The sequence below is a fragment of the Aotus nancymaae genome, unplaced genomic scaffold (assembly GCF_030222135.1).
Source record: "Aotus nancymaae isolate 86718 unplaced genomic scaffold, 86718_ANA_hifiasm-v0.15.2.pri h1tg000064l_0, whole genome shotgun sequence".
Lineage (NCBI taxonomy): Eukaryota > Metazoa > Chordata > Mammalia > Primates > Aotidae > Aotus > Aotus nancymaae.
Window position 1 is genome coordinate 12,136,433 of NW_026988478.1, and position 144,179 is coordinate 12,280,611.

At 35.7% G+C, this 144,179-nt stretch overlaps 2 protein-coding genes across 4 annotated transcripts; one reads left to right on the forward strand and one right to left on the reverse strand.

Moving 5' to 3' along the window:
- The first annotated feature begins 28,098 nt into the window (after positions 1-28,098).
- Positions 28,099-90,754, forward strand: SRFBP1 (serum response factor binding protein 1). Of its 2 annotated transcripts, XM_012448444.3 has the most exons (8): positions 28,099-28,268; positions 39,513-39,601; positions 40,639-40,711; positions 61,631-61,702; positions 78,945-79,026; positions 80,117-80,828; positions 82,458-82,495; positions 89,937-90,754. In XM_012448444.3, the coding sequence occupies exons 1-8, from the start codon at positions 28,233-28,235 to the stop codon at positions 90,119-90,121; spliced, it is 1,287 nt and encodes a 428-aa protein (XP_012303867.2). In that variant the 5' UTR covers positions 28,099-28,232; the 3' UTR covers positions 90,122-90,754. The 2 variants fall into 2 exon arrangements, with proteins under 2 accessions (XP_012303867.2, XP_064222289.1); XM_064366219.1 differs by lacking the exons at positions 61,631-61,702; positions 89,937-90,754 and having other exon boundaries at positions 28,101-28,268; positions 82,458-89,446.
- A 27,384-nt stretch (positions 90,755-118,138) lies between these two features.
- LOX (lysyl oxidase) lies at positions 118,139-133,700 on the reverse strand. Of its 2 annotated transcripts, none has more exons than XM_012448414.3 (7): positions 132,714-133,700; positions 132,253-132,361; positions 130,765-130,902; positions 129,062-129,218; positions 125,518-125,613; positions 125,062-125,177; positions 118,139-121,763 (listed from the first exon to the last, which is right to left on the reverse strand). In XM_012448414.3, the coding sequence occupies exons 1-7, from the start codon at positions 133,342-133,344 to the stop codon at positions 121,757-121,759; spliced, it is 1,254 nt and encodes a 417-aa protein (XP_012303837.2). In that variant the 5' UTR covers positions 133,345-133,700; the 3' UTR covers positions 118,139-121,756. The 2 variants fall into 2 exon arrangements, with proteins under 2 accessions (XP_012303837.2, XP_012303848.1); XM_012448425.3 differs by lacking the exon at positions 118,139-121,763 and having other exon boundaries at positions 125,058-125,177; positions 132,714-133,112; positions 133,227-133,344.
- Positions 133,701-144,179: the final 10,479 nt, after the last annotated feature.

Genomic DNA, 144,179 nt, shown 5'->3' on the forward strand with positions numbered 1-144,179 from the left:
ATTTTAAATCTAATTGAATTGTGCTATTTTCTTTTTTTTTTAAATATAGATTTTATTGCATTTTAGGTTTTGGGGTACATGTGAAGAACATGCAAAATTGTTGCATAGGTACATACATGGCAATGTGGTTTGCTGCCTTCCTCCCCATCACCTATATCTGGCATTTCTCCCCATGTTATCCTACCCCAACTCCCCACCCCCACCTCTGTCCCTCCCCTGGTTCAAAAATGTCTTCTTAACCTCAGTTTTTCTTATTGACCAAAAAAAAAAGCTATTGATCATATGACATATTATTGACTCATTAATTAGCCTTAATTGATCACAACTGATTAGTTTGACAAGCATGTGACTTAATAGAAACAATTCTATAGGCAATGATAAGTAGAAATAAATGTATGAAATTATGAATGTAATTAAAAATACTTTCAGCATGATCAAATAAAAGAGAATACAGTAGGTGTTTAGTTTTATGGTCTCTATATAACAAGTGGAGTTAAAATATTTTATTTCTTCTTATGTTTTGTTTTGTTTCTGATGCCAGGGCTGGAGTGCAGTGGCATATTCACGGCTTACTTACCCTCGAATTCTTGGGCTCAAGCCTTCTTCTGCCTCTGCCTCCTGAGTAGCTGGGACTACAGACGTGCACAACCATGCCCAGCTAAGTTTTAAATTTTTTGTAGAGACTGGGTCTCGCTATATTGCCCAGGCTGGTCTCAATTTCCTGGACCCAAGCAATTCTCTCTCTCTGCCTCCCAAAGTGTGTGAGCCAGGTGTGAGCCACCAAGCCCAACAAAATATGTTTTCTTATTGTTATACAACAGGTAGGTGGACCATTAAATTCTGTGATTTAATTTTATGAGAAGCAAAGTAAAACTACAGCAAGTAGGTGACTGCTGAAGTAGTAAATAGAAAACTCATACTCACTTACAAGAGAATTCTGAAAAACAACTGATAACTTTAACTCTGGTTTCCTTCCCTAGATAACTTATTCGATACAGGGAAAAAGGAAACAACTCAGGTGGAAACAGATCAAAACATTTGAAAAAAGTAGTGCCAGGGAATTTATGAGAAAGCAGCACTGACTAGTGAGGGGGAAAAGAAGAAGAAAAAAATCAAGGATTATGTGCCCAAATAGTTCACCTTGAATACTAATCACGTTATACAATGAAAAACTGTGAAAAAAGCTTAACATTATTTATCTGGCTTGATATGTCTTACAATAAAACAGATTTTGAAAGCCAACTTCTACTTGAGAATATAAATACACATTCCTCCTGTTTGTCCCAGTCAAAGAAGCATCAAGCACTTAGACACTGAAAATTGTCACTTACCATATCTCGTCACACAATGCAAGCACCAACCCTTTAACAAACTGAATTGTCATTTGTTTTTAATTTTTTATAAATTACAGGTAGAAGCATGGATCCAAAGTAATACCAATGTCCATGATGGTGTGGCCAAAATCAGATGTCAGTTGTTCTAATAAGTATGGTATAATCAATATCCCATTATTATCATCATCTTCTATTCTCTAGGTACCACAGAAAAACAGAATTAAGCAATCTTTTACATTCCATATGTATTTGTGTTGGAATTATTTTGATATAGTAGAATTTGGTGTTTAAGAGTATGGCTGGACCCAGATTATCCCTGTTCAAATAGTGGCTTCCACATTTACTCACTGTGTGACATGCAGTGTTGAATTAATTAGCTCACCATGCTTCAGTTTCTGAAACTATAGGGAAACTTTTTTTCTTAATAATGGTACCACACTTAAAAACTTGGAACCAAACCAAATGTCCATCAATGATAGAATGGATAAAGAAAATGTGGCACATATATGCTGTGGAATACTATGCAGCCATAAAAAAATGAGTTCATGTCCTTCATAGGGACATGGATGAATCTGGAAACCATCATTCTTAGCAAACTGACACAAGAACAGAAAACCAAACACTGCATGTTCTCACTTGCAGATGGATGTTGAACAATGAGACCACATGCACACAGGGAGAGGAGCATCACAAACTGTGGTCAGCTGGGGGGGTTAGGGGAGGGACAGCAGAGAGTGGGGAGGGTGGGGAGGGATAACGGATAACGTGGGAGAAATATCAGATACAGGTGATGGGGGATGAAGGTGGTAAACCACCTTGCCATGTATGTACCTATGCAACAATCCTGCATGACCTGCACATGTACCCCAGAAACTAAAGGACAATGAAAAAAAACAGGTCATTTTGGAGGTAAAAATAAATTAAAGCATATCAAGTGCATAGAGACATAGGAACCTAGAAAACAAATATTGCTGTTTCATTACCATTGTGAACACTAGAATTCATTGTTATTTTTCATTACTGTTATCATTATTTTTCTTTTTATATATACTTTAAATTCTGGGGTACACATGCAGATCGTGCAGGTTTGTTACATACATATACAGATGCCATGGTGGTGGTTTGCTGCATCCATTGCCCTGTCATCTACATTAGGTATTTCTCCTAATGTTATCCCTCCCCAATCCTCCTACCACCTGCTATTCCCCCCCAGCCCCCAACCCCCCAGGCCCCAGTGTGTGATGTTCCTCTCCCTGTGTCTGTGTGTTCTCATTGTTCAACACACACTTATGAGTGAGAACATGCAGTGTTGGGTTTTCCATTCTTGTGTCAGTTTGCTGAAAATGATGGTTTCCAGTTGCATCCATGTCCCTGCAAAGGACATAAACTCATGCTTTTTTATGACTGCATAGTATTCCATGGTATATAAGTGCCACATTTTCTTTATCCAGTCTATCACTGACAGGAATTTTGTTGGTTTCAAGTCTTTGCTATTGTGAACAGTGCCACAACAAACATATGTGTGTATGTGTCTTTATAATAGAATGATTTATAATCCTTTGGATATATGCCTAGTAATGGGATTGCTGGGTCAAATGGAATCGCCATTTCTAGGTCCTTGAGGAATCACCACACTATCTTCCACACTGGTTGAACTAATGTACACACCCACCAACAGTGTAAAAGTGTTCCTGTTTCTCCACATCTTCTCCAGCATCTGTTGTCTCCTGATTTTTTAATGATTGCTAATCTAACTGATGTGAGGTGATATCACAATGTGGTTTTGATTTGCATTTCTCTAATGACCAGTGATGATGAGCTTTTTTTCATATGTTTGTTGGCTGCATAAATGGCTTCTTTTGAAAAGTGTCTGTTCATATCCTTTGTCCAGTTTTTAATGGGATTGTTTTTTTCTTATAGATTTGTTTAAGTTCTCTGTAGATTCTGGATAGTAGCCCTTTGTCAGATGGGTAGATTGCAAAAAATTTTTCCCATACTGTTGGTTGCCAGTTCACTCTATTGATAGTTTCTTTTCCTGTGCAGAAGCTCTTAAGTTGAATTAGATCACATTTGTCTATTTTGGCTTTTGTTGCCATTGCTTTTGGTGTTTGCTTCATGAAGTCCTTGCCCATGCCTATTCCTAAATGGTATCACCTAGGTTTTCTCCTAGAGTTTTCATGATGTTAGGCCTCATGTTTAAATCGTTAATCCATCTAGAGTTAATTTTTGTATAACATGTAAGGAAGGGATCCAGTTTCAGCTTTCTGCATATGGCTAGCCAGTTTTCCCAGCACCATTTATTAAATAAGGAATCCTTTCCTTTGCTTGTTTTTGTCAGGTTTGTCAAAGATCTGATGGTTGTAGTTGTGTGGCATTTTTTCTGAAGTCTCTGTTCTGTTCCATTGGTCTATATCTCTGTTTTGGTATGAGTACCATACTGTTCTGATTACTGTAGCCTTGCAATTAGTTTGAAGTCAGGTAGCCTGATGCCTTCAGCTTTTTTTTTTTTTTTTTTTTTGCTTAGGATTGTCTTGGCTATGCAGACTCTTTTTTGGTTTTATATGAAATTTAAGGTCAAATTGTCCCTGTTGGCAGGCGACATGATTGTATATTTAGAAAACCCCATCATTTCAGCACAAAATCTCCTGAAACTGATAAGCAACTTCAGTAAAGTCTCAAATCAATGTGCAAAAATTGCAAGCATTCCTATACACCAATAACAGACTAAAAGAGAGAGATCCAAATCATGAGTGAACTCCCATTTGCAATTGCTACGAAGAGTAGAAAATACCTAGGAATAAAACTAACAAGGGATGTGAAGAACCTCTTCAAGTAGAACCACAAACCACTGCTCTAGGAAATAAGAGAGGACACAAACAGATTGAAAAACATTCCATGATCATGGTTAGGAAGAATCAATATCGTGAAAATGGCCAAACTGCCCAAAGTAATTTATACACTCAATGCTATCCCCATCAAGCTACCAATGACCTTCTTCACAGAATTGGAAAAAAAAAAAAAACCATCATTAATCTTAATCCTTAACTTTTCTCTCTTTTTGTCCTTCCTGGGAGGTAGAAATATTAGCAATTTGAGGTTGTTATGGCTGTGGATTATTACACAACTTGCTGATTCCGAAATAATTCATTCTTTCTCACTCTCTACCCCTGGAGCCTACATCAAGTTAAAGTCTCTTGTTTTTGAAAGTAAAAAAAGATATACATAATGAATAAAGTGTATAATCTTTCACAACTAACCTTTAGCAGAAAAAGATTGTCAAATTACCTTCCATGTAATTCATCACTGTCCTTTATTTCCTGAAAAAGTGGCGAGATGTCCTTGATCCAGACAGCTTCACAGGACATATTGATTAGTTCCTAAGGATACATATGAAATGTCAAAGAAATATTACTACGAGGCGTTTTAATACCTTAATGAGATCCTTTTATTCTCCTTTCCTCAGTTCTATTACCTTTTCCTTATGGACCCCAATTGCTTATTACTTTGTTACTGATGTGACTACAGAGTCTCTAGACTAAAATATAAGTTCTTTAACTGATGATAAAATTGTCAGAAATTTGTCGTACAAAAGATGTTTATTCTTTTCTCCCACTTCCTTGCACTAAGGACTTTTTCAAAGGCTTACTGTATCACCTCCAAGTCCCAATCAGAAACTTGAATTCAGAATTATGAGAAAAGAATATGCACTTGGGAACCATATGGGCTGAGCTAGATTAATGCTGTGGTGAGTAAATAAAACATATTAGAATAGTTCCCAGCATAGTGTTCAGTTAAAAAAAAGTACTCAATTAACCTTAATTTCTTTTTCTGCTTCTTTTCTTTTGAAGTGTCACTTTTTTGCCTTTATTTATGCGCTGTATTTTGGATGTCCTCTAACTGTCAAAAATCCTATCTATCCTTCTTACCCAACACACTTTTCACCTTCTTAACTAAGCCTCCTAATATCACCATTAAAGAATTTTAATTCTTTAGTTATTTGAACGTAGTAACAATATCTCCTGTCAAAATTTCTAAAAGAGTAAGTGGCTTGAACATAATGAAAATGTAAATCTTTTTGAATGAACTATTTGAAACTGGAATGTGAGTTTGGGTATGAGGTCAAGAATACTGCCATGCATAAGGATCCAACTTGTGCTACGTATAAATCAAATAGACTGTATCAAAATAAACCAAGATGCAGCTGGAAGCCATTAGCCTAAGCAAATTAACACAGTAATAGAAAACCAAATACTGCATGTTCTCACTGGTAAGTGGGAGCTAAGCATTGAGTATACATATGTGGACATAAAGATGGGGATGATAGAAACTGGAACTACAGGGAACAGAGAGAAAGAAGGGAAGAGGGCCTGGAAAACTTATTAGCTAATTGGGTACTATGCTCACCACCTGGGTAGTGGGATCATCCATATTCCAAACTTCAGCCTCACAAAATATTCCCATGTAACAAATCTGCACATGTACACCTTACTCTAAAATAAAAGTTGAATTGTTTTATTTTACTTTAGTTCTGGGATATATGTGTAGAACATGCAAGTTTGTTACCTAAGTATACGTGTGCCATGGTGGTTTGCTGCACCTATTGACCTGTTCTTTAAGTTCCCTCCCCTCACCCCCAGCCCCCAACAGGCCCTGGTGTGTGTTGTTCTCCTCCCTGTATCCATGTGTTCTCATTGTTCAACATCCACTTATGAGTGAGAACATGTCGTGTTTGCTTTTCTGTTCCTGTGTTAGTTTGCTGAGGATGATGGCTTCCAGCTTCATCCATGTCCCTGCAGAGGACATGATCTCACTCCTTTTCAGGCTGTGTAGTATTCTATGGTGTATATGTACCACATTTTCTTTATCCAGTCTATCATTAATGGGCATTTGGGTTTTTTAAAAGTAAACTAAGTTTCTAATATCAGAAGGTCAAGCACATAATAAAAGCACAAACTTTTGACTATTAACTGTGAGTCCCAACATGAACCTTTAACCTTAGAGACCAAAACCAAGGCAGGGAAATTTACTTAAACATGAATAGCACACTGTCCATATACTATGACTCTACTTTTTCTCCTAAGCCTTTCTATTGTTCTGCAGCTAGAAGGTACTCATTTAGACTTTATGTAAATAATATTATTTCTACCTACTGAACTCCTGCTAGAATACCCTGCTAGCTTTTGTAGTTCTATATTTGCATAATTATGGAAGTCATACATTCTAGTTTGAGTTACAAATAAATTCTACAGTTTTCTCAGCAGAGACTTCTATAATAAGAGGGGAAATGCATGGGGATGTGACTGAAATAACTACATCACGGAAATAACTAAAAATAAGACCACCAAAACTATTAGCATTGATTTTATACAGGAAATAAATTATTCTAGAACAAAAACAAATTTTCAGAAATATGTACAATGAATATCAGGGTAATAATAGATAAGAGAAAAATTATAGTGCAATTATGTAAAATGTTATTTTGTCACTGAAAGAGTAACAGCTATATTATGAAAAGAATTGGATTTGCAAATAGTGAAGTGTAGGGAAGATTTCAAAAGTAGTAGGAAATTCTTCAAGAGAGAAGACATCATGCAAATGAAAATAGTTCAAACTCTCAGAGGAGAAGGTTTATAGTGAAAAACGTAGTCCACATAATAATTAAGATCATATTCTATTATGCATAAATTCTTTGTAGATTTTCTCCATCTAGTCCAAAGATGAACTTTTCCTCACTTTAGAAAAAAATTGTGCTGAACCAGAAAATAATAATTTCCAACTCAAATATTAGTCTTATTAAAGATATAACAAATTATCTGATGTCTGTGAAAGTAAAAATTAACGAGTCTTCTGAGTATAAATTTTTGTGTGCCTTTTTTAATATGTTTAACTTCAGAATCCACTGACTATGTACATTAATTTGCCAATTTAAACGTTCCAGTTTTTTTACAAACAAAATATCATGTAATATATCATGATTGAAGTAAGGACTCTAGTAATGTTGCATTTTCTTTAAATTTAATATAAAGGAGAGATTAGCTAGAAATAAAATTATATTTTACTTACAAAATTAAAGACCACCACTTACCTGAGTCCTTCACTCATTTAATCAATAGGTGTTTTTAATGCTCACAGTTACATGTTTACTCAGATGTAAGCATAATTAAGAAACATAATAATGAAATTAGTGAAGGTACTAAAAGAGGCCATCTGGACATTTAGTCTCTCAGTCCATAACTATCTGTATTTATTTTATGTTTTTAAAATGCATTTAGGAACAATCTGGAGAACCAATATAGCAATACCAGATGTACTTTGCAAGCTGATTATGAAGCAGATGGTTTTATGATCACATTTGTGTTTCAAAAGGTGTTATTCTATTATATAAGGTTCACATTTACGACACATGCTTCTTGTTTAATATCATGGATGATGTCATTCCATCAGAGCTTCTCACACATTTCCCTTCCTTGCATCTGTTCAAGGAAGGCTGACTGATTCTCTTAGCAGAAGGTATAAATTATCTCATTACAATTTTGAAAAAATGGTATATTACACAGTCCTAATTTTCTTATTAACATGGTAACATCAGTAAAACTTATACTATAGGCAACCACCACGGAAAATCAACACAGATGCCTAAAAGCCAACTTGAGTTGTGTCCAGTTAGATTTGATATGACACTTCATTCCTTGGTGATGTCTTTCTGCTATGTACAATATAGTTTTATTTAACCCAACCTCAAAGGTACAACATACTCTGAAAGTAAGTCTGTATTAAGAGACTATAACTGTGATTATTCTTGGCATACTCAACTAATGATAAAAATATTGGGCTCTAGTTAACCATGATAGAGAATAAATATGACTACAGTAATAGGCATGCCCTTGTGAAGAAAGCAATTAAGCATTATGCCTTGTGCTCATGTAGTAAATTTTGATTTTGTCACTTGTTTAGGGTATAGTTAAATGTAAGAAGAAAAAAATAAATAATAAAAAAAATAAAATTAAATTAAAAAAAAAAAATGTAAGAAGAGCATTTCAGAAAAAAGCTTGCATTGGCTATAAACTCAGTCTGTGTCCTGACACCCTGTCACTGTTCCCTGTCTGACTTGTATAAGTAACCTAATTTTGAATTTGAAGGATCCTATTACCTGAACTGACTAGACTAGTGCTACTGTGAGAAAATAACCTCATTCATTCAGTTATCATTAATTTACCACCTCTAAATGGTCCTAAGCTAGCCATTGGGAATGCAGATATATGTAGATCATTGTACATGCCCTCAAGGGGATCATAGTCCAGTGGTAAAGTAGGCATGCAAGTAATCACAGGCATATGTATGTATTTAGAAATATGTATTTCAGAGAGAATAACAAACTTACTCTGAGAGTATTGTAATAATTTTTCAATAATATTAAACATTTGTTCTGAGGTATTAAAGGGGAAGTTTATGGACATCTGAAATTTACTTTAAAATGTGCCTAAAGTAAGATGGATTGATGGTAGAGAGATGAATAGATAGATAGATAGATAGATAGATAGATAGATAGATAGAAAGATAGACAGACAGAGAGATAAGGAGATAGATAGATAGATGTTGTAAGGCAAATATAGTAAAATGTTAATGATAGAATCCAGGTGGTGAGTTACATGTATTTACTCTCAACTTTTCTGTATGTTTGAATTTTTTTCATAATAAAATGCTAGAAAGGAAAAGAAAGTAGGATGGCTGATAGTGATTGAATGTGTGAGAGTGAAAAATATGGTAAATGGAATCAAGAAACAGTTTGCTGAATGTATTAGCCTGTTTTCATGCTGCTGACAAAGACATACTCAAGACTGAAAAGAAACAGAGGTTTAACGGACTTACAGTTGCATATTGGGAGAGGTCTCTCAGTCATGGAGGGAGGCCTCACAATCATGGTGGAAGGCAAGGAGGCTCAAGTGGCATCTTACATGGATGGCAGCAGGCAAAGAGAGAGAGCTTGTGCAAAGAAAATCCCGTTTTTAAAACCATCAGATCTCATAAGACCCATTCACTATCATGAGAATAGCATGGGAAAGACTCCTATGATTCAAACATCTTACACTGTGTTCCTCCCACAACACATGGGAATTATGGGAGCTACAAGATGAGATTTGGGTGTGAACACAGACCCAAACCATATCACTGAAGCTCTGACAAAGTCCCTTAGTTACTGTAGCACATTTGTCCTTGGCTGGTGGTACTCTAACTTCCTTCTTTTAGTTGGTCATGCACTCTAATTGTACAGTTTGTTCAAACAAGAAGATTAACATTTCAGTGTGTATTCTAGGACTTCTGAATTCTGCTTTGACCAGCGGCCTTCTTTTTTCCTTTCCATGTTGTGTGCAGCGTGTGTGTGTGTGTGTGTGTGTGTGTGTGTGTGTGTGTGTTCTTAATACTTTCTGTAGCCTTTATTTATGTTCTGATCTTAGTGATTTTTGGCCTTTGGCTGGGGAAGGGAAGAGACTCTCAGGTCTAGGTGTAAGTATTACATGGGATGTAAAAAGGAGGCAGATATTCTTTTTATTCTTATGTAAGTTTGATGCTTTATATTAACTCACCAAATTGCATTGAGTGCTTTTGAGTAGATTATTATCTAAGAAGGAAACTAACAAGTTTGTAGGCGAAACAGCAGAAACTTTTTAAAAAGATGATTACCATTATCATTATATCAGAGAAAATTAGGTTGACCCAACTGTTACAGAAAATCAAAATCAACAGTGGCTTAAACATATAAGTTTTTTTGTTTATTTGGTTGGTTGGTTATTTTTTTCTTCAAGGAAAAGCCAAACTTGGTATGATTGTTTGACAAAGCAACCAGGGTCCCAAGGTCTTTTAAAATTTTTACTTTCCCATTTCTATATGTGGCCTCATCTGTATGTTTACAAATATTGCTGAAGTTCATGCCACTGTATCAACATTCCTGCCAGCAGGAAAGAGGAAGACTTGGAGGCCCATTCACTTCAACCTAAGTTGTACCTACCAATTCACTTATATTCATCTAAAGGATTCAAAATGAGTAAGCATGACAACCTTTCTGTACAGAAGGCTAACCTGTAGTCTATACGCTAGTGAATATATTTTTAGTTGTCCCAGCTTAAAAAAATCACATGTGAAGAACAGGGAATAGAAAAAACTATTAATCACAGTTATAGAATTATCAATCTAGAAAAATATGTAACAAAGTAGAGAACCTGAGTGTACTACTATCAATATTTCAGAGGATGAAAAAAATGAAACCAACTAGAAGTAAAATAAAGAGGGAGACAATAGAGTTTAGTGGCCCAGGAGCTAATTCAATGTGTGCTGAACCCTCAAGGACATATTGATGTTTCATTGGACTAGATTTGGTCTCAAACAGAATAAGCAGAAATGGAAAGCAGGAAATACCTTGAATTATCCTTGACTGATATTTATTTTTGATTAAGTAGAAGATAATGATGGTAAGTGGTAACCTGCCATTTCCTCACATTGGGAATTAGAGAAAGCATATCTTCAATTTGTCGAAAAAAATCAGAAGTAAATTTATAAAGCTTTTGGGGCAGGGAGTGTTGCTGTACCTTTTCTCTTGTGGAATTAAGATAGGCTATGTAGAGATCCATTCACCATCCTAGTTTTACAGGTGATGATCCTGAAGTTCAAGAAGTTGAAGTGACTCTCCCAGGGCCACAGCACTAATAAGTTTTCCTATTGGCAGTAGACACAGAAGTATTCCATAGTCCATGGCTCTTAAATCCCTTAAAAATTTTCCTGGCAGCATCTAGCTATTCATCAGATTTTGGCTTCCTCAATCTTGGAAAGGTATCAGCACATCAATGTAGAATTATTTTCAGATCTTTGTAACACTGAGTCAAAAAACCAGTTTAACTCAGAGTTTCTTTATAATTATTTAAATTCTGCATTTTTATGAGGAATCATTTAATGCATTTCTCAGCCTGCCTTTATGTTCATACTGACATAACTTTTTATTCATTTTAATGACTATTAATAGTAGTCTTGAATATTAAGAAAATCTAATTTTGCCATTTTTTATTAATAATATTCTTAATTTAACCAAGTACTCAATCCCAACACGCACAAAATACACGTAGTGGTCCATGTTAATAACAGGTATTGGGCTAGACGCTGGGAATAAGATGGCGAGCAAAACCAATCATGGTTCCAGCTAATACTGGGCTTAGAGTTTAGTCGGGAGACAGACATTTAACAAGCACAGTAGTGGTCACATAATTTTAAAAACTAAGGAAAATAACATGACCCAATAAAAGCACATAATAAAGACCTTCAACAAATATTTGTTGAATGAATTATTGGACACTGACCATATACAGGAAATGGTAGGCTGATTTGAAGTGAGATGGTAATGTTAAGATGCACCATATTGTTAAGGACTTTGAATGGCAGGATAGGACTTTAGACATTGAAAAATAAAATGAATGGATAAAGAGAGCCATTAAAGGTTATAAAATGATGGAACAACATGATCCTTTTATGTTTTAAGAAGAAGGTTTTGATATTAGTGAGAGAATGGTGTTGTAGGGTGTAAAATTAGAAAACAAGGAGAACAGTTTGCTGGCAATTTTAATGGTTTAGGCAAGAGATAATGAGAGACTAAACAAAAGTGGTGAGATACAGGATGAGGAATGAATTTAAAAGACATTTCATGGATACTTATGACAGAAATTGGTGACAAATAATCCTTATCCCTAATTCAGGGATAAGATAAATGAGAGATTAAAATTAACCAAATGTTTCTTGTTTAGAGGACTAAGATTGAATCAGTAAATAACACAGAACAAAAAAACAAGTTTTGTAAATAGAGCTGAGGAAGAAAACCAGTCGCTCCTGATATTGGAGAACTGATCCAAAACTCACAGGCAGGCTTCAGTGTTGTTACAAGTTGGTTTGATGCTCACAACTAGGCCATATTGTTCTTCTATTGAACTTAAACAGTCTGACAGACTATCAACATCAAATGAGGTAACTCTGAGACCATGTCTAAGTGAGACGAAAAAATGGTCATTGTTCAACAACAAAATACCAAATATTCCCTTCCCCAGCTAAAATAAGTGACTGTTTTTATAAACCAATTTCAGCTTTATCTTCACTGTAGTCAGCCCTTCCTTATATATAAGATTTAATGAGATATTCATGGATTTTCCTCCTGCTTTCTGAAAGCATCCAATTTATATCTAACCCCTGCTTCATCAGATCCTCTCCAAAATTACTCGAGCAAACCCCTAATTCTATAAATGCTTTCAAACACCTTCTTACCGAGACCCAATGTTTCTTACAGTGTGCATTCTCCCTCACTGAAACAAGTAATAAATCTAATTTGTTTAACTGTAGCTATGCTTCTGGTGCTCTTTGGCTCAAGGTCATTGCATGGCAATAGGCTTAATATTAGACAATGTAATCTTGAAGTGTTTCTTGGGGTATAAGACACCAGGGGAAATACAGTTGTTGTGTTGTGTTACTCATTTTCTTCTGGTTAATTAAGTTCTTAGAGATACACTTTTCTGAGGAAAATCATTCTAGAGGAACCTAAAAAGGGACCAAAAAATTCAGAATTGCTTAAGAATCTACTATCAGTGTCTTTTGATAAATTCCGTGTATCCAAAAAGAAAACAACCATGTAGATAAAAGTAATGTAAATATCTTTGTGTATTAACATGCTGTAATACTATTCAAGGCAAAAAATAAATTGGAGGAGAAGAGGTAATTTTTACAGAAAATTGGAACAGTGAGGTTTGCCTTTTATTAAAAAGCTTTTCTAAGCTTTATCATAAATATCACCTTTGCCATTTTTGCAATTAAAGTATGACATTATATGGTAACTGGTCATATATGACAGTCTACTGCATAAATAGAATGACTTGGATTAATCTGATATGTTATGTAGCATATATACAGTTAAAACCTAGCATGAAAGGTTAAATAGGAAATACTACCCAAAATTTCTTAAAAGTAAAATACTCCATTGTGATGAGATTATTTGGCTTAATATCACATTGCTCTCTGATATCTTTTAAACTTTTTGGAAAGACGTATCTTTTGTAGAAAAATCTTGATTTAGGTTAAATATAGGTTTTAAAACTATCAATGTTGTCCTTTTTATATTTTTTATAAGAATGTACAAGGAAATTACTTTTTTATTTTCTTTTTATTGCATTTTAGGTTTGGGGGTACATGTGAAAAACATGCAAGGTTGTTGCATAGGTGAATGCATGGCAGTGTGATTTGCTGCCTTCCTCCCTCTCACCTATATCTGGCATTTCTCCCCATGATATCTCTCCCCAACTCCCCCCCCCGCTGTCCCCCCACACCCCCCCAACAGACCCCAGTGTATAGTGCTCCCCTCCCTGTGTCCGTGTGTTCCCATTGTTCAATACTCGTCTATAAGTGAGAACATGCGATGTTTGATTTTGTGTTCCTGTGTCAGTTTGCTGAGAATGATGGTTTCCAGGTTCATCCATGTCCCTACAAAGGACGCGAACTCATCGTTTTTGATGGCTGCATAATATTCCATGGTGTATATGTGCCACATTTTTCCTGTCCAGTCTATCATCGATGGGCATTTGGGTTGGTTCCAGGTCTTTGCTATTGTAAACTGTGCTGCAATGAACATTCGTGTGCATGTGTCCTTATAGTAGAACGATTTATAATCCTTTGGATATATACCCAGTAATGGGATTGCTGGGTCAAATGGAATTTCTATTTCTAGGTCCTTGAGGAATCGCTACACTGTCTTCCACAATGGTTGAACTAATTTACACTCCCACCAACAGTGTAAAAGTGTTCCTATTTCTCCACAACCTCTCCAGCATCTGTTGTCTCCAGATATTTTAATGATTGCCATTCTAACTGGCATGAGATGGAATCTCAATGTAGTTTTGATTTGCATTTCTCTGATGACCAGTGATGATGAGCATTTTTTCATATGTTTGTTGGCCTCATGTATGTCTTCTTTTGTAAAGTATCTGTTCATATCCTTCACCCACTTTTGAATGGGCTTGTTTTTTTCTTATAAATCTGTTTTAGTTCGTTGTAAATTCTGGATATCAGCCCTTTGTCAAATGGGTAGGCTGCAAAAATTTTTGCCCATTCTGTTGGTTGCCAATTCACTCTATTGACTATTTCTTTCGCTGTGCAGAAGCTGTGGAATTTGATTAGGTCCCATTTGTCTATTTTGGCTTTTGTTGCCAATGCTTTTGGTGTTTTGGTCATAAAGTCCTTGCCTATGCCTATGTCCTGAATGGTTTTGCCTAGGTTTCCTTCTAGGGTTTTTATGGTGTTAGGTCTTATGTTTAAGTCTTTAATCCATCTGGAGTCAATTTTAGTGTAAGGTGTCAGGAAGGGGTCCAGTTTCTGCTTTCTGCATATGGCTAGCCAGTTTTCCCAACACCACTTATTGAACAGGGAATCCTTTCCCCATTGCTTGTTTTTATCAGGTTTGTCAAAGATCAGATGGTTGTAGTTATGTTGTGTTGCCTCCGACGCCTCTGTTCTGTTCCATTGGTCTATATCTCTGTTTTGGTACCAGTACCATGCTGTTTTGATTACTGTAGTCTTGCAGTAGAGTTTGATGTCCGGTAGTGTGATGCCTCCCGCTTTGTTCTTTTTGCTTAGAATTGACTTGGCTATGCGGGCTCTCTTTTGGTTCCATATGAAGTTTAAGGTGGTTTTTTCCAGTTCTGTGAGAAAGGTCATTGGAAGCTTGATGGGGATAGCATTGAATCTGTAAATTACTTTGGGCAGTATGGCCATTTTCATGATATTAATTCTTCCTAACCATGAACATGGAATGTTTCTCCATCTGTTTGTGTCCTCTCTTATTTCGTTGAGCAGTGGTTTGTAGTTCTCCTTGAAGAGGTCCTTTACGTTCCTTGTTAGTTGTATTCCTAAGTATTTTATTCTCTTTGTAGCAATTGTGAATGGCAGTTCGTTCTTCATTTGGTTATCTTTAAGTCTGTTATTGGTGTATAGGAATGTTTGTTTTTTTTGCACATTGATTTTGTATCCTGAGACTTTGCTGAAGTTGCTTATCAGTTTCAGGAGATTTTGGGCTGAGATGATGGGGTCTTCTAGATATACAATCATGTCGTCTGCAAATAGAGACAATTTGACTTCCTCCTTTCCTAATTGAATACCCTTTACTTCTTTTTCTTGCCTGATTGCTCTGGCTAGAACTTCCAGTACTATATTGAATAGGAGTGGTGAGACAGGGCATCCTTGTCTAGTGCCAGATTTCAAAGGGAATGCTTCCAGTTTTTGCCTGTTCAGTATGATATCGGCTGTTGGTTTGTCATAGATAGCTTTTACTATTTTGAGATACATTCCGTCGATACCTAGTTTATTGAGGGTTTTTAGCATAAAGGGCTGTTGAATTTTGTCAAAGGCCTTCTCTGCATCAATTGAGATAATCATGTGGTTTTTGTCTTTGGTTCTGTTTATGTGGTGAATTACATTTATAGACTTGTGTATATTGAACCAGGCTTGCATCCCCGGGATGAATCCTACTTGATCATGGTGAATAAGCTTTTTGATGTGCTGTTGTAATCGGCTTGTCAGTATTTTATTGAAGATTTTTGCATCTATGCTCATCATGGATATTGGCCTGTAGTTTTCTTTTCTTGTTGAGTCTCTGCCAGGTTTTGGTATTAGGATGATGTTGGTCTCATAAAATGATTTGGGAAGGATTCCCTCTTTTTGGATTATTTGGAATAGTTTCAGTAGGAATGGTACCAGTTCCTCTTTGTATGTCTGGTAGAATTCGGCTGTGAACCCATCTGGACCTGGGCTTTTGGAAATTTCTTTTTAAAAAAATGAGCTTCTATTTAAATGTTGAAATATTTATAGGCTGTGAGTTTAAGAAGACTTTAATTACCTGTAAGTTTTAGAGAACCATCTGCTTTCCATAATTGAAAAAAAAAAAAAAAACTATGGAAACATCATTTTAAGGCTCCCTAAAGAAAGTATCGATTGGCAAGTATACTTAAATTACTAATCATACACAAAAAGTGCAGACATTTCTACATATTGGTGTGTCACAGCACTCCCTAACAACATTATTGTCTTTTCTTTTAAGCCCAAACTTCCGCAGATTTTATCCTCTCCCACAGCCCAACCCAACCCAAGGTACTTCATTGCACTATACAGTTGGTTGTTATGGACATAAACATAGATCAGGTTAATACCTCAGCAGTATTAACATTTGGGCTGGATAATTTTTTGCTGAATTAATAGTGTCCATGTGGCTAGGTCAGGTATGAAAAGTCTGGTGTAAAGCAACCACTGCCTAATGAGGCTTATAGCTTAGACAATGATACATGTTGGGAGGCAAGAGAAGAAGCGATCACTGGCTCAGCCAACACAGTCAAGTCTGTCAATCAGTGGCAAAGGACTGGGATGATCATCCCATACTAAAGCACTCTGAAATCCAGCTTAGTGCCCAAGAGGCCACTGGTGACACTGACAAGTAGATTTGCAGTAGAGTGGTAATGGGTAGTTACCAAAGCTCAGTGAGCATATTGAGGAATCTTTGTAAAATAATGAAGCAGAGATATCATGCTGGACTAGGAATTGGGCAAAGTAACAGAGCTTCTTTCTTTTACTCTTCTTACTAGAAAAACAGCATTTAATTTCTTCAAGGAGAGGCTAGGTGACCTGCTAATTTCACCTCTCCAGGCTATATATCTTGCCTCTCTCTTGGTCTTGATGTAGAAGTTGCCCAATAAATTTGTTACAAACTCTTTATTCCTTGATGGACAAATTAAAACTGTTTTCTCTGAACAGACTTATAAATTTTAAACCTTAAGTCAAACTATTTATAGTTGAATTTCCAAATAAACAGGTTATTTGGGAATAATAGACAAGGATTGAAATTGCAAGTTAATGCACATGATCCAGAGTAGCTCTTAGATGTGTCTGAAAAACAAAAACAAAAAAGGCTGGAATTTTATTGAGAAAAAAGAGGAAAGCTTTGGACGTTGTTTTAAAAGAAAGTTCGTTGGCACCGACAGTGTTGAGCTGAATAAGTTGTAGTAGCTGCTGAGTTCTGAGTAGTAAGTGGCAGCAGTTCCCAGGTAAGATGTTATCTTAAAGTGATGTTTTTTTCTGTTGACTTGCAAAAATAGTTCCTGAAACAGGGACCTGGGTGTCCTTCCCCATGGCTTCCCAACTCGATTTTAGTTAGGTATGACATAAATGTCTACATTTTGAATAATCAACTTTCACAATATCGTTCACTTTACTCTCTTTAAAACTTCTGTCTTTTTTCCCTTTAGAGATTACTCAATATTTACAAATCCATAAATTTCCAGATATTCTGAAACCTACTTCTATCAGTTTAGTAAGATTCATGTATTTTGTTTTTTGCCTTAAAACACCTTACTTCAGTTTTTCGAAGTTTAAAAATTACCATTTTTAGAGGGTGTGTGTAGACAATATATTTAAGAAATTAAAAAGGTTTTAATTTCTAGGCCTAACAATTTTTTGGAGACTTTAGGGGTTTTTGACAAAATCATTTGGAAGCTTTATTCTATTTGTGAAATAGTGTGGTTTCTACTATCTTACTTTTGTCTACTAATTTCCTCCACTGGAAATTTTTCTTCCTATTACACAGCTTCCTATTATACAGCTTCTTTCCTTCAAAAATGAAACTCAAATTCCACCTCTTGTAGGAAGCATTCTAGTCAAACTTTGTTCACTTCCCTATTATACTCCAATAGTCCCTCACAGTCTTACTACAGTACTTAATGTAGTCTATCTTGGTATTAGAATTATTTAAGTTACTATTCTGTAAGTCCATGGAGGACACGGACAATGTCTTCACCATTTTGTATCTCCTACTAAACCTAGTACAATGCTTTGCAAAATAGATACTCAAAAATATTTATTAAAATGAATCAAAGTCAATTACTATGTTGAAAAGAATCTAGACTGGATTTCAATAATGTTTTCTGAACTTTACATTATTATAGGCTTTGTTGCAATAATTTTGAGCCTATCTTGGGCTAATTGGCAAATAATTAAAAGAAGTAAACTGTAATTATTGATATTAATTAATAAGTAATTAGATGAATGGGGATTAATGACATGGTGGCTACACACTATTAATGTAATTTATACATTCATATCATAGAGCTGTTATAAAACTCCTACCAGTGATTTTATGTCAAAAGACTTGGACTGCCTCCTTATTACCTCTCTGACCTTAGGTATATTTGTTATTCATAAGACATGAATCCCTCACATGTACCATGCCTAGCTCACAAAGTTACTGTTAAGATCAAATGAAATAAAAATAACAGTAGTTAAATTATTGAGAGGTAAATGTTCATCAATAACTCTATACTGTGTTTTCATTTAAACATCACAACAATCGTGAGATAGATTATCACTCCTATTTTCACTGATAAAGAAGCCTTGTCACACAGAGCTTACATAATTTCCCCAGAAGCACATAGCTATTAAAGGGTAGAATTAGAATTTAATATCAAATAGTCTGATTCCAGACCCAAAGCTCTTACGCAATATGTTGAATTGCTAAGTAAGTGTTGGCTCTATCACTTTGAATTTTTTAAAACTTGGCTTCATGACATTAATTAGCTACTGAAAATTTTTAAGACAAAATTTATAGAATAAAACTTTTTTTGATTTCCTAGAGACATAAAGTAACAAATCTAATCAAAATGTTCCATAAAAATTAAAGTGCTATTTATGTCAGAAATCTGCTAGAAGATTTATTTAGTAAAGCAATTAGCTTAGTGACTTGCCAATTACCTGCCTCTTATACAGTAGCTAGTTACACTCTTTAGTTTGTTATGTATTTTTTAAAAATAGAATCTTAAATGAATCCATTAGTGTTTCACTTAGACACTTTATTATTGTTTAGTGACTTACTGAAAATCAGAATTTGAAATCTTAAGGTGTTAATCCTAAGCATTAAACAAATGTAAGACCTGTTATATCCACCTATTTTCTTTCTAATTCAGAAAATGCTATCACATAACATATTTAGATTGCTTTCCTCAACGTCTGCAATTTCGATTACAAGCTGCAATTTGGAGAACAACACTGCCACCCAGGGGATAGAGGATTGAATATCCAAAGTCAAAATAAAATTTTAGAGCAGTGGTTCTGGGTGGTGGATGAAACACTCAGTTGTGTTGCAATCTATTGTGAGTTGAATTACTAACAATAGTTCAAATACTAAAGGTTGTAAACAACATGCTACAAAAAAGATAGGATTCCAAATAATAACTTCTCTTTTTTTCTATTCATTTAAGTAACAGAGAAAAATATAGAGTTACAACTACTTTGTTAGTAATGGCTCATACTTTCTAACAGCTGCAATACAATTAGAACACATATGGGGAAAATGCCTTAAAAAGAAAAACAAAATATTGAAGCAATCAAGTCCTCTAGTAAAATAGAAAAAAAAACTACCTGGATTTATTACTCACCATGAAAAACTCCAAATATCATTTTAAATTGTGAAATATTAAAGTTCTTTTCATTTGTCAGGAAAAAGTAAGGGATACTCACTATCACTGTTATTACTTACACTGTTCTTACATTTGTTTGGAAATTCTAGTTAATGTAATTATCCAAACAAAATAATTGCTGTAAATACTGGAAGAGTTACTTATCATTCTAATAATATGATTTCAAACTTAACAATCCTTCTCACCTCCAAAAAATACTTGAAAAAGTGATTGAATAACATACACAAAAAATTCATGATTTATAGTTTGTCTCTATATTGGTAATAACCAGCTAAAATATACGGAAATGGGAGAACATATTCTTTTCACAACTGCAACAACAACTATAAGACTATGTTTTAAATTTTATTTTGTTTAAAAGTTAGTAACATATGATGCAAAATTTATAAGGTACAAAATGTACCTTATACATGGTAGAAAGACTATCTGTATTTACCCAGCTCCTGACTTCCCCTGTATAGAACAAAGATACAATACAAACAAGTAATTGTGGTTTGTGTATGTGTGTGTGTGTGGGAGTACACATCTTTCCTCCTAACACACACAAACGAACAATAGTATACTATTGTGTAGTGACACTGATTTATTCATTACACAATGTATCATGAAAAGTCTTTCATTCCAATAAATATAGAGCTGGTTATTAATCAGTTATATGTTGATGGACAAGTTCCCTCCAATCTTCTATTATTACAAACACTTATATACTGAATAGCTTTGTACATACATCAATAATTTGTACCAGTGTAATGTTACCATGTTTTTCTAAAGGTAGAATTGCTAGTCCAAGGGTAAATGCATTTATCTAACAGCTTTATTGAGCTTTAATTGATACACAATAAACTGCATATATATATATGAAGTATACATTTTGATAAGTTTTGACATATGTGTCCACTGTGATACCATCACCAAAATCACGATAATGAAAATATCAATTATTCTCCAAAGCTTCCAGGTGACCATTTGTGATTTTTCTGGCATCCTTCTATCTCTCTTCTCTCACTTCCCCAGGCAACCATTAATCTATTTTTGTAATTATACATTAGTTTGCATTTCCTATAATTTTATATAAATGAAATAACACAGTATATACTCTTTTTGTCTGGATTCTGCCACCCAGCATAATTATTTTGAAATTCATCCATGTTGTAGTATGTGTCATTGCTTTCTATTACTGAATAATGTTCGTGTGTGTGTATGTGTGCATGTCTGTGTGTATCAGAGTTTGATGATTTGCCTGTTGAATGAAATTTTGTATTGTCTTTATCATTTGACTATTACAAGTAAAACTTCTCTGAACATTTTAGCACAAGTCTCTATATGGACACGTACTTCCATTTCTCTATTAATCTAGGAGAAGGCCTATATCATATACTAGACTCTTCTTAAGAAACTGTCTCTAAATTGTTAGTACCATGTTACATTCCCAGCAGTGATGTTTGAGAGTTCCCGTTACTCCACATCCTACTTGGTATGATCAGACTTTTTATTTTAGCCATTCTAATAGGTATGTAATAAAATCACATTGTGGTTTTAACTTGAATTTCCCTAATATCTAATGACGCTGAGCTTATTTTCATGTGCTTATTTGCTATTCACATATCTTTTAAAAGTTAAACATCTGTTCAAATCTTTTGCCTGTTTTCTTAACCTTTGTGTTTGGAGAGTTCTTTACATAGTCAAGATTAAAGTTCTTTTTAAAATATGTAATTTTCAAAATTTTTCTCTCCATGTGTGCTTTCTCTTTTTACTCTCTTCATGGTGTCTTCTGAAGAGTAGATGTTCTACTGTTGATTCAGTCCTATTTTTCAATGTATTTTTATATGGATTCAGCTATTTGTCTGATAGCCTAGAAATTTTTGCCTAACCCAAGATCACAATATTTTTTTTCAATTGAAAGTATTTTTTTCTTAATTTCTTTTTATTTTTAGTTTTTATGGACACATAGGACACATAGTAGGTGTATATCTTTATGGGGTACATAAAATACCTTGATGCTGGTACACAATGCATAAAAATCACATCAGGGTAAATGGGGTATCCGTTACCTCAAGCGTTTATTATTTCTATGTTATGAATGTTCCAATTATACTCTTTTAGTCATTTTTAAATGTACAACAAGTTATTCTTGACCGTAGTCACCCTGTTATGCTACCATATAATAGATCATATCCTTTCTATCTACCTATATTTTTGTACCAATTAACCACCTCGTTTCCCCCATCCACTACTCTTCTCAGCCTCTGGTAACTTATCATTCTATTCTCTATCTTCATATGTTCAATTGTTTTAATTTTAGCTCCTACAAATAAGTGAGGACATGTGAAGTTTGTTTTCCTATGCCTGGCTTATTTCACTTAAAATAATGTCCTACAGTTCCGTCCATGTTACTGCAAATAACAGGATCTCATTTTTATAGTTTAATATATTTCATTGCATGTATGCATCACATTTTCTTGATCCATTTATCTGTTGATGAACATTATGTTGATTCCAAATCTTGGCTATTGTGAATAGTGCTGCAACAAATATGGAAGCACAGGCATCTCCTTGAGAGTCTGATTTCCTTTCTTTTGGGTATATACCTAGCAGTGGGATTGCTGTAACATATGTTAGTTCTATTGTTAGTTTTTTGAGGAACCTCAACACTATTCTCCATAGTGGATGTACTAATTTTCATTTCCACCAACAGTGTACAGGGGTTTCCTTTTCTTCACATCCTCACCAGCATTTGTTATTTCTTGTCTTCTGAATAAAAGTCATTGTAACTGGAATCAGAAGACATCTCATTGTGGTTTTCATTTGCATTTCTCTGAGGATCAAGATATTGAGCATCTACTTATATCTGTTTGCAATTTTTATGGTTTTTCTTTGAGAAATGCCTATTCAGATCTTTTGCTCATTTTTAGATCAGACTATTGGATTTTTTTCAGCTACGTTGTTTGAGCTCCTTATATAGTCTGGTTAATAATCCTTTGTCAGATGGATAGTTTGCAAATATTTTCTCCCATTCTGTGAGTTTTCACTGTGTTGTTTCTTTTGTTGTGTGGAACCATTTTACCTTGTTGTGATCCCATTTGTTCGTTTCTGCTTTGGTTGACTGTGCCTGCGGAATATTACTCAATAAACCTTTGCCAAGACCAGCATCCTGGAGAGATTCCCCCAAAGTTTTCTTTTAATAGTTTCATAATTTCAGGTGTTAGATTTGTCTTTAATCCATTATTGTTTGATTTTTATATACAGTGAGAGATGGGGGTCTGCTTTCATTTTTCTGCATATCAATATCCTGTTTCCCAGAAGCATTTATTAAAGAAAATGTTCTCTTCTCAATGCATGTGCTTGGCACCTTTGTCCAAATTGAGTTCACCGAAATGTGTGGATTTACTTCTGGGTTCTCTATTCTGTTTCACTGGTCTGTGGGTCTATTTCTGTGCCAGTACCATGTTATTTTGGTTACCATAGCTCTGTAGAATTATCTGAAGCCAGGTAGTGTGATTCCTCCAGTTTTAGTCCTTTTGCTTAGACTAGCTATGGCTATTCTGGGTCTTTAGTGGTTCCATATATATTTTAGGATTGCTTTTTTCTATTTCTGTAAAAAATGTCATTGATACTTTGGTAGAAATTGCATTGAATCTGTAGGTTGCTTTGGGTAGTACAAACACTTTAAAAATATTGATACTTCCAATTCATAAACATGGAATATCTTACCATTTGTGTGTTTGTCCTCTTCAGTTTCTTGTGTCAATGTTTTATACTTTTCATTGTAGATATCTTTCACTTCTTCGGTTAAATTTATCCTTAGGTATTTAATTTTATTTATAGCTATTATAAGTGGGATTACTTTCTTGATTTCTTTTTCAGATGGTTCACTGAACATAGAAATGCTACTGATTTTAGTATGCTGATTTTGTTTCCTGCAACTTTACTCAATTTATTGGTTCTAATATCTTTCTAGTGGAGATGTTGTTTTTCCAAATGTAAGATCATTTAATCTGAAAAACTAGGATAATTTTACTTTCTTTCCAATTTGGATGCTCTTTATTTCTTTCTCCTCTGATTGCTCTAGCTAAGACTTTCAGTACTATCTTGAATAACAGTGGAGGAAGTGGGCATCCTTGTCTTGTTCCAGATCTTAGCAGAAAGGCTTTCAAGTTTTCACCATTCATTATGATAGTAGCTGTGTTTCTGTCATATATGGCTTCTATTATGTTGAGATATGTTCTTTCTATACTCTGTTGAGAGTTTTTATTGTGAAGGAATGTTGAATTTTATCAAATGTTTTCTCAGCATCAGTTATCATTTTTTGTCATTCATTCTGTTGATACAATGCATCATGTCGATTGAATTGCATATGTTCAACCATCCTTGCATCACTGGGATAAATCTTGCTTTGTCACAATGAATGATCTTTTTAATATGCTGTTGAATTCAGTTTGCTAGTATTTTGTTGAGGACTTTTGCATCAGTGCTCATCAGATACATTGGTCTGTAGTGTTCTTTTATAGATGTGTCTTTGGCTTTCGTATTAGGATAATACTGGCTTCAAAGAATGACTTTGGAAGTATTTTCTTTTCCATTTTTTGAGAATAGTTTAGGGCTGTTCTTAGTTCTTCTTTAAGTGCACAGTAAAATTCAGCAGTAAAGCCATTGTCCCAGACTTTTCTTTGCTGGAAAACTTTTTATTAAGGCTTCTATTTTATCACTGGTTATTGGTTTATTCAGGTTTTTGATTTCTTCATGGTTCAATCTTGGTACATTGTATGTGTCTAGGAATTTATCCTTTCTTCTCAGTTTTCCAATTAATTAGTATGTAGTTCCTCATTGTACAAAGTTTTTGTCCTATGATTTTTTCTCAAAGTTTTATTGGTTTTACATTTATATATAAACTCAACCATTTTGAGTTGTTTTTCTAGGTGGTGTTACATGTGGGTGAAAGTGGTGTATATGCGCGTGTGTGTGTTTCATATAGATATCCAATTTTTCAGGCACAATTTGTTGAGAAGATTACCTTTTCCGTACAGAACTGCCTTTGAAACTTTCTCAAAAATCATTTGTTCATATATGTGTGAGTATGCGTTTTTATTTTATTCTGATTGCTAAGCATCCATGTTTAGTTGTAATCAAGAAATGTATGACTAAAATTTAAGCAAAGTGCAAAATGAGAATAATAGCAGTAATCCAGCATGTTAGATAAGAAAGAGATTACTTTGATGTAATCATGGAAGAATTCTCTAGGAAAGTAAGTGTTATGAACTGAATTATTTCCACCACCCTCCAAATTCACATGTTGAAGACCCAACTCCCAATATGATGCTATTTCAGAGATAAAACCTTTGGGGATGTAATTAAGTTTAAGGTCATAATGGTAGGACTCTAATCCAATAGGATTCATGCCACTGTAAGAAGTGGAAAACACCAGAGAGCTCTCTCTCTGCATGTGCACAGCAGAAAGGTCACATGAGGTTGTAGCCACAAAACAGTGGCTAGCTGCAAGCAAAGAAAAGAGCTCTTACTAGAAACTAATCCCTAATCCTGATGGTACCTTGATCTTGGACTTCTAGTATCCTAAATAAATTTCTGTTGTGCAAGCTATCCAGATTGCGGTATTTTTTTATGGCATCCCAAGCAGACTAATATAGTGGGATCTGAGAAGCTGTTGAGGAACTTGACATTGAAAAACTTGAAACTCTATTGAATGTGTTTATGGACCCTTAGTTCCACTAATTGGAGCACTGCACTAAAAAGATAAAGGTTTCAAACTAGTTGCTTTCAATTATAATAGCTTTGTCATTGCATACATCTGACAGTATTTAATTGACCCAGGTCAGCCCCCCATGAATAAAACAGGGAGACAGTTTGCTTTCTAGAGAAATTTTCAGCCTAATTAATACAACTACATTATTATTACTGGAGAAAATGGGCATAGCTTAATGAAAGCCAATTAGTAGAACTACCTTTGTTATCAAACAAAATAATTTTTGAGATTGTGGAAACAAGAAGTAGGAAGATTGACTTTGGGCTTAGAAGTGATATATCTGGAACAAATGATTTCACATTAATATTGTGAAAATGGGACAATACTAGTCTCCTTAAAAACAAGAGTACCTACAGTTGTTGAGAGCTTTTAATGTAAAAGAATAACCAATACACAAATAATTTCACATTAGACTATCATAAGTATCATACTATATCATACTTACAGTAATATAAGTATGAGCCACTGGTGAGCAAAATTAAACTTATCTTTGGGGCTGTGGAAATAATTCTTAAAAGAGATGGATGGAATTTGACCTGGTCTTGAGAAGTAGCACTTGAGAAAGCAGATGGCAGAGAAAGTATCATAGCTAAAGGAGACAGCATGAGCTAAGGAGGAAAACAAGCAAGCAAGTGCTGATCCTGAGGACACTGGTGGTTTAAGAACTGAAATTTTAGGGAGCAAAAGAGGTGGTCAAGAGAAACGACTGCGAAGCTTTTCAGAACTACAGGCAAATTTTGTATTAATGATACATTTTCTGAAGCATTATGGGATCATAATAACTCCTTTCTCCCAAATTAGAAGACACATTTTCCACAAAGTTCTATATTTATCTTGATTATTTAACATTTCTTCTTATGTATTTATATGCAAAGTGTATACTTGTAAGTGAAGCCCAGTGGGATAATGGAACATGTACCAAGGGCTTGTTGTCTCAGGTCACGTGTGGTCCTGTCCAGACAGCCTCCTGTGGTAGATTCTCTGGTTTCCTGCTCTCCTGTCCCCACCCAGCAACTGCTGCCACCTTGCTCCAGTGCATGCACTCCTACCTGAGTCTTGGGGCAGGGCTCTCTCTCTTAACCTAGTGTCTCTGTACTTTAGAGAACATCACATTAGTCAATAAAAAGCACCACGAAGAGTCAAGAGGAACTATGGAAGAAATTTCCTGCATTTTAAATGAAGGGGCCTGGATTTTCATTTTGCACTGTACCCCACATATTATGTAACTGGACCTGAAATCCTGTAGCAGTGGCCAGTCCCAGGCAAGTAACTCTGGGCAAGGCACTTGGTGCCTCTGAAGTCAGTTTCCACATCTGTAAAATAACAGTTCAGAGCAGAGTAGGGTGGCTCACGCCTGTAGTCCCAGTTATTTGAAGCTTGAGATTAGAGGATGGCTTGAGCCCAAGAGTTCTAGGCGGCAGTGAGAGCTATGACTGTGCCACTGCACACCAACCTGGGTGACAGAGAGAGACCAGGTCTCTAATAAAATGATAATAAAAGAATAATAATTCCTATCTTGTTGGATTTCTGTGGAGATTTGGAGCTAATTTATGTAAAGCTCTTGGGCCAACACTTGACACTTGACACATTTTAATGATGAATACTAGAAGGTGCTGACAATTACATATTACCTAATTTAAACACAATCCCTTACATCTCCTATGTTCGAAACAGCCATTCCCACAGAGAGTAGCAAATGTGCATTCTGGTTTTGTTTCAAATGTTGATTCCCTAAATTTAAACCTTTCTATAGTGTGCAGGAAAAAAATGTCCACACCTCAGCTAATGTGAGGTTGGAACAAAAAGCTGTCAGGATCTAAAAAGGCATGCTTCTTAGAAAAGCAGAAATCTTCACAAATACTAGATTTTTTAAATGGAAGCAAAAATTCGTTCATTCAAGTGCTTGATCACTTCACAAGAGCTCTTTCACCGCAGTCGAGCGATCCCTCGCCGTTAGGAGAGAAAAACCAAGGCCAGTACAATGCGGGCGCAGTGTACTAAGTGAACACAGATATACACATACACACACCACAGAATCTTGAAAACCTTGACGTTGCTCAGCGGGCGCGTTGTACTAAGCGAACACAGACACACACACAGCGGGCGCTGTGTACTAAGCGAATACAGATACACACACACAGCTGGCGCAGTGTACTAAGTGAACACTCGAACACACACACACACCTTGAAAAGCTTGACGTTGCCCAGCGGGCGCGGTGTACTAAGCGAACACAGACACACACACAGCGGGCGCTGTGTACTAAGCGAATACAGATACACACACACAGCTGGCGCAGTGTACTAAGTGAACACTCGAACACACACACACACCTTGAAAAGCTTGACGTTGCCCAGCTACCAGCCCGTCTGGTTTCTATAGGAACGCGCAATTCCGTCGCGTCGCCCTCTGCGCCGGAAGTTGCTCTAATTCAGTTCCTGTTTTCCCCTCCGAGCGTCAACGTTTCTTTTTCCCGGGCGGCAGCTAGAGCAGACGGCGGATTAGTTTTGGGCCTGAGAGGCCCCCGTTGAGGGGCGTGGCAACGCAGCGGAGATCTGACAGGCCCAGTTCACGTGCAGGCGGCGGCGGATCATATTCCTCCATCTACAATGGCTCTGCCGGGAACTCTGAACCTAAATAATGAGGTAAGCGCCGAGGCTGAGGAACCTGTGGGGCTGACTTCGAGGGTACTCAAAATCAGCTCTTCTGAGACGCGTAGTCGGAGGCGGGGATAGAGGGTGCGTCTGGAGGAACTTTCGTGATGGGCCCAGGCGGGTTTCCCTCAACTTAGAGTTTGGCAACCGGTAATTTCCCTTCTAGGTCTCTAGGTGCCTGAAGTGAGAGACATGTATCAGGCCCCACGAATTTATGTCTGTGAGACTTTGGGAAGATCCTTTAGCCTGTGTGTTCAATATTCTTGTTCGTAAAGCGGAAGTCAGGGGAGTTTGTCCCAGGGTTGTTGTGAGATTAACTGAGATACGTAAAGTGTTTGCAAGTACCTGATCCTTAATAAGCTTTCAGTACACATTACCGGCTCCTTATTGCCTGTCAAAAATGAAAGGGAGAAATGAAGAGCTGTAGCTTCTAAGAAATTGTTGATCTTGAATGAGACAGTATGCTTAGTACTTCGTTTCCTCCTCCAGTTACTGTCCTATTCCTTTACTTCCATTTACAGCAGAACTTCAATAAAGAGCTGTTTATATTTGCTGTCTCCAATTCTTTTTTTCTGCTTCTTTCTTCAGTCCATTCTCATCAGATATTTGTTCTCACTACTGTCACTTCCATAACGTGCTAATGGCAACAAAATACTATTTCTACCACTTACCGCCTTCTGGTTTCTGCTTCTATCCAACGAAGTAATATCAACCGAAGTCGTAAAGTAAGCTGGAAACGTAAAGATAGAGTAAGGACCTCACAGTTACGTACAGCAAGGAAGTTCTTTTTCCCATGTATGAGCAAGTCACTGTTTAGATTACACACAGTAGCGTAAGGGATGTTTCATATTTTCTAGTAAACTATACTCAAGTAAAAGAGCTAAGCAACACCCACCTATGTTACAGAACAATGTGGAAGAATATCCCCAAGAACTAGTAATGCAGAAGAGTTTTCAAAGGCGGCAAAATGAAGTGGTTGATATTTGTCCTTGGTCTTTAAGGATCTTAGACAGGAATTGCAGTCAGTGATTAGGTAAAGGGGAAGAAGTTATTCCAGGCAGAGGGACTAATATAAGCAGGAAAGGGGTAGTAGCAGTAAAACCTGTGAGTAATATAGGGCTAGGTAACTCTTGACTGATGGGAACTTGATGTGAATTCCAGTGGAGTACTGGATATGCTGAGGAGGGAAGCTGAAAGCAGTTAGTTTACTCATAAATGTGCATTAAGTTTATGCTTTGTGCCAGAAAGCATTTGGTGGGCTATTTTCCATGAGGTTACCTGTGATGTATGAAAGATGAGAGTAATGTCCTTGGGATTTCAACGCTAGGGAGCATCATATCAAATTTTATAATGACTTTGATGATGGAAATGACAGGGAATAAGTCATTTAAGACTCTTTTTCCACTTACCTAACTTCAGTTCTTTTCAAAACAGTTAAAATTTGACCTTTAGGAAACCTTCATTAACTCACCTCGATTTAGATTAGGTGTCTATTCTTTGTGCACCCAAATTGCTTTCTCCTTTGGAAACACTTATGTACCTATTTCTGTCTTCTGTATTTTTGTGTCTATCACGTATAACATATGATTAAATGAATTTATGAAATCAGGAACTACACGCATCCACCACTAAAGTCTAGTATGTTCTAATGTGAAGGTGATAAAAAGGACAGAAAAAAGTGGAGATGATGGAGGATATTATAATTTAAAATTTGTGGAAAAACCACAAAAGGAAAGACAGTTATAGATTTATCTGTATAAAAACTGAATAACATACCAAAGAAAGAAAAAGGACAACCAACTAGAAAAAAAATACAGCAAATATGACAAAGGGCCAGTGCCCTTAATATAAAATACCTCACAGAAATTAAGAGAAACCATCTCAGAAAATAGGCAGAAGGAATGAATTAACAACTTCTTCAAGGAGAAAATGTATCTCAAAATAATTTGAATTCGCTTTCAGATCATTTCACTTCTTTTCCATCACCACTAGAATCCTAGTGCAGCTACTGTAGTAGCCTCCCAACTACTTGCATTGACTCTTCTCAGACTTTAATCTTAACCTCTATACTGCAGCTAGAGTGCTGTCTACAAAACATAAATCTAATCTGTCACTCCCTTGCTTAAAATCCATTTAAGGCCGGGCACAGTGGCTCACACCTGTAATCCCAGCACTTTCAGGAGGCTGAGGCAGGTGGATCACCTGAGAGTTCGATACCAGCCTGACCATGGAGAAACCCCGTCTCCACTAAAAATACAAAATTAGCTGGGCATGGTGGCGCATGCCTGTAATCCCAGTACTCGGGAGGCTTAGGCAGGAGAATTGAACTAGGGAGGCGGAGGTTCCAGTGAGCTGAGATCACGCCATTGCACTCTGGCCTGTGCAAACAAGAGTGAAACTCTATCTCAAAAAAAAAAAAATCCATTTAAGAGCTTCCTGTTACTTTTGGTAAGAAAACAGTCTAAACAAGGGGAGATCTTTCCACTTTCTGTTACCACTTTCTGCCCTCAGTCTCTATATTTCATCTACATTGGCTTTCCTCTACTACCTGGCATAACCATCTGCAGCTCTTTGCACATGCTCCTTTTTCTCTCATTAGTTCATTTAATACTTAATCCTGCTTCATTTGTTATACTTCATTTGTAATAATGTTTTGTATATGTGAGTGTGTGTGTCTGAGAGAAGTTTCTTTCCCCTTCACCTGACAGTAAACTTTTGTTCATCATCATATTTCCAAGACCTACGTGTTGAAAGAATAATGTGAGGCATCGTTTTCATGATCCGTAATATCTTAGATTAACTCTTCTTTTTTTTCCTCCCCACCCCAGATTAACTCTTCTTAACTAGGAAAGGATGCATTTCAAAGGGCCTATAACTGCCTGAAATTATTTGTAAATTTGTGTTTGTATGTCTCTCTCTTGGGAAAAGAATCCCTATGTTTCATTAGGTTTGCAAAGGTTTATAAATCTTTAGCACTGTCTTTGGGCTATTTGTACTAATGGCTATGATTTTATTTTATAGGAATTCTTGTTTCATAATTTTTAATCACAACTTTTTCTTTACAAAAGGTATATGGCAGTCTCATTTTACAGTGTATTTAATTTCCCAGAATATCTTCTGAGAAAATAAAAGCCTGCCTGCAGAGGCACAATACTTCCTACCCTTAATAATTATATTCTTATAAAAAAATTTTTCCAAAGATAAAAGCTGACCAATTTGTTAAGTAATTCCTGACTTCAGGTTCTTAGAGTACATCTACTCTTGTGAACTAAAGTAAAAATTTATCTTTACTTTTCTAAAAAATAAGCCATCACTTTTTACTTTATGTTGATGATTGTTTGTTGCATATTTTTGGTACTTCGAAGAGAGAATTTTTAATTCCTTTTTATAGCAGCTTCCCTAGCCTCCAGCACAGTACCATGTCTACAGGTAATAAAAAGTAAATATATATTGGGCAGATGAAAGCATCGATAGCATAATTGTCAACTAATGTTCAAATGAGAGGGAAAATCTCCTAAATGCTGACTTTTTTTTTCCTCCCTTTCCATTATAACTAGAGAAGGAGAAATGCACAGTTGAAAACAATAGTACCATAGCATTTAGTGAGTAAATACTTTGCAAAACTAGAGCTAGATTTTTCTCAAGTCATCTGTTTTCTTTAGGCAGCAGTGGTATGTAAAAATCAGAATTAGGAGGTGAAGTAATCTGATGGAGTACTTTAATTTCATAGAAAGGCCAAAGGCCTATATATAAAACTGGCATTATTTTATTCTTTAATAGCAAATTATCAATAAGCCCATTCGAAAAATTGCTTTCATTTCTTGTGAGACAGTAAAGGTAGAAACTAAAGTGCAAGAGAACAAAATGAGTTTCCTCCACATACTGTAAAACATAAGAATACCAAGAACCATATTTGTTTGCGCTTATGAAGTTACAAAACTCCTATGTCATGTTTAGGTACATAGTACTTTTTAATAATTTTTTTCTGAAATATTAAATTAGGACCTGTTTGTAAGAAAAGAACCAGTTTGTGTTTAGTTATTAAACTGTTCGGGGAAGTTTTGCTAGGTGGCAGCATATGCTCAATAATGGTTAAATTGTAGATAATCACTAAGCACTCTAGATTTTTTAAAAATTGTTGCTCATCAGAAATAAAAAGTCTAATCAACATTAAGTTATCATCCATGTGACAAAATTAGGGTCCTCTTTATAAAACAATAATTTTGGCCAAGTACAGTGGCTCACTCTGTAATCCCAGCACTTTGGGAGGCCGAGGCAGGCAGATCACTTGAGCTCACGAGTTTGAGACCAGCCTGCGCAACGTGGTAAAACCCCATCTCTACAAAAAATACAGAAAAATTAGCCAAATGTGGTGGTACATGCCTGTAGTCCCAGCTACTCGGGAGGCTGAGGTGGGAAGATGGCTTGAGCCCAGCAGCTGGAGGTTGTGATGAGCCAAGATCACTTAACTGTGCTCCAGCCTGGGCAATAGAGCCAGACCTTGTCTCAAAAGGAAACAAAAAAGAAACCCAATGATTTTGTTAACTATAAAATACTTCAAACATATTGAAAATAATGTAACATGTTCTCGTAATCTACTTTGTATGTTTAGGAAATGTCAGTGTTTCGCTATATCTTAATGTTTAATTCTACCCATCTTCTTTTCTACCTCAGAGGTAATTATTATTCTTGGAGTGTGTTTTTCTCTTCTACATTTTTCACAATTTTAGTAACATGCATATCTATACCCAGTGTATAGTATTGCATTGTAGGCTTTTAAACTGCATATTGCTTTACAAATTATGGGGGTTGTGTTCCAAGACCCCCAGTGTATGCTTAAAACTTCAGATAATACCAAACTCTGTCTTCGGTTTTTTTTTTTTTTTCTGTACAGTAATGGGCAGGTAACAGATACAGCAGGAATACACTGGGCAAAAGTATGGTTTACATCCTATATGGGATGGAGTAGTACAGTGAGAGGTTTCATCATGCTACTCAGAGTGGTGTACAATTTAAAATTTATGAGTTATTTAGATTTGGAATTTTTCACTTAATATTTTTGGACCATGTGTCCAACTGCAGATAACTGAAACTGCTGACAACAAAATTGTTGGTAAGCGGGGACTACTGTATTTTATTTACCAGTGTTACTTTTCAAGGTTTATCGATGTAATACCTACAGATCTTCTGCATTGATTTAAAATACATTGCTATATGCTTTATTATTATTTACATATTTATACATTATTTTCTTTCTCATGCTACATTTTGTTAAAATGCTGCAATGAATAATCTTGTGTGTAGCCTTTTCCTATTATTAAGAATGTGTCTTCTGAATAGATTCCTAGAAGTAGGACTTTTGTTAAAGTATAGCCAAGGTTTCCTCCAAGGGAGTAAACCAGTGTGCATTTTTAGCAGCAGTGTATTTGTTTGCTCACAACCTCATACCCAGAATGCGTTATCATAGTTTTTTTGTATTTACTAATCTGATAGGTAAGTAATGAATAACCAGAGGTTTTAATGTATTCTTTTTTTTTTTTTCTTTTAAGGAAGAGTTTCGCCCTTTTGCCCAGGCAGGAGTGCAGTGGCATGCTCTCAGCTTACTGCAACCTCTACCTCCCCGGTTCTCCTGCCTCAGCTTCCCAAGTAGCTGAGATCACAGGCGCCTTCCACCACACCCAGCTAATTTTTGTGTTTTTTTAGTAGAGATAGGGTTTCACCAGGCTGGTCTCGAACTGCCAACCTCAGGCAGTCCGCCCACCTCGGCCTCTCAAAGTGTGGGATTACAGGTGTGAGCCACCGCCCCCGGCCCTTACTGTATTCTTAGAAACACAGATATACTTAGATTTTTCTTAACACTGCAAGTTCCTCTAGAACAATACTAGCTCTTAGAATAACAATTTTCTAATAACTACAGATTTTTGTTACTAACTCAAAAACATGGCAAAGTTGGTGAATTATCACAAACTAACTAGTTGGCCAGCTAACACATAGCTAGGCAAAAGTGAATTCAAGTAGCATTTAATTTTGTCTGTGAACCAAAGTCTGCTCTCTGCTTTGTAAATCAGAAACTTGCTTAATTTTCACCCCAGAAATAGAGCTCATTCTCTAAAAAATAAATTCATATTAAATATGTGTATAACAGATTGTGTGAATGATAAAGCTAGTTTATTAAAAACATATCTGATATACATAATAATACTCACATTGTAAAACACAGTCTTTTCCTGTCTACTGACCATCAGCTGTTTGGTAAGTAGAAATATAGAAAGGGGTTTTAGTTGCATGATTCATGTTGAGCTATGATGCATCTGTTCCCATAATTGAGTTATTCCAGAAGAGATTAGATTTCTCAAGTCTCTGAGCTGGGGAACCCTTTCTTTGGAATTTCCTTGAGTTGGACACTGCCGGCTTTTGCCTCTCTGTGGTTTCCTTTCCTGTGTTTATGTTGACTCTTCTGAGTCATCTCACATGATCTTTTCCCAAATAGCTGTATTAGACTTCCACTTTATTTATAGTATTTTTATACTGAATATGCAAGAGATGCTCTATGTTTAGATTTTGCCAGGTTTTAACATTAAAGCCCTCTGTGTGCCTAATTTCTAGGTGATTCTTCGCTGTCAGTACATATATATTCACTCTGTATGTCGGTGTTAACTCTTTTTCTTCAGATTTTATAGATTGTCTTAAATGCATTATCTTGCTGTTTGGAAGCCCTCAGCTTGGCTTTATCAGTCTTGGTGATAGCCTCAGATTTTCCCTTCATTCTGTCTTCAGACCCCTGTCTACTTCTTTTTCATTTTCTTTCTTCTGTGTCAGCATATTTTATTTCCATTTTTAAGCCTCTGTTTTCTCTGTGCTCACATTATTCCTCTGTTCTTTCCCTCCCAAACAATAATCCTACTGTTTTCGCAATTCTAACAATGATAATTCTTCTTGGTTTTGATTAGAGGTTTGCCAGAGTGTACTGCCACTATGCAGTGCATTTGGACTTATGTGGGTATTGGTGTGTTAGGCCTGTTCATTGCCTTCTGTGTTGCCTGTCAACCAACTTTGTAATTACTGGGTGACAAATGAATTGGCAACTTTTTAAATCCTAACATAAAGGCTATATTAATCATCAGTTTTGCAAAAATCTGAGTTCTTGGAGAAACCTAAGTCTTAAGTATATGAGGTATTCCTTTGCTTTTAGAATTCCCTTATCCATTAACGAAAAACATAGTATTTCTTAACTTGGAATTTTAAAATTGGAGATAGGCTTTCTTATGATTGGAATGTAACCAAGGACCAACTCTGCCCACTGCAATTTATTAGTAAAGTTTGGTTAATTAAAGTTTATTAGTAAAGTTATTTGGTTAATTAAAGTTTATTAGTAAAGTTTTGGTTAACCAAAGTTTGGTTAACCACTGTTAACCAAACCGTGCACCTGCAAAGTTCAGCAATTAGAAACATTGGTTAACATATCTTAATGTATAGTTCATAGCTTCCTATTTGTTTATTTTATGAATAACTTAACTTTCAAAAAAATGAGTCATGAAGCCCTATAATTCTGTTTATGCAATGTAGCAGTTCTTTTGTTTTTTTTTTTTACTTAAACCTTGTGTGTGCCTTTTCATTTATGCAAAGTATGATTTTTTTTTAAATGAGTTTAAATTTGAAACAAATTCCTAAGAGGTTAACTTAGCTAGTGGGAAAGAAACCTGATTAATCTGCATTTTTAAATTCTATTTTGCATTTGAAACAATGATTTGACAGTGTGTATTTTTACATTTCTGGTCATTTATTTAACTAATATTTACAGGACACATACTGTGTGCCATGCACTATGTTAGGTGTTAAGATGCAGCGTTGAATAAAACCAGATATTTGACCTTCACGAAATTTATAACCTACTGGGGTAAGACATATTAAACATAATCAGATTAAAAGTAAAGTATTAAGGTACCAACTAAAGGTACTTGTGACCCTCAGGGATGCCAGAAAAGACTCTTCACAGAAATGACAATTGGTCCAAAATCAGGATGAATAGATGCTAACAAGCTGACATGAGAAGAAAGAACATTCTGACCATTAGAAATGGCAGGTGTTGTAAGGCTTTGTAGTACAAGTGAGCATGGTAAGAACAGGGGACTGAAAAAAGGCCAATGTGGTTCTTCTTAGAGCAGTTGGAGACTGTTGAAGAGAGTTACATAATGGTGTGACATCAGATATATATTTAAAAAAATTTTTATTCTGATGGCATCGTGGATAACTGATTAGCAAGAGGCAAGAATAGGTGTAGAGAAACCAGTTAGCAGTAACTCAGCCAAGGTTGCAAAAAGGTCAAGATAGTGTAAAAAAAAAGTGGTACAATTTGAAAGATAATTAGCATTTAAGATTAATAGGACTTGGAGATTCATTGTGAAGGATTAAGAGAGCTACCTCTAATGACCCTTAGGTTTATAGCTAAAAAGATTGTTCCATTCCCTGAAATATGAAACTCCCCTCTTCCACAAAAGAAGGGAAGGGTCCTATTGGAGGTGAAGAACATGAGTTTAGGTGTGAATTTGAGGTGACTTTGAACACACTCAGAAAGTAATGTCAAGCAGGAAGTTGCACATCTTGGAGCTAAAATGAGTGATCTCAGCTGAAAGTAAAATTTTTGATTCCTGTTTGTTTAGGTGGCAAATTAAATATGCACATGTAAGAGCTCTTAAAGCTAAACAATGTACTGTGAAAAGAAACAGTGGCTTGGGACTGCCCCTTCAACTCTTAACATTTTATGACTAGGTAGAGGTGGATGAATATTCAAAGAAGATCAAAATAGAGTGAGTAGAAAGGAAAGAAGAAAACCAGGACCATATTCTGTCTTGGAAAACCAAGGGAAGAATGTTTGAAGAAAGAAAAGGTGGTCAAAAATGTCAAATTTCCATTGAATTCAGGGGCTTTTTTTGGAAATCATTGGTGTCCTTAGTAACATCTTTTAGTAGACTGATGAGGATGAAAATCAAATTGGATTTGTGTGGCATGCAGAAATAGGGATACTGACTTTGGACATCTCTTTCTAAAAGCTTAGCTCTCCACACAACTAAAAACGGGGTCATCCTAGTGAACTATGTAATGAGGATGTTTGTGTATTTAGTCTCTAATGAAAATGACCCAAGCATGTTTAAAATAATCACTGAGAAAGAAATGCATTAAAAGGAAAAGAATGGCAATGCTATAGTAAACGGATAATCCATAGTAGAAGTTCTAGGAGGACAGAAGACAATGGGCTCCAGAAGACAGTTAAAAGATTAACCTTAGATATGTGTAGCAGTATTTCTTATATTGTAACTTTATTCATAAAGGAAAATGGGTCATGGAAGTAAATTTACATTCTTGTTAGTAGAAAAATGATGGTTCCCAACTGATAATTATTTTATCCACGCTATTGAAAGAGAGAAGAGAGGAGGGAGACAAGAGGATTTAGGAGAGTAGGCAAAAGTTTAAAACAGGCATCGTAGAGTGAATTGACCAGAAGAATATTATAGCATTGCTAGGAAGAATGAGAGTCCACTTGAGGTTAATTATGATGAATTTATAGTAGACAGAATGTTGCAACTATTTGCTATTGGCATATGATAATGAAGAACTCAGATGTTTTTTGCATTCAAGGCTAAGGTTTGCTAACCAGAGGGATAGGAGTTTAAGATATTGGCAAATGTTTATCATGTATCTAAACTGCATAACGGAAGAACATAAAGTGTAGGAGTCAGTGGACTGGTGGTCCTAATGAAGTCAAAGATGGTTGTGGTGGGTAGAATTGAACAAACGAGCTGATAGAAGTTGTGATCACAGTGTGGAATATTTGAATTAATGGTTTTAGAAATTGAATATTGGGAATGATGACAAGGTCGACAGGTGGCCACGGAAGTGGATGGCTGAGATAGAATAGATTAAGTCTTTAGAAAATAAGTAAAGAAGGGAATATATAATTACCAGATGGGCTATTCAAGCAGATATTTAAGTCACCCAGAATGATGGCAGAACTTAGGGTATAAAGAAATTTTAAGTTGGTTGCCAATATCTTCAATGAATAAGGGAGTGAATGACATGAAGGGTAAGAGAAGATATTATCACTAACAGGATGATGTTGATAATGTTATTTTGGCAAGAAGAATTTGAGGAATTGTGTGTGCCAGGTCCTGTTGCAGGACACTGAAAACACTATATAAATATTACATATACATACTATATAAATATTACAAGAGTCCATTTTCTAGGAGCTCACTGTTTATAGAAAAAGTCAGCCACATGAGCAGTTAGTGACAATGCAATGAGGTAGGTGCTTTAATAACAGAATCTGTAAAGTATAGTGGCACCCCAGTGGTTATCTCTAACTTAAGAAGTCATTGGAGGTTTCACTCGAAGGACTATGTCGGAACTGAATTTTATGTAGTTCCTAAAGTGAAGACGGGAAAGAAGGACATTCCAGGAGTAATTTTAAGATGTATGCCTCCTAACTGTGATAGGCGAAACATAAACTCAGTGATTACATGCCATTGTACTGAATGCTATTATAATGTATAGTTTTTTATAACTAGAATTTCCATTTCTTGGACTGTAACTCTGCTTTTTGTTCTTAAACATTAGTAGGATGATTTAAAGTTTATATTTGTATGTGTCTGCATGTGTGTTTGTGTGTGAACATTTATGTTTACATGCACACATGCTTACACAATATGCCCTTGTGTTTGTGGAGCTTCTTTTAAAGTTATACTTGAAATAATTTATTACTAAAAATAATGAAAGGTTTTATAAATAAGTAAAATAAATTGTTAATTAAAAGCTAATTTGCTAATTAAAACACTCATTCAGCAAATTTTCTACCATTATGAGTGAGGCTTTGTTTTAAATGGTAAGAATACAAAGATGAATAGGATAGGCTCTAATTTCAGGGAACTCGCAGTTTATTACGTTTCAAACCTAGCAAGATGTAAGTGTAACATTAAATGACTTTATCTCTGGTAATACTGTGACTTTTTAAAAAATTATAACTTGTTTTTCTTAAGCCCTCAGACACATTTTTAGACTGATGATTTATTCCTTCACTATTTATGGAAGAGGTTTGATTTTTAACAAGCTAGGAATATAGGTTGATGAAAAGGATAGTCAAAGTGGTAGACTAAGTCTATAAGATTAAGACTCAAAATAAAATGTGTTTGTTCCTGAAGTAAGTGCCTTTCTTCTAATTTATGGCTTTATTCTTCATAGGTTGTGAAGATGAGAAAAGAAGTGAAGAGAATTCGAGTTTTGGTTATCCGAAAACTTGTCAGGAGTGTTGGCAGACTGAAGTCAAAAAAGTTAGTCATGTAAAGCAATGACCTTGTGACTAATGAAATATCAAAAGTTGTTTTTTTTTGGTACTTTAAAATTTTTAGGGTTGGATATAGAGAAGTAATTATCTTACTCATACAGCATTTTTGTTTTATATGTAGAGATTATGTGAGTGAGATAGAATGTGCTGTGTCAGCATGCCCTTCTGTGGATTGGACTGTCATTGCTTAAGATTCAGGATGAATTTTTCTGCTGCTTTTGCAAAATTCTCTTTTTGGTCTTTTCAGAATGAAATTTTCTTGGACTTATGTGTTTTATGTTATTAAAAGTTATTTTAAGGTACTGATATAACTTAACAAATCTAGTAATATCTTAAGAATCAGTTTTGAAGATTTTATGTCAGATTTTTTTCTTCAGTTGCTGAGTGATTTGAAATCTTCAGTACCTTGTGAAAGTGTTTATTAGAACATTGTGTTCCACATAATTTTTTAGAAAAATACAATAATTTGTATTTTCAATATCACTAGTGTTAGTAAAAAAAAGTATTTTATTTATAGTTCTTATGATTTAAGCATGAATGCTTAGCCTTCAAATATGTTTTGTTCCAGATTAATTTCCTATTCTTTCATAAATATGTCAGAATATAGCCCTTCTTTATTTTTTCCTTAAATTCCAGATAGCAAATTTTCATTTGGTAAAACTATATCCAACCTCTAAATATAGCTTATGAAATTTATATTACATTAAATATAATTACTATTGATTGATTAATTGATGAGGAAAAGTGCTATTAAGGAACTAGAGAAAGCAAACTATCAAAAGTAATGGTCATTAATACAATGCCAAGACAGTACTTATTTTTGCCAGTTTCTAACATATGGGTTTAGTTATGAAATCAAGGTGTGTTTTGGGAGTGGGGGAAATAGGGAGTGTAGGATAGTGGAGTGTTTGTTATTTAGAGATTTATTATGCTTTTCTAAAAGAAATGAAATGATTATCCTTTGTGATATGAGCCTAAAATTAATGCTTTGCCTGGCTACATACTGTAATGTGTTTTTTGCAGGGGTACTGAAGATGCACTGTTAAAAAACCAAAGACGGGCGCAACGATTGCTTGAAGAAATCCATGCCATGAAGGTAAGGACTTGTGTGGGTATGTATGTACATATGTTTTTGAGTATCTGTTATCCTGCATTTTGTTTGTGTGTGGTATTGCTTATTTGAATATTCCTGAGAGTGGCCTAAGACATCTTGTATCAGCCCGTTTGGTGAAGAATGTAGCACATTTAGAAAAATTGTAATGTTTAAGCTTACATTTTTCCATGTTTTTAACTGAATTTGTTAAAATGCTAGGTTAATTGGAGTCAAAACTCTGCCAAACTAAATTCATCTATGTTTAGTAATGCCTCATGCCTCAAGTTTTTATTTTTACTGTAACTTTAGCATGAAGTCAGTTCAGGAATTAAAGTCTTCGCGCTATTTGGGAATGTAGATGGTGATATTGGTGGCTGACATCATGCTTTCCTTGTTGCCAACTCAATAAATTTTTATGTAGTGGTGTCAGCATTTTATTCAGTTCTGTAGTAACTTCAAATAAAATAAGTGTTAGAGCAACGTGTTCCCATATTTTTATTTTCTTGAGTCAGACTCTTCACTAGCATCATTTTTAGGTCTTCTCATTGCTCTAACTTTGTGGAAACTTTCATTTACCAAATGACATGACATTAAATGTCTGGGAGACTGTTCTACTGTAGAACTTAAAAACAACATCTGGTACCAGCAATTTTCTTAATTGCAGGGTCATTTTGCATGCATGTTTGCCTATTACATTTTGGTATAAGTTTCCAAGTTTTGAATTAGGTAAAAGAGAAAGAAAGCTCTCTAACAATATTTTAATTGAGTTAGGTTATCAAAGCTTCTCACAGTTTCTTCTTTTTAAAGTGATAGTAAAGTGTTTAATAGGACAAAGTTATCCCAGTTAATCTGAATAAAAACGTCTAGGAAATGACTCTTTAATATGAAGTATATTTGTTTCTTGTGTTCATCCTTCACCCCTGAACACTATTACAAAATTCATGGAATCCATCCGATACAACTTTTCTTTCTCAAAGTTGTAATCTCCTTTTTATCCAGTCATTCAGGAAAAAAAGTATTTTGTATTTGACTGCTAATGATCATTTGTGTCTCTGTAGTTTGTAGATTCATTTAGGCTTTTTCATATACCTTTTGTAAATGATATTCCTATGAGAAATAAAATCTTTAGAGATTTTGCTTTGAGAATAGCAATAAGATAGGAAGTTACAATTTATCCCTTTCACTTTCTCTTAACCAAGGTTCTTACTAAATTACATTGCCTACCTAAATTTTTCCCTGTAATTTCTTCTGAATAGTCATTTTTGGAGTCTTAAATTATTCGGAGGCCTTCAGCTACTATATAATTGCTGATTTTATTTTACCATGGAAAGAATGCAGTGTGTGTGTGTGTGTGTGTGTGTATACATACATATATACACATACACATAGGTAAACACACACAATATATAGTTGGCTACTCTGACTTTAACTTCTTTTGTAATACTGTTTAAAAACTGGAATAAACAAATTTATACACACACACACACACACACACACTCACTACATTCTTTCCATAGTTTATTGACTATAATAAACTTGTATGCAGTGTATGAAGAGTTTGCAAACAAAAGATACTCAACCTTTAGAATACTTCCCTTTTGTAAATTTTGATAATGAATTTGATTAATTAGAAAAGTTGTCATTTTTTATCTAAATGTAAAGCCTGTTTTCTGTTTCTGTTTTTGAATCTCATCAGCAAAGGGAAATCTGATTCAGTGAGAAAGTTAGTAGGTTTACAAGATTACTACATCACTACCATGGTTTGGTTTGGTTTGGTTTGATTTGTGTTCTAGTTTTCCCTGTGATCATATAAGCTCACTATGGAATTGTTGCACCATAGAAAGCCAAATTCATAGCCTATGTATTCCTGGAATTCATAAAATTCATAGTATGTATATGTCTTGAGTTTGTGGTAGGAGTTAGGGTATGCTGGGTTGGCTGCTCTGACTTCAACTTCTTTTGTAATGCCTTTTAAAAACTGGAATAAATTTAAATATAAAAAGAGTACTAGAAAGGCTATATATTCGCTTTCTTTAGGTGTCAAATTTCATTCCTCATTTATGGTTCTTTTACAAATTTTGTCGTCTTTTCTAAACAAAGCAAATACATAACAGCGTTTTTCTTAACTAAAAGGTCATTTGTAATTTTCTTAGGAAGTGGTTATTACCTACTTGGGAGTATCAAAGAAATCATGACAAAACTCTGAGTCTCCATTAAATTTGGAGAAAAAAACCTCTACTTATTTATTTTCCCAGAGAAATTTTTTCCTTGGCTCAGATACCACTGCATTTTTATAGTCTTATTGATGACATACTGTCCTATTCTTGCTTTCTATAATAATAGGGTATTTTGTTGCAGGATGACTTCTTTGTGAAGAAAACCTGAGTATTTTTAGAAATGGGAGTTTGTTTTTTTCTGGCCAACCAAGAAAAAAAATTGGCCTGATCTTTATGATACCCTAAAATCATAGGTTCTAATTTTATAGACTATGGTATATGAAACCCAAGTCTTTGCTACATTTTTAATAGTGTCCATACTTTTAACTTTGATATTAGTATAAATACTGGCTTCTAAAACAGTTTCTTTTTCTTTGAAAGTTAAAGTTAAATTAACTTATCAACATTTACAGATCAGTAAGTTACAGCTGGAGAAGGAAATGGTAAAATTCAAGCATATATTGAAATTACTCAAAATGTACAACCAATCTCTTACTCGATAATAATGGTAATAACTAGCTTTTACTGAGCATTTACTATGTGCCTGGCAGTATATTATGTGTTTTATATTTACTGTCTCACTAGGTAGATATCATTTTTATTCCTATCTTACAGAATACGAGACTCAAGCTTAGAGAAATAAAGCAACTTATAACTGACTATAAAGCTAATTATGTTATCCACTTTAGTTTACTGCTTCAGTAAGTTGTGAACATTCCTATGATATATCCAGACTCACTTTCCTAGGTATTGGAGGAGATAATTTAATAAACATGAAACTTGCCATCTAGAGAAAAGAAGGGCCCAAAAATGTGCAACACATTTTCAGATCCTTTAATTCCTCACAGCTAAATATATACAGTAACCTGTATCTGTATTCTTTTTTTTTTTTTTTTTTTTTTTGATGGAGTCTTGCCTCTGGAGTTCAGTCGTCGTGCAAATTTGCTCACTGCAACCTCTGCTTCCTGGATTAAAACAATTCTGCCACAGCCTCCTGAGTAGTTGGGACTACAGGCAGCTGCCACCATGCCCAGCTAACTTTTGTACTTTTAGTAGAGATAAGGTTTTGCCATGTTGCCTAGGCTGGTCTCAAACACCTGACCTCAGGTGATCCATTCACCTCAGCCTCCCAAAGTGCTGGGAATACTGGTGTGAACCACCATGCCCAGCCTATCTGTATTCTTTTTTAATCTCTTCCTCTCTAAGGTTGTTACTTCTTCCTATGTTAAATATTCTTTAAAATGAGAATTTTTGTATTCTTCTTTGAGACCTTGTTCTGCCTGCTACCTCTTACTTCTCCTCTAGTTTAAAATTCTTTCTCCTTTTGTTTTATTCTTCCCCTAGTTTTACATTCTGAAATCTATTATTAAAACCATCTGGCCAGGCGAACTGGCTCAAGCCTGTAATCCCAGAACTTTGGGAGGCTGAGGTGGGTGGATCACGAGGTCAGAAGTTCAAGACCAGCCTGGCCAAGATGGTGAAATCCTGTCTCTACTAAAAACACAAAAATTAACCGGGCATGGTGACAGGTGCCTGTAATCCCAGCTACTCGGGAGGCTGAGGCAGGAGAATTGCTTGAACCCAGACAGCAGAGGTTGCAGCGATCCAAGATCATGCCACTCTACTACGGACTGGATGATGGAGAGTCTCAAAGAAAAATAAAAATCCTTTGAACTTAGAATCAGCAGTTAGGATCACTTTGTTTTAGGCTTCTGCACAGCTTGACCCTAAATGGTTGTCTTTAGTAGATCACAAATAGAAAAAATAATATAGACTATAATCTGTAAGGGCATTAAAGTTAAATTATACATCATCAAAATAATATAATAACTATATCATATCATTTGAACCTCACGACAACTCTAGGGAGAATCCCATTTCAGAAAACCTGTTCAGAAGTATTCTAGGCTGCATACACCCCTTAGATTAGAGGTTTATCATCTTATATATTCATATACTGTTTAGAATTTTGTCATACGTCTGGTTTTATATGCTTTTTTAAAAGTTATTGAGTTTTTTTTCTGTAGTTTCACATACTGTGGTTTTGATTAGTTTTCTTCCTAGGAATACTAAAACAAGTTTCTCCATAGGGTAAAAGATACTTTATTATAGCCTGTGAGTACACTGTACTGTGTTAATTAGCTATGTCAGTGTAACATTTTGTTCATTTATTCTATGAAAGTAGTTGTATTAAAAGTATCTTTAATCTTACACCGTAATTATTTCTGACAGTTTTATTTGTGAGCCAGTACAAATAATCATGTTATCAAATCAGATTCAACGTGTTAGATATCTTACCTAGAATCAGCTTTACTAATAACTGTAAGAATGCATGTAGTCAAATGGAGCAGGTGAAGTAAGGAGAGCAATCTGGGACTCTTATGTAATTCCACAGGTCCTTCCTTTCCGCATCATACATGTACTTTCCAGCCCAGAGTCTCCAAATGAGGAAGTCTGGTTATTACCTCATATCAGGGACATTTACATTTTGAAACTTCTCCATTTAATATCCCAGGGTTATATAGCTTGCATGTTATTCTCCATTTTGCCAGGCTTCATAAACCCATAGATTTTGGGTTTGTTTATTGTAAGCGTTATTAACAAGGGACAGCCTACTAAGAGCATTCTTCAGATAAGGACCTTCCTCCTAACAAAAACTCATTATCTCATCTACCAGAGGGACCACTTATCAGCATATTAACAGGAAGACTAAACTGGATCACCTTCCTTTCCTAGAGTTTCCTCCTGGTTAAGGAAGTGAATAGATTCCAAGATAGCTACTTTAATTCTTCCCTCTCTGATATGTAATAATCTTTATTTTAGCTTTCTTTTTCTTTGTGTTTCATAATCTTTAATAATACTGTACTTAAACTTTTCCTTCCAACTTTTTAAAAAATATTTCAAACCTATAGAAAATCGTAATACTACAATATAATAATAGTGCATTGTATCACTATTGTTATATTCCACTATTCTATTACATATATCCATGTTTCTCCCTCTACTATTATTGCTGAGTTCCAGCACTCAAGTGCCATATGCCAGATTTCCCCATTGTAAAGGTATCTTCTGTTTGCAGTTAGTAAGTAATCTGTGAAATGATACTGTGAGATTATGTGAATATCCTGTAGTCTTTCATCCAGTGATTAATGTTCTGTGACTGAATCAATTAAAACTTTTTATTGTTTCTGTTTCTCTGCTGTGATAGTTTATTTCTCTGATAATATTTTCATTCTTTGAGAGGAATTTTTTTGAACACCATCAAGGATAGTGATAATAGCCATTTTTGCTTATGGAGAAGAAAAAATGTTCTGTTTTCTTTCCTGTTCATATGCTGGGTAATTTTGGACTGTACCCTGGACATTATGAACTTGCAGAGATTCTGGATTTGGTTATTTTTCTCAAATAAGTGGCTGTTTTAATAAATTTTCTTGGCTAGGTTTTAACTTCAAACTATGTTTCTTAGACAGCAGTTCCAGTCTCAGTTTAGATCTTTTGTCTTTCAGTAAGATGCTTTGAATCTGCTACTTGTCTGAACACTTAAGATTTAGAGAGTTCTTCTCTCCTTTCTGGATTTAACCTGCTCTCTCAGTAGATAAAGTATCCTGGATTCCTTTTTTCAGGGATAGCTCTGGCACTGCTCCTAAACCATGCTGATCGCAGTTGGCCTTAGGCTGAACCTTGAAGAAATGGTAATTTACTACTGAATAGCTTTCCATCTTCTTTTTTCCAAGTAAGCTTGGTGGCCTCTCCATCAGAGTCTGTTTCCATTTACTCTCTAATATTCTCAGATAGGGCTTTTTGGTAGTATGTCCATGATTAATCATGTTATCTTAGTCTGAGGGCCTCAAGATACACTAAAATTTTGATTTTAGGGAGATAAAGAAGAATAAGTAAAAGAGACTGAAAGAGTAGCCAGTGAAGGAGAAAAAGAACCAAGAGTAGGAAACTTTGTGAAGAATCTCTTTCAAGAAGGAAATGATGAATTAGGTGTTTTTAAAATAACCACATTTATTTTCAGAGTATAAGCACATTTACTACATCATGGTTATTGATGAATTTGCTTTCTTTTTCACTCATTGTTTACTTTTCTTTTACTGTAGTTATTACTAGTATCTTTTCTGGTGGATGCTCGATTAAGTGGATAATTTATATCATGAATGATTTGGAAGACTGAACTCTGAAATTTAATGGTTATTGTGCTCAGGTGAATCAAAAATATCTCTGTTGTTGAAGAGGATGTGAATACATGGACAGGCAGTCTTATTTGTTGTTGTGGGCACTAAAAGTAATACATCCTTTTGAGAAACATATTTGGCAACATGTATTAAAATTATTGGTTAAGCATTTCCACTTTAAAAAATATATTCTGCAAAACACTTGTCATTTCAGTTTTGTTTTGTTTTGTTTTTTTATGAATTTTTACTCTTGTTGTCCAGACTGGGGTGCAATGGCTCCACCTTGGCTCACTGCAACCTCCGCCTCCCAGGTTCAAGCAATTCTCCTGCCTCAGCCTCCCCAGTAGCTGGGACTACAGACATCTGCCACCACACCCAGTTAATTTTTGTATTTTTTGTAGAGATGAGGTTTCACCATGTTGACCAGGCTGGTCTAGAACTTCTGACCTTAGGAGATCCACCTGCCTTAGCCCCCAGCAAAGTGCTGAGATTACAGGTGTGAGCCACCGCACCCAGCCTCAGGTTCTTATTATTACTCACTTGGATATTGTCTTAGTCCATTTAGTGTTATTATAACAGAATACCTGAGACTAAGTAATTTATTTATAAAAGAGGTTTCATTGGTTCATGGTTCTGGAGGCTGAGAAATCCAAGAAACCTGATGCCAGCATCTGCTCAGCTCCATCATGCGTTATCACAACATGGAGAAGCAGAAGGGAACAGATGCTTGCAAAGATAGACCAAACACAAGGAGCAGCCTCACTTTTTACTAGCCTGTTCTGGCAGTAACTAATTCATTTTAGCTAGAGTGAGAACGTACATCCAAGAGACTGCATTAATTCCTTCATGAGGGAAGATACTTCATGACCCAGATAGATCTTAAAGGCCTCACCACCTTTTGATACCATTACATTAGGAACCAAGCCTCAACCTGAGTTTTTTTTGGGGAAAAACATATTCAAATCATAACAGACTTCCTGCCTCTGGTCTCACCTCCTTCAAGTCATGTTCTGCACTCTAACCAATGACCTTTCTAAAATGCTTATCTAATTGGACTTCCCTGCATGGTATACAAGATCCTTTGTGATCTGTACTCTAACTACCCATCTGTTGCTTCTGTATCTTCCACTTACCATGTACCTTTTTTATTTTTTTACCAGCTAAACTGAATCCCAAACATAGCAATTTCATGCCTCCTTGCCTACATCAGGTTTTTTAAACATAGCATCTCTCCCACCTGAACACTTACTCTTTCCTCAACACCTAATTCTTATGTAAGTAGCTCTAGGAAACTTTCCCTGGCACTTCTGCTCTATCCCCAGAAGAATTACTTACCACCTACTCTAACAGGCCCTTTTACTTTGTGTGTATTTCTGTTGTTGTATGGTACAGCAGTCTAGTTTCATTGCCATTCCTGCTGCTTAGAGAGAACTTCTTAAGAACATGGGTTGTTTTGATTTGCATTTTTCTAATGACCAGTGATGATGAGCATTTTTTCATATGTTTGTTGGCCACATAAATGTCTTCTTTTGAAAAGTGTCTGTTCATATCCTTTGCCCACTTTTTGATGGGTTTTTTTTTTTCTCTTATAAATCTGCTTTAGTTCTTTGTAGATTCTGGATATTAGCCCTTTGTCGGATGAGTAGCTTGTGAAAACTTTTTCTCATTCTTTTGGGTGCCAGTTCACTCTAATGATTGTTTCTTTTGCTGTGCAGAAATTTTAAGTTTAATTAGATCCCATTTGTCTGTTTTGGCTTTTGTTGCCATTGCTTGATGTGGAGAAATACGAAAACTTACACTGTTGGTGAGTGTGTAAATTAGTTCAACTATTGTGGAAGACAATGTGGTGATTCCTCAAGGATCTGAAAATAGAAATTCCATTTGACCCAGCAATCCCATTACTGGGTATATACCCAAAAGATTATAAATTGTTCTATTATAAAGACACATGCACATGTATGTTCATTGCAGCCCTGTTTACAGTAGCAAAGACCTGGAACCAGCCCAAATGCACATCAGTGGTAGACTAGGTAAAGAAAATGTGGCACGTATATACCATGGAATACTATGAAGCCATAAAAAAGGATGAGTTCATGACCTTTGCAGGGACATGGATGAATCTGAAAACCATCATTCTCAGCAAACTGACACAATAACAAAAAGCCAAACACCACATGTTCTCACTCATAGGTGAGTATTGAACAACGAGAACACATGGACACAGGGAGGGGAACATTACACACTATGGTCTGTTGGGGAGTGGGAGACTGGGGGAGGGATAGCAGGGGGTGGGGAGGTTGAGGAAGGATAACATTGGGAGAAATGCTTGATGTAGGTGATGTGGGGATGGAGGCAGCAAACCACCAAGGCATTTGTGTACCTATGCAACATTCCTGCAAGTTCTGCACATGTATCCCAGAACTTAAAGTATAATTTAAAAAAAATACCATCTGTGACAAAATTTAAGCATGCTTTGTAAAACACATTTTTCATCCTTTGAAAAAATTTCAACAAATTCATTTCATGCAAATAATAAAAATATTTCAAAAGTAGTGATATTTTCTGAGGCTGTATTTCTTAAGCCAAAGTATAATATAGAATACTTAATAAATTACATATTGAAATTATCTGTATCCTACATAAATATATTTTAATTAAGAAATAAGCCATCCAGTTTTGTTGCTGTGTGAAATAACGAAATACTTAGCAGATCTTGGTTCAGATAAATTTTTTAAAACTGAAAACTAAGAATTTATGATCCCTTTCTAAAATATTTTGGTCTTTAATAAAAATATTGTTTCTTATTTTTAAAAAATGGGTTGTTTTATTCAATTAATTGTCTCACACCTAGTAATAATGTGTCTGATACATAGTGAATGCTGCTTAGCTAGCTGGCTAAGTGACTTCTACTGCAATTTTTTTTTTACATGTTGGCATGTTTACGATGTTGAGGTTGTTCTGAGTCTCTAAAGATAAATGGAATACTATGGAACTGTTACTAAGAAGAATCTGTAATCAGAGGATTTTGCTTGTTAAGTATCAGAAACAGGAGGAAAAAAAGTTCTTCATTTTATACAGTCACCTTCACCAAAGCCCTAAGGCCATATAACTTCAGATTTAACTTTTTAAAAGGCAGAACTATTGTTTCTAAAAGGAGAGCTAGCAAGATGCCCTGGTTATTAGCCTTCTGTACTTAACTGTGACCTTTGAAATTATAAACAGGAAATCATAGCACTATTTTAAAAAATGAGTATATAATACTCTCCTCACACTCATGAAACAGCATTTAGTAACAGATCATCATACTGAAATCCCAGTTTGCTTTCTGGCATGTAGTTTCTACAGCTTTAAATTACTATTTTGTATAGGGCATATTTCTGAAATTCTTAACGCTGTTGCAATTTTAATATATAGGAGTCATGATTTTCATTGTAGGTTGTGTTTATATAAAGTTTATGATGGCCTTAAAATATTCTTGTCTTCTAAATAAGAACATATATGAAAAATAGTAATAGTATACATCATCTATTTTTGAACCTGCTTGCCTCTATTTGAAAACAAAGGCCAAGTTGCAGGCCTTTGTTGGCAAAAGAGATGAAAATGCTATTACTATTTACTGAGTCATAGTATACACCTAAGTTTTAAATAAAGAACTAATTCTGGAATTCTTCACCTAGATAAGCCCACTTCAGAGGCTACTGAGTGTATAAACAAGATTCAGCAGTATGAAGGAAGAAAGCAGTATAACATGGCGTTTTTTTAATGTTTTCCATTTACTTTTGTTCTGTTTTGATGTGATTTTTTTGTTTTGTAATTCTAGAAATTTGAAACTAAACCTTAGCCAAACATTTCCTAATAACTGTGAAAGTATCCAAAGCACTTTTAAACTATTAGTTCAAAAATTTTGGACAACCAATATTACTATGATAATTCCAGTATGAAATAATATGGTGCTTGAGAAAAGAGTTAAATATTACAACATATTTTGTTGGAAACACATAATAGGAGACAAGGGGCCCTGGAGAAAAGCAGCAATAAGATCAGTAAGTAACTGGTCTTACAAAATGGGATGTTCTTTTTTTTTTTCAACTGGATATCACCTTAATTTGGGGTTAAATGAAGACAAATTATTTTCAAACAATAAGCTTTTCTTCACAAGGCCAGCCGTTTTGTTAGAAGAGAATGTCCAGAATGAAAAAGTCTGTCTGTTCGACTAATTTCTTAGTGTTCTATACAGAATCTTCATAATTGCTGGGTGTCATTTTCTCTGCCTACCTCTTTGAACCTGACAGAAGTGAATAATTTTATATCCGAGGAACAGTTTTGATGTTTTTATTTGGCATAAAAAATGTGATTATGTGGCCGGGCGCGGTAGCTCAAGCCTGTAATCCCAGCACTTTGGGAGGCCGAGGTGGGTGGATCATGAGGTCAAGAGATCGAGACCATCCTGGTCAACATGGTGAAACCCCGTCTCTACTAAAAATACAAAAAATTAGCTGGGCACAGTGGTGCGTGCCTGTAATCCCAGCTACTCAGGAGGCTGAGGCAGGAGAATTGCCTGAACCCAGGAGGCGGAGGTTGCGGTGAGCCGAGATCGCGCCATTGCACTCCAGCCTGGGTAATGAGCGAAACTCCATCTCAAAAAAAAATAAATAAATAAATAAATAAAATGTGATTATGTTTAATCACTTATATTAAACAAGCTATTTTGCCTTATTTTCTAAAAAGTATTTCCACTGTGAAAAATGGACTGTATAGTGAAAAAAAAAGTTTTTTGAGCTTCATTTGACTACATTGTTTGCTGTTTATGTTTAATTAATGTTTTTTGATCAGATGCAGATCATTGTACAATTGAATTATACAAGTTTTTTAAGCTTTTGTTCACTGAAACTATTATTTTTATATATTGATGAAAATATAGGTTAGAAATGCATCCAGTTTACTTTTTAGAATATAAAGATTCAACTTTTGACATGAAATTCAACTTGGAACTAAAGTGAGACAGTACTATTTGTAGACATTTAGTAATTCTTTAACTGGCTGCCAGCAAAAACCTGACACTAGTAAAATTTCTTAGTAGTAAATTTACTTTGTTTTATTATATTGTTCTCCTGTTCAAGACCCTAAATTAGCTTCCTATTGTCTGCCAGATGGGATCTAAAATTCCTCATGAGTATTAAAAGCATTTTCATCAGTTGACCCCTGTCTTTGTGCATAACTGTATTAACCTCATTTCTATCTACATAATACAGTCAACATTATATCCCCTACACATTGCACATTCTTGTTTTTTAAGTTTCTACAGTTTTGTCTGATAACAAGGCAGGATTTTCCACCATATCACACATACTTTTGCAAAACCAGAATGCATCATTGTCACAGCTTTCACCAACCTCTGAAGTAATGATTTTATTGGGAAGGATGGGGGACGTATGCATAAGGCTTTGTACCTTAGGGCATATGTCGTAATGGTTGGGAGTTTTGTGTGGTTGAAGGAAGTCCTCCAGTAATTTGGTTATATTTGTTTTGTTCCAACCAATTGCACTAAACAAATATTATCCTACTTACTTAAGATTGCCTTGCTTACTTCATCTTCATACATACAGTACTTAGGTAATCAGTTTTTAGAAATCTATTATTAACACATCTTTCTTTTTGTTACTGTGACCAGTTATTAGCATGTTATTTCAACCATCAAACTCTGTTTGGATTGCCTTTTTACACAATGTTCTGCACATAGAAGGCTTTCCATGATACGTTAGTGGGCGCATCTTTAAATAGATTTTTAAGAGGTTAGAGCAATATATAATTTTTGTTTCACCTATTTGCTGTGGTGATTAGATAAAATATACAACATCAACATTCCTAGCAATAGCATAGTTTAACTTAATTTTTAAGAATTTGAATTTCTGTAGTCTTTTAATCCATATAAATGGCATAAATGAAATATTATTTATGATGACCATTGCCTTCAACACCATTTTGAAAAGTTATGCTAAAACTAATAATGACAGAGACATCCAGAACAGAGGTATTTTGCAGATCTGCTCTACCACACAATCCATTATCATTGTCCAGATTGCATTGTGACTTTAGACCAGAAGCTAAAGTAGCTCTCATTATTACAGTTAGCACTGTAGGATTCAAAAGATGGAAGTTTTACCTGTTATTTTTAGTCTGGTACTTTGCCAGAAAAGTTCAAATACTTACTTATAATTTCATTTCAGAGCCATCCTCATGACCATAACACTTTATTTTGGCTCAACAAAAATATAATATGTCTATACTTTGTGTGCCCCATATTTGGCTAGTTTATAAAAATATAGAAATTAATATGGTGCCTGCCTTTGAGAAGCTTTAAGTCTAATGAGAAAAATGGAGAGAGCTTCACTGTGATGTGAAAGATGCTGATAGACACATTGGAGGAAGGGTACTTAGCACTGCTTGAGGATTCAAGGAAGTCTTTCTGTAATAGAAAGCTGCGTCTTGATAGCTGAGTGAAACTCTACAAACCGTGGGGTGAAAAACTTAAGTTTATATTGCTTCATTGTTTTGTTTTGGTGTTGGGTTTTTTTGTTTTTGTTTGTTTTACGTTGTAAAGGAAGTATCTATAGAATCAAGGAATACAAAGCTTTTAGATTATTTTATTAGTTTCTATGAATGAAGTCTGTGTAAGGAAAGATAGTGATTTAAACTCAGATCTCAACATCATCAAGAGTAAAGATTAACTGGTTTTTTAAATCTACATAATAGAAAATAATAAACTTGAATGAAAGACATAGTTATGAAATACACTGTCTGCCATGGTTCCTGAACAGGGGCATTGTTTACTGACATGTCTGGTTTATGTTATACCTAATACTGCAGTAACTGAGATATTTAGTGTAACAATTTATAATACCTGACAAGTAAAAATAACTTCAGTATCTGTTCTTTCAACAAGCATTTATTGAACATTTACCAAATGCCATGCACTTTTCTAGACACTTATGATATACCTGAGGAGAAGAGTAGACAAAGGTTCCTGATCTTTTGTAATTTATTTTTGGGGGGGTTTGGGGGATCAGGGTAGACAATAAGTTAATTGTATAGCATGTTAGTAGATTATATACTGTGGAAGAAATAGAGCAGAGTAGGAAGGATTAGGAATGATGATGTGAAGTAGACACTTGGATATGTAAGTCAGGAGTTCAGAGAAATTATCTTGACTACAGAAGGAAATTTTAAGGAGATGTTCGCATATATATATATGATATTTAAAATAATGAAACTGGATGAAATCAGTGAGGTATTATTAGATAATAGTAAAGGAAAGAGTACCAAGGACAGAGTCCTGGTCCATTCTTATGTCAGAGAGAAGAGAACTAGCAAAGGAGACAAAGGAAAAATAACCAAGAATATGGGTCCAACATAAGTCAATTGAAGCTAGTGTATCAAGAAGAAAGGAAGAATTAACTTAACAAAAATTGATAGGCCAAGAAGGGGAAAAGTCAGATGCTGCTGATATGTTGAGTATTGATTAGCTTTAGCAATGTGGAGATCATCACAGGCTTAAAATAATGGGACTGAAGTGATTGGGACAAAAGCCAATGAAGTGAGTTGGAGAGAAAATAAAGAGCATTTGGAGATGGGAAGTGTTGACAAGTGTTATAATTATAGGGTGACCATATAACCAAATTTCCCTGGGATTGTCCTGGTATTCACCATGTGGCCCAACATGTTTATTAATAGCACCTTATTTTTATTCTCAAATGGGCCCTGGTCTGAACAACAAACATAGGATCAATGTGGTTATGATTCACTGCTGTCAGTATTCTTTTTGACACCCAAATTTAGCCAGTGGTAGCCCCTTTAAGCCAGCTTAACTTTTTTTGAGACCCCAATTTGACCCCATTGTTCTTTTCTGGCATAAGAAATAATCACAGGGTTTATACTTTCTTGCCTGATATCTGTAATCAGCCATTTCTCTAAGAAGTCCTGCGTCGTTATTCATGGTATTTAGAAATCAAAGCTCAAAACTTGGATAGTTTTTGATTGGAAGGAAAGGAGTGAGAAAGGTAGCCAGTTAGAAGGTATTCTAAAGATAAAATTTTAAAAAGCATACATATTACAAAGATATTGAGGTATAAAATTTATTCAGGTGATTCTGTGTAGAACTGAATGTGAAACATGGAAGTGTATTATAAAATTAGAGCAGTTAGAGCAGAAAGATACATTGAGGCCAAGTACTGAAAGGATTTAAATACCAAACTGAAACTTTGACTTCATTTTGTATTCTGTATGGTTACATAATAGGCCTTGGAGTTACTCATCCTGGAGTCTGGAAAACCAACTAGGCTATTATAATCAGCACAATCCATAAAGAAGTCTTGAACCTAGAAGTAGGATAATGGTAGTACAACAGAGGGAACAGGTGCAACCAACAGTACCAAAGACAAAGCAGAAAGGGAGATGGGAGCATAACAGAAGCATAGCGAAGGGACTGCAGTGTCACGTGACTCTGAGCTGTCTAACCCTAGCAGCAGAGGATTGAGATGCTTTGGTTTCTATAGAGAACACAGGAATAGATGTAGGGAGAAGACAGTATACTCATGGCAATGTGGTTTGCTGCCTCCATCCCCCCGCCACCTATATCTGGTATTTCTCCCCATGTTATCCTTCTCCAATCTACCTCCCCCGCACTGTCCCTCCCATACCCCTCCAAAAGACCTCAGTGTGTGATGCTCCCCTCCCTGTGTGTTCACATTGTTCAACACACACTTATGAGTGAGAACATGCGGTATTTGATTTTCTATTCTTGTGTCAGTTTTCTGAGAATGATGGTTTCCAGATTCATCCATATCTCTACAAAGGACATGAACTCATCGTTTTTTATAGCTGCATAGTATTCCATGGTGTATATGTGCCACATTTTCTTTGCCCAGTCTATCATGGATGTGCATTTGGGTTGGTTCTAGGTCTTTGCTATTGTAAACAGTGCAGCAATGAAAATACATGTGCATGTGTCTTTATAATAGAACAATTTATAATCCTTTGGGTATATACTCAGTAATGGGATTGCTGGGTCAAATGGAATTTCTATTTCTAGATCCTTGAGGAACTGCCACACTGTCTTCCACAATTGTTGAACTAATTTACGCTCCCACCAGCAGTGTTAAAAGTGTTCCTATTTCTCCACATCCTCTCCAGCATCTGTTGTCTCCAGATTTTTTGACGATAACCATTCTAACTGGCGTGAGATGGTATCTCAATGTGATTTTGATTTGAATTTCTCTAATGACCAGTGATGATGAGCATTTTTTCATGTTTGTTGCCCTCATATATGTCTACTTTTGAAAATTGTCTGTTCATATCCTTTGCTCACTTTTGAATGGGTTTGTTTGTTTGTTTTCTTGTAAATCTGTTTTAGTTCTTTGTAGATTCTGGATATTAGCCCTTTGTCAGATAGGTAAATTGCAAAAATTTTTTCCCATTCTGTTGGTTGCCAATTCACTCTAATGATTGCTTCTTTTGCTGTACAGAAGCTCTAAAGTTTAATTAGATCCCATTTGTCTATTTTGGCTTTTGTTACCATTGCTTTTGGTGTTTTAGTCATGAAGTCCTTGCCTATGCCCATGTCCTGAATGGTTTTGCCTAGATTTACTTCTAGGGTTTTTATGGTGTTAGGTCTTATGTTTAGATCTTTAATCCATCTGGAGTTAATTTTAGTGTAGGGTGTCAAAAAGGGGTCCAGTTTCTGCTTTCTGCACATGGCTAGCCAGTTTTCCCAACACCATTTATTAAACATGGAATCCTTTCCCCATTGCTTGTTTTTGTCAGGTTTGCCAAAGATCAGATGGTTGTAGATGTGTGGCGTTACTTCTGAGGCCTCTGTTCTGTTCCATTGGTCTATATCTCTGTTTTGGTATCAGTACCATGCTGTTTTAGTTACTGTAGCCTTGTAGTATAGTTTGAAATCAGGTAGCGTGCTGACTCCAGCTTTGTTCTTCACATCAGACTCTTAGGAGAATTCAAAAGAGCTGTGTGTGAAATTTTCTCTTATCTTTTAACAGGAATACTAACATGTAAGGTGCTATCTGTGCAGTCATAATAGTACATCAAAAGGAGCCTTTCTCTGAAAGTCAGTACCTGATTTCTTCTGAATAAGAAGTATAAGAAGATAGGAATAACTTTATGATATATCATTTATTGCAGTTTTTGTGTTATCTAAAAAAAGTCTGAGTTCCTCATTGTTTACTTAAAATAGTATCTGACAGGAGGGACAGTGGGGGGATGAGGAGGTTGGGGAGGGATAACATGGGGAGAAATGCCAGAGATAGGTGACGGGGGAATGGATGCAGCAAACCACATTGCCATGTATGTACCTATGCAACAATCCTGCATGTTCTGCACATGTACCCTAGAATCTAAAGTGAAAAAAATAGTGAAAAACTTAAACTAAAAAAAAATAGTACCTGACAATTCCAGTTACAGCACAGCTTTTCTATCCATCCGTATTTGCTAAACACAGATTTTACATTTTTATATGAACCATGTTTTAGGACATAGTATTCCCTTTTAATGACACATATGGTTGTATTTAAAACTAAGGAAATAAGTTGGTCCAAAATACTGAAGTATAAATGGTATGAGACAAAAAGTTTAAGCCATCCAAATGTGTCTATATTTTACTTAGTTTTAAGGTAAATATTTAATTCTTGGAATTATTTATGGCATGTAGTGTTTGTCCTAATAATATGGTCTAATGAATTATTTTATAATACGAAGATTGGTAGGAGATAGAAAATAGATTAATTTTCTAATGCTGCTGTAACAAATTACAACAAATTTAGTGGCTTAAAACAACACAAATGTATTGTCTTACAGTGCTGAAGGTTAGAAGTCTTAACAGCAACAGGACTGTATTATTTCTGTAGGTTTCAGCAGGGCTATATTCTCTCTGTAGGCTCTAGGGGAGAATTTTTCCTGCCTTTTCAGCTTCTAAAGGCCACCTGCATTCCTTAACTCATGGCATTTTTCTTCATCTTCAAAGCAAGCAGCATAGCATCTTCTCTTCCCTCTCTTTTTCTCTTCTGCCCCTTTCACCTTTCGCATTACCCCCACTTCTATTTTTTTTTTTTCCACATTTCCTTCTCTCTGACCTTTCTGCTATCCTCTTGTAAGGAAGCTCATGATTACATTTGTCTTACCTGGATCATCCAGGATAATAACCCTATCTCAAAATTCTTAATTATCTCAGCACAGTCCCTTCTACCATGTAAAATAACACATTCACAGGCTCTGGGGATTAAGACATGGACATCTTCCAGAAGCTCTTCAGCCTAGCACGCAATGTATAATTAATCGCTACTTAGGTTCTAAAAGTAGAGGTTATTGCAATCATACTTTGTGTTTGCATGTCATACTACTAAAGCTACAAATGGTTTTCCCTTTCTCAATCAAATGTTTTCCACTTACTAGCCCATTTTAGAGGTATTATATTCCTAAACTACTCCTTTAGTTTTTATTACATGGATTTTTAAAATATCTTAAGTTTAATATCTACCAGGTATCTGGGGCTTTGGGTTTCTGTGGAAAAAAAAAGGAAAAAAAAAACAGTGAATGAACTTTTAAAAAATTTTTATACTCTGGCTTCTGCTATTGCTATGAGTAATAAACTGCCCTTTGTCTCTGACCCAAGAGTCTCGTGTCTTCTACCAACGTCCATGATACTGTATTTGGCCAACTTGTTAGCTTGCAAATCTCAAATCCTTCACAGATTTTGACATTGAGTATTGCTAATAATTAGTACAACAAATTCACAGCCTTAGTAGCAAACATATTTCTTTAAATATACCCAACCTGATTAAATTTGTATCAACCTCATTTTCAACATATCTTTTAAATATATTTTATTTTGAACCTTCACATCATTTTTGCTGTAATATTTCTGAAAAACCAAAGAAGTTGCCAAAATTACCTGCTTGGATTGCTCAGTACCTCACATTTATGTAAAAACATAAGTATATTTTTATTTCTGCTGAAAGGGTTATAATAACACTCAGCTCATATAAATCATGCTTCATTTTAAAACCTGTGTTTTTCATATCTAGAAGATTCTAATAGTCTTGGTTAAGTGGTCATATGACATCATTACATACCATGAAATATAAGTTGATTTTGTGTTAGTTTTTCACCAGTGCTTTTGACATTGTAGAGATCTATTGAACTTATCATATAGGCAGTAGGCCAGAAAGATGATGATCTAATAAAGGTACTAGTTAAGGTCAGTCTTTCTACCACCTAGTTATAGGACCTTGGACAAATCACATGATTTGAGTCTTACTTTTCAGTTGTTAAATGAGGAAGTGACAAAGGTAATTTAGGTTATTTTTAGTTGAGCAATTTAATTTAGTTACTTTCATTATTTTGTTTTTACTAATACAGTTGTTTTAAGGCCAATAACCACTTTAAATGCTTTTCATACATTTTCATATGTAGTATTTTCCTGTTAATTGTTAGAAATTCTGATATATCTGTTTATATTTCCCCTTTCCCAAGTCTTGTTTAATTGAGATGGTTTTATTTGTTTATTGTGTTAATTCCAGATGGGTCTTTTTAGTTTTTCCTTTATTGATTCATTGATTTTCTGTAATCTTTTCATTGTGATCAGAGAGTGTTGCTTGTAATATTTTACTTGATGAAGCTTACTTTTATTATACTTTCTTTGACTTAATAGATGATAATTTTATGAATATTCCCATGTGTAGTTGAGAAGAAGATACAATTTGTATATTAGGATATAATATTCTAAATAAATTCATAAAAGAGATGACCTTATTTATGTTGTTAAGATCTTGTAATTTTGTTTTCCTATTTTGTTCTTTCTTGAACTGGAAGTTGTGTGTCAGAGTCTCGAGTTAATAAATAGTATTTCTGTTTCCTTTATTTCCTTTAGTTTCTGCTTTATGTAATAGTTGTGTTTTATTTAACACATAGTCATAAATGTTATCTTCTTTGTCTTAATTTTGTTTTCTTTGCCTCAGTTTTATCTGAAACACAGTCTCAGCACCTGCTTTCTAATTTTTCCTGTTTGCCTGGTATATCTTTGAGCCTTTTCAAATGACTGTTTTCTTTGTGAGTCTTTATTATGTACAGTATAGAGTTAGGTTTTGCTTTGTGATTCAGTTTGAAAATATTTTTCTTCTAATAGGCACATTAAACTAAATCACTCCATTATATTCCTGATTTTTTGCTTTCTACTCTATCATATTTTATATTCTAATTACTGAATATTCTATGTTGTATTTACTGTTTATTTCTCCACTTAATGTGTCTTCTTTGTGATTTTCAAAAAAATTCTTTTGGTACTTGGAAAAGTCTGTATTTTCTTTCCATGGATGCCATTGTATTTATATCTCTTATATTGCCTATACTTTTCCATTTCCTTATGTAATCTTTTATTTTCTACTCTATCCATTTTGAACAGTATCCTTTAACTCCTGTTTACCCGACCTCTCTTATTCTTTCCCTTATTCTTTATTTTCCGTTATTTCCCTTATCATTTCCCTTATGCATAGTTGGAGGTTCCAACACATCTCTTAATAAAGTAGGTAGAAAAAAACAGTAAAAATATGAATAATCTGAATACCATCAACCAGTTTGACTTAGCATTTACAGACCGCTGATCCTAACAGAATATATGCTGCCTTCAAGTGCACATGAAATATTTATCAAGATATGCCATACTCTGGACTATAACAAATACTACAACATTTTAAAGAATAGAAACCATAAAATATATGTTCATGGATAATAAAAGAATTAAATAAACAAAAAATAGCAAAACGATACTGGGAAAATCTCTAACTGGAAATTAAGCAACACATTTTGAATTCAACTATAAGTCACAGAGGGTTTGAAGGAAATTTAAAATATTTTAAAATAAGAAAAAAAAAGCACATCAAAATCTTATTCTTTCCCCGTCTCCTCTACTTTTTCTAGTTGTAGCTTTCCCTGCTTAATCAAAACATGTAAAACCTACCTACTGTTCTTTCTCCTATACCCTCACACTTATTTTAGTCATAGCTCTACAAATAGATAACGGTACTCAACATCAATTATTTTATTAAAGTTTTCTCTTGCTGGCTTCTAGAAGATTCCTCAGTAGAGGCATATATATATATATATATACTTTTTTTTTTTTTTTCCTGAATTCTTGCAGTTCAAAACTGTTTTTCTATACATTAGATATTTGAAGAACTGCTTGACTGGGTATAAAATCCTGAAGTTATAGTTGTTTGTATTGAGTTCCATGAAAATATTGCTTCTTACTTGCCTCGTATGTTGTTCTTAGGAAGATTAGCTCTTAAAGTCATTTTGCTGTGGCTATTTTAGTAGCATGATAATATCTTACTATGGTGGGAGTTAGTTCTTTTCTCAAAATTAAGATTTTATTTAATATTAAGTTTCTTAAGACATGGGAATGAACTTAACAGTGATAATTTAAAAATAGACAACTAAAATTAATTTGTTTTATTCTTTCACAGGAATTGAAACCTGATATAGTAACTAAATCTGCTCTTGGTGATGATATCAACTTTGAAAAAATCTGCAAAAAGGTATATCTGCAATGCATTGTATTTATTTTATGAGAAATTTCTCATTTATATTGCTTACTTTTTCTTTGAAGAGAAAACTCACCAAGAAGCCACACTGTTAGTTTCTAATTACTTTTCCTAACTGAACTCCATTATTGCCACCAAAACAGTTTTGATACTAATATTTAAATTTTGTTTGGCTGTGATATCACAACCTTCAAGGTCCTTAAACGTATGTTGAACTTAATATGACATTTCATGCCTTATATAAAAATTAATCTATAAATCTTACTGCTTAGAACTAAGATTCTTCATTATTTTTCCAAATTTTTTAAATAAATATCTCATTAATCTGTATATTTACCCTGTGAAGGATGTTTTTTCACCCTCTTTTTACAAATGAGGAAACTAGAGCTCAAAAAGAATTAAATGAGGTGATTCAGAACGCATCATTGGGCTGGGCATGGTGGCTCATCCTGTAATCTCAGCACTTTGGGAGGCCAAGGCAGGCAGATCACCTGAGGTCAGGAGTTCGAGACCAGCCTGACCAACATGGAGAAACCCCATCTCTACTAAAAATACAAAATTAGCTGGGTGTGATGACGCATCCCTCTAATCCCAGCTACTCAGGAGGCTGAGGCAAGAGAGTCTATTGAACCTGGAGGTGGAGGTTGCGGTGAGTTGAGATCGGGTCATTTCACTCAGGCCTGGGCAACAAGAGCAAAACTCCATCTCAAAAACAAAACAAAACAAAAAAAGGACACACCACTGTTAGGTGGCATCATCATTACATTTTTCTACATCTTTTGCTCTTTGGGTTTTCCACTCCTGCTTCTTCCTTATTAATTCCCTTTTTTAATTTTTACCAACATCGCTCCACTTCAGAACAGATTTTGTATTAATCGATTTTTCTGTATTGCATTTGTTTTTTACTCACATTGATTTTTGCTCTACTCCACATTCTTTCCATCTTCTTGATTTGTGTTTTTTTCTGGTTTCTTAATGTGGAAGCTTAAATTACTGGTTTAGACCTTTTCTAATAAAAGCATTTAATGCTAATCATTTATCTCTAAGCAATACTTTAGCTGCAGCTCATAAATTTTAATATGCTGTATATTTTTTCTTAGTTTAAAATGTTTTAAATTTCCATTGAACCCTCTGTAACCCATGTTTTCATTCGAAATGTGTTGCTTAATTTCCAAACAGTTAGAGGTTTTCCAGGTATCTATTTGCGATTTTTTTGTTTATTTAATTCCTTTATGATCCATGAATGTACATTTCATGGTTTCTATTCTTTTAAATGTAGTATTTGTTATAGTCTGGAGTATGGCATGTCTTGGTAAATATTTCATGTGCACTTGAAGACAGCATATATTTTGTTAGGATCAGTGGTCTGTTAAGTCAAATTCTTTGATGGTATTCAGATTATCCATATTTTTACTGTTTTTTTTTTTCTGCCTACTTTATTAAGGGGTATGTGGAACCTCCAACTATGCATGTCAGTTTGCCTATTTGATCTTTCAGTTTTATCACTTTTTTGCCTTAAGAATTTTGAAACATATATGTTAGGTATGTAGACTTTTAGGATTTTTTATGTTCTTGAGGAGCTGATCCTTTATCATTACGTAATGGCCCTTCTTAACCCTGATAGTATTTACCATGCTAAAGTCTATCCTGTATGAAATTTGTATGACTGCTTTTGCTTTCTTTTGGTTGGTGTTCGCATGCAATATCTTTCCCCATCATTTTACTTTTAACCTGCATATGTCTGTGTACTTAAGGTGATTTTTTAAAATCAATAGCATTTACTTGGATCTTGCTTTTTATCCAATCTGATAATCTCTCTTTTAAGTGGTATGTTTAGGCCATTTCTCTCAATGTGATTATTGATGTGGTTGGATTAAAATCTACCAGTTTGTTAGCTGTTTTCTATTTTCTTCATACTCTTTTTGCTTTGTTTTCCTTCCTTTTTTTTCTCCTCTGAGTTAATGAGCATCCTCTCTCTTCTGTTGAGCTATTTATTACATGTTCATATTTTATTATTGTTTTTTAGTGTTCACTCTACAATTTATAATATATACCTTTAATTAACCAAAATCTGCTTTCACATAATTTTATGCTGCTTCATATGCAGTGTAATGATCTAAGGACAGTAAATGCCAATTACTTTATGGCTTCTATTGTGCCATTGTTGTGACACATTTTACATTTACAAATGCTATAAGCAAATAATAGGTTTTCCTATTTTTGCTTTGAACATTTGAACATTTAGTTCAGTTTAGAAATAAGCATAAGAATAAATCCTGTTTTTACTTTTATTTATTTAGTTTTGATTGCTCTTTCTTTGTTTAAATCCAAGTTTCCTACTGGTGTATTTGTTTCACCTGAGGACTTTTAAAATATCTTGAAGAGTTGGTCTGCTGGCAGTATGTTTCTACCATTTTTTTTTTTTTTTGGCAAGAAAGTTTTCATTTCTCCTTTATTTTAAAAAATATTTTTCTTAAGTATAGAATTCTATGTGGACAGTTCTTGTCTTTCAGCACTTTGGCATCTACCTTCTATGATTTTGTAAAAGACTGCTGTAATTCTTTGGTCTTCTGTGTATAATGCCCTACCTCATCCCACTCCAAACTGACTATAAGATGTTCACTCTGACAGGTTTGTCCGTCCTTTTTGTTTTTTGCTCTTTGTGGTTCTCTAACTCTCTAGATAGGAACCAGAAATTCACATTTCAACATCTGAATTTTAGAAAAAAAGAAACCAGAAATCTAAATTTTGCATTAATTTTTATAATAAACTATAAGACTACCAAATGTTGGGTTATCCAGAGTGTAACCTTGACCTGTATGTTCCCAGGGGATACATGATCACTCTTTCTCTCTTCAGGGGACTTAAAATTTGACATACACTGACTCTGAATGTCATGTTTTTAATCAATAAAATACTTCAATAAAATCACCATTAAAGGTCCCTCCTCAAGCACTTAAGTTTTTCTCTTATTTCTAAACCTTCATAAAGTTTTGCTTTTGAGAATCACTATTCTCAAAACGTGATGGGAGAATTCAAATGTAATAAATCAGAGCATATTTTAAAATATACTATGATAATTATATAGAAGTTTCTAATCATAGCTACTCGAGTAAAATGAATAAAAATTTGTAGAATGTTAAGATCTCTCAAATTGTTAGAAATCTTGCTAAAACAGGTTGGCATCTAAATACTCATTCAATATTGTGAAAATCAGCATGCTAGATGATTTAGGGCCACGATACCCAAAATTTTTATTTCTCTTAGAACCTTCTGTTAAAAATTTAACATTTTTTTTAACAAGGGGAATTTCATTTATTAGATGTCAATGCTGTAAAAAATATGTGACACAGCAATTTTTATTTTATGCCTACTTTTTTAATTTTTGTTGGTATATAGTTAATATATATTTATGGAGTATATGAGATATTGAGATATTTTGATATGGGCATGTAATGTATAATAATCACATAATGGAGAATGGGGTACCCATTCCCTCAAGCATTTATCCTTTGTACTATAAACAATCTAATTATACTTATCCCTCCATTTATAAGTGTACCTTTTAAAAATATAAGCTAATTTCTTTGCTTATGACATGTCAGTTGGTTGCTATATATTTTCTCAATCTATCTCAGAATAAAATATTTCACTTCTAAAAAAAAAATTTTTTGCTCCACACTAAGTGTTGTATATTAAACAAATAAAAACAACTAGTGTGGAGATTAGGGATGGCAATTAAGAAGTCAAGTCATCCTTTGGTATCTTAAAGCATTGCTAAGGACAGTACAAGAAAAGGTAAGAGATCATCTTAACCACAGAGTTTATTTCTAAAAGAGAGTTTACACTTGTAACTAACTATAAGGTGTGTGTAAGAAAAAGATTTGAAAATACTCATTCTCATATTGCATATTTATTTGTCCTTAAAATTGAATTATTTATTAAATACAATATATATTCAGTGCTTATTATTTTCACTGAAGTATGCTAGATACAGTCACATTTAATTTTTAATATTTGCAACTCTAGTGGAGGAGTTTTGATTGGGAGAGAATTACATCCCCATTGTATAACGTAGAAAACTAGAGCTCAGGGAGATTAGCTTGTCCAGTCAGCAAGGTAACTGAACAAGAATGTAAATCCATGTCTTCCAAAGGTTTCATTAACATAGGAGGCTTTTGATCTGGATTTCATTCTTATTCATTCTTCTGTACAATATGATTTTTCATCATTAATTATGACAAATACTGGATTTTGCTGTTTGCTTTTCCTCAGGATTGCTATGGAATCCATGTAATGAGCTCACTCTTTTTGAATTTTTAAATATAGTATAACTTCAAAAACTAAATTTTTACCAATGACTTTTATTTGAAGTCCTGATTAGATTTAGATATAGGATTTATATTGTGAAAGGATATTTGGAACAGATACTGCATAGTTTTTACTTTCCTTTCTCTCCATCATATCTAAGGGAGACTCATCAATCTACTGGCATCATCATTAGTACTTCATAGCAGTAATTATTAATTTTACTCATAGAGATATGAGAAGTTGTTGAATATTAGAGTCTCAAAGTGTTGAGAATATTTTTCAGAGAAAATTTAAAGATTAAAAAGTTCTTTAAACTGGATGGTGTTAAGGTTTTTTCCCAGCCTTAAGAAAAAAAAGCACTCTGATGATGCTACATTTATGTAAACTCTTACTTCTCTACAATTAATTCATATTAATCGTGTTAAATTTTAAGGCATTTTATGTCAAGAAAAACTGTCCTTGTCAGAAAAGCAACACCAAAGTTATGAGTGCAATTTTGCAGTAAGTATTTTTATTCCATAGAATTCATTCATAAAGAGAAGAAAGGCTGGGCATGGCAGCTCACCCTGTAGTCCCAGTGCTTTGGGAGGCCAAGACAGGTGGATCACTTGAGCCCAGGAGTTCAAGACTAGCCTGGTCAATGTGGTGAAACCCCATCTCTACAAAAAAATCCTAAAATATAAGCTGGATATGTTGACGCATATCTGTAGTCTCAGCTCCTCAGGCACTACGCTGGGAGAATCATGTGAGCCTGGGAGGCCAAGGCTGTAGTGAGCTGTGATCATGCCACTGCACTAAAACATGGGTGAAAGAGTGAGACCCTATCACAGGAAAAAAAAAAAAAGAGACAGAGAGAGAGAAGAAAAAATGTTAGCCCTAAAATGGTTTTAAATTTGTGCTCAGGTCTTACCTGAGACAAAATAATGACATGTTGAACAGAACAGTGCTAATTGTATCAAGGCACAATATAATTTTTTCTTGAGATGTCAAAATATAATAATTTTTTTGCCAGATATGTCTTTAACATATTGATTTCATTTCCTTTAGATATATACCCATACCCAGTAATGGGATTGCTGAATCATATGGTAGTCTATTTTTCATTTTGTTTTAGAACTTCCATACTGTTCCTCATAATAGTGGTATTAATTTTGCCATCAAACAGTGTACATGGGTTCCCTTTTCTCCACATCCTCTCCATCACTTGTTACCTTTAGGCTCTTTTATAATAGGCTTTCTTACGGTTGAGAGATGATACCTCATTATGGTTTTAATTTGCATTTCCCTAACAATTAGTGTTATTGAGCATTTTTTATATATCTATTGGCCATTTGAAAGTCTCCTTTTGAGAAATGTCTGCTTAGATCCTTTGCCTATTTTTTAATTGGATTGTTTACTTGCTTGTGAGTTTCTTTTTGTTTGTTTTTATTTTCATTTTTTATTTGAGACAGGGTCTTGCTCTGTCACCCACACTGGAGTGCAGTGGCACACTCTCGGCTCACTGCCACCTCCACCTCCTGAGTTCAAGTGATCCTCCTGCCTAAGCCTCCCAACGCGGGAGGTGCCAGCCTATAAGCTGGTGTGCAAGTGCTGGTGTAGCAAGTATACTTGGGACTACAGGCCTGTGCCACAATGCCCAGCTAATTTGCTAGTGATTTTCTCTGGTTCCTTTAATATTATGGATATTAGACTCTTACCAGATGTGTGGTTTGTATATGTCTTATGTTTTCATCTAGCAGGTTTACAGTTTCCAGTCTTATGTTGTAGCCGTTAATCCATTTTGAGTTGAGGTTTGTGTATGATGTGACATAGTGGTCTAATTGTTTTTTTTCTTATGTGGATATCCAGTTGTCCCAGTACTGTTTATTGAAGAGACTGTCCTTTTCTCATTGCGTGTTCTTGGCAGCTTTGATGAAAATCAGTTGCCAGTAAATGTGTAGATTTATTTCTGGTGTCTCTATTCTGTTCTATTGGTCAGTATCATTGGTGTTTCTGTGATTATCAGTTGTAATATTTCCTCTTTCATTTCTCATTTTATCTGGTTCTTCTCATTTTTTTAGTCTTGCTATGTAGGTATATAGTTTTATATCTTCAAAAAACCAACTCTTGGTTTTTTATTGATCTCTTCTATTGTTATTCTCATGTTTGTCTCATCTATTTCTGCTCTAATCTTTATTATTTATTTTCTTTTGCTAACTTTGGGTTTAGTTGTTCCCATTTTCCTAAATCTTTGAGGTATAACTTTAAGTTATTTATTTGAGACCTTTTTTGATAGAGCCATTTATTGCTATGAGCTTCTCTCTTAGAACTGCGTTTACTATGTCCCATTAGTTTTGTTATGTTGTGTTTGCATTTTCATTTGTCTCAAGATACTTTTTAATTTTCCCTTCAGTTTCTTTGACTCACATTAGGTGTACAGGAGCATGTTTTTTAATTTTCATTTACGTGTGAATTTTTCAAAAATTCCTTCTGTTACTGATTTTTAGTTTTATACCATTGTGGTCAAAAAAGTTTTCTTAAATGTTTTAGGACTTATTTTGTGGCCTAGCATATCATCTGTTTGGGAGAATGTTCCTTGTGTGCTTCAGGAATATTCTGTTGCTGTTGGATGAAATGTTCTGTAGATGTCTCTTAGGTCCATACAGTCTAAGATATACTATTAGTCTGATGTTCCCTTGTTGATTTTCTGCCTCAATGACCTGTGCATTACTAAAAGTGGAGTACTGAAGTCCTCTATTATTATTGTATTACAGTCTGTCTCTCCCTTCAGCTCTGTTAATATCTGCTTTATATATTTGAGTCCTCTGATACCGGGTGCTTATATATTTACAGCTGTTATATTCTTCTGATGAATTGAGCCCTTTATTTATATAATAACCTTTGTCTCGTTCTTCATTTTTTGATTTTGTCTTTTTTAACTAAGTATAGTTACTTCTACTCTCTTTTTGTTTCCATTTGCATGGAATATCTTGCTTCATTTCTTCTCTTTTAGTCTGTGTGTCCTTACAGATAACATAAGTCTCTTATAGGCAGCATATAGTTGGGCCTTATTTTTGTTTTTTAAATTCATTCAGCCACTATATGTTATGATTATATTTTCTCTCCCCATCCCCCACCCCCATTTTTCATGTTTTCTACTTACCTTTATTTGGTATTTTCTTACTAAATTTTATATCTACGATCTTTTAAATTCTTTTTGAAACTGAGAGGTGGAAAACAAAAGATAAAGATGTAATATATTAAAACTCACAGGGAGTATTCCATTCTTCAGGTGGGTGGATGGATAGATTCATGCATAGTTCTTGGTAAGTTTTCTTAGTAGGGTGGCCACAGATGGTTAAAATCACTGTCCTGTGTATGTGCTTCTTTTTGTAGTATGTAGATGAGCATGGTGGTTCTGAAAGAATCACCTTACCTATTTCTTGCCTATTTATTATTCTTTCAAGCAAGTCAAGTTGATAAAAGTTGTTCATGTTCTGCAATAATGGCAAGGATAATTCCCATAATTTCTCAAGGGAAAATATTCTAGGCCAAGTTTGTCTTTGGAACTTTTGCTTTCTATAGTCCTCAACCTTTCCATTTTTCTTTTAGAAACTAGCTCCATAGTGGAACATCCCATCCTGGTCTGTTAGCTGTCCTGCGATTCTTTCCTGGCACTCAACTCCATCCTCCTTTTTAACCTTCCCTTCCCACTATACCACAAGTACCAAATTGTAAGATCCAAAGACCCATATAATAGTGATAAGTATAAGTATTGTTTAATTCAGTTGTGTTACATCACTACTGAAAATTTGTTTTTTCTTAATGTCTACACTTTTGATTCTCTCTAACATTCATTTTCTTCTGTCATATTATTAACTCCCTACTGCTTTCCAGTGTTAAAAGGGCAAATTAGAGGGAGGTTCATTTTTGGCCTCTGCTTGCCTAGAATTTAAGTACATGGAGTTCTGCATAGTTTTCCTTTTTGTTATTGTTTTGTCCTATTTTTATGTCTTTGTTCTTCCTTATTGACTATAGGACATACACATATGGTGTTCTAGGACCAAATACATTTAGAAATTGATCCACTTCTAGAAATAGGACCAAGGAAGGGTGTAATCGGTATTTAGTATAAGTTTTAGCTGAAGATAAACAACACTATCACTTAAAAGCAGACCCAGTGGCTTAGGGGAAATAGAGCAGTGATTAAGTCTTCTCTCCTTTCAAGCAGAAAAGAAAAAATAGCTGCAAATACCTTTACCACAAAGCTATTACTTCCTCCAGTTGATTGAGAAATGATTAGCTTGAATGAGTAAACGACTGGCTTTATCACTTAAGCTTATGTTCATTCTGTTCATGTTATATATGAACAAACAGTGTGTGTGTGTGTGTGTGTGTGTCTGTGTGTGTGTGTGTATCAAATTACATTTCTCATAAAACTTTAATTTTCACAAAAAAACTGTATGTGACAAGTTTTCAATGTTTTTGTTAAATGTCTTCAAATATAGGAACATATAGTAGACAGAATGTGGGAGAGTATCGTTCTTCTTCCTTCCTATGGAAAATATTTCATTTGTCTGTTTTCAGCATTTATTTTAAAAATCTTAGTTGCATTTATGTATGATAATTTAATTGAGACTTTTTTCATCACCACCTAAATATTCATGTTTAGTTAGCTGCAATTCTTGTAATCCAGCCAAATGGACTGTTTACTATTATTTTGTTAAATGGTTTTGATAAGTACAAATATTAATATGTGGGTTTATATAATCAGATAAAATCTGTAATTGAAATTAAGTTAATCTAATATTAAAAGTACTGCCACTAGCATTCTACCTCCACCAGTCTATTTATAGCAGTTTATTTTAGGTTGCCTTTCAAAGAAGAGCTCTTTTCCATTTTGGTGTTATTTACATTCTAAGATATATCCAAATGCTTTCTGTTTACAGTAAATACCCATATACCCAAGTAAAAATTTTCCATTGAAAGGTAAAGTGTTTTACCTTTTTTATATAATTTATTTGAAATGGAAGAAACCGGAGGTGTGTGAAAACCACTGTTTCTGAATAATTTTCCATGGCAAACATTATGTCAACTTTAAATAAGGAAAGCTGTGGTTTCTGTCATACCTCCCAATATTGGGAAGACTTTTTCATGCAGGTGTAAAAACTGTTTGTTCATAAACATTACTTAGTAGCCTTTTAAGCTTCAAAATAAATTTATTTAAGATGTATCAGTGTATTTCTCTTCCTTCTATTAATCTCCGTAACATTTTCTATCTCAGCTGTGAAGCCTATCACATTCTGCCTTGGATTAGTTATTTGTGCATTTATCTTAGCCTTTTAAATTAGAGCAACATTGTGAGCCTCAAAAGATGATTTCTCTGTCTTCATGTGTATGTCTTCACATGATAAGGGTTCAGTAAATATAAAGAGGGAGGAAGTTAGTGAGGAAGGAAGATGGACAGGAGAGAATTGAGGAGGGAAGGAGTCTGTTCTCCTCATTCTTTTGAGTTTCTACACTTAACCCAGTGCAGTACACAAGGTGCAAATATTATCTCAGTGCAGTAGAAACCCAAACACTGCCAAAGGAATAAACTTGAGCCCATTTGCTTCGTAAACTTTTTTTCTTAATTCTTATATTTCATTTTTTTTTTTTTTCAAAAACCTATGAAGGGAGCTTTACATAATTTATAGTGTAAAAAACATCTGGAGTTGGGTCATGAAATGTGAAAGTTATCCCAGAGTTGAAAAGTTGTTGAGAATACTAGTTTCTGAATACTGAATCAGAAAACAGATTTTGAATTCTAACTTGCTCCTAACTAGCTAGGTAATCTTGAAATCAAGTCTGGAAGGTTAGTCTAATAGATTGGTAAAATCTTTGGTCCATTTCCCCTTTACATCTTGTTGAAATTTGGATTTTAAAAGTTAAATGTAGGATTTTCTAAGAATAAAATTCTTAAGAATAAAATTAAAGATTTAAAATGAAAATTGCTTAGGAATAAAATTAAAAGCTAAAAATGTTAAGTTTGACTTTTTCTTAGGAAAAATAAAAATACTTAAATAATTGCTATAGTTTATAAAATATGTCGAAGACTTTCTTTAAAACAAACATTTTAAGTACATATGTAATATTTTTATTGGTCTTTTAAGAATGGAAAACTAAATTTAGTATTTATAAAACACATTACTAATGTGTATGTCAATAAGTTTTTTATTTGCATAGTTTTTCCCCATTAGAATATTTTTTCTACTCACGTAATTGCAAGCAACTGAGATTTGCAAATTACTAACATGCCATCAAGACAAAATATGAATTAGTTTAAAATAGCTGGCAACTAACTATAAGGAATATTGAAGGACCACATGTATCCTAGGGAGGTATGTGTCTCCCCTACAATACATTCTGATGTTTAGGAATACCTTGATTAAATAATTTTTCATTCAATGAAAGCCTCAATTCTAATTATTATGATTTCTTATAGTATTATGGTAACGGTACTTTAGTAGTACTTGAGCATAACTTGCACCTTTTTCTTTTAGGCTGATAATTCAGATACACTTTTAGGAAGTGACTGGTAATATCCTCATTATCAGTTGTGAACTCACCCGTTGCAAAGATTCTTGTTTAGCAAAAGTTAGAGGTTTAAATTTCTAGGGATTTCTGCATTTCAACTGGTGTTGCCTTCTCACTAGCTTTGTGACTTCAGTCAGGCTACTTACCATCTCTGAGTCTTGCTGCTTCTCATTTCTGTAATAACGAGCTCTTCTAGATCAAATGTCTTGATAATGCATTTTAGTCCCTCTTCAGAGTTGTTATGGCATCAGACAAAAATGACAAAGCTGATCCTTCCAGTGTTTAGATTTATTTTGACCCAAAACTTCACTGTGTTAAATATTCTTAACGCTAACATTTTTTATATTTCAATATCACAAGTAGGTCATCCTCAAAGATGTTTGACCATGGTATTGAGTAGGCAACTTTATCAATATTTCATTTATAAAAATTAGAAGCACTGGGTATCCATTTTCAAATGTATATACATCATAAAATTATGGTACAAAGTAGATAAAGCACATACTTAAAAGACGTTTTTGTTAAATAGAGTCTCAACAAAATAAACAAGAATTTGAGAAACCATTTATTTTCAACCCTTAAACAGAATGGTGTTTCTACTATGAAGCAGTGTTTCTCTTAGCCACTGTTGAGGACATGGATACTGCCACATAGTATAAACTGGATTTTGCATTTATAGCTATGCAAAACTTTCCCAGAGCAAAAAATGTGTTTTCTGGTATGGTGTGATTATACAAAATCAATTGCCCACACATCATCCTTTTCATGAATAAGCCACATTCTCATTAAATATTAGCTGAAGCATAAAGCATCAGAATATGTTTTATATTTTCCTTAAAAATAACTACCCTTATCAACAAAGTACTTACTAATAGAATAATATATTGGGCATGGAGGTTGTTTTCATAATCTAAAACTCAGAAGTCATGAAAGTTTGACTCATGAAAATTTTAAATTTCTCACCCAGAAAATTTTCCAAAAAAAGATTTAAAAAAAAATACTAACATTGCATATACATGTGAAAAAGGACACAGCTAATTTTCTGAATCTATGAAGATTACTTATAATGAACAAACCAGCAGAAAAAGAACAAAGCAAGATTTATAAACACATGTTTACAGAGAAGGATATACAATGGTTTAGTAACATAATGAATAAAAAATGTTATAATATCTTACTGTTTTTAGTTCAGGATTACAAAGATCACAAAGTCTGCTAACATTCTGCATAGGAAAACTACATAGAAAAACATACTTGAATACATTGCTAATGGAAGTGTAATTTGGTAGATCTCACTTGTATGTGGAATCTAAAAATGTCAAACTTACAGAAATAGAGAGTAAAATGGTTGTTACCGAGGCTGGGGGTAGGAGTAGTAGAACCTGGAAAAGGGAGAATTGCTCAACAGATAGAAAGTTACAGTAAGAAAGGAAGACCAAGTTCTGGTGCTCTGTAGCACAGCAAGGTGACTACAGTTAAGAATGTATTTCAAAATAGCTAAAAGAGAGGATTTGAAATGTTCTTATCACAAAGAAGTGATAAATATTCAAAGTGACAGATACACTAATTACTCTGATTTGATCATTCCACAATGTATGCATGTGTTAGTATCACTTTGTACCCCATAAGTATATATAATTATTGTGAATTAAAACAAAAAATACATCTTAAGAGTTTTATAACAATATTTATTTATAATATATATTATTTTATCAACTGGTAGCATTAACTGTTGTTGTTCTTCAGAAACACAAATTGCATATAATTATAGAACTTAAAGCTATAGTATACATAATTATATGTAACTACTCATTTTATATACCTACATACCCTGTAGACCCAAACTTTTATGTTCTCCTTTGACTCACTGCTGCTACATACGGCTGCAGAGCTCCAATTTGACAACTGCAATGTGAGTGAGTGACTCTCCTGGGATTATGCAATATGATGGCCCTTTTCAAATCAGTCTCATTTTTTATTGACTTGATAATCTTCTACAAATTAGTCCTCCACAAAGAATATAACATAAAAGGACAGTTATAGAAGAAATTAGAAAAATATAAAAATAAATCTTCATTCATGAGATTCATACATAATTATAGAATTGTAAATCTTATTCTAGAGCCTTTCAGAAAAAATAATATTCACTGAACTCAGATTACTAAATCAGAGTTAGTCTGGGATATCTTCCAGAGCAGAGAAACAGTTTTGCTAAATAAAATTAATGATAAAATAATTCTTAACAAAAATAGCATTTACACCAGAGTCAACACTGGACATGTAAGTATTACCACTGCCCTTCTAAAACTTTTTATAACTAAGATGGGAAGATATAGCTAACTCTGGAACGAAAAATACCCAGTTCAGCAAAGATTTTAGCAAGTTGTCAAAGCAGGGATTTGGGAACAGCAGTAGATGTGTTTTTAAATTGTTTGAATACATTTTAATCAAAATCTGGTTAGGATTCCCAGAATTTCTTACGTCTGTTTTACATCTGTTCATGTATTGAGAATTACTTTGAAGTGGATTTTTAGAAACTGTAAGAGGTAAACACATTGAAAGCAGTAGTAAAAGATAAACAGCTGCTCCTGGAGTATCTTCTTTTTTTCTATAACCTGAAGGGCAGTTTCCTGAGGAATACATTTCTCAGGACTAGTCATTTTATTGTCACCGTTTTAACATATAGATCTTCTGTAATTAATCCTGAGGATTGAAACATACTGCTTCTTCATTGAATACCAAATTGTTTCTAATTGTGTTACCAATCTGGAGCACAGCTATAACCTGTTGCTTTGATTTGGCAACAGAAGTCTATCATGGTAGTATTTTTATTTTAAATTAAATTTTTAAACATCATGGGCCTGCTTCACAATTTTTTCTTTCTTCCTGATTTTTTTTAGGATTTACTCACATGTAATTTAGAGCAAGCATCACAGTTTTTCTGTAAAGGACCTAAAACGAATGCCTTTGTAAGACATACAGCTTCTGTCACAACTAGTTTGCTTTGCCATTGTGCCATGAGTGCAGCCATAAATGGTATATAAATGAATGAATTTGACTTTGTTACCATAAAACTTTATTTAAAAAAAAAACAGGCAGCAGGCTGGAACTGCCCTCACAGGCCAATTTGCAATTCCTGGTTTTGGAAATCAAATACTTCTACAATAATTTTTTTTGTAAAAATGGCAGTACTCTATTATTCCTTTCCTGCTTCAATTGCAGTTAGTTCATACAGAATTTACCCCTACAGCAAGGTGTTTATATTATATTATTAGTACTGTGTTAACTTTTTCATCTTAAGCACTAGCTGTTAACTTTATGTTGCGGTAGGTAACAACAGTCATATACGTATCCTCCTCCGTACCCCTCCATCCTTCTTATATACTTGAATCAGATTTGATGAACATTTAGTGATTATGTTATTGTAACTGTGAGTCATGTACTGAGTGATTATTTTCTTTTTCTGCATAATATTTGTTTTCTAGTTTGTGATAGGTTTATTTTGTTAGTCTTCTGTCTTATCTCTAGTGTAACACCAAACTGTCCATCTGCTGTTGACGTGTCCTCTCCAGATATTCAACACACCAAGTATCCCAAACCTAAGTCTCATGTCACCATCATCCTGGGAAATTACTCCTGCCTGGGTCTTCTGTTTCTTGTCTCCTATGCCTTTCTTATTATTTGTATCCTTCCTCATTTTAGTGGAGCCAGTAGCTTCTGGGACAGAAATGTACAAGGGATGTAAATTTAAAAAAAAAAAAATTTGCATGTCGAAGTATTTTTCTTCCTCCCTAGGTTGGAAATTCTTTTCCTTCAGAATTTTAGAAGCATTAGCTGCTCTGTAGTTTGGCTTCCAGAAGTAAAGTCTGGAACCATTCTGATCTGTGTACCGTTTCTTTTTAGGTTATTACTTGGTGACTTGGTTTTTTTTATTTGAAATCTTGTAGATCTCGATATACTGATATGACTCTCTATTTTCATATATTGTTTTCAGTCTTTTTAGCCTGAAAATATCGTGTTCTTCATTGGGGGTTTTATATTCTAGCTTTTAATACTCTGGCAAGCATGTTTGACCTATTCCTTCAGCAGCCCAGCTTGTCACTAAGTGACTCAGGATACTAGAAGTAGGTTTCCTTCCTAAATTCTCTTCTGTCTTTCCTGTTTTATATCAGGAAACCCAGCAGTGGGCTGAAGAAACAGAGGTTCACTTTGTGCTGTGCTTAATGGTCTATAAGTAGACTACATTTCTTGGAAAAGATTGAACAGAAGCTATGTCTGATAGTCAGAATAGAGGTGTATTAGTTTCCTGAGGCTGCCATAACGAGGTATCACAAATTGAGTGTTTTAAAACTACATAAATTTATTTTCTCACAGTTGAGGAGGGCGAAAGCTTGAAATTAAAATGTCAGTGAGGCCACACTTTCTCTGAAAGCTCCGGAGGAGAAACCTTCCTTGCGTCTTCCAGCCACTGGTGGCTGACGGCAGGATAACTCCAATGTCTGCCTTAGTTTTCACATAGTCTTCACTATGTCTCTCTGTGCCCCTATATCTAAATACTCTTCTTTTTATAAGGAAACCAGTCATACTGGACTTAGGACCACCCTGATCCACTGCGATTCCATAATCATTTCATCTGCAAAGATTTTATTTCCAACTAAGTTCACATTCCGAGTTTCCAGAATTTTGGACATGAATTTTGGGGGGACATTATTCAACCTAGTACCCAAGATAATTAAATAGCAGGTGTTCCTGGCACAGGATTTACACCAGGTGTAATTTAAATAATTTAAATAAATTTTTTTCTGAGTGACATTACTCAGATAAATCCTCCAAATAGAATAGCTTGCATACTGCCATCATCCTGTTTTTATTTTGGTATCCATACATTTATATTACTGGGTTGGAAATGCCTTATATTTGACTATTCACAATGAAGGCTAAATTTAGAATAAAGACATTTGATACTGGTTGTTCTACTTTCACACACTAGTGAAATTTATTGACTTGCTTTATTAAACGTATATTGGGTGCCTACTGTTATTACCAGTTACTATTCTAGGCATTGAATCTACAGCAATGAGGCGAACAAAGTCTTTGCCTCATGGATGTGAAAACATAAGTGATGTGAAGTAAATAGTGATGGGAAGTGTTGTGCTAGTTGAGATGGCAACTAAACAGAGACCTGAAAACAGTGAGATGATCAGCCATGTATATATTTGGGAGCAGAGTATTCCAGGTAAAGAAGAGATTGCAATGGTATGGCCTAAGCATCTTAAGGCAGTAAAGCTTAAAGAAGAACAGATATGGAATTAGCATGATTTGAGTATATTTTTTTAAAATTACTGTGGCTGCTACCTGGAAAATTGACTATTAAGAAAGCAAGTTGCAAAGGAAAGTGACCAGGTATAAGCTTATTATGTTGGTCCAGGCGAGAGGTGTTGGTGATTTAGGCAAAGGTAGTAAGAATTAGAAATGGTGAGAAGTGACTGGTTCTGGATATATTTTACATTTGGAATCACAGGGGATGTATTGTGAGTTTTGAGGAAGCTAAATATTGGAAAAGAATCCTTAGAGTTTTAGGCCTGAGCAACCAGAAGAATGGAAATTACATACAATAAGATAGAAAAGCTATAGGAGAAACAGATTTGTGAGAAAAAAAGGCAAAAAATTCTGTTGTGACAATGTCAAATAGATGTCAAGTTAGGTGGTTTGATGTATCAGCTTAGAGCTCAGGTTGAAGCTAGAGGTCGAAATTTAGATGTTGTCAGCCTTCATATGGCATTTCAAGTAATTAGCTGGCATTATGATGTTTCCAAAATTTATAAATATGTTCAATATTGCATATAATATTCCCATTCAATCATCATCAATTATTTATAACATATTTTCTATGATCCAAGCATTGTTCTAGGCCCTGAGAACGTGGCCGTGATAGTAGACATTTAAAATAGAAATAAAGAACATTAGATAATTTCTAGGTCTCTGTTAAATGGGACTTCAAGTATTACAGCAGTCTCACCCAGTTTAGCACTAATATGTTATTTCATTCTTTGATATTTAGTTTTCTTAATTAGATCAGTTAAGTTCTTTGATAGTAAAAACCATGTTTTTTTAAATGTTACACATGGTGCTTATTACAATTAAGTATCCAAAGAATATTTATTAATGATTAAGTAATTTAATTGTTCAGTCAGTAATATTTTAGTCTGAATGATCTTTGTCTTTAGCATGGATTGATTATACAGATAAATTATCTAAGGACAATATTAACTGGTTCTATTCTCCAACTCTAATTTTAAAGACTACGATAGATTTTATTTTATTCACTTTCAATAGTGTCTTTATCTTATTTCCTAACATTAATTTGCAGCCAGATTCTACTGCAACTGAAAGAGCAATTGCCAGACTAGCAGTACATCCTCTTCTGAAGAAAAAGATAGATGTCCTAAAAGGTATGAATTAAATGACTTTTAAGCAATGTACTTAATGTATATGTAGACTTTGGATAATGGCTATCACTTACTTTAAATATTTTTATGGTTCTTTTAACTCTTGAGCATCTATTATAAATGTAAGTTTTTTTCATATATTTACCAATGTGGAAGGTTTCTGAAAATACAGTAAGTATCTATGATCTCTGAAGAAAAACCAAATCTGTGTTTTTTAATAAATTCGTAATATATGAATATATAATATATATGTTTTTATTTATATATACATGATAAAGATGAATAGTTTTTTTAAATACTGACATAACTCATTACTTTTGGTTTTGCCACTTAGTCAAATAATTTTCATTTATATGTGTTTATTATAAAATAATATTTATAAAATGAAATGTTTTTGTCACATCTTACATTGATTTTTATGTCTGAAAGCACAACTTATACTACTCGATGCATTATTACTATAGAAATTAAAGTTGCCATTTCCTTTTATTTATTTGTATTCTGTAACGTTTTTACTGTTCTTCATAACTCCTAGACATGAAGAAAGGATTTTCTTTTCATTTTCACAATTTAAAATAAATACGTCTGAGCATATCATATGTTAGATTTGTTTGTTTGTTTGTTTTTGTTTTTTGATTTTTTTGAGATGGAGTCTCGCCCTGTCATCCAGGCTGGAGTGCAAGTGGCGCAATCTCTGCTCACTGTAACCTCCGCCTCCCAAGTTCAAGCAATTCTCTGCCTCAGCTTCCTAACTAGCTGGGATTACAGGCACACACCATCACGCCCGGCTAATTTTTGTATTTTTAGTAGAGACAGGATTTCACCATCTTGGCCAGGCTGGTCTTGAACTTCTGACCTTGTGATCCACCTGCCTCGGCCTCCCAAAGTGCTGGGATTACAGGCATGAGCCACTATGTTTGGTTTTTAAGAAGTTGAAAGACTTCTTTGTGAATTCAGACCCATTATATGTACTTAATATCAATTCCAATTGCCCTCTTAAATCTTTTCAAATAATTTTTAAAATAGTGTTCTGAAACAGTCATGTTTCATATGTTTCACTGCTAAAATAAATCATGCATTGTTTCTGTTACAGCTGCTGTCCAAGCCTTTAAGGAAGAAAGACAAAATGTTGCTGAAGTTGAGTCATCAAAGAATGCTTCAGAGGACAATCATTCTAAGAATACTTTGTATTCAAATGGTAATGGAAATAATTCACAGCGTGTAGGAACAATTATCAGTGAGCAAAAAGTGAAAGAAAACAAAATACTGGCAAAGAAACCAACACATAATTCAAAAGAAAAAATAACCAAGGTAGAACATGGAGCTAAAGCTGTGACTATTCTAAATTCTCCATCAAAGCCTTCAGAAAAGGATTCTGTAGTTTCCCGAGAGTCCCAGAAGACACCTGCTGACCCAAAACTGAAAACACTAAGTCAAACCAAAAAAAACAAAGGATCTGATAGCTCACTCTGTGGTAACAGTGATGGCAGAGAAGAATCATGTGAAGAGGAGAAGGAGTATTTTGATGATAGCACAGAAGAAAGGTTTTACAAACAGTCTTCCACGTCTGAAGATAGTGATAGTGGTGATGACTTTTTCATTGGGAAAGTCAGACGGACACGAAAGAAGGAAAGTAGTTGTCATTCTTCAGTTAAGGAACAAAAACCACTCGAAAAAGTATTACTTGAAGATACAGGTGAAACTCATGGGGATAGAGGAAATGACACAACCAAGCCAAATACAGGAACCAGAAAGTTAGAGTCAGCGTTTTTCCACTCTTTATCTGAATCTAAAAGCTCTAGAAGGTAAGATTCTTTTACCTATTCTAAAATAATAATTAGTTCCTTTTTAAAAAGCTAGAGATATCTACATGCCCATATGTGAAGAGACTATAATTCTAGTTTGTACAACCCATCCTGTTTTTAGACTTGGCCTTCTCCAAGGTTATAGTGGGATATTAGGTACAGATACACATATGGCAAAATAATCATTAATTCTTTTTTAAAATGCTAGAAATATCTACATGTCCATACATGAAGAGATTATAATTCTAGTTTATACAACTCATCCTATTTTTAGACTTGGCTGTCTCCAATGTTGTAGTGAGATATTAGGTACAGATATACATACGGCAATGCCACATTTGTCCAGTTTCATCAAAAAACGAGATGCTATAGCCAAATAATATTCAGGCTAATTTAGTTTTATTCCTTCATTTATCAAAGTTTTGAAATTTTGAAATCCTTTTTAATGAAAAACTTTTGAAAATATCTTATATATCTTTTTAAACAGAACTTTCTGAAAAGAATATGGTGTTTTTTTCATGATGACCCAGGACCATTATTGTAAACATCAATCATTTTACTGTCTAATCCCATTTCAGTATATAAGGCTGCTTGCCCTTAAACTGAGTTACTCCAGACTGCTTTTTATTTGATGATGTTGCTCTCCATCCTGTTGTTCACCACTTTTCATAGCTGTTCTGTTATAAATCAGTAAGTTTAACTTTATTTGTAATTCCAATTTGATAAAGAATATCTTCACATTTTAGAGTGAAGACCATGGTTAGCTAACTTCTTCAGTAACAACTATAAACTGTTTTGCATTTATTTACAAGTCTGGGATAGTCTTTATTGAAATAGAAAAATGTGATACAGAAATTTTTCAAAAATGTCACAGTATGGCAAAGACTGTGTGGAGCATTGAAATAAGTAAAATATTTACTTATATTTTCCAAACTTGCCTCAAAAAGCTACATTTTTTTCCTATTTGAAAATGGAATACCACGAAGTGTAAATCCTTTTTTTTTTTTGGAGACATACTCTCCCTCTGTCACCCAGGCTGGAGTGCAGTGGCATGAGCACTGCAACCTATGCCTACCTCATTCAAGCAATTCTCCTGTCTCAGCCTACTAAGTAGCTGGGACTACAACATCCGCCACCATGCCTGGCTAATTTTTGTATTTTTTTTTTTTTTTTTCAGTAGAGATGAGGTTTCATCATATTGGCCAGGCTGGTTGCCTCAGCCTCCCAAAGTGCTGGGATTACAGGCATGAGCCATCACAGCCAGCCAAAATGTAAATCTTAGTTTTATATGAGTCATTCTTCCTGTGAAAAGACTTTAGAAATTCTTTATCAAGATAGTCCCCAACAGTAAAGGCAAAGTAACCAAGATAAGATATTTTCTTTACAAACAGAATTCTCTTTAAGGGTGGTGAGAGAGATAGGTCCTCATGTGTCTGTAGTAGCATTGGATTCTAACAAACTTTCGTTTGATACAGCTAAAACCTGGGGCTTTCATAATTATTTTATTGTTTGCTGGTGTGACTAAGGAGTATAGTAGCCTTTGAATTAGTTTTATCATCAGTTTTGTTATGTTCTTGAGATCAGAGGATTTATCTTTAAAAAGTCATAATGGTGTTTTTCTTCTTTTAGAAATTACAAAGAACAGGCTCCAAAAACCAGATCCGTCGGTATGTATTCACAGTTGCCTGACCTCCATATACAATTAAGCTATGTTTTGCCAAAGTGAAAGAATGAAAAACTGTGGTTGCTTAATATAGCCTGAATGAATGATGTACCCACAGAAATATTAACAGAGCATCTTATAATTATCAATATAATTTTTTGTTGTTAGTTTTTTTTTTTCTGTGTCCTGCCAGAGGGAAAGATATAGACAAAGTTTATCAGGAAATATTATGTCTATTTAACTTATCTCAAATTAACACATTTTTAAGTAAACTATGTAAGTTATATTTTAATTATTAGTGATCTGATTACTAATGCCATTCCATTAAACATTGAATAACAAGTATATTACTTTCTTGGGTAAGAGTATAATCAGAATATTTTCAGATTAATTCATAACAAATCTAAGTTTAATATATTTGGGTACACCAACTTCTCACACAATCTCAGACTTTCACTGACTTAACATAGCAAAATTTCATTTCTCATTTACATCACAGTCCATTTGATGAATTAGAGAGGCACTTTTTTACATAGTCATTTAAGGATCAGGTTTCTTCCATCTTTTGGCTCCTTCCTCCTCCAGGTTCCAAATATTCTCCATTTGTCAACAGAAGGGAATGGAGTACATGGAGAATTTTGTAGGTTTTTATGAGCCAGGCCTAAAAGTAGCAAAAGTCAGTTCTGCTCACATATCATTAACCCAAATTCAGTCACATGACCCCATCTAACAACAAAGTGCTAAGAAATGTAGTCTTACTATATATCTAGGAGAAAAGAGGAAGTGGAATTTCGTGAACACATAACATTTTCTGCCAGTGACAGTTCTTTCTGTCACCAGATGCCCATTTCACGTTTCCTCCTACACAGAGCACACTGACCTCCTTCCCAAGGAAGCCAACCTGAAATCACATCCAGTCACTGCATCCAGCTCAAAGTCCAGGATCACTGGTGATGCAGTGCTTTCCATCAAATCTCATGGGTGGGATTCCTCAAAGTTTGGTGACTTTCGTACCAAAAAGAAATTCATACCATGATATACCACATATAGAGTAGAAGAACAGGGATAAGGTAATGACAATAAAAACTCTTGATTAAGTGAAAAATGGAAGGCACACAACAGATATACTACCTGAAATTCTGCTGAGCAAAGATTACTAAGGCTCTGAGAGGAACCTCCTTATCCACTGTGCTTCTTGGTCCTGTCTAGGAAGGGTCTTTGTTTCATGGACACATCTGAAGTGGGTATTTAACATGATCTCTTTGGAGTTTGCGCCAGGTCACTAGTACAGGTATAAAGTGATGAAGATTTGTACAAAGTTCAACTGAGGTTTTTTTCCATCCCAGGTTTGTGATTTCTTTCACTATACACTTCCTCAAAAACTCAGTGGATTTCTGACCTCTATTTCCCTGAGTCCATCTGTCAGCTAGCTGCTGTACTGGAAATTCTTTCCTAGAGCTAGTTCTCAAACTTGTCGTATTTGTTTGATTGTGTTTTGTTTTGTTTTTCCCACTCCCACTCTCATTCAGCATCAACTGCATTGAGAATTACCAGGTTTGGATGGGAATTGCAGCCATACATTTAGTCGTATTGTAGCCATACATTTAGTCTTATCTCTGCTCTAGGGCTGAGTTGATATGGGCCTGTATTACTTAAAACTTTTCTTAGTCTTGTAACCTACTGTTTGGGAATCAAAGGATTTTCTAAACATTGAGTTCCCAAATATCTGGATTCTTTCTGTTCCATCTGTTCTCTCTTGTATAGTATATTGTCAGGGACAGCCAGTAATATACTGATATTTTTATTCTTTCCCACCAGTTACCTTTGTACTGCAAACTCCATAGGCTTGTGACCTACTTGCCAAGTAATCACTGACAACAGCTTTCCCTATTTCTTTGGCACATAGGTTCCTTACTTCCCATTCTCAGATAATCTATTTCCTTGCTACCTACCACTGAACTGCTAAGCCAATGCCAAATTTTATGTTACTGAAATGGTACTTCAGAGTACCAACTTTAGTATTATTCATAGTAGACTACCTGCTATAACAAGTAACTACTAAATCTCAGTGTTTTGTCATCCATCAGTCTGTCTGCCCCTCAGAGTTTTATTCTATCTTGTGCCTCTTCCCTCCTCTGAATCCTCTTCATTCATCAGTGATAGGGAAATAATGGAAGATTGAATGTGAGGTTTTTATGGTTCAGGCCTTTTACTCACATTTTATTAGCCATAACTCAGCCGTGGGACGTCATGTAACTGCAGCAGGAATGGAAAATATATTCTAATTGTATGCCAAAAAGGAAGATAATACAGGATTTGGCAGAAACATGTCAGTATGCCCCATTTATACCATATATTCACAAACATAGGATAACTGTAAATATAAGACATACCTACATTTTCACAGTGAGAATATCCAAGTAAAGGGTTTTTTTGTGCTTAGTTTGTATGCTTAAAATATTTACGAGTTTATTTACATTTACAATTCTAATTTATGTAATATATAAAATAATATATTCGTTTAGAAATACTGCTTTATTCAAATCTCGGTTTTCATGAAATCTTTTTTTAAACTTTTCATCACTAGAGCCACTCTTTGAACATTATAACAGATTTCTAGAGCACATGTGATTTGTGTAAGATAAGGAATGTTTTGATTTCTGTCTACATAATGTTTTGTAAATATTATCCCAAACTATACACTGGTTTATATAAAATATTTTGTTTTCTTAAAGAGGTCTTTAAAAAGCTTCTGACAATGATGTCTAACTTGCAGTGGAGAAATTACATACTCCTAGGACTGATTAATAAGTCTATGTTAAGTTTTTTGTCTTTCTTTTTCTTTCTGATTACTTAAAATGTGCATTGATTTATATCTTTTCATGCTAGTGTATCTTCTCCAAATAAGACTTGGTTCAAAATATGTAAAGTGATAAGGTACTATAAGGACTAGGATACAAGTTGCCACCTTTGTATCTGGAGAATAACATTACAACTAAAAAAGAACTTTGTCTTATATTCTTGAGTAGACTTAGTAATTTTCCTTGTAATAACAACTTTTGGTTCAATAACAGACAGGAGTGGAATCAATTTGTAGCCCTTCAAAATAAGTAAACACTATCAGTATTGTTGGACCTAGTGGAGTGTCTTAGCTAAGATGTGAATTTTCTAGTGACATCTGCTTCATGAGCACAGATAACATAAGCTAAAGATGTTCCTTTGAAAATACCAGATGCCTTTCTTTTGCCTTCTATGCTGGTACAACAATGTGATTCCTTTCTTTATGTTATTATAAATAAGACAGCATGGCATAAATGAAGAGGCACTCAATAAGTATCTATTTATAGAGATAGAAAGCATATGTGTCATAGGCTCAAAATAAAGGAATGGAGGAAGATTTACCAAGCAAATGAAGAGGAAAAAAGAGCAGGGGTTGTAATCCTAGTCTCTGATAAAACAGTCTTTAAACCAACAAGGATCAACAGAGTCAAAGAAGGGCATTACATAATGGTAAAAGCATCAATGCAACAAGAAGAGCTAACTATCCTAAATATATATGCACATAATACAGGAGCACCCAGATTCATAAAGCAAGTTCTTAATGACTACCAAAAGACTTAGACTCCCACACAATAATAGTGGGAGACTTTAACACCCCACTGTCAATACTAGACAGATCAATGAGACAGAATTAATAAGGATATCCAGGACTTGAACTCAGATCTGGATGAAGCGGACCTAATAGAGATCTATAGAACTCTCCACCCCAGAACCACAGAATATACATTCTTCTTAGCACCACATTGCACTTATTCTAAAATTGACCACATAATTGGAAGTAAAACACCCCTCAGCAAATGCAAAAGAACAGAAATCATAACAGCCTCTCAGACCACAGTGCAATCAAATTAGAACTCTGGATTAAGAAACTCACTCAAAACTTCACAACTACGTGGAAACTAAACAACCTGCTCCTAAATGACTACTGAATAAATAATGAAATGAAGGCAGAAATAAAGATGTTCTTCGAAACCAATGAGAACAAAGTCACAGTGTACCAGAATCTCTGGGACACATTTAAAGCAGTGTGTAGAGGGAAGTTTATAGCATTAAATGCCCACAAGAGAAGCAAGGAAAGATATAACATCGACACCCTAATGTCACAATTAAAAGAACTAGAAGAGCAAGATCAAACAAATTCAAAAGCTAGTAGAAAGCAAGAAATAACTAAGATCAAAACAGAACTAAAGGAGATGGAGACACAAAAAAACCCTTCAAAAACTCAGTAAATCCAAAAGCTGGTTTTTTTAAAACAAAATAGATAAACCACTAGCCAGACTAATTTAAAAAAGAGAGAAGATTCAAAATAGAAGCAATAAAAAATGATAAAGAGGATATCACCACCAATCCCACAGAAATACAAACTACCACCAGAGATTACTACAAGCACCTCTGTGCAAATGAACCAGTAAATCTAGAAGAAATGGATAAATTCCTGGCCACTTACACCCTCCCAAGACTAAACCAGGAAGATGTTGAATTCCTGAATAAACCAATAATGAAGTCTGAAGTTGAGGCAGCAGTTAATAGCCTACCAACCAAAAAAAGTCCAGGACCAGACGAGTTCACAGCCAAATTCTACCAGAGATACAAAGAAGAGCTGATACCATTCCTTCTGAAACTATTCTAAACAATCCAAAAAGAGGGAATCATCCCTAACTCATTTTATGAGACCAACATCATCCTGATACCAAAACCTGGCAGAGTTGCAACTAAAAAAGAAAATTTCAGGCCAATATCCATGATGAACATTGATGTAAAAATCTTCAATAATAATACTGGCAAACTGAATCCAACAGCACATCAAAAAGCTTATCCATCATGATCAAGTTGGCTTCAACCCTCGGATGCAAGGCTGGTTCAACATCTGCAAATCATAAACATAATCCATCACATAAACAGAACCAAAGACAAAAACCACATGATTATCTCAATAGATGCAGGGAAGGCCTTTGACAAAATTCAACAGCCCTTTATGCTAAAAACTCTCTATAAACTAGGTATCGATGGATCATATCTCAAAATAATAAGAGCTGCTTATGACAAACCCACATCCAATATTATACTGAATGGGCAAAAACTGGAAGCATTCCCTTTGAAAACTGATACAAGACAAGTATGCCCTCTTTCTCCACTCCTATTCAACATAGTATTGGAAGTTCTGGCTAGGGCCATCAGACAAGAGAAAGAAATAAAGGCTATCCAAATAGGAAGAAAGGACATCAAATTGTCCCTGTTTGGAGATGATATGATTGTATATTTAGAACACTCCATCATCTCAGCCCAAAATCTCCTTAAGCTGATGAGCAACTTCAGCAAAGTCTCAGAATACAAAATCACTGCAAAAATAGCAAGCATTCCTATATACCAATAATAGACAAACAGAGAGCCAAATCATGAGTGAACTCCCATTCACAATTGCTAAAAAAAGAATAAAATAACTAGGAATACAACTAACAAGGGATGTGAAGGACCTTTTCAAGGAGAACTATAAACCACTGTTCAAGGAAATAAGAGAGGACACAAACAGATGGAAAAACATTCCATGCTCATGGTTAGAAAGAATCAATCTCATTAATGGCCAAACTGCCCAAAGTAACTTAGAGATTCAATGCTATCCCCATCAAGCTACCGAAGACTTTCTTCACAGAATTGGGGAAAACCACCTTAAACTTCATATGGAACCAAAAAGAGCCCACATAGCCAAGACAATCCTAAGCAAAGAGAACAAAGTTGGAGGCATCATGCTACCTGACCTCAAACTATATTACAAGCCTACTGTAATCAAAACAGCATGGTACTGGTACCAAAATAGATATATAGACTAATAGAACAGAACAGAGGCCTCAGAAAGAATGCTGCAAAACTACAGCCATCTGATCTTTGACAAACCTGGCAAAAACAAGCAATGGGGAAAGGATTCCCTATTTAATAAATGGTGTTGGGAAAACTGGCTAGCCATATGCAGAAAGCTGTAACTGGATCCCTTCCTTACACCTTATACAAAAATTAACTCTAGATGGATTAAAGATTTAAACATGAGGCCTAACACCATAAAAACTCTAGAAGAAAACCTAGGCAATACCATTCAGGACATAGGCATGGGCAAGGACTTCATGACTAAAATACCAAAAGCAATGGCAACAAAAGCCAAAATAGACAAATGGGATCTAATGAAACTTAAGAGCTTCTGCACAGCAAGAGAAACTATCAATAAAGTGATCCAGCAACCAAAACAATGGGAAAATATGTTTACAATCTACCCAACTGACAAAGGGCTAATATCCAGAAATTTACAAGAAAAAAACAACCCCATCAAAAAGTGGGCAAAGGATATGAACAGCCACTTTTCAAAGAAGACATTTATGCAGCCAACACACATATGAAAAAAAGCTCATCATCAATGGTCATTAGAGAAATGCAAATCAAAACCACATTGAGATAAACCACTTCATGCCAGTTAGAATGGCATCATTAAAAAAATCAGGAAACAACAGATGCTGGAGAAGATGTGGAGAAATAGGAACGCTTTTACACTGTTGGTGGGAGTGTAAATTAATTCAACCACTGTGGAAGACAGTGTGGGGATTCCTCAAGGATCTAGAAATAGAAATATCATTTGACCCAGCAATCCCATTACTGGGTATATACCCAAAGGATTATAAATCATTCTGTTATAAAGATACATGCACACATATGTTCATTGTGGCACTGTTTACAATAGCAAAGACTTAGAACCAACCCAAATGCCCATCAGTGATAAACTGAATGAAGAAAATGTAGCACATATAATACTATGCAGCCATAAAAAAAGATGAGTTTGTTTCCTTTGCAAGGACATGGATGAATCTGGAAACCATCATTCTCAGCAAACTAACACAGGAACAGAAAATTAAACACCACATGTTCTTAAGTGTGTGTTGAACAATGAGAACACATGGACACAGGGAGGGGAGCATCACACACCAGGGCCTGGGGGATGGGGGGCTAGGGTAGGAATAGCAGGGGTTGGGGGAATTGGGGAGGGATAGCATTAGGAGTAATACCTAATGTAGATGACAGGGCGACGGATGCAGCAAACCACCACCATGGCATGTGTATACCTATGTAACAAACCTGCACAATCTGCACATGTACCCTAGAACTTAAAGTATAATAAATAAATTTAAGGAAAAAAAAAAGAAATCTTCTGTTCAAAATTGACTGCTCGTATGTAAATTTTCAACTTCAAACTATTCCCTGTTGGACTTCAGTTTTAAATTGTGAAATATTCCATTTAAGAAATCAAAATTTTGTTTTTTAATGTCGGTTTGAAAAAGATGAAATGTACTTCTTCTGTATGCTCTTTAGGTATATAGTTAGTTATTTTTGCTTTCTCTTCCTAGATTTTCCACAGAATGATCCTCAGATCAAGAATCATTTTAATAAGAAACTACAAAGAAAACTTGAAAATATGAAACAGCAATTGCCGCTGCCTCTTCATCCTTCATGGGAAGCAAGCAGAAGGCGAAAAGAACAGCAGTCTAACATTGCTGTGTTTCAGGGGAAGAAAATTACATTTGATGATTGATTAGTGCCTCTTCTGTGAACTTTTCCGTCTAAAAAAAAAAAAAAAATTTAAGATAGGCTTTCACTCTGTTGCCCAGGCCAGAGTACAGTAGTACAATCACAGCTCACTGCAGCCTCAAACTCCTGGCATCAAGTGATCCTCCTACCTCTGCTTCCCAAAGGGCTGAGACTGCAGGTGAATGCACCACCATGCCTGGCTTTCTCAGCCCCTGCCCTGCAGCTATTACTTAAACTCATATTTGAATAAGTCTCTTGGGAAGAATTATAGAATGTTTTTGTATTTCCTTTTTTTTTTTAAGTAAATTCAAGTTATGTTTACATAGACCTTTCACAAATCCAATATGTACTTAAGTTGATTTTTAATAATATCCTTCAGACTGTTTCCCTTATTTAGTAATTTGGGGATTATAGTGGTCTCATATTTTCTCATTAGTGCTTATCATGACATGTGCTTTACTGGTTCAGCTCTGTTGTGTCCTTAAAAATAAATGTCAATATGTATTTTTAAATAATAATGGAAACATAAGAAATCATAGCTATTTAAACCAGATCACCCTTGTTAAAAATCATTCTTGCTAGCAAACTAGTAACTTTTATTATGGATGTACAGATAATTAAATAAATATTAATTTTATTATAGTTTCAAGTATTTATGATCATGTACTTTTTGATTCTAAAATAGTTGTCTAGGACAATTTGGGGATTCTTAATTATATTTTAGTTACTTAAGCAAATTATTTAAATGTAGCAATACAACCAATAATTTGTTTTATGTTTCACTTCATATAAATATTTTCATTAAATCAAGAATATTATCTAGTTATTTGACTATATAGTCTTATTTCAAAATTTTTGAGGAATCATAGATTCTAATTCTTAAGAACAAATTCTGAAGGCGGTAGGATTAAAAACATTTTTACTGATGGCTAAGCCAAGAACTATAAGATGACTCACTGAGGAAAGGACTGCTTTATACATCACAGTACTGCTATTTAAAAGGAAAAAAGAATTTTTTTAATCCCTTCAAATGTTTCACTTTTGCTGGGAAAAATTTTAAGGTTCTTGATAAACTTAATAATGCTAATCTATGTTTCCTGCACATTAGTGCCTTTAATGGCAGAGAAGGCCATATGGTTAACCTGTATTCACAAACTCTCAAGAGTCATTTCTGCTTATTTCAAGAATTTAGATAACTCAGCTGGGTGTGGTGACTCATGCCTGTAATCTCAGTACTTTGGGAGGCTAAGGCAGGCAGATCGCTAGAGGCCAGGAGTTCAAGACCAGCCTGGCCAATATGGCGAAACCTCATCTCTACTAAAAATATAAAAAATTAGCCAGGTGTGGTGGTAAGCACCTGTAATTCCAGCTACTCGGAAGGCTGAGGCATGAGAATCACTTGAACTTGGGAGACAGAGATTGCAGTGAGCCGAGATCGCACCATTGCACTCCAGCCTGGGCAATACAGTGAGACTCTGTCTAAAAAAAAAAAAAAAAATAGAGCAAGACTCCATCTCAAAAAAAAAAAATAGAATGATGGAATTCAAGAGATTATGCAGAGAAAAAAATTATGTTAGCTGTGTTGAATGCATAAATTGTTTTTGTACTTCTTTCTTTTAAATTTTATTTTGACATAATTTCAGACTGACAAAAAAAGTAACAGGAAAATGTGTCTGTACCTACCCAGAGTTTGCCAGACTATCAAGTTGGGATCATTATCCTTCACACTGCTAAGTCTGTCCAAGAGTTTTTGCCCCAACTGGAAGGAGTTAGGGTCCAAGTAAAAAGTTAAGAGAGAAGAGTGTTAAATGTGTTAGCTGTTAGCTATTAGATTTTGTTATAAGTACTGTTGGACCTTGTTCTGGGATGCAATGAAGTTACTTAGATTGGTCATTTTGAAGTTTGTGCTGTTAGAATGGGTCTAGAAGAATCATTAGTCTGGGTCATTGGTTCTCAATTTGGAGCAATTTTCAACCCCCTCAGGGAACATTTGGCAACATCATCTGGAGATATTTCAAATAGTCAAGGGTGAGGGGTGGGAGGTGGCTACATCTAGCAGATACAGGTCAAGGATGCTGCTAAGCTGTCTATAATATGTATACACAAAGAATTTTATAGCCCAAAATGCTAACAGTGCTAAAGTTGAGAAACCCTGGTCTAGGGTTCATCTGACTTCAGTACGAGGCATTACCATTTTAGGAACTCTGCCTGATACTTTATCTGTTAGGAAATCTTTCTGCAGTGGCTGGTCAGAACACAACTATACCTGGGTTTGTCTAAGGCATAGTTCCACTAACTCCTTTCTAGTATTTCGGTTTTTTCCTGGCCTTAGTGTATTCCTTGTACATCACGCACAGGTTGTTCTACTGAAGACTTGAAAGAACCCTTCTACAGATCTTTGGAGCACTTTTTCTGTGTATTTCCTCCAGGACAAAAAGTCAGTCGAGTTCAGAAATTCTCTCCTACAGTGAATCTATAGGTATCAAACAATGGTCCTTTGTGTTTTCCCCACAGGGTTGGGAGAATACAAGTATACAGGAAGGGGTTAACTCAGCTGGCCAGGGTTGTTCAAACTCTGCCAGCTCTACACATTCCCAAGATATGCCTGTCTTCCAGACTGGTCCTTGGTCAGCTCCTGGGAGATGAGTTCTGAACTAATAGTTAACCTGATAAGAGCATTTTTGTATGCATAAGGCCTTGAACCTTCTAATACCAGTTTGATCAGCTAGTTTTATATGAGTGATTTATGGTGAGTACCTGTCTGTTCTCTGGGAGACTGGAGTCTGAGTAGCTGAGGTCAGACAGGTGATGTATATCTATGTGACTGACTCCCCAATAAAAACCATAGACACCAAGGATAGGTAAGCATCCTAGTTGACAATACTTTGCACAAGTTGTCACATATTATGCTCAGAGAAATAAGTACATCCTGAGAAAGGGACTGGCTCTTGGACAACTCCTGGGAGATGGTCTTTGAGCCTTTGGCAAGCATGGTACCGATTTGATCAGAGAGTTTATGTTAACAACGCAATTTACGGTGAACATTTCTTTGTTCTGGGAAGCTAGAGACTTAATAGCTGAGGTCAGTCCTGTAAGTGATTTATGTCTATGTGACTGATCCTCTATAAAAACCTTGAGCACCAAGGCTCATGTGCGCTTCCCTGGCTGACAACATTAGAACATGTTTTCACACATCATTTCTAGGAGTGTGTCCATATGACCCCACTGGGAGAGGTCACCTGGAAGCTTGCCCCTGTTTTTTCCTAGATTTTGCCTCATGTACCTTTTCCTTTGCTGATTGTCATCTTTATCCTTTAATCTGTGATAAATGATGACTATGAGTATAGCAGCATTTTCTGACTCCTGTGAATCTTTTTTTTTTTTTTTTTGAAACTTAGTTCTGCTCTTGTTGCCCAGACTGGAGTGCAATGGCATGATCTCGGTTCTCCACAACCTCTGCCTCCCAGGTTCAAGTGATTCTCCTGCCTCAGGCTCCCAAGTAGCTGGGATTATAGGCATGTGCCACCACACCTAGCTGATTTTGTATTTTTAGTAGAGACGGGTTTTATCCATGTTGGTCAGCCTGGTCTCAAACTCCCAACCTCAGGTGATCTGCCCACTTCCACCCCGCAAAGTTCTGGGATTACAGGCATGAGCCACCACACCTGGCCTCTTGTGAGTCTTTCTAGTGAATCATTGAGCCTTAGGGTAATTTTAAGGACCCACAACCCAATGGGGAAACTGACACAAGCATCATGCTCACACTCTGCCTATTGTTTTTGCCATGACAAATAAAATTACTTGTCTCTAACCCAGGATCACTTGTCTTCTGCCAACATTTCTAAAATTGTCACAGGCTAACTTAGTAGCTTGCAGGTAGGGTGTAAGGTTTGTTCTCTCCGAGTTTAAAGCAAAGAAACTGAGGCCAGCACAAGAAGATCCAATGCAAAGGAATTTATTCAGGCTCCCGGGTGAGGTTCTGTGGTCCGACAGGAGGGACCGGAGAAGTCGCACGGACTCATCTCAGATGTGGGGTTTTATAGGGAGTGGAGGCATTTGATTGGTTGTGCCCAAGGTGAGTGGGGCTGGGATGGGACAAAATGGCAGGCAGGGAGTGGGGCCCGGATGGGACAAAATGGTAGATGGGGAGTGGGGCCCGGATGGGACAAAATGCTATCGGGTAGGTCCTGGCGGGGCTTTTTTCCGGGCTCCCGGTGGGGGCGGGGGGTGTGTGTCCGAGCTCCTGGCAAGGGAAGGGGATGTGCCCGAGATCCCAGCGAGGGGGGGGGGGGTGTGTCCGAGCTCCCGGCAAGGGGGGGGGTGTGCAAGCTCCTGGCAAGGGAGGGAGGTGTGCGTCCGAGTTCCTGGCAAGGCAACCGGCCTTACATAGGGTAAACTCACATTCCCCATAGAATTCTTGACATCTTCAAATTATTCTGTTTTCCTCTAGTATTTTTATAGGTATATGTTTAAATGTAGCTCTTCTCTCTCTCTCTCTCTTTTTTTTTTTCATTTTTTAAAGTCTCACTTTGTCACTCAGTTGGAGAGCAGTGGTGTAATCATAGCTCATACAGCTATGAACTCCTGGGGTCAATGAATCCTCCTAAGTAGCTGGGATTACAGCCACATGCTAACACACCTGGCTATTCATTTTTTATTTTTATTTTTATTTTTATTTTTGTAGAAATGGAATCTCATCACATAGCCTAGGCTGATCTCAAACACCTGGCCTCAAGTGATCCTCCCACCTTGATCTCTCAAGGTACTGGGATTTTAGGCTGAGCCTGCTTGGCCTGAATGTAGCTCTTAATCCATCTGGATTTACCCCTGTGTGTTCTGGCAGAGATTGGCAAACTGCTTGATCAAACCAATTAGTGTATAGCTAATCTACATTTCCAACCCCTCTTGAAGTTAGGTTTGGGTCATGTGACTTAGGAATTGCTTAATTCTTAAGTGCAATGTGAGTGAAAACTATGTGAGCCATTTGTAGGTGTGACCCATAAAATCTCATATCTCCCACTCATTTTTTATGTCTCAGATGGATGCCTGCCTTTTTAAGATGAAGGAACAATTATCACAATTATCAATGTAAATAACTAAGAATATCCTCCACTTAAGCCATTTGGACTTAAGTGATCATCAAACAAACATCCGTTTCATTAAACCAATGAGAGTTTGGAATTTTTTGTTATAGTACAGATACCACTATTCTGATGTAGAAATTGGTGCTAGAAAATGATACTTCTATTAGGTGGGGAGAAGAAGCCCAAAAGCTCAAAATATAGGGTCTAGCACAGGGTCAGGAGGAAAATGACTACCCAGAGCAAAAAAACTGGAGATTCATGCCATGCAGCAACAAAACAATTACTAAAATGGTCATCTGCAATTTTTCGGAAGGTGGGCCACACGGTTCCTAACCCTGCAGCTCTAGGAAAAGAGACAAGAAAATGGAATGTTGCTAGTGAGTGTTGCACTGTGGGAATCGTTTACTACTTTGCAAGCAAAACAAAAATGAAAAGCAAAGGATGGAAAATCATTGCTTCCAGTCCCAAGTGATAAGAGATTGTGTACAAAGATCCATTGAGACTCCTGGCTCCAACATAGACCTGAATAACAGTATGGAATTTCCTTCCAAACATGATAGTCTTTAAGGCATAAGGACAAAGGACGTAAATGCAAGGCAAGCTTGAAAACTATATTTAGGAAAGAACTTTAAGAGATTATACCAATGTATGTAATTGAATAGACACCCTCCTCTCAAAGACTATAGTCGTTTGCCTATTTTTGGTGCCAAAGTAATTGCAAGACTGGATTCCATCAGCCTTTGAATGTTCTAACATTAAATGTACTTTGGGGCTCCCACACTTGCTCAGTGAAGAGGTGGGATGCAAAAACTCTCAAAGCCCCAAAGGAGGGTACATTCTCCATCCTTTATTTCAAATGTGGCATAGGGTAATAATGAAAGAAAAGAGAATCTCTAAAAGAATGGATCTAGTGCTTTGAAAAACAATGAACAAGTACTTCCTTCCACATAGCAAAATTACAACCAAAGAAATGCCCTCACTCCTGGATCAGAGGACTTCAAAATGCTTGCTAGTGGGATATCAAAACTAGAACAGATCTGTGTGTCTTCTGTATCTCCCATATTTCCTAATGGGAATGGCAGTTTTCATTATAAATATATCCTTGCTCACCCTACTATGTTGGGCCTGGTGGCAGGGGAGCGATTTCTGTAACTGGTCTTAAGAAGTTATATCCAGAGCAGAGATCTTGGACTTTGAGCTGGTTACAGTAACTGAATGGAACTTTGGATTGCCTCTGTTGAGGAAGGAAGGAGTATGTTCTAGGTGTGTTAGGATATTTGGTAACCAGAAGGAAATAGTATGTTAAAAACTGGCTTAAGTGTTCACTGAATCTATTTCTTCTTTCCTTAGGCACCTGGGCAAATAATATTTCCCAGCCTCCATAAAGTTAGGCTAATTCTGGCCAGTGGAATATAGGTAAAATGATTACATGATTTTCACCTTCCCCACAAAACCATCTAGGTAATCTTCCACACTTCTCCCCTTATTTCCCAGCTAGATGTTGACATACTGGGTAATTTTCAAGATAGAGATTGAAGATAGTGAAGTTCCTATTTGCCAGGGTCTCTAAATCCTCCCAAGTCCATCCAGGCACCTATTGAACTTTACGTGAGCAAAAAATGAATGAGCATTGAAGTGACTGAGATTTAGGGAGTTTATCTGTTACTGTAGTTAAGATTATCCTAACACATATATGATATATGGTTGGGATCTAATTTTTCTATTTTTTCCAAAATGAATAATGTTCTAATGCTATATATGAGTAACTAGGTTATTCTTATTTGAAATGTCACCATATAATCACGTGAATGTTCCTGAACATGTTATCTTTTTGCTTATCTCCTTGTCTGATCTAGTATTACATTTATTATACCTTTATATTTTATTCAGATAACCAGTAGCTTGGTTTATCCATAAACATTTTTCCCCCAATTTTCTTAGATATTCTTATCCCTTTCTCTTTACAAATAATTTTTTAATCAGTTTGTCAAATTTTATTTTTTCTAATTATATTGGGTCATTGCTTTTGATTACTCTTGGGAATTATTTGTAACCTGGGAAGTATTTGTATTTCAAACATCTCTCATTGTTTAATTAGTTGCATAAAATGATGAATTTGCTTCTGTGAATTGGGCCTATATATAATATTATACTATATACTACTATATAATTGTAGAACAAATTATATGTACAGGAACATGTTCAGTAGCCTAAGTATGATATCATCGTGCAAAAATTAAGTAGCCTTAAGCTGAATACTGGAATGTTGTTTGTACTTTGAACATGTGTTTCTCTTCAGGGGAAAACTTGTTTTGAAAGAAAATCATTCTCCATGTTGTTTTCAGGATAAAATTAAAAGGATGTTTTTCAGTAAAGACAGCCAGAGCTTAGAGGGTCAATAAAAGGAGGAGGGTATTTGTGTTTATTTTTAAACTGACCACAGTATGAATACTCAAAGCTTAGCTCTCTATCTGGACAGAAGCTCACAGCCTTCACATACACCAGTAGGCAAGCAATTTAGCTCATATCCGAAATCGATGTGAATTAGTTGATATCGTAGGTACCAGCTGTGGTAAAGGAGAGGTTGTCAGACCCTATCAAGTTTTTAAAGATTTATAAGCACTAAAATTGCACTATTAATATACCTGAAGTGTATGTTCTCGGTGTTCTTGAGTGCTTGAATTTATGCTCTGCACTTTAATACCTGCAAGCCTCCCTCCCTTGATTTTTCAGATCTCTGTTCAAAGGTCATCTTGTTAGAGTGAACTTCTCTGACTTCACTTAGAAAGTATCAGCTGGTTATTTCCTCCTCTTTGCTTTTTTTTCTATGGCATTCATCACTTGACATATATAAGTTTGCATAGTTTTCAGCGTCCCCCATCTAGAATATAAAATTTGTGGATTTAGGGGCTTATTTTCTTTTCTGCCATGCCCCAGTTTTGAACATGGTTGATACATAGTAAGTGCTCAGTTAAATATTTGCTTTTCTAAAATATCTATACGTTTTTCAGTTTATCAGTGACTCATATGGTTGAATAGCTGTAGTCACCAGTTAGGAGGCTATTAAAATAATCTAAGTGAGAGATACGACGGCTTGGGCTTGAGTAGTAGCAGTGGAGAATGAGAATGAGAGAGAGGATGATGGATGTTTGATTATAGAGAAAGGAATGGATCAATCCCCTATGGAAAGTATTAGAGTAAGTGAAATAAGAAACAGTGCGATTACTGGACAGCATTAGGGTTACGTTTGAACTTTACTATCATTGATTTAAAGTGAGAGCAATCTGTATAGGCATTTATATTTTTATTTCTGTGACATGCTTTTTTTTCCCGTATCTATTTTGGGCTCTTGATCTTTTTTGTTACTGGTTTGTGGGAGCTCATCTTATGTTAAAGGAGTTAGACCTTTGCCTACCATGACTTGCAAAGAATTTTCATTTTGCAATTTACCTTTTAGCTTTGTTTAATTTTTTTCAAACAGAATATTTGATTTAATTCATGTTATAAATGTGATCTAGTCTTTTACATTCTAATTGGTGGTATATGTGAAGGTTATGAACTTCTGTATACTGATAATTTTCTCAGCCACCTTACAAAACTCTCACTATTTTTAATAGTTTCTCTGTTGTTTCTCTGCATTTTTCCAGATTCAGAATTACATCATCTAAAAATATTAATAATTTTACTTTTCCTTTCTAATTTTCATAACTCTTTCTCTTTCCTAATTGGAATCATTAGTAAAACATACAATAATAGCATTGATAGTAGACCACCTTTTTTATTTCTGACTTCTTCTATTTTCTGGGATTTACTGTCACTGCACTGTTGCTTCTTCCATTAAGAGCTCTTTGCTGTGCTGAGATTACAGTATCTAAAGACAGATTTTTTTTTATTATTATACTTTAAGTTCTGGGATACATGTGCAGATCTTGCAGGATTGTTACATAGGTACACACATGCCATGACTTTAATGAGAATAATTCTAGTGTTTGCATTTAGCATGAAATTGACTTTCAAATTTAGATAGATATGACATTAATATCTATTTCTCTTACTGAAATGTATTTTCTTTAATTCAAGAGTAGACATTGAGCTTTATCAGATACCTTTTAAACATTTATGAAAATGATACGATTTTTTTATTATTCTTTAAACATTTCGTGGAATAACTCTGAAAGAACATTTGTGCCTGGTGCATTCTGTCAACTCTGTCTTTTTTTTCTATATTACCTGTTTCTTTTTCTATTTTAATTTGAACTCAATTTAAATTTTTCTTTAAAAGTAATAATTTTATCTCTGTCTTATATATTACTTGCAGAGCGAAACAATGTAACCTCTTGATTTATTTTATTTTATTTTATTTTTATTTTTTGAGATAGGGTCTCACTATGTCACCCAGGTGAGTGCTCTGGCACAATCATGGCTCACTGCAGCCTCAAGCTCCAGAGCTCAAGCGACCCTCCCACCTCAGCCCCCAAGCAGCTATGACTACAGATACATGCCACCACACCTGTTTTTGTAGAGACAAGGTCTTGCTATGTTTCCCAGGCTGGTCTTAAACTCCTGACCTCAAGTGATCCTCCCGCCTTGGCTTCCCAAAGTGCTGGAATTACAGGCATGAACTACCACACTTGGCATCTCTTGATTTTTAAAATGACCTCTACTAGTTTGAACTATTTTTCCCTTTTCCTTATTTTGCATATTTGTGTTTTATACTTCTTTTCTACATTAGTTAGTTAACAATTTTCCTAAAGAAGGTATACATTTTTTCTTTGTGTGCTCTTTTAGCCGTATCCCATAGGTTCCAATGTATTGTGATTTTTAGGGTACTGTTTTCTGTCTTTTCAAAATTGCATTTCAACTGTTTTTTCAATTTTTCTTCTGTACTATTTTGAAATTTCTTTTGGGATTAACCTTTAAAGTTAAAGATATGTATTTTCTTAAAATCTAAATGAATCTCAGTTACTCTATAGACCTACCAAATAATATATAGGCCTCAGAAGTCTTTCGTCATTCTTTTATCTTGCTTGCATTTATGTCAAATATTTTAATTCTGCCTTTTAATTTGATCTCCAAACTAGATATTATTGCTTAAAACAGTCAGTGTTTATGCAGATTTACCCACATTTACCAGTTTCTGTGTTCATCAATTTTTCTTTGTCTCCATCCTTCTTTTAATATTATTTTTCTACTTTCTTAACTACATATTTTTCACCATTGTATAGGGATGATTTGTTAGTGGTAAGCCCTCTTAGTTTTTGTATGTCAGAATAATGCTTCTATTTTAATCTCATTCTTAAATAATACTCTAATAGGATAATAATAATTTTCTCCCTTTACTATGAAAATATTGCACTGTCTTACTGGTTTCTTTTTTTTTTTTTCTTTTTTCGAGACTAAGTCTCCCTCTATCGCCCAAGCTAGTGTGCAGTGGTACAATTTTGGCTCACTGCAACCTCCACCTCTGGGTTCAAGTGATTCTCCTGCCTCAGCCTCCTGAGTAGCTGGGATTACAGGCACATGCCACCACACTCGGCTAATTTTTGTTATTTTAGTAAAGACAGTGTTTCACCATGTTGGCCAGGCTGCTCTCAAACTCTTGACCTCAAGTGATCTGCCTGCCTCAGCATCTCAAAGTGCTAGGATTACAGGCGTGAGCCACCACGCCCAGCCTATCACTGTTTTCTGACTTTCTTTTGTTCCTGTTAAGTCAGCTCTCTCGGTCACATTGTCATTTTATAGGCAACTTTTATATGTGCCACTGATTCTTTTACAATACAAAACAATTGTATTTCTTAACAGAGGCTCTCTTAACAGTTGTAATTTTGTATATTATACTTAATAATACTCCATGGCTTTAGAACAAGGGTTAGCAAATTTTTTTTGTAACAGATGAGGTTGTAAATATTCTAGACTTTGCAGGCCATAAGGTCTCTGCGGCAGCTACTCAGCTCTGGTGTTGTAGCACAAAAGCAGCTATGGATAATATGGAAACAAATTATTCATTAAATTTTTTTCTTTAACTTTTAAGTTTTGGGATGCATGGGCAGATTTGTTAGGTAGGTAATCTGCTTCACAGGAGATTGGTGTGCAGATAGTTTTGTCTCCCCGGTAATAAGCATAGTACCTCATAGGTAGTTTTTCTGATCTTCTCCCTCCACCTACTCTCCACCCTCAAGTAGGACCCAGTGTCTGCTGTTCCTCTCCTAGTATCTTTGTATTCTCATTGTTTAGCTCCCACTTATAGGTGAGAATGTGCAGTATTTGATTTTCTGTTCCTATGTTTGCTTGGAATAATGGCCTCCAGCTTCATCCACATTGCTGAAAAGGACACAATCTCTCTCTCTCTTTTTTTTTTTTTTAATGGCTTCATAGCCATAGTATTCTGTGGGGTACATGTACCACACTTTATCCAGTCTACCACTGATGATCAAAACGTTGATTCTATGTCTTTCTATTGTGAATAGGACTGCAATAAACATGTGCATGAGTCTTTATGGTAGAACAATTAATATTTCTTTGGATATATACCCAATAATGGGATTGCTGGGTTAAATAATAGCTCTCTTTCAGGTTCTTTGAGGAATTGTCACAACTACTTTCCACAATGGCTGAACTAATTTACACTTCAACCAGCAGTGTATAATATAAGTATTCTCTTTTCTCCCCAAACTTGCCAGCATCTTTTATTTTTTAGACTTTTTAATAGCCATTCTCACTGGTGTGAGATGGTATTGCACTGTGGTTTTGATTTACATTTCTTAAATATTAGTGATGTTAAGCATTTTTTCATATGCCTGTTGGCTGCATGTATGTCTTCTTTTGAAAAGTGTCTGTTCATGTCTCTTGCCCATTTTCTAATGGAGTTTTTTTTTTCTTGTAACTTTATTTAAGTTCCTGGATTCTGGATATTAGATCTTTGTTGGATGCACAGTTTGTAAATATTTTCTCCCATTCCATAGGTTTTCTCTTTATTCTATTGATAGTGTCTTTTGCTGTGCAAAAGTTCTTTAATTTAACTAGGTCCCACTTGTGAAGTTTTCTTTTTCTTGCAATTGCTTTTAGTGTCTTCATCATGAAAACTTTGCCAAGTCCTATGTTCAATATGGTATTCCCTGGGTTATCTTTCAGAGTTTTCATAGTTTTAGTTTTTACATTTAAGTCTTTAATCCATCTTGAGTTGATTTTTGTATCTGGTGTGAGGTAGGGGTCTAGTTTCTATCTTCTGCATATGGTTAGCCCATTATCCCAGCACTGTTTATTGAACAGAGAGTCGTATTCACATTGCTTGTTTTTGTCAACTCTGTCAAAGATCAGGTGGTTGTACATGTGTGGCACTATTTCTGGGCTCTCTATTCTGTTCTGGTCTATGTGTCTGTTTTTGTACCAGTACTATGCTGTTTTGGTTACTGTACAACTGTAGTATAGTTTGAAGTCAGGTAGTGTGATGCCTCCAGCTTCGTTCTTTCTGTTTAAGATTTCTTTGGCTATTTGGGCTCTTTTTTGGTTTCATATGAATTTTAAATTAGATTTTTCTAATCCTGTGAAAAATGTAATTGGTAATTTGAATCTGTAAATTGCTTCAGGCAGTATGGCCATTTTAACAATATTAATTCTTTCTATCCATGAGCATAGAATTTTTTTCCATTTGTTTGTATCATCTCTGATTTAATAGAACAATGTTTTATAATTCTCATTGTAGAGGTCTTTCACCTCCCCAGTTAGCTGTATTCCTAGATATTTTTATTTTTGTGGTAATTGTGAATTGGATTGTGTTCCTGATTTGGCTCTTGGCTTGTATGTCATTGGTGTATAGGAATGCTACTCATTTTTAAACATTGATTTTGTATCCTGAAACTTCCCTGAAGCTCTTTATCATATCAAGGAGCTTTTGGGCAAAGACTGTGGGGTTTTCTAGATATAGAATCATGTCATCTGCAGACAGAAATAGTTTAACTTCCTATTTGAAGGCCTCTTATTTCTTATTCTTGCCTGATTGTACTGGCCATGACTTCTAATACTGTGTTGAATAGGAATGGTAAGAGAGGACATCTTTGTCTTTGCCAGCTTTCGAGGGGAATGCTTCCAGCTTTTGCTCATTCAGTATGATGTTGGCTGTGGGTTTGTCATAGATGGCTCTCATTATTTAAAAAGATGTTCCTTTAATGCCTAGTTTATTGAGGTTTTTAACAAAGGAATGTTGAATTTAGTTGAAAGCCTTTCCTGCATCTATTTAGACAGTCATGTGGTTTTTATTTGTAGTTCTACTTATATGATTAATCACATTTATTGATTTGCATATGTTGAACCAATCTTGCATCCCAGGGATAAAATCCACTTCATTGTGCTGGATTAGCTTTTTGCTGTGCTGCTGGATTCGGTTTGCTAGTATTTTGTTTAGGATTTTTGCATCTATGTTCATCGAGGATATTGGCCTGAAGTTTTCTTTCTTTGTTGTTTCTCTGCCATATTTTGATATCAGGATGATCTTGGCTTTATACAATGAGTTGGGGAGGAGTTCCTCATATTCAATATTTTGGAATAGTTTCAACAGGAGTGGCACCAGCTCTCCTTTACACATCTGATAGAATTTGGCTATAGATCCATCTGGTCCTGATATTTATTTGGTTGGTTGGCTTTTTATTACTGATTCAATTTCAGAGCTTATTATTGGTCTATTCAGAGAGTCAGCTTCTCCTGATTCAATCTCAGAAGGTTGTATGTGTCCAAGAGTTTATTCATTTCTTCTAAATTTTCTAGTTTGGGTGCATATAGGTGTTCATAGTAGTCTCTGATGGGTTTTTTATTTTTAATTTATTTCTGTGGGGTCAGTGTTTTTTAATTTATTTCTGTGAGGTCAGTCTTTGTTGTTTCTAATTTATTAATCAGCCAGTGGTCTATTTCTCTTATTAATTTTTTCAAAGAACCAAAACCTGAATTCATTGATCTTTTTGTATGACTTTTTATGTCTCAATTTCCTTCACTTCAGCTCTGATTTTGGTTATTTCTTGTCTTCTGTTAGCTTTGGGATTGACATGCTCATGCTTCTCTAGTTCTTTTAGTTGTGATGTTAGGTGGTTAATTTAAGATCTTTCTTACTTTTTGATGTGGGCATTTAGCACTATAAAGTTCCCTGTTAACACTGTCTTAGCTGTGTCCTAGAGATTCTAGTATGTTGTATCTTTGTTCGAATTAGTTTCTAAGAATGTATTGATTGCTGCCTTCATTTCATTGTTTCCCAAAACATTATTCAGGAGAAGTTTGTTTAAATTTCCAGGTTATTGTATGATTTTGAGTGATTTTCTTAGTATTGATTCCTATTTTTATTGCACTGTTATTCTGAGAGTGTAGTTAGTATGATTCCAGTTTTTTTTTTAATTTCCTGAGTATTGTTTTATGTTTGATTTTATTGTTGATTTCAGAATGAGAAGAATGTGCCAAGTGGCAATGATAAGCATGTATATTCTGTTGTTTTGGGGTAGAGAGTTCTGTCTGTTAGGTCCATTTGGTCAAGTGTTAAGTTCAGGTCCTGAAAATCTTTGTTATTTTTCTGCCTCATAATCTGTCTAATACTGTCAGTGGAGTGTTGAAGTCTCCCACTACTGTGTGTGGGAATCTAAGTCTTTGTAGGTCTCTAAGAACTTGCTTTATGAGTCTGGGTGGTCCTGTTTTGGGTCCCTATATATTTAAGATAGTTAGGTCTTCTTGTTGAATTGAATCCTTTATCATTATGCAATGCCCTTCTTTATCTTCTTTGATCACTGTTGGTTTAAAGTCTGTTTTGTCTGAAATTAGGATTGCAACCCCTGCTCTTTTCTGTTTTCCATTTGCTTGGTAGATTTTTTTTTCATCCCTTTGTTTTGAACCTATGAGTATCATTGCATTTGAGATCAGTCTCTGGAAGGCCCATCTTGGGTCTTGCTTCATTATCCAGCTTGCCACTCCATGCCTTTTAATTGGGGCATTTACCCCATTTACATTCAAGGTGAGTATTGGTATGTGTGGATTGATCCTGTCATCATGTTGTTAGCTGGTTATGCAGGCTTGTTTGTGTGGTTGCTTTATAGTGTCACTGATCTGTATACTCAAGTGTGACCCTGTAGTAGCTGGTAACAGTCCTTTCCATATTGAGCACTCCTTTTATAAGCTCTTGTAAGGCACATCTGGTGGTAATGAATTCCCTCAGCATTTGGTCATCTGAAAAGGATCTTATTTCTCCTCCACTCATGAAACCTAGTTTGGCCACATACAAAATTCTTGGTTGGAAATTTTTTTCTTTAAGAATGCTGAATATAGACGACTACCAATCTTTTCTGAGTTGTAGGGTTTCTGCTGAAAGGTCCACTGTTAGCCTGATGGGGTTCCCTTTATAGGTGACCTGCCTCTTCTCTCTAGTTGGCTTTAACATTTTTTTCTTCATTTGGACCTTGTAGAATCTGATGATTATGGTGTCTTGGAGATGGCCTTGTATAATATCTCACAGAAGTTCTCTGCATTTCCTGGATTTGAATGTTGCCCTCTCTAGTGAGGTGGGGGAAGTTTTCATACATGATATTCTGAAATATGTTTTTAAAGTTGCTTACATTCTCCCCATCTCTTTCAGGGATGCCAATGAGTTGTAGATTATGTGTCTTTACAAAATCCCATGTTTCTTGGAGATTTTACTTTTTTCTTTTTTCTTATTTTTGTCTGACTGAATTATTTCAGACTGCCAGTCTTTGAGTCCTGAGATTCCTCCCTCAGCTTGGTCTATTCTGCTGTTAATACTTGTGTTTGCATTATGCAATTTTTATAATGTATTTTTCAACTCTATCAGGTCAGTTTAGTTCTTTTTTATAATGGCTATTTCATCTGTCAGCATCTGTATCATTTTACTATGATTCTTAGCTTCCTTGGATTGAGTTTCAACATTCTCCTCCATCTCGATGATCTTCATTACTATCAATATTCTGAATTCAGTTTCCATCATTTCAGTAATTTCGGCTTGGTTAAGAACTTTGCTGGGCAAATAGTGCGGTTATTTGGAAGAAAGAATACACTCTGGCTTTTTGAGTGACCAGAGGTTTTGTGCTGGTTCTTTCTCATTTGTGTAGGCTGATGTTCCTTTAGTCTTCGAAGTTGCTGTCCTTTGGATGGATTTTTTGCTTTTTTTTTTCTTTGATTCCCTTGTGGATTTGATTATGGTATAAGGTGTGTTTGGTTGACTAGCTCTAATTCTAGTCAGCACCTCGGTCTTGGAGAGCCCCCTCCAGTTGCTGTCTCCATTTTTGTTGGGTGTCCTGATCCACGGGGCTACCTCAGGCAGGGGCCGCAGTTGGCAGACAAGCCATGTTCCTGTCCAATCAGCCCTCATCTCTTGTCCATGTTCTTCCTGAGAAAACATAGGGTTGTGCCTGGTCACGGAGTTCAGTGCAAGCAGGACCATTGGGTTGGAAGGTTTAGCAGGTGTGTTGTGTCTGGCTATAGGAGGCAGGGGTGGATGGAGTTACCTGCCTTGCCCTCCAGATGTTTCCAGGGTTTGTCCCTTGGCAAACTCATACGGAAGTAGGACTGCTGAGCCAGAAGCTTTAGCAGGTGTTATCTGCCTGTCTGCCAGTGTCAGGAGTGAGTAGGTTCCTGTGCTCTGCCATTGGAGTATTTCCCAGGGCAACAGGAAGCTGCACCCTCTAGCTGAGTTCACACAAAAGTGGGGCCACTAGGCCAGAAGCTCTAGCAGGCATCGCCTACCTGTCTATCAGTGGCAGGGGTGGGTGGGCTGGCCTATCCTGCCATCTGGGTGCTTTCTGAGACAACAGGAGGCTGCACCCACCATCTGAGTTCACACAGAAGTGGGGCCCCAGGTCTGGAAGCTCTAGCAGGTGTTGCCCACCTGGCTACCAGTGGTGAGTATGGGTGGAGTGTCATACACCCTGCTGTTCAAATGTTTCCAAGACAACAGGAAACTGTACACTCCAGAGGAGTTCACACAGAAGCAGGACCCCTGGGCCAGAAATTCTAGCAAGCATTGTTCTCCTGGCTATCAGTGGCTAGGGTAGGTGGGATCACATGCCCTGCCACCCAACTGTTTCCTAGTACATCAGGAAGCTGTACCCTACAGCTGAGTTCACAGAAAAACAGGACCACTAGGCTGGAAGCTCTAGCAAGCATTGCCCAATTGACTACCAGTAGCAGGGTAGGTGGAGTGGCCAGCCAAGTTCAGGCTGAATCAGAACTGCTGGGCCAGAAGCTGGCAGCAAGTCCCATCCAGCAACATGGAATGGAGCAATCTTGCTGCTCCCAGGCAACGCAATTGCAGCTTCTGTTGGGGCTATTGTGCTGATGCTGGTCTGCTCCAGGGCCCAAAGCTTGTAGCAATCCCTTTGGACTCAATTGTTGCCCCCACCAAACATCTGAGTGGCTCCCTGCCTCAGTCTAAAAGTGCGGTAGGAGTGACTGAGAGACCCAGGGAGATTCTCCTGTTCCATCTTGCATAGCTCCTGTGGAGAGCATGAATCCCCCTAGGGGCTCTCATTCACTCATCTTTCCTGTACTGGAGATGTTCTCTTGGCTCCGCGCTGAGCCCAGACAGACTGGTGCCCAGCTCCATTCCTCTTTGCCAGGCTCATGATTCAAATTTATTGATGCCTGCTGTAGATAGTACCTTTTACTGCCTTTTCTGAGTAATGATTACATTAATATATTTCTCTTTCTGTCAGCTTCTTTTCCTCCACTACTATTAGTTGGCAGCATTATGTTTCTTAGATTTTACCTTTATATTGATAAATCTAATAGGCAGATAAATATATTTATTTGCTTTACATTACATATTTTGACCCCAGCTGTAAAGATATGAAGAAATAGCACATACCTTTTCATTTTGTTCCCCTCTCAAATTTGTTTGTTATGCCATTTCTACCTTACTAAGGCTTATGGCATTTCCATTCTATAATACCACCCAAACCTTTGTGGGTCAGGTGACTTATTGAAGATCACACAGCCAGTAAGTGATGAAGCTAGGATATGAACTTGAATAAACTTTGCTGTTAATAACTGTTATTGTCTTAGCCCGTTCAGGCTGCCCTAACAAAATACCATAGATTGAGTGGCTTATACATGATATACATTTCTTTTTCATGGTTCTGGAGGCTGAGAAGTACAAGATCAAGTTTCTGGCAGATTTGGTGTCTGGTAAGGGCACATTCTTCACTCATGATGCCTTCTTGCTGAGTTCTCACATAGTAGAAGGAGCAAACAGGCTCCCCTGGACCTCATTTATAAAGGTACTTACCCATTCATGGGCACTCCTCCTTGCTGTCTAATCACCTCCCAATGATCTCTTAATACCGTCACCTTGGGAGTTAGGATTTCAACATATAAGCTTGTGGGGGAGAAACATATTCAGACAATAGCAGCCATAGTTTTCTGAAGCTAGGATAATCCTGATACTAAAACCAACAAGGCTGGTGTACAATTTTAAAAGTTGTCCAGCATTATCGTGTTAAATTTTAGAAAGTAAATTTGATTAAATATATCATTCCAGTAAAACCAATAAAAGATATTTTTTCATCCCAATAAAAAAACCCAAGAGATACTTAGTAAAATATGTTCATTTCTAAGAAAAGCATTAAAAATCTAGGGAAAGAAGGATGATATTTCAACATGAAAATGGGCATCTTAGGCAAGTAGCCAGTATTGTATTTAATGACAACATATTGGAAGTTAAAAACACAGTGAAGATGGTTGCTATTACCATCTTCACTTAATGTTGTTGTGAAAGTTGAAACCAGTGAAAGGAAGAAATAAAATTAACATTGGAACTACCTCTCTTTATTTGTAGGGGAACTTCCCACTAATTTTTTTGTTTCCTGTCTGGTCAAGGAGTAAGAGTTTTGTTTTGTTTATGCTTTTATCTTTATTTAAGATATCCAAATCCCCTAACCACTTTCTTCAGGACTTAAACTGTCCAGGATTGTTGAAAAGCAGGTATCTCATAAGTGAAAAATTAGAGAACCTTTCACTCAGCTCCCCAAACCTCTGAAAGTTCTTGTCCACTTTCTTTCTGTCCATTCTCCTTCTCTTTTTTGACTGCCCATTCTATCTCTTCTCTCTCTTTTTCCCAATTTTAGTTGTATTTGTTCTTTTGAGGCAGAAAAAAACAACCCTATATATATGTTGTAAGAACTTGTCTGGAAATTTAGGGCTGATATTTTCTTGAGTGATTATGAACTTAGAGTAGAAAAATGACCAGCTGAATATAAATAAGGAAGAAAAGAGGATGAGAAACAGCTAAAAAACAAATAAATACTAAAACATAGCCCCACTACATTTGCAAGTAGGATTTTACAGTTAGAGCAATTTGCAATCAGTAAATATCAGCCACTAATTCTTGAGAAACTCATCTGGCTGCCAATAAACATTCCTAACCGTTATCAATCTTTTAGTCATTTACATAGAATTAACATTTTAGGGAGAAAGCACCATTCAATTTATCTGGCTTTGGGCCTAGAGCTATTTATTGCTTGGTCTGGAACATCATGATTAATAATTCCATGTGTGGGGTGTCTTCCCAAAAGGAAATTATGGTGCTAATTTTGTTCTTTCTTTTTTTTCTTTTTTTTTTTAATTTCGACACTTTATTTTAACCAAGAAGCTAATTTTGTTTAAAAAGTAGGAAGACAAGGTGTTATCCAAGAAACACTTTGTCTTGTTAGACTTGTAGCTATCTCTTACAAGTTGAATAAGAGAAGATGCATCTATATGAATCTATAGAAAGGAATCAAGCACCTTCAGAGATAGAAAGGTAAAGTCCCTGTGTGTCCACAGGGCATGTACTTTACTCCTGGGGAAATAATAGGTCTAAGGGAAATCGTCAGTTGTCTAGAATGGCCGGAGAAAAGAATGCATGAAAAACAGTGGGATATGAAACCAGTGAAGAGGGCAATTGGGACCAGATAAAGGAAGGCCTTAAAAGTCAGTTAGGGTGCTTGAAATTTAGTTACAGGAAATTGAGAAACCAAATTTAAAATTGAAAAATCTGAGGAAGAAGAATGTTATGTAAAGCATGTAATATAACCACCTTGCCAAGTGTCCTTAGCTTTCTTGTCTTTCCAGTAACCTAAACTCTTTGAAAATGTTCTAGGTCAAAGTTTTCCCATGATATTTCAAGTCAACAGATCATTTGTATAAGGTTAAAATTACACTTGACCATAATGGGAGAAAAATACACATACACATGACAAAAACAGCTCCAAAAACAATGTTTTGGCTTTTCTCATGAAAGAGCACAGCACCTTGAGTATCTTTCATGAAGTTCCAAAACTATCTCAAATTACTATCAGAAGAAAAGATAAAGTTTATTATCATGTTTTCAGATGATTACTTAGTGAAGTTCATTAATGAAAGAAACAAATAGTTCAGTTCAAATGAAAAAGCATATATGCTATTTGGATTGTTCTCAGTTCTGTGTGTGTGTGTGTGTGTGTGTGTGTGTGTGTGTGTGTGTGTAGAGACGGGAATCTTGCTATTTTGCCCAGGCTGGTCTTGAACTCCTATCCTCAAGTGATCCTCCCTCCTCAGCCTCCCAAAGTGTTGAGATTGCTGGTGTGTGCCACCACTCTCAGTTCTTTAAAAAAATTACTGATTTTGATAATGAATCTAACAATGTTCTATAATGGCTGCTAAAATGATGAAGTGAAACTCTGATGGGGAATTTTATAGTAGATGGATCAGACTGACAACATTGAACCCACTGATCATTCTTAACATCACAAAAAGATAGCCAGAGACATCATGGGCTTCCTCACATGATATAATTATGAGGGCACAACACCATACCACCAAGTCTCATTGCTTCTTAAAATCAAACCTGACTCATATCTGGTCAAGCCTCTAAATATGACTTTTTAAACTACTAAACACGGGGAATAGAAGAATGTGTTAAATGACATCACAGGATATAACAGCAAAATCCAGAATGTGGAGAATTCTATGAGACATAATGCCTACTTTTTTCCCCACACATTAAGAGCAAGACAAGGAAAAACATTATAAAAGGAAAATATCTATTTATATGTGTTAAAGAGACTTAAAATACATAATAACCACATTCAATGGGTAGAACTTGTTTGAGCCTGATTCAAGCAAACAAACTTTAAAAAAAAAAATTTCAGACAATGAGTGAAATTTAAATGCTAACCAGAAATTTGATGATATCAAGGAACTATGACTTTTTTTTTAGGTAAGATAAGGATATGTTAGAAAGATTCCTACTCTTTTAGAGATACTGACTGAGGAATTTAGATAAAATTACATGATATCTTGGATTTGCTTTAAAATAACAGAATGAGCATGGGGTTTGAGAAGTAGTGGATAAAGGAATAATATGGACATGTGCTGATAACTGCTGATAATAACTGCTGATGCTGAGTGATGTGTACATGAAGTTTCAAAAGATTATTATAATGTTTATATGTTTTTAAATTTCCATTAGAAAATAATGCATGCTATCCAGAGAAAATTCATAATATGCAGAAAAAAAATATGAAGAATAAAATAAAATCTTTCATTTTCCAAGGCTTCAAACTTAACCACTACTAAATTTTTGTTGCAATTTCTGTGAGTCTCTTTTTTGATGTAAATGCATTCAAAACATGCATGTAGAGAAATTTAAACTAATGCTACTCTCTTTATATTACAGCAGAGCATTTTCTCATACCTCCAAATTTAAAACAGCATCTTTAGAGGCTGCATCATAATTCTTCTTATGGGAGGATCGAAAGTTAACAATTATTTACATGGGTTTTTCTAATGATTAAACTGGTTTGATTATGCTTCATAAATCTTTATCTGTGTAAAGATTATCTATGAATTTGATTATATATATTATAAACATACATATATATTTTTTAAAAAAATTGAGACAGCATCTTGCTCCATCACCCAGGCTTTAGTGCAGTGGCACAATAACAGCTCACTGCAGCCTCCAACTCCTGGACTTAAGAAATAATCCTCAGTCTCAGCCTCCCGAGCAGCTGAGACTACAGGCATGCACCACCAATCCTGGCTAATTTTAAAATTTTTTGTAGAGACAGAGTCTTTTCAAAGTTTCCCAGGCTGGTCTCAAACTCCTTGACTCAAGCAATTCTCCCTCCTCAGTGTGCTAAGATTACAAGTATGAGCCACCGTGCCTGCTGGCCTTGATTATATTCTTAAGAGAAGTTCTTCAAAGTGTAATTATTGCCCAAGAGGAATTATTTAAGGTTCCTGATATATATTGTCAAATTATTTTCATTAAAAAATAATATCCATCTAACCTCAAGCAGTTTATTAAAGTGTTATTCTCTTACTTCCTTGATAGCATTATAAGGTAATATTATTTAAATCATATTTATTGCAATGTTCAGTCTTCCTATAGAATGACATAGTATACTTCTCTATTTATTCAACAAAGATTTGGGATTTTCTTCACATGAGCACCAAGTCAGGATTATTTCTAGTTATAAACAAAATCTGTTGAAAAGTGCAGTTTTTATTTGGTTATTATTGGCTTAGGAAAATTTTTGTATCTTGTACCCAATCAGATTTTTGGATATATACTAATTCTAAGATATTTGATTTTCTTGAGTTTTCTTTGGAACTGTCATAACTTGAGCTATGGCTTAGCTTCTTGAAGGCTCCCAGCCACCTGTAAAATGAAGAAAATAATAGCTCCTACTTCATAGCTGTAAGAAGACGATGAGATGATGATGATGATGATGTGTGTGTGTATAAAGCCCTATGTCTAGAACATAGTAACAACTCATTAAATATTTAATACCTATTGTTATATATCTGGGCTTTCTCACAAAAGCTAACACACTTCCCCTTAACTAGCTTCTAAAAATATTAACCATTGTTATTTATATGAGACTGCATTTGTAGGAATTAGGCCTCTCATGTTGTAGGGGCATAAACAGTGGTAAATTTGTGATTCTCTGAATTGACTGTTTTTCTGAAGCACTGGTAGCATGGTATGTCAGTGAAATGAGCATTATTGTTTATGCCAACCAACTAAAATTATTTCAGTGAAACCAGGATGATCTTCTAGAAAATTCAAATGAGACCAACACTGAGGTTAAAGCACTCCCACCGGCCTCATATTGCCAGGTCACTGAAAGAGAAAGAGGATCCCCTTAACTACAGAGGATCCCCTGTAGTTAAAATTGTGAAACCCTAAACATGAGGACAGAGAAAAGAAGAATATGTAGTTTTTTTCCAAATCTCTTTTACTCAGAAGTATTCCCCCAGAGAAAATAGGAGATGGGACAACAAGACTTTGTGAAACTCACTCCTGACAAGCCTTCTCAAACTCTGAAAGAATAACACGGTAACTCCCTATGGACTAAAAGCCATCTCTGCTCAGTCTAGGCCTTGGAGAAGGTTATTTTCTTGAGCTTGGAGGTCTGTTATTTCCCAGAGAATAGGTTGCCTAAATTAGTGAGGAAACCATACCATGTATGTGTTTTTTATCCCATCCCTCTGACCTCATCCCCTTACATGTCTGATCTGCAAGGCAAATTTAATGCAGTCACTGATATTCTTGGACTCAGGTTGAGGAACCTCTGGGACGAGTCGTCACTCCTGTCCATATCTCCCACCTTACACCAGCAAAAACTACATGTAAATTTTTCTATATCCCTAATTAAAAGGAATGGTGAGAGTACCAAGAGAGAATACTGGGAGAGGGACGGATATAGCTGACTACTTGTCACTCTCATCCAAGCTTCTTATGACCTCTGCAGTTCTTGAAGAACATGGGTATTTTGCTGCACTATTCTCTGAAGTTTTCCCTTCCCTTCTACCCGGCCATTGGACTGTACTCACTCTATAGTGTTTGTAAGTGGGTTAAGAGTACACCGTAACTAACAGAAGTAAATATTTCAATGTACCCTAATGTTCTCCTTCCAGAGGGAGACTAACACTGGTGGTCGAAGACAAACAACAGGTAGAGGGATGCTGAAGGTAGTCAGTGAGAATGAGTAGCAATTGTAAAAGCAAAAGCTTAAAAGAATGGCTGTCTCTTGTTCTTGTCCTTTTTCTCTCTGCCTTGGCCTACCCTTTTGTAACTCCAATGTGACTTGTTGAATAAGAAGGAATTTGGATATTCTCTCACTTGCAAGAATGGACTTTCCTCCTAAAATGCCCTACCAAGACTTCATGAAACACAGAAGATGAGGTGGGAATGAGCAGGCTAGTTAGACTTGCCAATAGGGGAGGGAATTACCATGGAAGTGGAGAAGAAGGTGGCATTAGTTCCTTCTGGAGAGAAAGTGAGGCCTTAGATACTAAGAATAAGGGGGTTCTCAACAGAAATCAGGTAGGTGAGCAGCCTGGAAAGAAAGATTTTGAGTTGGATTATGTAGAAGTTGATTTATTAATCTTTTTCTGGACGTAAATATGGTGGCTTGATGGCCCTGGTAATTTTCTCCCTGGCAATATCCATAATAAGTTACCCACATCTCAGGAATCATTTTTCCTTCCTCCACCTTCCCATCACACTCAGAAAGCAAAATGTAGTCATATGAATTGGACTGAAGCATCCTCTTACTTGACCTCACCATTTTGACTACAGTAATTAATAAAATAAGAGCGATTGACTCAATTTGGATCAGCTGTAGTATCTACAATGACTGGGTCAAGGATTCGTAAATGACACAAACTGAGCCTATGCAATGCCTTCACCTGGGGTTTTCAAACTGAAGCACAGGTTAATGCCGCTTTTTTCTGGTCAACAAGCTGTGTAGATATGTACCCCAATCTGTAGGCAACCAGGGTTCCATCTTCATGAAACCTCAGTGAAACCAAGAAAACAAACTGATTCACAAAGAAACAGAATAGACAGCAAGAGTGTGATCTTACTGGTGTTTGATTTCCTGGTTCCATCTGCTCCTGCAGCAAATTTCACCCTTGTCCTTTGGTTACATGAACCTAAAATTCCTCTTTTGACCAGCTAAGCTTAAGATATATGCCTGTCAGCAGGAACCAGAGTCCTAAAGCAAAAGTAAAGTGATCACAGCTACCCGATTGCTTTTTATTCACAAATCTTAGCCCCAGTACCAACCCAACTATAAATCAGTTTAAGAGGTTTTTTTCCTAATATCATCATTCTAAAAAATAATGTCAAAAATAATAATAGAAAATTGTTGAGTTCAATATTAGCTGTATGGCAAGGGTATAGCTCATCAGTTTGCAAATGACTGGTTGGTAATATTAACTCCAAATTGTCAAGACTCAAAATGTATGCACTAATTCACTAAAGACATATATAATGAAGATCCAACATTATTTGATTCATTTTTTAAAAATGAATGATCTCTTATCAGCCTCTATCATTGAATTTGTCTTTAGCCCCTATTTATACAATTGTGTCAGGAGCTCTAGTTTGACTTGGTATGTAAATTGAGAACTGGCAATATGGTTTCTAACAGTGACACAGGCATATTCTTGGCAATTGTTGTAATGGTTCTCCTTTTGGTTTTGTAGCTCCATTTTTTTCTGTCTCCAAAGTTGATGACTACTTCCCATAGTTAAGAAACAAACAAATTACTGGTAGCAAATTTTAAATATATGAATACATCTTCCAAGTCATTTATTTTGAATTGCATTTTTCTCTGCCCATAATGGGAAGTACAAAACTTTACTTGAAAATTACTTGTTATGCAATTATGCATAACAAAATTTTAAATATACAGAATGAATGAGCTGTGAAGAAAATGATTGTTTCATCTTAGTGTTATCAACAACTAAGATTTGTGAGGGAAGAGATTTTAATAAGTGATACTTAAAAGCATTCAAGTTATCCAACAAATAGGAAAGACCTATATTTCCTTCTAAAATACAGCATGGTTTAGAGAGTTAAATAATCCTTTCCACTGAAAAAATCCTATTTAACCATGTTCTGTAGTTTTTAGAAAATGAGACAGGAGGCCTGGGCATGGTGGCTCATGCCTGTAATTCCAGCAGTTTGGGAGGCCAAGGCAGGCAGATCACAAGGTCAGGAGTTTGAGACCAGCCTGGCCAACATGGTGAAACCCCATCCCTACTAAAAAATACAAAAATTAGCTGGGCGTGGTGGCAGGCACCTACAATCCTAGCTACTTGGGAAGCTGAGGCAGGAGAATCGTTTGAATCTGGGAAGCTGAGGTTGCAGTGAGCCAAGATCACGCCATTGCACTCTAGGCTGGGTGACAGGGTGAGACGACATCTCCAAAAACAGAGAAAAACAAAAGAAACTGAGTGAGGCAGGCAGTAAATTAGTGAGTTTCGGGTATCTGGTATGCTTGTGTCCTATAGCTCAAATGCTGTCACATTTATTTTAAATACTTTGTAAATGATCTCATTTCTACAAATTTAAAATTACTTAAGACGGTATATCCCAGAATTTTCCAAGCAAAAATTGCATATTACAATAATAAGTGCTATAAAAAAAAAAAAAGACTTATGACAAAACAAATTTAAGAAACACTAGATAACAAAGCGTTTCTCTCTCTCTTTTTTTTTTTTTTTTTGAGATGGAGTTTCCCTCTTGTTGCCCAGGCTGGAGTGAGTGCAATGGCGCAATCTCAGCTCACTGCAACCTCCACCTCCCAAGTACAACTAATTCTCCTGTCTCAGCCTCCTAAGTAGCTTGGATTACAGGCATTTGCTACCACGCCCTGCTCTTTTTTTTTTTTTTTTTTTTTGGTATTTAGTAGAGACAGGGTTTCATCATGTTAGGCTGGTTGCAAACTCCTGACCTCAGGTGATCCACCCTCCTTGGACTCCCAAAATGCTGGGATTACAGGTGTGTACCACTGTGCCCAGCCCAAAGTAGTTTCCTTACCGAAGGATTTCTCAAACACTTATATATGTTAAAAAGTATTGTGAATCTTCCAAAGTATGGAGAAGATAACATTTCTCATACTTACTTAATATTGGATTCTTTTTTGAATATCTTGTGAAACTGGAACTCTTTAGTACATGCTTTATGAAATCAATGTTCTCCTAGTTCTATAGAAATACTATTTACTCTTCAAATTTAAAAGGAGTATGGGGAAAGGGTTCTGATTTTAAGCTACAAATTACAATGATGAAAGTGATTCATTCAACCTGTGTGTTAATCCTCTACTAACATCTGTGGTAAAGAGTAGAAATACTAACAAATGCATCACATGAAGGCAGACAGTTCCCTATCTTTGGTTACTGAATTAATTAATGAACACCACTCAAAACACCGTACACTGATGAGACAAAGGAAATCATCTTTTGAATTAATAACAAAAGCATATTCAGATGCTTTGCCTTGAGCAGAAGATAGAAGCAGGAAATATGTGGTTTCAAGTATCACCAATATTCTACAACTCAAATCTGCAAATTGCTAGCCACAAGTCTGACATCTGTTTTACCTGCAAGACTCCTTAAGGATGAATTGTTTTTGTGGGTTAATTTTGTGAGTTGTTCCCACAACACATTTGCCCAAAGTTTGGGCCTGTTTGTCCTCTCAGGTTACCAGATTAGAGGTTAATCTGGTGCATGTTTAAATAAGGATTACTATGATAGTAATGTGTCTCTTTATATAAATAATTTGTAGCTAGAGGTAGATGTATCCCCTAAATGAATGTGTGTATATGTGTGTTTATATCTATAGTCAGATATATTTCTTGTAAACCCTAATTAAAGCAGTGTGATTGTTCTTGCAATGCCTGCTCTGTGTCCTCATAAGTAGCTGGTAATGGGGAAAAATGTTTATGTATGACAGTGTCTACTTAAAACATCAGCTAGATTTTTATCCATCATAGACAAATTTCTAGTCATGTGATCTTATTAACAATTTGTTAATACAAAAGGCAGTTAAGCAAAACCACCAACAGTACCCATGGCTTACGACATTTTAACCTAAAATGAAAATCAGATGATTTATATAACAACAAATGACTACTATAGACACTTGAAATCATTTATTCAAGGCATTTTTATATAATCTTGCAATCATAGTATAGATGTATAATAAAAGAATATGAGAATGCAAAGAAGAATATAAAGCCAATGTCTGAGCATTTAAAGTAAGAGTTCTTCCAAAAAGTTACAAATGTCTTACAAATAACATTCCTGAAAAATTTGGGAGAAGCTAAAAATTCATTAAAAACATAACACCAAATGACATGTTACTTAGTTTATAGCAAGCAGTTTTATATTAATTAAACGTTGATATACCACAAGCTAAGATTCAATGCATTTTACATTCAGATTTAAATAACTCGGCACCATTTTAGCTTAGAGGATAAATGAAATGTTTAGTGTTTAAAAGTGACCCAGGAATTTTGATAGCTAGGAATGAGACTTACCTCACTGATTGAATATATTTATTGTAAATGTGATTTCAAAAGAAAAAAATATATATAGAAAAAAGGGTACTTTTTAGTTATCAGTTAATACACTGATTAGTATCAAAACAAATTATTTTAAAAACAAAATATCTCCTTACCAGGAATTCAATATTTTCATGCAATCTGATAAAGATCAACTCTCAGTGCCAGGAAAATTTTAATGAATTGCATTTCTTCTAGAATCTGAATATTGGGAATGTGTATAAGTGTGACTATCCTATGAGATTTCAAAGAGAAAAAAAGTTACTACAAATAATGCCTAGTGAGTAACTGGATGATAGAAATTGTAAATAAAGTTTTTATATAAAAATATACAGATTTTCTGGAAATAGGCAAGGGCAAGTTTTATACTCATAGATGTTATGCTACTGTTGGAAGACTGAGTGCTAGCCTCAGAGGTCAAATCATCTTTAACCCAGACTGTGACCTGAATCATCGTGAGATCCCTAACATGGCATATTGTAAACTCACTCAAATTCAGAAATTATGTTCCCATTTAGTCGGTTTTTTTCCGTCTTTTTTAGTGTTAAAGCCAAATTCCTCTCAGTACTCAACATTCGTTTTATCATGTCCATTTCCTATTTTTTAAAAATGTATTTAGAGTTTGGTAAGACTGGTCTGTGTTCTTTATTAATCGATAACCTTCACCAACTAATCATTATCTTTGAGTTGTGGCAGTTATTCAGAGAAGAGAGTCAAATTTTAAAATAGTTCAAAGAAGTTCAAATATATTAAGTGTTAAATTAATACATCAAATTATTTGGGTTGTGTTTAGAGGTGCCAGGAGGGGGACGAATGTTCACATATGGAATAAGGAAATATTTTTAGCTTCCTAATTGAAAAAAAATTGTCAAAATAAACCAAATAATAGGTGCTATATTTAAAAGGCAGGCATTTCAGGGATTAAAAACATTTTTAATTATTAGAAATACATACATGCATATAATTAACCTTTAATTTATTTTTAAAAATAAATTATGGTCATGAAAAACAATAGTGCTTAAAAATGAAATTGTATAAACATGTAATTTTAGTTCTTGAAAATGAAATAAGATGAACCTTATGGGTAATAATGACATTTTTAATACTTATTGAGGTTATGGACAGTCTTTTTTATGTCCCAATGCGTAGCATGTGAGTACCTGGCATATATTAGGCCTTCAAAAGATGATGGATGGATAGATATATAAAAGGCCCAATGAATGATTGTAAATGTGTCTTCTCCTATATATCCATGATGAAATTGCCTAGGTTTTAACACAGCTTAAGAATCAAAAAAATGATAGATCTGATATCTGTAGATGCCAGTCTGGCTCAGTATTAATACTGACAGTAGTTTTTTTTGTTTTTAAAAAAGTAAGTATATTAAAATATCTCTATTAGAAAAGATTACAGTTTGAAAGGATCATTCTACAATCTTAGAACTAAAAAGCAATTTAAGGCAAAGAGGTACATCAAAGAAGCTATTCCACAGCTCGGTTACTAGCTCAACAAAAGCTCTGTCTGTATTGTCTACTGGTAAGTGTGTGCCCTGGCGGATAAGATCATATGTACCGCTCTATCTGCCAGTTGATGACTGTCCATCTCTAGCCCCTCTAACCATGCTATGCACCCAGCAAGTGCACAATGATTACTAGTGATTGATGTTAACTTTACAACTCCATGACATGTAATACAGGATGTCGACGCACTTTTAAAATTCCACCTAACGTGTTCTGGCACCGGAAAACCTTACTTGAGATTTTAATACTGGTTAATGTAGGAAAAATTCTGCTTAAGCACCACTAACTTAAAAGTGTAATTTCATTTCCTTCTGCACCTTGAATTTAGGAAAAAGCGAAATTCTCAAAGTTCTATTATGGCACATGGTTTCACAGTTAAAAATGAAATCACAGCTGTCTCACTATGCAGCACAGTCCTCGGTTTTGCAGAAAGTATTTTCCTTTGTTACCAACCCTCAAGTATGTAATGCTATGTGCTTTGCTAATTTAGACTATATCTCAGACACACACGTACACAAACATGGGTGACTGTTCCTGAATAACCCAGGATGATGTTCCCGTATTGCTCACTTATTATGTCATCTGTTCTAGATAATATACAGTTTTTAGCATTCCTCTCTTTAATAGCTGAATATGTTTTTAAAATCTAAAAAAGTTGAAAAATCTTAAGATTTTTTTCAGTTTTCTTTAAGTTATTTGAGAGACAGTTGTGGTTTAGAGAGGACTTCTCTGTATGATTTTTATGTCAGCAAGAAAATTATATCTTTGGCAAGTACTTTAATATGTTTAAATGCATATTATCTCTGGTTGTATCACATCAGTCATCAAAATGACTTCCCAGTTTCATGGCTGCCTTATGTATACCAGTCCCCAGAATGGTGATATTAAGAATCCCACTTACAACATCTCTGCCCACAGAAAAGGTAAAACAGTAGAGGGCAGCCTCAAGAAATATCAGACAGGAATTGGGCAGCTCCCTTACTTAATTTGTTCCAAAACAAAAGTTGACTCAAGTCAAAATGAAATTGTGCACTCGAAAGAAAGAAAGTTATCTACTTACTTTTAAAATGTAAACATAATTTTTATATAGGGATGTAACTATCTGAATACATGTATTGCCATTTCTCTACTATATGGTAGTATTTCTTGACACCAATGATAATGTGTTTGTTTCTTTCTCAGCACCAGATATGTCCATATGTATTTAAACAGTAGGAGCATTGTTTCTAAATTCATCTATGCTATGACATATAGACCCATTATTATTATGTTTCACTAAAGTTCCAGCACTTTAGAAAAGTTTCAGTTCAAAGTCATTTTGGCTCATTCATTTAAATAAGACTGACCCTTTTGCACTATAATTTCAAAAGAAGCGTAAGAAATTTGGATTTCTTTGAAAGAGTCAAATATGCAATGACAGAATTGAAGCACTGTGTTAATTCACAAAGTGATGTGAATAATAAACATTAAAAATTTCCCAAGTAATGATGACTTAAGTTTTCAAAATCCAGTTATGTGCTTTGTTATTGAAAACAGTCCAAACAAAAATTCTTTTGTTGTTTTCTGTTCTCTTTTTCAAAATACATAAATCCTACTGAATGAAGTTAATCTAGTTTTTCCCACTTCAGAACATCAGGCACCGATTTATCCACTGGGAGTTTTGCCTTGCTTTCTAATACCTAGATTAAGAAGACAAAATAAGACAAATTATTAACCTGATAATATAATGAATGAGTAAAAGAGACAAATTTAAAGTGAACCTTTTAAAAACTTACGCAACAGTTTCCCTCCATCTAAGCAGCGATCATGTTGTGAAATTATGCACTAGTACATCATTTTAATAATGGTTTGAAGATAGTGACTGTCAACAGCAGAGATGCCCGATGCCTACACTCTTCACATTTAGAGGCAAAGAAACCACTTCTGAAACACTCAAGAGTACAGCAGGACTTTTGAGACCAGCAGCCCTGGTCCAGGTGAGTTCATTCCATGGAACAAGGGTGGCACGTCCACCAAGAAGCAGAGTCAAGTCCTCTGCTCCATCTTGAATTAGTCCTTCTCCAGTGTGGCTTTGGATGTAGAATAATGCATTAATTGGCAGAAACTGGACCAAAACTAATCAATCATCAAATATTACTGTCTGTAAATGTGATCACAGATCTTCATGTAAGGAAGTAAAAATTCACTTATTCCAAATCATAAACTATCAATTTCCAAACAGTAAATTTTGTGAGGGAGCAAAAAAAATTACATAGTATCTTATAACTGAAAGGGGCCCCAGAGTCACCTGGTCAGTACATTTTGTTTCAATGAGGAAAATAAAGGAGGGAGGGTACATTGACAGCACACACCTATTTACTGAGTGGCTTTTACACATCAGCAGAATGCTCTTAAACATCTAGCAGGAAAAGCAATCAGTGAACTGATAAATGACTCTTCAGAGTCACACTCACTGCTGCTTACACAGCCATCCACCAGACTGACCTCATGGCCTTAGGCAAGTTACACTTCCCGCTCAGAAAGCTTCAGCCTCCCACTGCCTCCAGAATAAATTTTAGCCTGCTCTTCAGTGCTCTGTTCGATCTGACCCCAACGTACTCTTCCACCCTTTTTGCCCAACTCGTAACTCCATGAAATTTATGCTTTAGCCAAACTAGAAGACTTTTTTTTCCAAACATGCCATGCAGTTTCCTCCTGCCATGCAAGTTGCCTGTGACATTGACTCCTCTGGGGTCCCTTTCCTTAACTCTCCCCAGTGTGTTCCTCAGACTTCAAGGCCCAATTCAAATGTATCCTAAAGTCACTCCTGAAACTCAGCCCAGAGAGACCTCTCCTCTCTCTGAACTCTGATTCCTAGGACGGGAGGTCTGAGATGAAAGTCAAAATATAAGAAGCAAGCATCATTCTCCTGAAGGTGTGGGTTTGTTGTTGTTTTTTTTTTCCCTCAAGTATTCTATACTTTCCCCAATATTTGCACTCAGAATAAGTATGCTATTTTATTATGATTACTAATTATGGGTGATTTCACTTTTTCATATTTTCATCTGATCATATGGGTTATAAACATTCCACTTCAACCACTTCTGCAGTTTGTTATAGTCAGTAATAACCAGTTAAAAAATAAATCAACTCTATGTGGGTGACCACATCAGGAATCCCTCTTGTACAGTCATCTTGCTGGAGCAATACAATAATATTGATTTCCTCTAATTATCTGGCAATATCCAATCCAATGGATTCTACTGATTAAAAGCAAGAGACATTCTATGCAACAGTGGCCTCACCTCTCCAGACCTGTTTCTACTGGAAAGTCAGTAAGACATACTTGGAAGTTACCAAACTTACAGCAAAGGTCCTGATCTCACCACATTTTATTTTACCCCTCATGAAACTTTTTATGTAGTATCTCTATTACAGTTATATGTGTATTTCTCTCACTTCCCTACTCAATTCCTTTACTCAAATTATTTGAGAAAGAAATTCATTAAATGTTGAATGAGAGGCTGCAAGGTGACAGACCTGTACCTAACAATGGGTATACAACAGTGGGCAAGAGACTAGATCTAAGCTATCACTGTGTGGAGCAGGAGACAGACAGTAAACAAAGAGATTCATAAGTAATTAACTGAAAATAGCATAATAAGTCTACAGCAGTATAGAGATTAGGAGTCTTATTTATCTTTGCATTATTCAGTAATATCTTGTTTAGGGCATCAACAAACAGTACAAAAATAAGAGTGCAAATGAATAAATAAATGGAGAATGGATAAATTAAGGAATTATAAAAATTAAGAAAAATTAACTAATCCATTTATTTAAGTGTAAATTATTTTAGCTTAAATTATACTGATGTTCTGGGAGAGGGGGGTGGTTAGTTATACTACAACCAACTCCACACAATATGGGCCATAAAACCTGCCAGGTTTTCTGTGCTGTGGGCATGTTCAGAAGAATATATGTGATTTTATATTTTCAGTGCTATCCTTTGCTATCATAGGCTTCACCTATCTCTAATGTTATGACTTGTAAAGCACAGTCTCTGCTTCTTTATGTATAGAGTCCTAGGTTTTGTATCAGGAAGAAATTTCTATTAATTATGGGTTTCTAGTATAGCTCTGCTATTCCTGTCTGTATGATCCAGAGGCACTGGTGGTTCTCCAGTGACAAAGCAAAGCTGATGAGTGTTCAGTATCATTCTAATGGAAATAGTATTCTCATTGTTGGGAAGGGATAACTCAAGTGGCATATATAATTATAATCTAACAGCCAGCACCACTTGGGGAGGCAGCGCTTAAGGAGATGGGGCAGGACAGACAGGTAAGCAGGCAAACCTACCCAACTTTCTTTCATTATTTTCATCAAAGCATCTCCCTGTGAATAGTTATATGCTGGGATTGCTTTCAAGATTTCACTCAAAGAAGAGTCTCAGAAGTAGGAATATTATTAAAAAACCTCCACACACCTCAATCTTTTGCAGAGTATTTTCCTAGTATCCATGGTTCAGGAACTCAAATTTAAGACATCTTGATTTGTACAGACCAGGGGGTCTGATCTCTTCAGTTGCTTACTTTTTGGCAGTGATTTTCAAATGTACTTTGAAGAACCCTAGGATTTCCTTCAGGGACTGAGGAGGGGGCAGGAAGCAACTATTGACCTTCCTACCAGCTCACCCCCTCTATGTATTGAGCAATTTGATATATTGGGCCTTCACCAATGCCTTCTGGGTGGACACTGTGGTCTGTTTATGTCTTCTCCTGAAAACTACGCTTCTCCTGAAAACTAAAAACCTTAGTACATTCCCCTTTCCCTTGCGTTATTTAAAAAAAAAAAATCAGACTCCATACCATTTTCTGTCTTTAGTCTGCTTAAAAGAAAGCTGCTGTAGTAGTAGAAACAGATACATTCCATGTGTAATGTTTGAGCATGAACAAAAATTATTTGTGACAACAATTACTTAGCTAAGCAAATAATACTTACGGTGAAATTGTACAGCCTGAGGCATACGCATGATGTCCTGTGTAGCGAATGTCGCAGCGCACAACGTTGTTGGTATAGTCAGATTCAGGAACCAGGTAGCTGGGGTTTACACTGACCTGGGCAGCACAAAGAGCCTTTCTGTTAGAGGTCCTCAGTATTGCTTTTTCCATAGGGCTACAACAAGTAAACTGTTAATGAGGGACTTGGCTAAATCAAGCAGGGAAGGGATTTTAACTTAAGTAAGTGGTTAAACTCTGGAGACGTTATGGAAAGAGACTGCGTATTTTCCCCTGAAGTTCTTTAAAATAAGACATATTATATTACATAAGACTGTTTAGAAATAGTTTGAGGATGTATAATTGCTACCAATACCATGGTTATTTAACATTTGAATCCAGAGAAGAGGTCCCGTTGATCTGCAACATAAATACATGATATATTTTCAAAGGTCTCTACCTTTAGGATATAGTTTCCAGGTTTTACATCTGTAATATCAATCCACTGGCAGTCTATGTCTGCACCATAGGTATCATAACAGCCAGGACTCAATCCCTAAAATAAACAAAATAAAAAATTTAAAATGATGGTATGTGGTCAGACTATGTTAAATAATATGCTATTATTTGCAAATTAAATTTTAAGTTAGTACTTACAAGAGTATGACATAAAACTATACTTATATTTCATCTCCCTTGAGAAGTATTTATTACTCAGCCTTATAGCACCTCCAGCTAAAAAAGATACAGGACTAACATAAGTAGTAGTACGCCTCACTTCTTAAAAGTCATAGATCACCAGAGAGAAATGCAATCTGAAGTAACAAAATAGGCCCTCTAGCAAAATTCTAGAATTTTTAACAGTTTAGGAATAAAGGCCATGTAATAATTAACTTAGCTCAAATGTTCTCTTAGTGAAATCCTCTCCAACTTCCCCTTTTGGAAATTACCTCTTGTACTTTGAACATCTATGATATTTTTTATTGTGGATAGTTTTTATAGTGTTTTTCCCTTTTTTGCTTCGCATTATAATCATGCTATGTAAGCATATAGCTAACCAGAGGCTATAAGTTCCCTAAGGATGGAGTCTATGTTGCATCTTTGAATAACTAACATTTATTAAATAGTATGTTGCAGAAACAATTTTAGAAATTATATGTATGTGTGTGTGTATATATACATGTATATAGATAAATTCAATTTTAGCACATGGGGTGCTATTATTATCTCCATTTCGTAGATGAAAAACTGAGGTACACTAAGATCAAATAACTTACCAAGAGTGTCCAGCTAGTAAGTGGCTAAGCTGGTTTTGAGTTTAGGCAATCAAGGTCCAGAGTCCCTTTTCTTAACTACCACACTACGCTATATCTCATACAGTCACTGAAATATGACATATTTTGTTGAATTGAAGGGGTAAATGCATGACTAAATTGATGAATGCCACATCACTCTACTTGCTAAAATATTCACATCAATGAGTAAATGAGTGCCTTCTACAGGCTGGGAGGATTAAAATACTACTAAATACAGTTCTTGCTTTTAAGAATGTTATAGTCTGGAGAAGTTTTCTCAGATTGGAGTCTATAGGTATATTCTTGATTCCATTATTTCTTCACAAAAAGTTTTAACTTGTATTTTCATTCTAATAGTAATTTAAATTTGAAGGTACATGCTAGATTTTATTTTAACTCAACACTGCCATTCAATTCTGGCAACCAGTATTGCGTTGCTGTTTAAGATCACTTTGGTCACCCAAGTGACAGTAAAATCACCTTAACATGCTCTACCAATGGTGGTTTAGCTGCAGCTTGATTTGGGAAGAGAAGGGGAGAATTGTGTTGTCATACAGCACACAATAGCACAGACAGGCCAAATTCAAAAGGGTCAAATGTCGCAGCAGTGAGACTCATATTCTATTGTTACCATCTAGATTCCTACCTTGATCCATATATCACTTAACAATATGTTGAGTAGTAAACATAAAACGAAGAATTTTTTTGGTCTGATTCCAGTATACAATTCTGATTCTGGCATATAATACATACTCAATAAATGTTAGCTATTACTTCTATTACTACCACAACGTTCATGACATTATAAAGGATTCATTGGATTAGATATTCATTTAAGATGGGTTTAAATAATGCTTGAATGCTTATCGTGCCTTCAAATAGACAAAAAAGCTTCAAAAAGGCTGACATTGGCACTCTAGAATTCGTCAGCTGGCAGAATTTAAGAATAAGCTTTGATTATTTGAACAGGCAAACAAAAACTTGAGTTACTAAGGCTATTAAGCAAATAGGCATTTCATATAGGCAAAGTCAAAATATAAAAACAGATTAAATGTATAATGTTAGCTGAAGCTATCTAAATCAGTAATTTGAGTTTTAGCAATACATGCTATTTGTTACATTAAATTAATAAGATTAATGCAGCTGTTTTAGTTTTGTATATATTTAATGTGTAAATTTTTGTCTCAGAACACAGGAGTTATTAATATATAAAAGTGTAAATCTAAAGAAGTTATACCTAGTTTTACGCTTGAATACATTTAAGCAGCATTACAATAAAAGTAATCTAAGTCATTGGGTGACTGAGAGATTATTTTTTTCTTTAAATGAAGTCCATGTGAAAGAGACATTGGTCTAATGAAAAAAAATATGTAAATCACGCAATGCAAGATTTAGTGAATAATGGTTAAAAAGGACATATACGGAAGATGATTAACAAGAAAGCTACCATATAAAATGAAATGGGGTCACCGCAAAGAAGCGGGGAACTAGAAGTGCAATAGATATCTACAATCCCAGATTCAAATATATCGGAGTGAGCTGTCCAGAGTGCCTCTTTTTGTAAACGGAGTGAATAAACTCAAGGTCCCTTGTACACGTGGCGCTACAGGACATGCAGATCACTGAAAAGGGAATCTCTGTACTCACACATGAATAATGTGTGGGTAAGTTACGTCTCCTCTTTCTTAAATAAGTACTGTCCTGGGGCATGTAGAAGTTAACCTTTCCCCCTCCAATTGCTATGATGGTCTAAGCTCAGAAAAAAAGCAATGGTAACATTTAGGTCACCAAACAGCTTCCTGCCACAGCCCTGGAATTTGCTTCCAAGATGCCAGCTGCTGATCCCTTTGTATCCTGAGTTACGTACATTCACTACCCTTTGCCAAGATCTGGGTGGGAGTCAAATTATAATGTCCTTTTACAAATTAGGGTTTCATATGGAAATACTGACATAGCTTTTAACTGACACGCATTTTCCAATTATAAAACATACAAACTGCTTAGTTCAGCACTACTTTAAAAAATCCATCCAAACAACATCTGACATCAATTATACTGTAGATTTAAATATATATGTGTGGAGAAAGAAATGGTGTCCCTCTGCTGTTATTTGCATTATTAAAAGAGACAACTTTTTAAAGTGCATATAAAGAAATTTGTTACCCCTTCATTTGGTAACCCCAACCACTATTCTATTTTCAGCATAAAATACAAAGAAGGAATGGTTTCACAGGTGAAAAAACATAGGCATCTTTTTTTACAGTTATTTACTAAGCCAGTCAAGGAATAGGGAATGGGTGCATATGTTGTCAACCATTCAGACTTTTTCAGAGAGCAAATTTCTGTTCTTCATTGTGGAACATAACAAGGACCCACACTGACCTGTGATCATGGATAGGAGTTACATGCATAACTGGAAATACTTTAAAAATAATTTGGATCATCAAGCCATCATTTGCCTTTTCCCAATTATTTTCCATCTTGACAACATGGCCCCCAAATTGAAACACTTTATAAAAGAGAGGTGAGAGGAAAGAAAATCCTAGACTCATGGAGTGTATCATCTACATTTTTCTTTGAGAACAGTCTCTGTAACCTTTTGATAAAAATGTGTGTTCTTAAATAGCCTAAATGCTATTTAAGGCTAACAAATGGTAGATGACCTGTTTTCTGAGGTCTGAGGTTCCTGATTTCAGGGTGCCAACATACCTGTGTGTGTGCAGTACATGCAAATCGCCTGTGGTAGCCATAGTCACAGGATGTGTCTTCTAGACAGAAACTTGCTTTGTGGCCTTCAGCCACTCTCCTCTGGGTGTTGGCATCAAGCAGGTCATAGTGGCTAAACTCATCCATACTGTGGTAATGTCTAATGTCCCACAAAACAAAAAGATGGTGGTCAGTTACATACAGAGAAAACAATGAAGATATTAAGTGACTTCTCTCATGGCTTCACAAATTTGTTTTCACATAAAATTGAGACCGAGTTTATCTTCTAGAAGAGAGATTCATGCTAGGTTTTTGTTTTGTTTTGTTTTGTTTTTTGCCCCCCAGGACATAAATCTATCAAAATTATAAGGTTTAACTTTGCTACTAGGACAAAAGACTTGTATTTTGCTTTCTTATTGCACCCTGTTTTGTCTTTGAATATTAACTAGAAATAAGACAATAAATTATCTGTGCTTAAGTGAAACTTGCCATGTGTTCTCTAGTATACTTCTCTTGGCTGCCACTGCTGATGTTTCATTCCAAAAAAAAAAAAAAATAGGCAGCAGCACATGACTTTTGTGAAGTTTCTATGAGATTTTTAAAAATTGAGTTCTCACATATTTAAAATCATTAGTTAAAAGCGAAGGAGATATCATGGCATGTTTTATCCACCATTATTACTTAAATAGTATACACTTTTATTTAGAAATAAAATATTTCCATTTTATCAGGAAATTAGGTGACATATCTACTTTTGTCATTCCATTAAATAGAAGGTGCTCAGCTGTTCATCTTCTCACATAAGAAAAAAACAATGAGGACTGGCTTGGATTTCAGGAAGAAAGCTTAAGGCCACACATCAGGATTTCCTGACAATAAACACCCAGGCAAGTTACTAAGGCAAATGTAGAATTGCCTTATGTGAAAATCCTTTATTTATTTTTTTGAAACCCGGGCTGGAGTGCAGTGGTACAATCTCAGCTCACTGAAATCTCCACCTCCCGGGTTCAAGCGATTCTCCTGCCTCAGCCTCCTGAGTAGCTGAGACTACAGGTGCATGCCACCACGCCTGGCTAATTTTTGTATTTTTAGTAGAGATGGGATTTCACCATATTGGCAGGCTGGTCTCAAACTCCTGACCTCATGATCTGCCCATCTTGGCCTCCCAAAGTGCTGGGATTATAGGCGTGAGCCACTGAACCCGGCCAAAAATCCTTAAATTTAGGATAGAACAGGCAAGTACCTTGGGTGTGATACAGGTCTTTTAAAAGATGGAGGAAGATCCTTCTGAGCTCATGGGGTATATCATCTACATCTTTCTTTGAGAATTGTTTCTGAATCCTTGTAATAAAAAACGTGTGGTCCTTATGCAATGCTCTTTAATGCTAACTAACTATAGATGATCTTGGCTGTAATGGACTTTAAAAGAAATTCTATCTGTAATGTATTGGAGTAAATTTTATTGAAGTCAATTGCTGTATTCCATCAAGCAGCTTTAATAAGCTGGACTTCAGAGTTTCCATTTCAAAAGATAACAGGATCTTGTGGTTGATGGGTTATGTCAAATTACATAGAGAAAAATTCTAAACATAAATAATAGCAATTTTCTTTCTTTAGGTAAGAAATAAGACTTGCATTTGTGATATCAAAAATCACCTGAAAATGAAAAAGCAACACAAAAGTACCCAGGAGGTCCATTTACTTACTGGTGACAACTGTGCCATTCCCAGGAATATCTTGGTCGGCTGGGTAAGAAATCTGATGTCCCTTGGTTTTTCACTCTTTGGGGAAATCTTAGCAGCACCCTGTGATCATAATCTCTGACATCTGCCCTGTATGCTGTACTGTGATTTTGAAAAAAGGAAAATTATTATATTCATAGAAAATTAAAGACAAAACTACAAATAAAACTCCATTATATAGTAGTGACAATCCTCCTTCCCCAACTAGACTATCAGTTCCAAGAGGCTAGAGCATTTTGTTTATTTTGTTCATTGCTGAATCCCAAGCTCCTAGGACAGTCCTGGAGTAGTTGGAGATCAATAAGTATTTGCTGAATAAGTGAATGAATAACCACTATGGAAATCTACAGATCTTAACAGTAAAAACAAAATAAATTAGCATTAAAAATCTACATGTCAGAAGTAAACTTTGTATCTAAAATCAATTCAGGTATGATCATATGAATAAGTGAAACCAAAGTGGAAATAACCCCCCAATAAAAAATAATTTATAGAACTTCAACCTTGACAAAACTTTTAAAATAGTTAATAAGCTGCAAATTGAGGAAATAACTCTAAAAGAGCATACCCAGATTTAAATGAATAATTTTGTAACTTCACTATCCCTAAACAATGGCAGTACTGTAAAAACATCATAGGGAGTTCAGTGGTGTGAGTGATGCAAGACTCAGGAATGAAAATGACCTTGGATTTCTTCACTTCCTTTAGCCTGGCAATTATAAAGGGTCAAAGTGGAAGAAATGTACAAATAAACATCACTGTGTTCCCACTAATATATTTAATGTGGATATATGTTCAGATGGTATTGATGACCTTATTTTACACCTTAAACTTTTGGTTGCATTTTTATTAAAACACCTTTTGCTCCCTCTGCTGTTTCTCAGCAGTAAACGCATAGAACCCCAATCCCAGAGTTACTGTTTTATTTTAGAATAGTGGAAAAACAAAGCTTTTGCTCACAGTCTTATTCTGGCTGAAGTAATACCAAAACAACCAAGTTTATCGTGGTCTCAAACAACGGAGGAAAACTTAGTCTTTATCAAAGAGGCTACGATGGCAAATTTGCCCCCAGTCTTTTAAGGGGGTATTAGCATACTGTTGCATTACAATAAATTTTTTGAATTACTGTATAGTTGTTTTATGAAAAGTGATTCGAAACAATTGACTCCAAAGTTTAAGTATCTTGGAAAAAGAACATAAGACTTTCAGTCTCCAGGATAAAGGTTTGCTCCACCTCTCTGATTTGTGCTGCAGTTTGAGACAGAACCCACAGAAATCTTCAAAATATTAAGTCTCCATCCAGGTCAGCACGCCCAGGAGGTCACGTCCCACTTCCCAGCTCTTGACCCACTTCCTAACACTTGTCTGCGGGGAACAGCAGTCAGAACCAGGCACCAGAGCGCCCCCTGAAGGAAGACCGGGGAGCGGGGCCTCAGACAAGTCAGCCCGTACCTGGCCAGACAGTTTTCCTCTGCGGCGCATCTCAGGTTGTACATGGACATCTTCTGCACGTACGTGGATGCCTGGATGTAGTAGGGGTCGGCCACCAGGTCTGGGAGACCTAAACGTCAGCAGGCGACGGGCGCAGCAGTGAGACACCCCGGCGCCCCCCGCTCCAACTCCCTACCCCTCTAGGTCGCTTACTCCTCACACTTCGCCCACTGGGACTGCAGAGTGGGGCTGAGGGCAGCAAGAGAACTGGGGACGCCCGGGGCTGCAAAGCAATGTGAAAAGGAAGCAGGAGGGGCAAGACGCGCGGTTTGCACTAGATTCCAGGGCTGCCTCTGCAGGAGCGGGGGGAGGGATCGGATCTGCGAGGACCGGGGCCCGCCGCGCCCAGGCAGCCACGTCGAGAAGCCACACAGTCGGGGACCAGGTGCACGGGTGCTTCCAGCGGCCTTGGGGGAGCTTACCGTACTGGAAGTAGCCGGTGCCGTATCCGGGCCGGTACCTGCCCCCGGGCCTGGGCCTTTCATAAGTATCGTAGTAGTTGTAATAAGGGTTGTCATCAGAGTACTTGTAGGGGTTGTACGGGTCGTCGCCCACCATGCCGTCCACGCGGCTGGGCGGCTGCAGGGTACTGAGCGCAGGGACATCTCCCGGCGCGGTCTCGTTCTCTGCGCGCGAGGCGCCGGCGTCGCGGGCTCCAGACGACGAGTATCCAGCTTGGAACCAGTGGCGGGCGGCGGGCCTGGGGCGGCCGGAGGTGACTCCAGATGAGCCGGCCGTCCGCGCCCGCGCCGCGGCGGTGCGGTTGTCGCGGATCAGCAGGATCGGAGTGCGGGGCTGCTGGGCGGAGGCGCCGGCGGCGCCTGGGACGGCGGCGCCCGGGTCCCGGCGGCGCTGAGGCTGATATTGTGAGTCCAGGCTCAGCAAGCTGAACACCTGCCCGTTGTTCTCCCATTGGATCCTCTGGCGCCAGGCGCCCGGAGCCGCCGGCGGCTCGCGCCGGGGCTGCTGTTGGCCGGCGGCGGGCGGGGCGCAGCGCACGAGCGCGCAGAGCTGCAAAGGCCCGAGCAGGAGCAAGGTCCAGGCGAAGCGCATCGCTCCTTTTGCCGGATTGGCCCCACTCGAGGAGGACGTGGCTCAGAGAAAATAAAAACGGGGCTCAAATCACGTGAGGGAGGGAGAAATCTTCAAACAAGGAGGCGAGCGGAGGACGGGTTTCTCAGTCTTCCCCACGCAATGCCGGGGTGGATTAGACCCTTCCCCAGTCAAGGCGGCTGCTCGGACGTGGCACCCTTCTCTTTCCCCTTTCCAAGTCCTGGAAGGCAACGGGGAGCGGCGCAGCAGTCCTGGAGAGCGGGCAGTGTCTGGAGTGAAGGAAGGAGGAGAGATTTTAAACTTTCTGGCACGTTTGCAAAGTTACACAAGCCGTTCTGGCCCGGCCGCCCCTCAGCTATTTGTTCACGTAATGCGATTGGAAACGTGCAAGGCGGACAGCTCCTCGCCTCTGCCCCTCCCTCCCTCCCCTCCCTGTCCTCCTCCCCCCAGACACGTTGCACAGGGAGCGTTAAGGGGAAAGAACAAAACGGAACACACATCCTGAGACACACTGCCTTAATCTGGGGCGAACATGCAGGAATTTCAAAAAACTCAGACAGGCAAAGGCAGCCAGGCCGTGGGGCGACGCCAAAATATGCACGAAGAAAAATGCTATTAGGTCACCAGCCCTTGAGAGGCGGGAAGTCGGGAGGTTGGGAGGGTGCTGGGGGGCGAGAGGGGGGCGGGGGAGGATTGTGACTAAAGCTTATCCATAGGAGAGTTAACCAGACACATTTCCCAACGCACACTCACTCGCTTTTATGGGAAGCGCCCTCAGCAAATAAACCCCAGGATATCAAATTTTGTTTTTCTGTGTGTAGGTAATATGAGAAATGGGTTACAAATTTGTTTCCTACAGTGAATATTTTAATAACCAAAAGTGAAATTTTACAGGGAACAAAGCCAGCTAAAACCTGTCTCTTTTTCAAAATGCCGGCCTGATTTGTACTTTGAGTGGAAGTGGAGAACCATCTTTCATCTCCACAGTGTCTACAAGAAAGATTCATTAAAGACTAGAACAAGTCTGCAGGAGAGAGCACTCAGAAGGCATGTTCACATATGCATTTTATGAGACTTTTTTCTTTCTTCTTCATCTTATAAGGAGGTTTGACTTTGGATTTTTAAAAAAATCAAATCACCCCTGTTAAATACTGAAAGTCAGTAAAACACCCCATGCTGTTTGATTTATCTTCCAATTTAAACAAAGGGGTTGCTGAAGAAACAGATTTTGGGAAAGAGAAGGAAGTAGGAGTGGTCAGAAGAGAATACAGTTAAGGGGATAAATTATGCTGAATGGAAGGAGATGCTTAATGGACCAGTTATTCATATACCACTCAGGATTTGGGCAGTGCTAGAAACCTGGCAACGAAAAACAGCTACTAAACGGTCTGATTTAACACTACTACTCAAAACCAGATTTTGGTGACCATTTTATTGGTCTCATCACTTGGGCTGTTGTCCAGACATACTGCAATATTTGCACACCTCTTTAGTCTCGTCTCTCTATATTTAATCACCACATTTTGGTGGTGTGGTGGACCTCTGCTGATTTGACTGCCTCACATCCCTTTCCCTTTTATTTCTAGTAAGAACAATCGGATTTTCCTTTGACAGGCTTCCTGCCCACCCCCCTCAGTTGCATAGTAGAATGACTGAGCATTTATGAGACTTACCCACTTCAAGTAGTAGTGATCATGAGATACAAGTTTGGCTAATCAAATCATCTCTCTAAATGGTCTGATTTTATCTGGGATCTGAATCTTGAGCAGAAGGACACTGTAAAAAATGTTGCTCTTTAAACTACTAAAGAAAGTGCCAAGGCCAGGTGCAGTGGCTCAAGCCTATAATCCTAGCACTTTGAGAGGCTCAGGCGGGCAGATTATTATCACTGGAGGTTAGGAGTTTGAGACCAGCCTAGTCAACATGGTGAAACCCAGTCTCTATTAAAATACAAAACAACAATAACAAAATAGCTGGGTCTGGTGGCATATGCCTGTAATCCCAGCTACTTTGGAGGCTGAGGCCAGAGAATTGCTAGAACCCAGGAGGTGGAGGTTGCAGTGAGCCAAGATCAGGCCACTGCACTCCAGCCTGGACGACAGAGTGAGACTCCGTCTAAACAAAAATATCCATTATATCTTGCCACATGGATCCCCCTCTCCAGGCTACTTTAGGCGAGCACATTCTGAGACCTGGTTCTTCAGCATTTCCTTCTTTCTTTCTTTCTTCCTCCCACCCCCTTTTCCTTTGTGACTGAACATGGTCAGACTCAATTTCTGTTGTTTTCCGCCTAAGAACCCTGACTGACACTGAGCAGGGTGTGGCTGCTTCTGTCAGCTAATCAGATCACATGATTCTCAGTCCAGGGTGATGGGTTTGGTTCAATTTGAGTCTAGTTAGATTTCCCCTGCCCATGACCACACAGCTTCCTTGGTCACAGGGAAATATTACATGGAAGCTTGCCGATGGGTTGGCAAATCTGCTTATATGATGATTTGCATTTGAAGATGCATATTCAAGTGCAATTCTCTCTCATAGCAAGTCAACAGTGATATCTCACTCACCTTATAAGGGTCAGAGTCATCCCTAGCTGTCATTTTACAGACTTGCTGCTGTGCTTAAAATTAAACTACTCACCTCCTCCAAACCTACTAAGAAAGATGGGATGAAAAAAAAGAAACAGGTGTATAGATTATAATTCCGATGGCCAGGCCAAATTACAGGAGAAGCAGGAAGGGAAAGAGTGTAATTATCCCTCATCTGAAAAAGGCTCTGCATGTGCCCATGAACAGCTTATTCCATAGATGAGAGAAGCCTGAAACTGCTATTATTTGACCACAGGTTCCTGAGGGAAGACCTCTGCTACGCCAGACATAGTGTCAGAATGGCAGACCAAAGCAGCACTCCTAATGTGAGGGTAGAAAGTTTACACTGGATCCCAGATAAAATACCCTTGTTTCCAATCCTAGTGCTCTAATTTAAAAAAAAAGGCTGTGTATCTTTGAACAGTTGATTTATTCTCTCTGGCTTTTGTTATCTTTAGGATTCAAGGATTAACCAAATTCTTTCTAAAGTATCTTTCCTAGTTTTAAAATCTCTGATTTTTTTGAATATCCAAGTTACTTTCAATTCATTAATTATAATGTGTTCATTATGATTATTAATATTTAGTCAAACAATTTTTTATTTGGACTTTAAAACATTGGATGCATTTTGTGTGAGTTAGAATCTGAAGACTGCAACTTTCTCATTCTACATATTTTTCATTAGTGAAATTCAATATATATTTATTTGTTTTACAAACATTTTTGAACACATGTATGTTCTGAAGTGTACTGTATCGTAATGGTGCCTTGCACACATGAGCACTAAAAATTTAGAGCTGAATGAAGATCTTTTTTTCAAATTTGTTCCAACAGACTTTAAAATTTTTATCAGAGTATAAATAACTGACTAGAGCAGTAATGATGTGCAATATTTATTTTTTTAAAACATATACGCACTAGTAAGAGAGAAAAACACATTACCCTTTGTCACACATGCTAATGAAAAGCTTAGTTGATTTTCACTCTCCTTCGTTTCCTCTAAACTCTCTCCGGCTTAGGACTCTGCCAACTAAAAAACAAACATGTGGCTACCACATTTGGGGACAATACAGTGTTTGCAAGCCCTGCGGGAGATAATCTAGCCACACGTTGTGTTCCCTGTTCAATAACAAAACTATTATTCACAAAATTGGAGAAACCATAGTTCCTTTCCACTCAAAACTGAGATGATAATAATGATGACAATAGGAATAATAATAAATCACAGCTACATCAAGATACAAACAGCTTTTTTGCTTTGATAAGATCCACAGCTGATTGCGCTTTCGACCGTGATATTTTCTTCTTGTGAACAATTCTGCAGTGTGTGCCCTAAGAAAAGAGAAGGAATAGTTCTCTTTTTTTTTTCTTTCTTTTTTTCTTTTTCTTTTTTTTTTTTAGTTTCTAGCCCATCAATATCAAATCTAACGTCTGGTCCATTGGCCAAGAAATGAAAGTTGTTGTAATGCTATGTTCCTGGTATTTGTTAAATGCATTTATGTTTGTGGGACATTTCATATAAATGGAAAACAGAAAGCCCAAACCATAAAGCAGGACCTCTGCATTGCAAAAGCCAGAACAGTAATGCCATAGTCAAAGGAATCAGGTTCAAGTTTAAATTCTTTTGTTTGGGGCTCAAGAAGCTCATACAAAACTTGTTCTTTGGTAAAGATTAATGGTTGTATGTGCTTTGCTTCTATGTGGTTTGAAAACAAAACATCACAGAGGATAAAATTTAAAAAGTGGAAAGTTGGAGATGTGTAAGGGGAAAATGATTGAGAAAACAGAATGCCATCTAACACAAAGGAGAATACACTGAGTGTTGAATAAGGACATTGAGGATACTTAAAAAGTAATTAAGAAATGTGACAGAGTGAAATACAGAACCAGAAATCTTTTTACTTGGAATGAAATGCAGGAGAGGAGTAAGTTAGCCTTAAAGTTAACAGTGTGCTTGTGTTCCCTTCTACTACTCATCCTTGCCTTCTGCCACATACCCCTTCCAGGTATTCACCCAAATATAAAAAGTAGACGGTTGGGTACACACTTGTCTGTGTGTCAAGACCGAACTGAAAAAAAAATGTATAAACAAACTAAGTAAAAGAATTCCAGAAATAATAACTTTTAAATATTTCTGGCTTGGTTACCCATTCCTTTGGGGCACCTAAGAAATGGAAAGTGGAATTTAAGGAATAGAAAAGTATTTCATTCGGATGTCTTTAATGCATGTTCATATGTGATGAAGGAAAGAATGTTAGTTATTATAATAAAATGGAAAAATGAGAAGAGCTGATATGATAGGAAAATGGGTCTTTTAAGTGTAGGGAATCAGAGTTCAAAGTAATTTGGTTCTATTAACAATAAAAATAAGAGCTCAGCCATTTGGCAAAATTGCTTACAAGTAAAGTCCATGTGATTTTATTGGGTCTGGTGGACAGTTCAATAGCAAAATGGCAATGTTCTTTTTATTGTAGGCTGTAGAGGGTTATTTTTGTTATTAATCGATAGAATGAGGTGTGCTCCCAGTTCTAACTCTTGGCTTATTTTCTGCTCCTCAGGTCTTGCTAGATTCAGTTTCACCATCCCAGTACCCTAAAAGTTATTTACTATAACCTAAGCATGATCCTCCAAAATGGGTGGGATATAAATCAGGTGGATCTTGACTTATATTCTTTGTCTGCCTATCACATGCAATTATTAGACAGTCATCCCTCTGCTTTAACTCAATGTGCATTGCCTTCTCCTAAGGCCCAGGGAAAACGAGATGACAGATGACTAACGACCTAATGGGAATTATCTGAGGTTTAATTTTCCCCCCTTTCTCTTGTAAAATGATAGATCTCAGAATATTTGATGGTGTTATATGTGTTTGGAGTGAAGGCAGAATGGCAGGAAAATGTTGATGAGGCTGTGAAAGTAAAAACCTGTTTCACAATTGTGTTCGAGGTCAACTTTGAGAATCAGTTTTCTTTCTGTTATGATTAGAATGCTACTCTTGATTACATAGCACCTAATCAAACGAATTTTTTTTTTTTTTTGAGGCAGAGTCTCGCTGTGTCGCCCAGGCTGGAGTGCAGTGGTATGATCTCAGCTTACTGCAACCTCCACCTCCCAGGTTCAAGTGATTCTCCTGCCTCAGCTTCTCTTATAAAGTGATAGATCTCAGAATATTTGAGGGTGTTATATGTATTTGGAGTGAAGGCAGAATGGCAGGAAAATGTTGATGAGGCTGTGAAAGTAAAAACCTGTTTCACAATTGTGCTTGAGGTCAACTTTGAGAATCAATTTTCTTTCTGTTATGATTAGAATGCTACTCTTGATTACATAGCACCTAATCAAACGAATTTTTTTTTTTTTTTTGAGGCAGAGTCTCGCTGTGTCGCCCAGGCTGGAGTGCAGTGGTATGATCTCAGCTTACTGCAACCTCCACCTCCCAGGTTCAAGTGATTCTCCTGCCTCAGCTTCCCCAGTAGCTGGGATTATAGGTGCACACCACCACGCCTGGCTAATGTTTTTTATTTTTTATTTTTAGTAGAGGTGGGGTTTCGCCATGTTGGCCAGACTGGTCTTGAACTCCTGACCTCAAATGATCTGCCTGCCTCAACCTCCCAAAGTGCTGTGATTACAGGCATGAACCACTGCCCCCAACCTGAATTTTTTTCATATAATGGCTCTTGAAGCAGTAAGTTTTTTAAACAGGCTCAGTTAGTTATAATTAGTCCTATAACTATATTGCAGTAAACATGGGTTTCTCTGGCTTTTATTTGTTTTCTATTATTTTAACGGTTTTATGGATCACTATTATCTCTTTAAGAAGGCACAGAGAAAAAGAGAAAAACTTAACGGCTGTGTCATAAAGTCTGTGAGAACTGTGTCTCCCATAGGTCACATAATGGCGCTGGACCCTTTGACCACTATTTTAGGCTACTTATGGGAACAAGACAGGCTTGTCTGCCAGTGAGATATCTTTTATACTTTATTCTCAATGGTCTTTATGAGTTTTGAAATAGTTAACATAAGAGCCTATAGTACAATGGCATATTGAAAAATACTAAATGCATCGATTAAATGGAAATATTAAGTGAAAATATCAAAATGAATTTCTACAGCCTTAAGTAATCTGTGGTTAAGGAGTTTCCAATGCCTGAATAATTTAACTTGAATACACAGGGTCTTTTCAAATTTGCTAAATAGATCCCTAGTCAAGGAAAGTAATAATTTAAAGAATAAGCAAAAACAAGCAATTATAAAAACTCCCTCAATTTTATCCCTAACAGGACAATACCTGTCCTCTTCATTACTAATAATCATTTCGGTTTCTTGCCATTTACTATGCTCCTGGAACTATACAAAGTGCTTGAATGTATTACTTCAATTCTATCTTCACAATAACCCTATGAGCTGGTTATTAATACTTTATTTTATAGATAAGGAATGTATTCATAAAGCTCAGAGAGATAAAGCATCACGCTCAGTTAAAACCTGGCAGAGCTGGATCTTGAACCCAGGTCTAGACTGTTATAAGCACCATGTTAAACTCTCGTCATGAGAAGTAGAAAGAAGGTAAGTAGTTGTTTCTTTCATTTTTCTTTCTTTGTTTAATTACTGGAAAAAATAAGCTGTGTGACTCATTAAAGTTTACATCACAAAAAAATTGTGGCCAGGCCAATTAAATAATTAGACTTGCAGTGACTGTCATTCTAGTGCCTATGGGTAAATGACTGTGGGATAAGTGTGACATACAAGTTAGCTGGGAAGGTGACAAGTGAAAGAACATTGACAATGGAGACAGACAGTCCTTGGATAACTCTTACCTCTACTATTTACTAACAGTAAGTACTTGGATGAATTACTTAACTATTATGGGACTTGGGTTTCGGCACCAAAGCTGTTGTGAGGATGAAATGTTTGTAAGTACATGCCAGAGTATCTAGCTTTTATTAGGCAATGAATAAATGGTAGTTACTACTACTTGGTAGTTGGACATTAGAATTTAAAAGTTGACAAAGACAGCCATATACAATCATGCAAAAAGGTATTTTCTATAAACAAAGAAAAGGGAACATTTTTTACTTTTTAAGGTGCCTATTTTGCTACTTTGAGGCAGGCAGGGCTTTAAAAAATCAGTAAGAAATTATTGAGATACGATTTATACAAAACAAAATGTACAACCTTCAAGTGTGAAGTTTGATGAACTTTTAAAAATGTATACATCCTTGTGACCAGTACCGCTAGCAAGATACAGAATCTTTACATAATTTTACAAAGTCTTCTTGAGCCTACTCTACCCCTGCCCCACATAACCACAGTTCTGATGTTTTTCACCTAGATGTTTTATTTGCTCTAAAACTTCAAGTTAGTGGGAATTTTACAGCAGCTCTTCTCTTGTGTCTATTATTTTGCTCCGCATACTGTCTGTAAGATTCACCCATGTTGTTGCTCAATCTTGATGGGTAGTATTTCATACTATGAACATATCATAATCAGTTTATTTGTTCATTTTGTCGGGGGGAGGGGAGTTTCCCCCCAGATAGGGGCTGAATAATGCTATGAACATTCATCTACAATTATCCTATGGATGTATGTTTTCATTTCTTTTTTGTAAATGGAGATAGAATTGCTGCATCTTTAGAGTAGGTACATGTTTAATTTTATACAAAACTGTCAAATGTTTTATAGTTAGTTGTATTATTTTTACATTCACACTAGCCACGTATAAAATTCCAGGTGTCTCACATCCTTATCAATCTCTGGTATTGCAGTGTTTTCCACTTTAGCCATTGGGTGTGAAGTGGTATTTCATTGTCATTTTAATTTGCATTTCTTTAATGACTAAAGATTTTAAGCATTTTTTCATGTACTTTACATTTATGGAATATCTGTTCAAATTTTTCACAAGTTTAGAAATTTTTTGTATTCTTATTGAGATGTAAAAGTTTTTTATACATTCAGGATATCAGACTTATATAAGATAAATACATTACAAATAATTTCACTCAGTCTGTGGACTTAACTTTTCATTTTCTTAATGATGTCTTTTGAAGTTTGTAATTTTGATAAATCTGACATCAATTGCTCTCTTTCACTGTTAGTGTTCTTTGTATCCTAAGAAATCTTTTTTTTTTTAAGCCCAAGGCCACAAGATTTCCTTCCGTATTTTTCTCTAAAAGTTTTCTAATTTTGACTTTATGTTTAGGTCTAGGATCCATTTCAAAATACTTTGTATATGGTATGAGGTAAGAGTTGTGGTTTATTTTTTTCCACATGAATATCCAGTTGATTCATAACTATTTTTTGAAAGGATTAGTGTTTCTCTAAGGTGTTCCTTAGCACCTTTGTCAAAAGTCAATTTATATGTGTGGGTCTATTTGTGAACTTTCTATTCTGTTTCACTGAGCCGATTATCTATTTGTATACCAATACCATATTGCCTTGTTTATTGTAGCTTTCTAGTAAGTCTTGAAATCAGGTAGTGAACGTCTTCCAACTTCATTTTTTTCCAAAAATATTCTAATTGTTTTAGATCCTTTGCATTTCTATATACATTTTAATCATAACCTGTAAATTTCCATTTAAAAGACTGCTAGAATTCTGACTGAGGCTATGTTAAATCTATAGGCAAATTTGGAGATAATTTACATCTTAATAATGTGAATATCCCAATCCATGAACGTGGTCTATTGTTCCTCTTATTCAGGTCTTCTTTAACTTCTCTTAGCAATATCATATAGTAGTTAGTCTAGAAAGCTTACATCTCTTTTTGTTAATTTATTTCTAAGTATTTTATGTGTTTTAAAATTATTGTAGAGGAAAATGTTTAAAGTTTATTGTTTGTTACTAGTTTATAGAAAGACAATTTATTTTATATATTGACTTTATATCCTCTTATAAACTTTCTCTCATCAAAATTTAAGGTGGAGAATAATAAGAGACTGCAAGAGAGAACTGAAGGATATAAATAAGAGAACAAGATCAAGAGACACAAGAAATGATTCCATATAAAGACTTTTAAAAAAGACAATTAAAAAACCATGTCTTATCAGTTAACTACTGCTATGTAACAAATCATCTCAAAATTTAGTGCCTTAAAATAAAACACATAATATTATTTCACAATCCTGTAAGCTAGCTGAATGTTCTGCTATTATCACCTGGATTCCCTCATATAGCTACATTCAGCTATATCTTTGTTTCAGAATTATATGTGATACATATTTTATCTATTTGTGAGTAGACCAGTTTATTGGGGAAAATAATTTTGACCACAAAAATGTCTATTCAATAGAACATGAGTAATTTCTTTTACATACTAACAATATTAGAAATAACTGGATACTTCCAAAATATTCAGTTGCTATTTAATCTAAAAGATTAATACTTTTCCGTCAATTATGGTGACTCCTAAAAATTTGAAAGCTAAAGCGATAGCATATTTTATTTGCATTTTTAATAAAGTTAACCTGTCGTGGAATCAGTAACAGAGATGCTTCATAGAAGACAGAAGTATTCGTATATAATAAAGCATTATTCATTTAATAATGGATAAAAGGGAAATAATTTTAAATAAAATATTATAGTGCATTCATACACACATATAGGTCTGTGTGTGTGTGTTTTAAAACTCTGAATATGCAGCATTACATATCCAAAGTGATTGTCTGCACCAAGATTTTTTCTTTGTTCTCTATTTTAGTAACCATAACCCCAGCTGACTATCCCAGAAACCTGAGATTCATCACTCAGGTCACTCTGTCTTTTACACCAACATCCAATCCTTTTTCGAATATGGTTCATTGCACCTCCTTTCTATTTCTTGGACATTTCTGCTGTGCCCTACCTCCATTTCAAACACCCCTGTGCAAGTTGCCAGCCATCTCTCCGTCAGGCAATAACCTCCTAACCAGTTTCCCCACATTCACTCAGGTCCACCCACCCCTGCAATACTCCATATTGCATCCAGTATGATCTTTTCATAAACACAAATCTGATAGTGCCATTTCTGTCATCAAAACAATTTAGGAATCTCACTACCTTTGACTAAAGTAAACAATCTATACTATGGTCTAATGCTCCCTACTCTTGACTACTTCTGCAGGTTCAATATCACCAGCACCCTCATCTCCCTAAACGGCCTTACCTCCTTTAGCACTACTACTAATTTCAGGTTCCAGACAAAACTGTCATGTTCTTTCAGAGCCTCAGGGCCTTTCCTTTGCTGTTCCCTTTGCATGAACTACTTTTTCCTCCATT

Excerpts from the sequence above, each read along its gene's own strand:
- LOX (XM_012448414.3), bottom strand. The coding sequence starts at position 133,344 with ATGCGCTTCGCCTGGACCTTGCTCCTGCTCGGGCCTTTGCAGCTCTGC. Across the intron at positions 129,219-130,764 it reads GAATGGCACAGTTGTCACCA|ACATTACCACAGTATGGATG; the intron begins GTAAGTAAATGG and ends GTGGGACATTAG. Across the intron at positions 125,614-129,061 it reads CATGTACTGCACACACACAG|GGATTGAGTCCTGGCTGTTA; the intron begins GTATGTTGGCAC and ends TGTTTATTTTAG.
- SRFBP1 (XM_012448444.3), top strand. The coding sequence starts at position 28,233 with ATGGCTCTGCCGGGAACTCTGAACCTAAATAATGAG. Across the intron at positions 79,027-80,116 it reads AAAGATAGATGTCCTAAAAG|CTGCTGTCCAAGCCTTTAAG; the intron begins GTATGAATTAAA and ends TTTCTGTTACAG. Across the intron at positions 80,829-82,457 it reads GAATCTAAAAGCTCTAGAAG|AAATTACAAAGAACAGGCTC; the intron begins GTAAGATTCTTT and ends TTCTTCTTTTAG.